The sequence below is a fragment of the Gavia stellata genome, chromosome 23, assembly GCF_030936135.1.
Source record: "Gavia stellata isolate bGavSte3 chromosome 23, bGavSte3.hap2, whole genome shotgun sequence".
In the NCBI taxonomy this organism is placed as follows: Eukaryota; Metazoa; Chordata; class Aves; order Gaviiformes; family Gaviidae; genus Gavia; species Gavia stellata.
In genome coordinates, this window is record NC_082616.1 from 2,340,485 (window position 1) to 2,483,056 (window position 142,572).

General features: G+C 47.0%; 3 protein-coding genes across 3 annotated transcripts; 2 read left to right on the plus strand and 1 right to left on the minus strand.

Moving 5' to 3' along the window:
* The first annotated feature begins 27,613 nt into the window (after positions 1-27,613).
* Positions 27,614-31,830, plus strand: LGALSL (galectin like). Its single transcript, XM_059828595.1, has 5 exons — positions 27,614-27,646; positions 27,823-27,894; positions 28,021-28,109; positions 28,559-28,736; positions 31,441-31,830. The coding sequence occupies exons 1-5, from the start codon at positions 27,614-27,616 to the stop codon at positions 31,582-31,584; spliced, it is 516 nt and encodes a 171-aa protein (XP_059684578.1). The 3' UTR covers positions 31,585-31,830.
* A 25,173-nt stretch (positions 31,831-57,003) lies between these two features.
* AFTPH (aftiphilin) lies at positions 57,004-104,768 on the plus strand. The gene is made up of 11 exons (XM_059828479.1): positions 57,004-57,027; positions 69,092-70,895; positions 81,900-82,051; positions 82,574-82,700; positions 83,021-83,077; positions 85,341-85,463; positions 91,832-91,892; positions 93,537-93,620; positions 97,563-97,686; positions 102,673-102,675; positions 103,635-104,768. Exons 2-11 carry the CDS (start codon positions 69,123-69,125, stop codon positions 103,777-103,779), a joined length of 2,649 nt encoding a protein of 882 aa, XP_059684462.1. The 5' UTR covers positions 57,004-57,027; positions 69,092-69,122; the 3' UTR covers positions 103,780-104,768.
* A 24,263-nt stretch (positions 104,769-129,031) lies between these two features.
* SERTAD2 (SERTA domain containing 2) lies at positions 129,032-129,995 on the minus strand. Its single transcript, XM_009821234.2, has one exon. The coding sequence runs from the start codon at positions 129,993-129,995 to the stop codon at positions 129,051-129,053; it is 945 nt and encodes a 314-aa protein (XP_009819536.1). The 3' UTR covers positions 129,032-129,050.
* Positions 129,996-142,572: the final 12,577 nt, after the last annotated feature.

Sequence of the window (142,572 nt, forward strand, 5' to 3'; positions counted from 1 at the left end):
AGCGGTAAGCCACTCTTTGCCAAATCGCTACCTCACCTCTCCAGAGGAGACCCCTTGGGCTGCTTTGCATCAGCCCCATTTCGCACAGGCCCCCTGCCCCCCCAAAATAGACTCCATGAGGCTCTGACCAAGTAGGACCTGAGCAAAAGCCCTCTGGCCTTGACAGCTCCGCCCCTCTGTCTTTTGCTTGGCATTTTGTGGGCCTTTGGCTTGCTGAGGCACATGCCGAGTGCCTTTGAGAAAGAACCGTGCCAGTTTCCCTCGCTATGTATCATCCCGGGGGCTGGAGGAAGGACCCAAACACATCCCAGCTCTGCTGCCAGGCAGAGGCACCGCAGCGACTTGGCCTCATCAGAAACTCCCCTCCTCCAGCAGACACGCTGTCCCGGTGTTTGGGGACCTGACATACCTCTCCCCTTTCAGACTCCACCGCCGCATCTCCCCCAGCTCCGTTGAGGCCCCCGAGCAGAGAGAGGGGGGCCTGCGGCAAGGCTTCTGCCTGCTGCTCGCTGTCTGCTGGGGCTGCAGGGACGCTTTGCCCGGCCAAAGGCAGCTCTGGAAAGAAAAAGCACGTGCAGCAAAGGCACTTCTCGCGTCAAGCAAAAGCCACACAAAGTCCTACACCGCTCGTGCTCGCAGCCCTCTGATGCCCTGTCTGCAGGCTTCAGCTCGTCTTGCAGAGCAAAGCGTTCCTGCCCCGAGAGGCCACAGGAGACGCGGGGCTCCGAGGACAACCCTCGGTGCCCAGCCCCGCCAGGAACGACCCTGACCTTTCCGGCAGGCGTCCCAAGCCCCAGCCTGGGACAGCCCTCGCTCCCTCCTCTCACCTCTGCATCTCTCCGGGGGGGCTGGCCACTCCTCGGCTGCTGCGCAGGGAAGGTCGCTTGCCTCCTCCCCAAAGAGCTCCCTGCAGTTCTCCACCAGGAACTCCACCAGCACCTTCACCTGCACGCAGCAAAGCCTTGCTCTCAGGCCAGCTGCCTGAAAACGCACCAAGCAGCCGCTCCCCCTCCGGAGCCGTGCCTCTGCGCACAAGGCTGCGGCCGTGGGGCTGCTCTTGCAGGCAGCCAGCCCAGCAGCGTTTGCTCAGGAGAGGAGGAGCAGCCCAGCTCTGCGGGGCCGGGAAGGCTGCAGCCGGCCGCTCGCTCCAGCGTACCTTCGCAGACACCTCCAGCATGGCGTCCAGAGGGAGAAGGTCCTCGTTGGCAGGGCTCAGCAGGTTCGGCCCCACGCAGATGGCCAGGTTGCTGCAGCTCATCCTGCTGGTGGCTGCGCTCTGGCCGATGCGCTGGAGGAGGGACAGCAGCCGCTTCAGGAGGAGGAGGTTGGCCGCAGGCAACTTCTGGGCCATCCTGAGGGAACAGCGACACCGGGCTCATGGAGCAGCTCTCGCCCGCAGCCGGCCCCCAGCCTTGCCCCGGGCAGGCGGGAGCCAGCGGCCGTCTTGCGCAGCTCTCCAGGGGCTCTCTCTCAGCCAGCGGTCAGGGCTCCTGCTCAACAGGCAGCTGCTGCCCACACTTACGCTTTGAGCTCTTGCATCCTCTCCGCCTTGCTGCTCTTCTGCAGGGCTGCCATCCAGTCCTCGTAGAGGTCGTTCACCAGCAGCTTGGAGGGGATGCTTCGCAGGAAGTCCTGCAAGGCCGAGGGCTCCAGCTGAGCCCCTGAAGGCTCCGGGCCAGCCAGGAGCTCCTCCAGCTGCCAGGCAGAAGCGCTCACCTTCAAGACGATGGCCAGCAGCACCGCAGGCTGCCTGGCCAGGTCGACGACTGCGCCACGGTCCAGGGCCTCCCGCAGCTCCCGAACCTCCTTCCCGCTGGCAGCTTTGCGGAATATCCCTTCCGTCGAGGGCCCTTCCCGGTTCAGGACAGCCAGCAGCTCCTGCGCGAGAGCCAGGAGGACGGTTGCTTGCCTGAGGAGCTGCCTTGCAACAGCGCTGGCCGGAGCTCTGCCCCAAACCGGCCCCCTTGCTGGGGCTGAAGAGCCCCGTGCCCCATGGCTGCAGGTCCTGGGGACACCACCGCCTCTGCGGAGCATCTGGAGGGAGGGCTGGGCACCCCCTCTCCAGGCTGCCTTACCTGGATGGGCTGGGGCAGCGTGCCGTCCTCCCCGCAGAGGGCTGCCAGGGGCTGGCCGAAGAGCGGCCTGCTGCAGCCGGAGCCCGCCTGCCCTGGCGCCGGGGCAACGGCCGGGCTCCGCCGCAGAGCAAAGGGCCAGGGCAGCCCCCTCCTCCTCCTGCTGCTCCCTCCTGCTGCAAAGGAAAACACAGCAAGAGCCCCTCAATGGAGACCGCCAGCCCAGCGCTCCCGCAGCCTGCCCTGCCCTGCCCTGCCTGCAGCGCCGTGCTGAGCGCTGCGGCAGGACGGGCAGGGAGCCGGCAGCTGGAACCGTGGCGCGGGCTCAGCGGCTCCGGCTCGCAGGCTCCTGAGAGCCGGCGTGCCACCGGGACCGCCTGGCCCAGCCCTCGCCCTGCCCTCGTGCGAGCTGTGGGCAGCAGCAGAGGCTCCGTGTCCCCGCAGAAGCACGTCCAGCGGCCCCTGCCCAGCGCGTGTCCGTGCTCCTCCAGCTGACGGCCTCCCTTGGGCTGCTCAACCTGCATGGGGACACTCAAGGGACAAGTGAGCACAGCTCAACCGCTGGCAGGACGGTGCCTTTCCTTCCCAAACTCACCTGGGGAGCGGCAAAGTCCCCCTCCATTGCTCGATGGGGCCGTCGGAGGCCCTTGCTTGGCATCAGCCTGCAAGAAGCAGGCAACGCTTAGAGAGCAGCCCCGCAGCAGAAAGGGCCACCAGCGAGCTGCCACCCGGCACCAGCAGCCTGACCGCTGCAGAGCTGGGACCTGCCGCCCTCCCCGGCTCTCTGCCCCGCGCGGCAGGGTTCCACCCGGTGCCGCCAGCAAGGCCACGCCGGCCTTCCTGGGGGATCCCCAACCCGCTCCGCCACCTGAGTGCCACCGCGGGACCCTCCCTCCTTCCCTCCCGCACAAGCTCACCCCACTCACTGCACATCCCCGGCAGCCCGGCACAGCCAGAGGCGGGTGACAGGCAGCCGTTCTCACCTCGGCCTGGCCCTCCACCAGCCGCTCCAGGCTCCTGGCGCTCAATGTCCTCCACTGGGCAGGAGAGAAGGAGTGGAGGATGGTGAGCAGCCATGCCTCTGCCGCTCGGCGGCAGGACCAGTGCTCGTGGACAGAGCCCACACCAGAGAGACACTCACAGCGTGGCGGCGGCTCAGCTCCTTCTCCAGGACTTGGATGGATGGCAGACAGCTCACTTGCGCTCTCCTGGCTCCTTCCGGCATCCTGTGCAGCGGGAAGGGACAGGGAGAGAGCTGGGTGACCCTCGAGCTGCCTCTTCTCTGCCGTCAGGCAGCTCTGCCCGGGAGCTGCCCGCAGCCGCGGGGGCACCTCTCCCCAGCTGGGCAGCTGTGCTCCCCCGTGCGCCGGGTGCATCCCCTCGGCTTACCGCATCAGCGTGCCCACCCACAGCTCCTTCAGCGCCCGGGAGCTGCAGAGAGAGAGGAGAAGCAGCGTCAGGCCCCGCTGCCCCCCAGCCCTTGGGCAGTGCTGGGCACCTGCACAGCCCTGCCCCGTGGGGAAGGACGCGGGGCAGGACGAAGCCCCGGGGAGCGGGACTCACCCAAAAGTGGCAAGGCAGGAGCCGCTGGGCCAGGCGAGGATGAGGGAGGCGCTGTCGCCGCTGCCTTCCTCCCGCTCCTCTTCTTCCTCCCCAGCCGCCTCCTTCCCGCCGCTGAGCACCCACAGCTGGTCCAGGGGCAGGCGGAGCTGTGGGCGCAGGGTGCTGCCATGTCTGCGGAGAGGAGAGGCAGGCAGTGAGCTGGAGGCGGCCTCCTTGGCGTCCCTCCGGGCAGAGCCCTGTCCCCCACCTGCCCTTGGGACAGACATTGGTGCCCCGGGGCCCGGGGCTGGTGCCAGGGGGTCCCTGCCCTGCTGCCAGGGCCAGGGATGGGCGGAAGGCAGCGGGGCTCTCAGGCTCTTACTGTGACTTGGCCACCACCAGTTCCTCCTGGAGGAGGAGAAGGCGCCTCTCGCTCCTCTTGCGGCCCCGGGTCAGCCGCACGTCCGCTCCCAGCACCGCCTCGGCGTCGCTGAGAGCCTCCCTGCAGAGCAGAGAGCGGCGGGCATGAGAAGGGCTGCTGCCGCTGCGGCACCCGGCCGTGCCCGCGTGTCCCCGAGCCGCGGGGGGAGCCTACCTGGAGCTGCAGCAGCAGCTGGCCTGGCCCATCCTGCCCGGGACAGGAGGACCCTCGCCGGGCACCAAGGACGCGGCCCAGACGGCGACAGCGAGGCTGGCGAGCGAGGCGCTGGTGCTGGTGCCGGTGCCGCGCTGCTCGGCCCGAGCCTGAGTCCTCCCAGCGCTGCTCCGCGCCAGCACAGCTCCGTCCTGCTCTCTCAGGTGGCCGTTGGCTCCAACTGACCAACATTCTGAGCCCAACGGAAAGTGGGAGGGGCCTGGGGGGGCGCTGGCCTGGGGGTTCTATCCACCGTGGCCATGGCCGTCGTGCAGTGGGCAGCCCAGAGCAGGACAGAGCGGAGGCCAAGGACCACCGCCCTCCTCCTGCCGGCAGTGCCCCTCGCCTTGGCCTTCACCGCTGCTTCCCGGCCTCCAGCTGGCCTTGGGGCCACTGCTCACCACCCTCGGGGCCCGGCCGCTCGGCCACTTCCCCAGCCGCCGCGCTGCTCCTCAGCCCATGGCGGGTTCGCTTTCTTCCCGTCTTCAGGCACCTCTCCCTTTTGGAGGGGCTTCACAAGGCCATCGGCAGCTCCCGCAGCACGTAGGGTGCACCCCGCCGGGGCCCAGCAGGGCCCTGCGCGTCGCCACGCGGCTGACGTCTTCTCTCATCTCCTCCTCTGCCACCTCATCCCACCACATCCTCTCGCACTAAGGGTACCTCTTCTTTGCTCCAGCCTTTCCCCCAGCTCTCCAGGGGCCGGGATTTCTGAAGGCTGCTCCTGCTAGCGCCGTCCTGCCCCAGGACGACTGGCAGAACCTGGACCAGCCTGAAGCGCTGCCATGGCCCAGTGCAGTTCAAGAGAGTTTTAAGAGGGAGAAAAAGAATTCCCTAAAAATGTGACTGTACGATGAGCTCTTGTGGCCATGGGGAAGTGGGCATCACAACTGTTTGCACTGCCTTGTCCTGTGCTCAGTCCTGAGTGATGGAGCTCAACAGCCATGGTCTTCACTGCTCTGTCAGCAGTTTGGTGGGGAAGCAGTGGCCGGGGTTTCCAATCAGCAGCAATGCAGTTTTGCCACCTGCTTAGCAAAGAGGTCCTTAAGCTACAGTGCCTCGGCCAGGGGCGCGTGTGGCTTTCCCTGGATTCCCCGTGCCCGTGCCTGGGGCATTCACAGTCAGTCCCACCTGACGTCCGCAGGTCTCCCTGGGCCGCTGTGATGAGGATTACAAGTGCATCTTTTCTCTTTCCAAAGTGGGAAGGCCACTTCTCGTTAGGGTCAGGGAGAAAGAGGATAAACAGCAGTCACGGATAATTTAAAGTGTGCATAGAAAGAAGACCTTTTGACATGCTGATACTTATGGGTAAAAGCCAAAGCCCTTTAGCAGTCGTCTTCCACGTCCTCTGGTAGATGGGATGCAGGCATGATGCATCGTGGTCATGAAACTCCACCTTTAAAATCACGATGTTGGGTTGAAAATCACAAGATTTTTAAATACAGGTATATAGCAGTCCTTTTTATTTGCTGCTAGATTTCAGTTGTGGGAAGTAGCCAAATTCTCAAATAGCTAGAAACTGCCTTTTTTAAAAAAAAAAAAAAAAAAAAAGACGGGAGAGTTTGGAGACGGAGCAACGGAAGTCCCAAGATGGGACAACCATAGGATGAGCTTAATCGTTACGGGATGAGTAGTCCCCCAGCAGGAGTAGGGAGGTGATGGTGCCCCTGTACTCGGCACTGGTGAGGCCGCACCTCGAATGCTGTGTTCAGTTTTGGGCCCCTCACTCCAAGGAGGACACTGAGGTGCTGGAGCGTGTCCAGAGAAGGGCGACGGAGCTGGTGAGGGGTCTGGAGCACAAGTCTGCTGAGGAGCGGCTGAGGGAGCTGGGGGTGTTCAGTCTGGAGAAGAGGAGGCTGAGGGGAGACCTCATCGCTCTCTACAACTGCCTGAAAGGGGGTTGTGGTGAGGTGGGTGTTGGTCTCTTCTCCCAAGGGACAAGTGATGGGATGAGAGGAAATGGCCTCAAGTTGTGCCAGGGGAGGTTCAGGCTGGATATTAGGAAAAACTTCTTCACTGCAAGGGTTGTCAGACACTGGAACAGGCTGCCAGGGAGGTGGTGGAGTCCCCATCCCTGGAGGTATTTAAAAGACGTGTGGATGAGTTGCATTGGGACACACTTTAGTGGTGGACTTGGCAGGGTTAGGTTTACGGTTGGACTTGATGACCTCAAAGGTCCTTTCCAACCCAAATGATCTGAGGATTCTATGATTACATTTCTGCACAGGAGCTTGGATGGGGCCATGTTTTTCACCTGTGCTGGAAAGAGCCTTGAGAAGCCAGGGATGGGTTAGGGATTGCTGAGCAGTACTTGCACAGCGCCAAGGGCTGTTCGGCTCCTCAGACTGCTCCGCCAGCGAGCAGCCTCGGGGGGAATAAGACACTGGGAGGGGACGCAGCTGGGACATCAGACCCCAAGTGACCAAAGGGATATGCCACACCGCACGACGCCGTGCTCCGCAAGAAAACTGGGGGGTGGAGGTTTGGTGGGGGCTGCCCTTGCTCAGGGCCTGGCTGGGCATCGCTTGCTTGGTGGGGAGCAATTGCTTTCTTTGGCATCACTTGGTTTTCTTGGCCTCTGTTTCCCTCTCTCTTTCTCCGGTGTTGCTTTTCCATTTCTTGCCCTTTGGTTTTTTAAATTACAAAACTGCCTTTACCTGAAGCCACATGTTTTCCCCCTTTTACCCTTCCCATTCTCCCCCTGCATCCCACTGGGGACGAGTGAGCGAGCACCTGTATGGTGCTGAGCTGCCAGCCAGGGTTAAACCACAACAACCTGTGAGCAAAAGAGTTACCTACCGACGGTGAGAGTGCTCGTCCTTCCTCCTCCATCATGGTGCGGGCGTCCCCTCTCTCAGCCCGGGACGCCCGAAAGCCTCAGCAGTCCGCCTGCTCTTGGAGCCGCTTCAAAAGCTTTGTGGGTGAGCCGAGGTGTTTCTACCACCCCGTGTGGAAGTTCATCTCTCCCATTGCCCTGAGTTTGTGGGCTCTGAGGAAACTGCCCGACCATCAGTGTGCAAGGAGGACGGGTGCAGGGGACAGCGAGCTGCAGGGGACGCTGGCTGCAGAAGGGGCTTTAGCCCTCCCTGGCCACCGTGCCCTGCCCACGTCTCGCCCTCGCTCTGACCTCGGGGTGCCGCTCCCCAGAGAGCCCCAAAACCCACCAGGACGTGGTCCTGGGCAACCTGCTCCAGGGGAGCCTGCTGGAGCCGTGTTGGACCAGATGACCTCCACAGGTCCCTTCCAGCCTCCGCCCTCCTGTGGGACCCTGTGCTCGGCTTTCGCTCCTCAAGCACCGCAACTCGGCCCTCATGCCCGCTCAGAAGGATGCTGGGACGAGGGACGATCCCCAACCCCTCCCCGAGGATTCATCCCAAAACACCAGCTCCCCACTCCACAACAGCCTAGGGCAGACACAGGCAGAAGAGAGAAAAGGTGCTTTTATTGCGGGGGCCGAGGAGTCCCAGCGCTTCAGCCGGCCAAAACGAATCAGCACCTGTAACGAGAGAGTCAGAAAGCTCTGAGAAATCCAGAAAGGCAGGAAGGGGCAGGATGTCGTTCCCCTCCCTTTGGGGAACACACTTGACAGGGAGTTGTTGGCAGCCCAGAAGAGAGAGCCGGTGCTGGCCTTGGCTACGGGCTGCCGCTGGCGCCTTACCCCCATGGCTAATGCCCTCAGAGAGCTGTGCGCCTGCAGAGACGCACGGTGCCCCTGTGCCACGCAGCAGGGCTCCTTCGGGAGCCCCAGGGGAGCTGCCACGGGGTTCTTTCCAAACCCTGCACAGCACCCTCCCTCGCCGGAGAGTCGGGCTGCCTTAGGGCAGCACTGGGAGCTGGGAGAGATGGGCAGCAGAGCCTGCTACACACCTGGGCTTCCTGGCCCTCTGCGCCTTCCTGCAGCATTTCTTTGCTTTATTCCTCAAAACTTCTCTCTTCCTCCTCTTTGTTTCTATGAAGCTTTCCCTCTGCTCTCCCCGGGGCTGTTTTCTCTTCCCATTTCTTGTCTTCTCCTGGGGACAGCCTGCAAACCTTTCCATCCCACAGTGGCATGAGTTAGGGAAAGCCACGATCCGCCGGAGCCAGTTCGCGCTCGAACCAAAGCGAGCTCCTTTTACCTTGTTTCCTTGGAAAGGTTCGCCGGCTCTTCTGGGCGCCCCAGGGAGTCTGCCGCGCTCTCGGGGGTGCTTGGAGGCAAAGCTGGAGGTGCCTACGACAGGAATGTTGGAGTTGGCAGGTGGCAAGGACAACCTGGAGCGGTAAGCCACTCTTTGCCAAATCGCTACCTCACCTCTCCAGAGGAGACCCCTTGGGCTGCTTTGCATCAGCCCCATTTCGCACAGGCCCCCTGCCCCCCCAAAATAGACTCCATGAGGCTCTGACCAAGTAGGACCTGAGCAAAAGCCCTCTGGCCTTGACAGCTCCGCCCCTCTGTCTTTTGCTTGGCATTTTGTGGGCCTTTGGCTTGCTGAGGCACATGCCGAGTGCCTTTGAGAAAGAACCGTGCCAGTTTCCCTCACTATGTATCATCCCGGGGGCTGGAGGAAGGACCCAAACACACCCCAGCTCTGCTGCCAGGCAGAGGCACCGCAGCGACTTGGCCTCATCAGAAACTCCTCTCCTCCAGCAGACACGCTGTCCCGGTGTTTGGGGACCTGACATACCTCTCCCCTTTCAGACTCCGCCGCCGCATCTCCCCCAGCTCCGTTGAGGCCCCCGAGCAGAGAGGGGGGGGCCTGCGGCAAGGCTTCTGCCTGCTGCTCGCTGTCTGCTGGGGCTGCAGGGACGCTTTGCCCGGCCAAAGGCAGCTCTGGAAAGAAAAAGCACGTGCAGCAAAGGCACTTCTCGCGCCAAGCAAAAGCCACACAAAGTCCTACACCGCTCGTGCTCGCAGCCCTCTGATGCCCTGTCTGCAGGCTTCAGCTCGTCTCGCAGAGCAAAGCGTTCCTGCCCCGAGAGGCCACGGGAGATGCGGGGCTCCGAGGACAACCCTCGGTGCCCAGCCCCGCCAGGAACGACCCTGACCTTTCCGGCAGGCGTCCCAAGCCCCAGCCTGGGACAGCCCTCGCTCCCTCCTCTCACCTCTGCATCTCTCCGGGGGGGCTGGCCACTCCTCGGCTGCTGCGCAGGGAAGGTCGCTTGCCTCCTCCCCAAAGAGCTCCCTGCAGTTCTCCACCAGGAACTCCACCAGCACCTTCACCTGCACGCAGCAAAGCCTTGCTCTCAGGCCAGCTGCCTGAAAACGCACCAAGCAGCCGCTCCCCCTCCGGAGCCGTGCCTCTGCGCACAAGGCTGCGGCCGTGGGGCTGCTCTTGCAGGCAGCCAGCCCAGCAGCGTTTGCTCAGGAGAGGAGGAGCAGCCCAGCTCTGCGGGGCCGGGAAGGCTGCAGCCGGCCGCTCGCTCCAGCGTACCTTCGCAGACACCTCCAGCATGGCGTCCAGAGGGAGAAGGTCCTCGTTGGCAGGGCTCAGCAGGTTCGGCCCCACGCAGATGGCCAGGTTGCTGCAGCTCATCCTGCTGGTGGCTGCGCTCTGGCCGATGCGCTGGAGGAGGGACAGCAGCCGCTTCAGGAGGAGGAGGTTGGCCGCAGGCAACTTCTGGGCCATCCTGAGGGAACAGCGACACCGGGCTCATGGAGCAGCTCTCGCCCGCAGCCGGCCCCCAGCCTTGCCCCGGGCAGGCGGGAGCCAGCGGCCGTCTTGCGCAGCTCTCCAGGGGCTCTCTCTCAGCCAGCGGTCAGGGCTCCTGCTCAACAGGCAGCTGCTGCCCACACTTACGCTTTGAGCTCTTGCATCCTCTCCGCCTTGCTGCTCTTCTGCAGGGCTGCCATCCAGTCCTCGTAGAGGTCGTTCACCAGCAGCTTGGAGGGGATGCTTCGCAGGAAGTCCTGCAAGGCCGAGGGCTCCAGCTGAGCCCCTGAAGGCTCCGGGCCAGCCAGGAGCTCCTCCAGCTGCCAGGCAGAAGCGCTCACCTTCAAGACGACGGCCAGCAGCACCGCAGGCTGCCTTGCCAGGTCGACGACTGCGCCGCGGTCCAGGGCCTCCCACAGCTCCCGAACCTCCTTCCCACTGGCAGCTTTGCGGAATATCCCTTCCGTCGAGGGGCCTTCCCGGTTCAGGACAGCCAGCAGCTCCTGCGTGAGAGCCAGGAGGACGGTTGCTTGCCTGAGGAGCTGCCTTGCAACAGCGCTGGCCGGAGCTCTGCCCCAAACCGGCCCCCTTGCTGGGGCTGAAGAGCCCCGTGCCCCATGGCCGCAGGTCCTGGGGACACCACCGCCTCTGCGGAGCATCTGGAGGGAGGGCTGGGCACCCCCTCTCCAGGCTGCCTTACCTGGATGGGCTGGGGCAGCGTGCCGTCCTCCCCGCAGAGGGCTGCCAGGGGCTGGCCGAAGAGCGGCCTGCTGCAGCCGGAGCCCGCCTGCCCTGGCGCCGGGGCAACGGCCGGGCTCCGCCGCAGAGCAAAGGGCCAGGGCAGCCCCCTCCTCCTCCTGCTGCTCCCTCCTGCTGCAAAGGAAAACACAGCAAGAGCCCCTCAATGGAGACCGCCAGCCCAGCGCTCCCGCAGCCTGCCCTGCCCTGCCCTGCCTGCAGCGCCGTGCTGAGCGCTGCGGCAGGACGGGCAGGGAGCCGGCAGCTGGAACCGTGGCGCGGGCTCAGTGGCTCCGGCTCGCAGGCTCCTGAGAGCCGGCGTGCCACCGGGACAGCCTGGCCCAGCCCTCGCCCTGCCCTCGTGCGAGCTGTGGGCAGCAGCAGAGGCTCCGTGTCCCCGCAGAAGCACGTCCAGCGGCCCCTGCCCAGCGGGTGTCCGTGCTCCTCCAGCTGACGGCCTCCCTTGGGCTGCTCAACCTGCATGGGGACACTCAAGGGACAAGTGAGCACAGCTCAACCGCTGGCAGGACGGTGCCTTTCCTTCCCACACTCACCTGGGGAGCGGCAAAGTCCCCCTCCGTTGCTCGATGGGGCCGTCGGAGGCCCTTGCTTGGCATCAGCCTGCAAGAAGCAGGCAAGGCTTAGAGAGTGGCCCTGCAGCAGAAAGGGCCACCAGCGAGCTGCCACCCGGCACCATCAGCCTGACCGCTGCAGAGCTGGGACCTGCCGCCCTCCCCGGCTCTCTGCCCCGCGCGGCGGGGTTCCACCCGGTGCCGCCAGCAAGGCCACACCGGCCTTCCAGGGGGATCCCCAACCCGCTCCGCCACCCGAGTGCCACCGCGGGACCCTCCCTCCTTCCCTCCCGCACAAGCTCACCCCACTCACTGCACATCCCCGGCAGCCCGGCACAGCCAGAGGCGGGTGACAGGCAGCCGTTCTCACCTCGGCCTGGCCCTCCACCAGCCGCTCCAGGCTCCTGGCGCTCAATGTCCTCCACTGGGCAGGAGAGAAGGAGTGGAAGACGGTGAGCAGCCATGCCTCTGCCGCTCGGCGGCAGGACCAGTGCTCGCGGACAGAGCCCACACCAGAGAGACACTCACGGCGTGGCGGCGGCTCAGCTCCTTCTCCAGGACTTGGATGGACAGCAGACGGCTCACTCGTGCTCTCCTGGCTCCTGCCGGCATCCTGTGCAGCGGGAAGGGACAGGGAGAGAGCTGGGTGACCCTCGAGCTGCCTCTTCTCTGCCGTCAGGCAGCTCTGCCCGGGAGCTGCCCGCAGCCGCGGGGGCACCTCTCCCCAGCTGGGCAGCTGTGCTCCCCCGTGCGCCGGGCGCATCCCCCCGGCTTACCCCATCAGCGTGCCCACCCACAGCTCCTTCAGCGCCCGGGAGCTGCAGAGAGAGAGGAGAAGCAGCGTCAGGCCCCGCTGCCCCCCAGCCCTTGGGCAGTGCTGGGCACCTGCAGAGCCCTGCCCCGTGGGGAAGGACGCGGGGCAGGACGAAGCCCCGGGGAGCGGGACTCACCCAAAAGTGGCAAGGCAGGAGCCGCTGGGCCAGGCGAGGATGAGGGAGGCGCTGTCGCCGCTGCCTTCCTCTCGCTCCTCTTCTTCCTCCCCAGCCGCCTCCTTCCCGCCGCTGAGCACCCACAGCTGGTCCAGGGGCAGGCGGAGCTGTGGGCGCAGGGTGCTGCCATGTCTGCGGAGAGGAGAGGCAGGCAGTGAGCTGGAGGCGGCCTCCTTGGCGTCCCTCCGGGCAGAGCCCTGTCCCCCACCTGCCCTTGGGACGGACATTGGTGCCCCGGGGCCCGGGGCTGGTGCCAGGGGGTCCCTGCCCTGCTACCAGGGCCAGGGATGGGCGGAAGGCAGCGGGGCTCTCAGGCACTTACTGCGACTTGGCCACCACCAGTTCCTCCTGGAGGAGGAGAAGGCGCCTCTCGCTCCTCTTGCGGCCCCGGGTCAGCCGCACGTCCGCTCCCAGCACCGCCTCGGCGTCGCTGAGAGCCTCCCTGCAGAGCAGAGAGCGGCGGGCATGAGAAGGGCTGCTGCTGCTGCGGCACCCGGCCGTGCCCGCGTGTCCCCGAGCCGCGGGGGGAGCCTACCTGGAGCTGCAGCAGCAGCTGGCCTGGCCCATCCTGCCCGGGACAGGAGGACCCTCGCCGGGCACCAAGGACGCGGCCCAGACGGCGACAGCGAGGCTGGCGAGCGAGGCGCTGGTGCTGGTGCCGGTGCCGCGCTGCTCGGCCCGAGCCTGAGTCCTCCCAGCGCTGCTCCGCGCCAGCACAGCTCCGTCCTGCTCTCTCAGGTGGCCGTTGGCTCCAACTGACCAACATTCTGAGCCCAACGGAAAGTGGGAGGGGCCTGGGGGGGCGCTGGCCTGGGGGTTCTATCCACCGTGGCCATGGCCGTCGTGCAGTGGGCAGCCCAGAGCAGGACAGGGCGGAGGCCAAGGACCACCGCCCTCCTCCTGCTGGCAGTGCCCCTCGCCTTGGCCTTCACCGCTGCTTCCCGGCCTCCAGCTGGCCTTGGGGCCACTGCTCACCACCCTCGGGGCCCGGCCGCTCGGCCACTTCCCCAGCCGCCGCGCTGCTCCTCAGCCCATGGCGGGTTCGCTTTCTTCCCGTCTTCAGGCACCTCTCCCTTTTGGAGGGGCTTCACAAGGCCATCGGCAGCTCCCGCAGCACGTAGGGTGCACCCCGCCGGGGCCCAGCAGGGCCCTGTGCGTTGCCACGCGGCTGACGTCTTCTCTCATCTCCTCCTCTGCCACCTCATCCCACCACATCCTCTCGCACTAAGGGTACCTCTTCTTTGCTCCAGCCTTTCCCCCAGCTCTCCAGGGGCCGGGATTTCTGAAGGCTGCTCCTGCTAGCGCCGTCCTGCCCCAGGACGACTGGCAGAACCTGGACCAGCCTGAAGCGCTGCCATGGCCCAGTGCAGTTCAAGAGAGTTTTAAGAGGGAGAAAAAGAATTCCCTAAAAATGTGACTGTACGATGAGCTCTTGTGGCCATGGGGAAGTGGGCATCACAACTGTTTGCACTGCCTTGTCCTGTGCTCAGTCCTGAGTGATGGAGCTCAACAGCCATGGTCTTCACTGCTCTGTCAGCAGTTTGGTGGGGAAGCAGTGGCCGGGGTTTCCAATCAGCAGCAATGCAGTTTTGCCACCTGCTTAGCAAAGAGGTCCTTAAGCTACAGTGCCTCGGCCAGGGGCGCGTGTGGCTTTCCCTGGATTCCCCGTGCCCGTGCCTGGGGCATTCACAGTCAGTCCCACCTGACGTCCGCAGGTCTCCCTGGGCCGCTGTGATGAGGATTACAAGTGCATCTTTTCTCTTTCCAAAGTGGGAAGGCCACTTCTCGTTAGGGTCAGGGAGAAAGAGGATAAACAGCAGTCACGGATAATTTAAAGTGTGCATAGAAAGAAGACCTTTTGACATGCTGATACTTATGGGTAAAAGCCAAAGCCCTTTAGCAGTCGTCTTCCACATCCTCTGGTAGATGGGATGCAGGCATGATGCATCGTGGTCATGAAAGTCCACCTTTAAAATCACGATGTTGGGTTGAAAATCACAAGATTTTTAAATACAGGTATATAGCAGTCCTTCTTATTTGCTGCTAGATTTCAGTTGTGGGAAGTAGTCAAATTCTCAAATAGCTAGAAACTGCCTTTTTTTAAAAAAAAAAAAAAAAAAAAGCCGGGAGAATTTGGAGACGGAGCAACGGAAGTCCCAAGATGGGACGACCATAGGATGAGCTGAATCATTACGGGATGGGTAGTCCCCCAGCAGGAGTAGGGAGGTGATGGTGCCCCTGTACTCGGCGCTGGTGAGGTCACCCCTCGAATGCTGTGTTCAGTTTTGGGCCCCTCACTCCAAGAAGGACATTGAGGTGCTGGAGCGTGTCCAGAGAAGGGCGACGGAGCTGGTGAGGGGTCTGGAGCACAAGTCTGCTGAGGAGCGGCTGAGGGAGCTGGGGGTGTTCAGTCTGGAGAAGAGGAGGCTGAGGGGAGACCTCATCGCTCCCTACAACTGCCTGAAAGGGGGTTGTGGTGAGGTGGGTGTTGGTCTCTTCTCCCAAGTGACAAGTGATGGGACAAGAGGAAATGGCCTCAAGTTGTGCCAGGGGAGGATTAAATTACATATTAGGAAAAACTTCTTCACTGCAAGGGTTGTCAGACACTGGAACAGGCTGCCCAGGGAGGTGGTGGAGTCCCCATCCCTGGAGGTATTTAAAAGACGTGTGGATGAGTTGCTTTGGGACACACTTTAGTGGTGGACTTGGCAGGGTTAGGTTTACGGTTGGACTTGATGATCTCAAAGGTCTTTTCCAACCCAAATGATCTGAGAATTCTATGATTACATTTCTGCACAGGAGCTTGGATGGGGCCATGTTTTTCACCTGTGCTGGAAAGAGCCTTGAGAAGCCAGGGATGGGTTAGGGATTGCTGAGCTGTGCTTGCACAGCGCCAAGGGATTTTCGGCTCCTCAGACTGCTCCGCCAGCGAGCAGCCTCGGGGGGAATAAGACACTGGAAGGGGACGCAGCTGGGACATCAGACCCCAAGTGACCAAAGGGATATGCCACACCGCACAGCGCCGTGCTCCGCAAGAAAACTGGGGGGTGGAGGTTTGGTGGGGGCTGCCCTTGCTCAGGGCCTGGCTGGGCATCGCTTGCTTGGTGGGGAGCAATTGCTTTCTTTGGCATCACTTGGTTTTCTTGGCCTCTATTTCCCTCTCTCTTTCTCCGGTGTTACTTTTCCATTTCTTGCCCTTTGGTTTTTTAAATTACAAAACTGCCTTTACCTGAAGCCACACGTTTTCCCCCTTTTACCCTTCCCATTCTCCCCCTGCATCCCACTAGGGACGAGTGAGCGAGCACCTGTATGGTGCTGAGCTGCCAGCCAGGGTTAAACCACAACAACCTGTGAGCAAAAGAGTTACCTACCGACGGTGAGAGTGCTCGTCCTTCCTCCTCCATCATGGTGCGTGCGTCCCCTCTCTCAGCCCAGGACGCACGAAAGCCTCAGCAGTCCGCCTGCTCTTGGAGCCGCTTCAAAAGCTTTGTGGGTGAGCCGAGGTGTTTCTACCACCCCGTGTGGAAGTTCATCTCTCCCATTGCCCTGAGTTTGTGGGCTCTGAGGAAACTGCCCGACCATCAGTGTGCAAGGAGGACGGGTGCAGGGGACAGCGAGCTGCAGGGGACGCTGGCTGCAGAAGGGGCTTTAGCCCTCCCTGGCCACCGTGCCCTGCCCACGTCTCGCCCTCGCTCTGACCTCGGGGTGCCGCTCCCCAGAGAGCCCCAAAACCCACCAGGACGTGGTCCTGGGCAACATGCTCCAGGGGAGCCTGCTGGAGCCGTGTTGGACCAGATGACCTCCACAGGTCCCTTCCAGCCTCCGCCCTCCTGTGGGACCCTGTGCTCGGCTTTCGCTCCTCAAGCACCGCAACTCGGCCCTCATGCCCGCTCAGAAGGATGCTGGGACGAGGGACGATCCCCAACCCCTCCCCGAGGATTCATCCCAAAACACCAGCTCCCCACTCCACAACAGCCTAGGGCAGACACAGGCAGAAGAGAGAAAAGGTGCTTTTATTGCGGGGGCCGAGGAGTCCCAGCGCTTCAGCCGGCCAAAACGAATCAGCACCTGTAACGAGAGAGTCAGAAAGCTCTGAGAAATCCAGAAAGGCAGGAAGGGGCAGGATGTCGTTCCCCTCCCTTTGGGGAACACACTTGACAGGGAGTTGTTGGCAGCCCAGAAGAGAGAGCCGGTGCTGGCCTTGGCTACGGGCTGCCGCTGGCGCCTTACCCCCATGGCTAATGCCCTCAGAGAGCTGTGCGCCTGCAGAGACGCACGGTGCCCCTGTGCCACGCAGCAGGGCTCCTTCGGGAGCCCCAGGGGAGCTGCCATGGGGTTCTTTCCAAACCCTGCGCAGCACCCTCCCTCGCCGGAGAGTCGGGCTGCCTTAGGGCAGCATTGGGAGCTGGGAGAGATGGGCAGCAGAGCCTGCTACACACCTGGGCTTCCTGGCCTTCTGCGCCTTCCTGCAGCATTTCTTCGCTTTATTCCTCAAAACTTCTTCTCTCTTCCTCCTCTTTGCTTCCATGCAGCTTTCCCTCTGCTCTCCCCAGGGCTGTTTTCTCTTCCCATTTCTTGTCTTCTCCTGGGGACAGCCTGCAAACCTTTCCATCCCACAGTGGCATGAGTTAGGGAAAGCCACGATCCGCCGGAGCCAGTTCGCGCTCGAACCAAAGCGAACTCCTTTTACCTTGTTTCCTTGGAAAGGTTCGCCAGCTCTTCTGGGCGCCCCAAGGAGTCTGCCGCGCTCTCGGGGGTGCTTGGAGGCAAAGCTGGAGGTGCCTACGACAGGAATGTTGGAGTTGGCAGGTGGCAAGGACAACCTGGAGCGGTAAGCCACTCTTTGCCAAATCGCTACCTCACCTCTCCAGAGGAGACCCCTTGGGCTGCTTTGCATCAGCCCCATTTCGCACAGGCCCCCTGCCCCCCCAAAATAGACTCCATGAGGCTCTGACCAAGTAGGACCTGAGCAAAAGCCCTCTGGCCTTGACAGCTCCGCCCCTCTGTCTTTTGCTTGGCATTTTGTGGGCCTTTGGCTTGCTGAGGCACATGCCGAGTGCCTTTGAGAAAGAACCGTGCCAGTTTCCCTCACTATGTATCATCCCGGGGGCTGGAGGAAGGACCCAAACACACCCCAGCTCTGCTGCCAGGCAGAGGCACCGCAGCGACTTGGCCTCATCAGAAACTCCCCTCCTCCAGCAGACACGCTGTCCCGGTGTTTGGGGACCTGACATACCTCTCCCCTTTCAGACTCCGCCGCCGCATCTCCCCCAGCTCCGTTGAGGCCACCGAGCAGAGAGGGGGGGGCCTGCGGCAAGGCTTCTGCCTGCTGCTCGCTCTCTGCTGGGGCTGCAGGGATGCTTTGCCCGGCCAAAGGCAGCTCTGGAAAGAAAAAGCACGTGCAGCAAAGGCACTTCTCGCGCCAAGCAAAAGCCACCCTAAGCCCTACACCACTCGTGCTCGCAGCCCTCTGATGCCCTGTCTGCAGGCTTCAGCTCGTCTCGCAGAGCAAAGCGTTCCTGCCCCGAGAGGCCACGGGAGACGCGGGGCTCCGAGGACAACACTCGGTGCCCAGCCCCACCAGGAACGACCCTGACCTTTCCGGCAGGCGTCCCAAGCCCCAGCCTGGGACAGCCCTCGCTCCCTCCTCTCACCTCTGCATCTCTGCGGGGGGGCTGGCCACTCCTCGGCTGCTGCGCAGGGAAGGTCGCTTGCCTCCTCCCCAAAGAGCTCCCTGCAGTTCTCCACCAGGAACTCCACCAGCACCTTCACCTGCACGCAGCAAAGCCTTGCTCTCAGGCCAGCTGCCTGAAAACGCACCAAGCAGCCGCTCCCCCTCTGGAGCCGTGCCTCTGCGCACAAGGCTGCGGCCGTGGGGCTGCTCTTGCAGGCAGCCAGCCCAGCAGCGTTTCCTCAGGAGAGGAGGAGCAGCCCAGCTCTGCGGGGCCGGGAAGGCTGCAGCCGGCCGCTCGCTCCAGCGTACCTTCGCAGACACCTCCAGCATGGCGTCCAGAGGGAGAAGGTCCTCGTTGGCAGGGCTCAGCAGGTTCGGCCCCACGCAGATGGCCAGGTTGCTGCAGCTCATCCTGCTGGTGGCTGCGCTGTGGCCGATGCGCTGGAGGAGGGACAGCAGCCGCTTCAGGAGGAGGAGGTTGGCCGCAGGCAACTTCTGGGCCACCCTGAGGGAACAGCGACACCGGGCTCATGGAGCAGCTCTCGCCCGCAGCCGGCCCCCAGCCTTGCCCCGGGCAGGCGGGAGCCAGCGGCCGTCTTGCGCAGCTCTCCAGGGGCTCTCTCTCAGCCAGCGGTCAGGGCTCCTGCTCAACAGGCAGCTGCTGCCCACACTTACGCTTTGAGCTCTTGCATCCTCTCCGCCTTGCTGCTCTTCTGCAGGGCTGCCATCCAGTCCTCGTAGAGGTCGTTCACCAGCAGCTTGGAGGGGATGCTTCGCAGGAAGTCCTGCAAGGCCGAGGGCTCCAGCTGAGCCCCTGAAGGCTCCGGGCCAGCCAGGAGCTCCTCCAGCTGCCAGGCAGAAGCACTCACCTTCAAGACGACGGCCAGCAGCACCGCAGGCTGCCTTGCCAGGTCGACGACTGCGCCGCGGTCCAGGGCCTCCCGCAGCTCCCGAACCTCCTTCCCGCTGGCAGCTTTGCGGAGTATCCCTTCCGTCGAGGGCCCTTCCTGCTTCAGGACAGCCAGCAGCTCCTGCGCGAGAGCCAGGAGGACGGTTGCTTGCCTGAGGAGCTGCCTTGCAACAGCGCTGGCCGGAGCTCTGCCCCAGACCGGCCCCCTTGCTGGGGCTGAAGAGCCCCGTGCCCCATGGCCGCAGGTCCTGGGGACACCAGCGCCTCTGCGGAGCATCTGGAGGGAGGGCTGGGCACCCCCTCTCCAGGCTGCCTTACCTGGATGGGCTGGGGCAGCGTGCCGTCCTCCCCGCAGAGGGCTGCCAGGGGCTGGCCGAAGAGCGGCCTGCTGCAGCCGGAGCCCGCCTGCCCTGGCGCCGGGGCAACGGCCGGGCTCCGCCGCAGAGCAAAGGGCCAGGGCAGCCCCCTCCTCCTCCTCCTGCTCCCTCCTGCTGCAAAGGAAAACACAGCAAGAGCCCCTCAATGGAGACCGCCAGCCCAGCGCTCCCGCAGCCTGCCCTGCCCTGCCCTGCCTGCAGCGCCGTGCTGAGCGCTGCGGCAGGACGGGCAGGGAGCCGGCAGCTGGAACCGTGGCGCGGGCTCAGCGGCTCCGGCTCGCAGGCTCCTGAGAGCCGGCGTGCCACCGGGACAGCCTGGCCCAGCCCTCGCCCTGCCCTCGTGCGAGCTGTGGGCAGCAGCAGAGGCTCCATGTCCCCGCAGAAGCACGTCCAGCGGCCCCTGCCCAGCGGGTGTCCGTGCTCCTCCAGCTGACGGCCTCCCTTGGGCTGCTCAACCTGCATGGGGACACTCAAGGGACAAGTGAGCACAGCTCAACCGCTGGCAGGACGGTGCCTTTCCTTCCCACACTCACCTGGGGAGCGGCAAAGTCCCCCTCCGTTGCTCGATGGGGCCGTCGGAGGCCCTTGCTTGGCATCAGCCTGCAAGAAGCAGGCAAGGCTTAAAGAGTGGCCCCGCAGCACAAAGGGCCACCAGCGAGCTGCCACCCGGCACCATCAGCCTGACCGCTGCAGAGCTGGGACCTGCCGCCCTCCCCGGCTCTCTGCCCCGCGCGGCGGGGTTCCACCCGGTGCCGCCAGCAAGGCCACACCGGCCTTCCTGGGGGATCCCCAACCCGCTCCGCCACCCGAGTGCCACCGCGGGACCCTCCCTCCCTCCCTCCCGCACAAGCTCACCCCACTCACTGCACATCCCCGGCAGCCCGGCACAGCCAGAGGCGGGTGACAGGCAGCCGTTCTCACCTCGGCCTGGCCCTCCACCAGCCGCTCCAGGCTCCTGGCGCTCAATGTCCTCCACTGGGCAGGAGAGAAGGAGTGGAGGATGGTGAGCAGCCATGCCTCTGCCGCTCGGTGGCAGGACCAGTGCTCGCGGACAGAGCCCACACCAGAGAGACACTCACGGCGTGGCGGCGGCTCAGCTCCTTCTCCAGGACTTGGATGGACAGCAGACGGCTCACTCGCGCTCTCCTGGCTCCTGCCGGCATCCTGTGCAGCGGGAAGGGACAGGGAGAGAGCTGGGTGACCCCCGAGCCACGTCTTCTCTGCCATCAGGCAGCTCTGCCCGGGAGCTGCCCGCAGCCGCGGGGGCACCTCTCCCCAGCTGGGCAGCTGTGCTCCCCCGTGCGCCGGGTGCATCCCCCCGGCTTACCGCATCAGCGTGCCCACCCACAGCTCCTTCAGCGCCCGGGAGCTGCAGAGAGAGAGGAGAAGCAGCGTCAGGCCCCGCTGCCCCCCAGCCCTTGGGCAGTGCTGGGCACCTGCACAGCCCTGCCCCGTGGGGAAGGACGCGGGGCAGGACGAAGCCCCGGGGAGCGGGACTCACCCAAAAGTGGCAAGGCAGGAGCCGCTGGGCCAGGCGAGGATGAGGGAGGTGCTGTCCCCACTGCCTTCCTCCCGCTCCTCTTCTTCCTTCCCAGCCGCCTCCTTCCCGCCGCTGAGCACCCACAGCTGGTCCAGGGGCAGGCGGAGCTGTGGGCGCAGGGTGCTGCCATGTCTGCGGAGAGGAGAGGCAGGCAGTGAGCTGGAGGCGGCCTCCTTGGCGTCCCTCCGGGCAGAGCCCTGTCCCCCACCTGCCCTTGGGACGGACATTGGTGCCCCGGGGCCCGGGGCTGGTGCCAGGGGGTCCCTGCCCTGCTGCCAGGGCCAGGGATGGGCGGAAGGCAGCGGGGCTCTCAGGCACTTACTGCGACTTGGCCACCACCAGTTCCTCCTGGAGGAGGAGAAGGCGCCTCTCGCTCCTCTTGCGGCCCCGGGTCAGCCGCACGTCCGCTCCCAGCACCGCCTCGGCGTCGCTGAGAGCCTCCCTGCAGAGCAGAGAGCGGCGGGCATGAGAAGGGCTGCTGCCGCTGCGGCACCCGGCCGTGCCCGCGTGTCCCCGAGCCGCGGGGGGAGCCTACCTGGAGCTGCAGCAGCAGCTGGCCTGGCCCATCCTGCCCGGGACAGGAGGACCCTCGCCGGGCACCAAGGACGCGGCCCAGACGGCGACAGCGAGGCTGGCGAGCGAGGCGCTGGTGCTGGTGCCGGTGCCGCGCTGCTCGGGCAGAGCCTGAGTCCTCCCAGCGCTGCTCCGCGCCAGCACAGCTCCGTCCTGCTCTCTCAGGTGGCCGTTGGCTCCAACTGACCAACATTCTGAGCCCAACGGAAAGTGGGAGGGGCCTGGGGGGGCGCTGGCCTGGGGGTTCTATCCACCGTGGCCATGGCCGTCGTGCAGTGGGCAGCCCAGAGCAGGACAGAGCGGAGGCCAAGGACCACCGCCCTCCTCCTGCCGGCAGTGCCCCTCACCTTGGCCTTCACCGCTGCTTCCCGGCCTCCAGCTGGCCTTGGGGCCACTGCTCACCACCCTCGGGGCCCGGCCGCTCGGCCACTTCCCCAGCCGCCGCGCTGCTCCTCAGCCCATGGCGGGTTCGCTTTCTTCCCGTCTTCAGGCACCTCTCCCTTTTGGAGGGGCTTCACAAGGCCATCGGCAGCTCCCGCAGCACGTAGGGTGCACCCCGCCGGGGCCCAGCAGGGCCCTGCGCGTCGCCACGCGGCTGACGTCTTCTCTCATCTCCTCCTCTGCCACCTCATCCCACCACATCCTCTCGCACTAAGGGTACCTCTTCTTTGCTCCAGCCTTTCCCCCAGCTCTCCAGGGTCCGGGATTTCTGAAGGCTGCTCTTGCTAGCGCCGTCCTGCCCCAGGACGACTGGCAGAACCTGGACCAGCCTGAAGCGCTGCCATGGCCCAGTGCAGTTCAAGAGAGTTTTAAGAGGGAGAAAAAGAATTCCCTAAAAATGTGACTGTACGATGAGCTCTTGTGGCCATGGGGAAGTGGGCATCACAACTGTTTGCACTGCCTTGTCCTGTGCTCAGTCCTGAGTGATGGAGCTCAACAGCCATGGTCTTCACTGCTCTGTCAGCAGTTTGGTGGGGAAGCAGTGGCCGGGGTTTCCAATCAGCAGCAATGCAGTTTTGCCACCTGCTTAGCAAAGAGGTCCTTAAGCGACAGTGCCTCGGCCAGGGGTGCGTGTGGCTTTCCCTGGATTCCCCGTGCCCGTGCCTGGGGCATTCACAGTCAGTCCCACCTGACGTCCGCAGGTCTCCCTGGGCCGCTGTGATGAGGATTACAAGTGCATCTTTTCTCTTTCCAAAGTGGGAAGGCCACTTCTCGTAAGGGTCAGGGAGAAAGAGGATAAACAGCAGTCACGGATAATTTAAAGTGTGCATAGAAAGAAGACCTTTTGACATGCTGATACTTATGGGTAAAAGCCAAAGCCCTTTAGCAGTCGTCTTCCACATCCTCTGGTAGATGGGATGCAGGCATGATGCATCGTGGTCATGAAACTCCACCTTTAAAATCACGATGTTGGGTTGAAAATCACAGGATTTTTAAATACAGGTATATAGCAGTCCTTCTTATTTGCTGCTAGATTTCAGTTGTGGGAAGTAGCCAAACTCTCAAATAGCTAGAAACTGCCTTTTTTTTAAAAAAAAAAAAAGCTTCAATAAAACAGAAGCCAGGTATTTGTGAAATGTCAAAGACCTCAAAACTGAAACTGAAAGACAAAGAAACCAACATTATGATTTTCACATTAAAATTGTTGAGATATGATAATACCAAATAAGTCTCAAGTAAGACACAGCAGGAAAGACCAGCTTCTGATGCATTTAGACATCGATTCTCTGTAGAAAGGACTGGAAGAGCTGAAAGATCCTGAACATGAACAGCCTTCAACTAGCAAGAAATGCCTTATCTGACATGCCTTTATGTACATGCCCTTGGTTCCTGGTGCAGACTCCAGTAAACAACCTGCAAGACAAATATTTCCGATACACAGGTGCTCTGCAGCAGACATGCAGCAGTTCTGCCTGCGACCAAATGACTCACTCACTGGGACCATCTCCTTAAACACCAGTTTACACAATCTCTGTTAGTGAGAGCCCCAGAAAACTGACTTCTCCACTGGATTCATGCACAGCCAGAGCTTGAACCCCTAAGGGCAAGACTCAGACCAGAATAATTCAGGGGGCAACAAGAAGCAAGGAAGCCGCATGAAATAAATGTCAAGAGTGGGGGTGCTGCTCCTGGCCCTGGATTCCCTCCTCCGTCCATGAAGATGTGACGGCACTAGCCTGTGAAAGCGCACAGGCGTGCTAAACACCCTCCCCGCGCTGTCCGTACCAATAACTGTCATCTGTCTTTCCCACGGATGAGCATGGGAGGGCAGGCTTCTGAACATTACACAGGTACGTGGCACCTCGCACTTCAGACACCGTACACGGTGCCAGGGGAATCCGTCCTCGGGACACTTTGAAGCCACACGGCAAGAGGATGAGTACAACATCTCCCACTCTGCTCTCCAGCCCCTTGTGACACGTCGTCAGCACTATCCTCTTCCAAGCCCTGCCTTGGGCACCCACCCACGGCAAATTTATGCAAGGTTGGGTTTGGTCTCCCAAACCTCTGCCTGAGGATTCACAGTAGCAAAGCTACAAAGGTCAAAAAAAAAAACCCATCCAACCCAAATAATTGCTTATCAGCACTGCAGTTTTACTGCTGTAATTCTGGAAAGGAGGAATTCCTCTGAACTATTATACACTTGGCTCCAACCACTGAATCAAATTTATTCCCAGACTTTCTCTTTCATTTTATTACTCAGCTTTTTCCGAGTCTTACAAAAACCAGGACTTTGGTGCCTTGCCACCCAGAAACCAAAGGAAGCTTCCACGAAACCAGCAAACACCTCCCATCTTCTCACCACCATCATTAAAAAAGCAAAACAAACCGGAGAGGTTGTACAAGTCAGCCTATAAACCCAGGCGTGAGGAGAGCAATGTCAGTGGTAATGGGGCAAGAAAGGCAGGGTAATTATACCACACCAAAATTGCGATCATGCTGCATTCCTTTCCGGTGAAGGCCGGCTAAGAATTAGATACACCTTTTTAAATCATCAAAGGGAGTGGCTGCAAGATACAAGGTGCTGGGATTAAGGTGAAGTTCTGGGTTTGCCAGTTCTCAGCAATGGCTTTGGTGGCTGGGCTGGGCATGTCATTAACCGTTCCCAAACGGTGTTCACACCATGCCACTTCTTTTTAATCTTTATACAATTCTCAGTATTTCAAGAGTCCCAGGCTCCCACTGAGCAAAAGGCTGTACGAACCCAGAAACAGAGGACAATACCTATTCCACAAGGTTTTTTGTACTTGGTCAACCCGTCAAGCTCAGTAACTTGCACCTCAGCATTATTTCAGTGGAGCACAAATATTTATCGTGTCCCTCCAGCTACTACCACAAGATCTGCAAGCTCAGGCCCTCAAGCATGAAACCTCAAGAGCTTCCCTGTTGAGAAGGCTGGTACAAATACTGAACAGGGTCCATTTTGTGCAGATGATTTAACAAGGACTGCATGGGTGAGGGAACAGATTTGGCTCAGATCTCTCCCTTTTTCAGAAGAACAAGTGCAGGAGCTTAGATGGCAGCACTCGCCCTGCAGCCCTTTTCAGTGGGGAACCCACAGGGAAGCTGGGTCTCGAGGAAGCTCCTCCGTGGGTGGGGAGGCACAGTGCTGCCCAGAAACACAACCCTGCTCCACAGACCGCTGGGCTGTGCGGAGGTAGGTAATCCTCTTCTGCTGGAGAACGCCTCCCTAGGAGAAACCACAGGAGCAGCCATCACGCCAGCAGGACAGCGGCACACAGAGGCAAAGCTCCTGCTCTGGCTGCCTCACCTTGTTTGTGGTGCAAACAGGATTTTCAATGTCCTCCTGGGCTGTTATGGGGCAAGAGGAAAACGTGGCACAGAAACAAAAAGGCACAGATCGTCAGTGCCTTAAAAACCCATGAACATCCTCCCCCATCATAACTTCATACTGCAGGTTTTTCCAGTCAATCTTTCCATGGACAACAAAACAAATATTGCATTTGTGCTAGTTTTCAGAAAACACACCAAAAAAGGCGAACACAAGGCAAAGCAGCTAGCCAAATAGCCAAGTCTTGCTATTTAATTATTTTGAAATGCGAAAGTTCAATTAAAACCACCTACAAAACAAAGACATAACGATGACCTCTCTCCTCACAAGAATTCATGCTTTGGCACAAAGGACTGGTTGGCCTGATTTTATACCCACCAAATTTAATCTTATCCAATAAAGCGGCTCCCTGTACAGCAGAGGAAAAGACGATGTGCTCTGCAAAGAGCTCTTTGGGCATCATGTGACACTGCACCACTAAATAAAAATAAAAAGCTTAGGGCAACTTCTGTTCTGTCTTAGGCCAACAGAACAAAAACCATAACGCAGCTGGCATCAGCACTGGTGAGGATAGAGGTGAGCAGCACACAGGACCTGACAAAACCATCAAGCTAAGTCCAGTTCCTCTTTGTGGTGAACTTATGAACGCGCTTAACTCACCACTGGAAAGCCAACTGTTTCTAATGTGTGATGGTTTCACGTTACTGCACTGTTTACGAATTCAGTCTCCTGACAGTACTAGAGGAAGGTGCTTTTCCATGCAGTGACAGCTGACACCCAAAGTTTTGGCATGAAGAAAACGGTCCAGTGGTTTTTCTCATGCCGAGACCTGGGCCACAGGGATGCCCGCTGCCTTCGCGCCCAGCTGTGCAGGTACAACTGAAGAAGCCGTGACTTCAGTAGGTGACTTCCAGCAGAGCTGTATGCAAACAGAAGCTTCTGCGAGCCATCTCCAGCCAGGCATCCAGAGATGAAAACATCCCCAAATTAGTGGACACTACTGAAAAAATAACCAAGCGTCTAAACACTTGCACAATCTTTACTTACTCTCAGCAGCTCTTGATTTCTCAAATGGCATCACCTACTGATTGCAAGCGTTTCCCAACGGACACGCACCGTCATACTGAAACCCTAAATATTGCAGTGACTTAGCTTCTTCCACTCCACTTTACACAACGTGAGTAATTAATCCTCAGAGCACCTCAGAGGAGGAAAGACAGTGACATTCTCCAACCCAGCCCAACGCGCAGGTAAGAGGCACAAAAAGCCAAGCGACCCATACGAGGTCCTGCAGAAAGCAGGCCCAGCCCAGTCGCTGTGTCACGTTGCTAAAGAGATGTTCACGCCACCAAATTCCAGCAGTGAGGAAGCAAGAAGAAAGCCTTCTCCAATGCCCCCCGAGGACCCTAAACTCGTCAACAGGATCATTACAGCATGCTTGCGGGAGCAAGTCACTCCCGCTGTGGTAAAGGCAAGGGATTCCTGGCATTGCACGGCAGCCGCGAGCAGGGCTGGTGGCCTCGGTCGGAGCTGTGTGGTGCTCTCAGCAGAGCGGGACACCCACAGACACCGCCGCGTTGCATAACTATGGACACTGCATGTAAATAGGTGCTCCCGCTCTGTAAGGAGCTATCGACCCACTTATGCAATTACCGTGTCTCATTAGGAGGTTGGCGGGGAGGATTTCAAAGGAGCTGCTGCCTGACTCGGCCGAGAGGCCGCACTTCGCCCAGCAGCAGGCTCAGCAGCCACCCGCTGCCACAGGCTGTGCCACCCTCAAGGAGACGTGTCCCTCCAAAGCGGCCGCTCGGGGACTCGACACCCCCCTCGAGGGTCCACGCCGTGGGGCAGGGCCCGCCGGCGCGGAGGGGAGCGGGGTGACGGTTCATTTTGGGGGGGCTGAGCCCTTCTCTCCACCTCTGGAGAAGGGGAGTTGGCCAAGACGCCCGGCTCGGCCTCTTCGCCAGGGTGTCCAGGCTCAGAAGTAAAGCCGCTCCCTGAAATCTGAGGCGCGGGGCTCTTGCGGGCCCTCCCCAAGCACTCATCACCTGTAGGCCCCAGGTGAGGCGTCCGCGGGCCCCCGCCAGCCCGGAGGCCGGTCGGGCCCGGCCAGGGCCTACCCCGGGTCCGCCACCGCCCCCCCTCAGCGGGGCCGCGGCCCGAGCGCGGACAGGCCCGCCGGGCCGGGGTCTACCCCGCTCAGGGCCGGGGTCTACCCCGCTCAGGGCCGGGCCCCGCGGCCCTGCCAGCCGGGCCCCGCCGCGGGGCAGGCTGCGGAGCGGAGGAAGCGGCAGCAGCCCCCGCCCTGCCCGGCACCCCCCCGGGCCAGGGGCTGGGCTCCCCGCCGGGCGAGGCAGAGCCGGTCACCTCCTCCCCTCCTCCTCTTCCTCCTCCTACTCCTCCTCCTCGCCTTCCTACTTCTGCACCGGCTCCGCTCCCGCTCCGGCTCCGCCGCTGCCCCTCAGCCGCCGGGGCTGCCACACGGGCCCCCCCCCTCCCTCCCTCCCTCTCCCCCGCCCCCGCCGGGCCCCCTCCGCCCCGTCCCCAGCGCCGCCGCCGCCGCCGCTTCCACAAGATGGCGGGGACCGTAGCTGAGCGGGACGCGCTGGTGAGTACCGCTTTGCCCCTTTCCCGGGGCTCTGGGACCGGACCGGGACGGGGCTGCGGTGGGTGGGGGGCGGGCAGGGCAGCCCCCCCCGGCGGGCACCTGCGGAGCGGAGGGGGGGGGTGGGCCGGGAGGGGCTCCGCCGGCCCCTGCCTCAGCGCTCTCCTTTTTACCTGCAGAAAATAGAGGACGGGCATTTAAACAACTCCCTGGGATCCCCGGTGCAAGCTGATGTGTACTTCCCTCGCCTGGTAAATCACCTTTATTTTATTCGCTGCGGGGTTTTAACCCCTTTTACACCCCCCCCCCCTTCCCCGGGTGCACAACGGCGGCCGCTGCCGAGTGACCCTCGCCACCCTCCCCTCTGTCCTTTCCAGATCGTCCCCTTCTGTGGGCACATCAAAGGAGGAATGAGGCCGGGAAAGAAGATCTTAGTTATGGGCATAGTGGACCTCAACCCCGAGAGGTAACAGCCGCGCAGGGCTGCCCGCCCCGGGGGCGCTGGGCCCGGGGAGGGGGCGAGGGGGGGCACACACAGACATATACACACGGATCCCTCCTTTCTGGAGAGGGATTATTTTTATCATTTTAAATATAGCGTGCTGATTTCTCCTTTGACCCATAGAGGGGGCATTTCTTTAAGGGATCCTGTTTCCCAACATTTCACTTGGGAGCAAAGGAGCATATATATATACGCACATATACGCACAACGCACACACATATCTATCTATGCTATAACCATGTTCTTGTCCCTGCTGAGCTTTCGGGGCGTTCTCTGAACGAGCTGAGCCATCACCCCCACCATGCTGCTTTACCGTCAGTGGCTTTAAGAAGCTGAGAAGTGAGACTGGTGGCATTTGGGACTTACTTCCTTGTTTCCGGCTGCATTGAGAGCCGTTCTGTTTTTGTTGCAGCTTTGGCATCAGTCTGACTTGCGGGGAGTCAGAAGATCCTCCTGCGGATGTAGCCATTGAACTGAAAGCCGTGTTTACAGACAGACAGTTTGTCAGAAACTCTTGTGTAGCCGGAGAATGGGGGGAAGAGCAATCATCTATTCCTTACTTTCCGTTTATACCGGACCAGCCTTTTAGGGTGAGTACCAGGATGACAGTGGCATGCACCGTATCTGATAAAGTGTAATATGATCAGAGTCGCAGCAGAACCCGACTTGCCTCTCCTGAAATCACAGTGTAGCCCGCGCTTCTCTCCTTGAGACACCAGTTGCCGGATTGTTTGTATCGATCAGAAGTTGCGCAGAGATCCCGCTGCTGTGCGCAGCTGCAGGCAGTTCAGATGGGGCTACGAACACCTCACCGGGGTGCTATGACAAGTTGGAGGTTGTAATACGGTGTGACGAAGCGCACTTCCTGAGCTTAGTTTTATAGCTATAAATTAAACAGTACCTCTATGTTATTAGTGCGTTACAAGTTATTACTGGAGAATGTAAATACTCTGTGGGACTGCTGTATGTTTTGATGGGTTTTTTAATGGACATAGTGTTTGCAATTTAGTGTAGCTAATAAGGATCTTGTTCATCCTTTGTCTCCAGGGATGTTACACTGAGGTTGACCGTAGCCCTTCGTGTTAGCAGATTAAACAGCTAAGCAACAGTGGTATTCTTTTCTGAACCCTGGGATTAAATCTCCTGTCAAATTTAAGTCTGTAGTCACTTGAAAATGGTGTACGTGGAAATGCTGTGGTGCAAGGGATGGACTGGATTGACCTAGAAGCAGATTCCCATCTGTAGTGTTTATGGTTACGTGAAGATGTCTTTGCAAATCAGGACTAAGAAAGTATGCAGCTGCAGAGGGCTGCTTCTCTCTCAGTGCCTTCACTACATTGAGGAAAAAAGGCTGCATGCCTTCTCCATGCGGCTGACCCAGAAAAACCCTCCTCCTCCTCGCCCCTCTTACGAAACCTCACTGGCCCCCTCTGCTAAATGCCAGTGCTCTGACCAGCTGCCAAACTCTCTTAATCCTTCTTGCCCCCAAGATAATCTCCCCCAACCCAAAAGCTCACCGTCTCCCCAGATGCTTGAGCTTTGCGAGGGTGTTTATGACTGGTTTTGCAGTGAATTGGTTGCGCTCTACTTGCTTCTACAAACTTCCCCCATCAGAACTGGCAACACCCTTTGGTGCTTGTGGGAAATGCACTTGAAAGGGCTTGGAGGCTTGGTCCTGCTCTGGCTGAGAGGGTTATACTACCTGCTGCAGCGGCTGGTGGCTGCGCCCTCAGACAAGCCAGACAAATTACCCAGAGCATGTTTTGTGGGTGTTCCACTAATGACAGTTGACATTAGAGGACAGCAATACTGCGCATTTGGCATGAGATACTGTAGAAAGGGAGTTGTTGTTCTTTTTAATTTTTTTTCCTCTTTTTTTTCCCCAAATGGAATTTAGGCTCCCAACTGACTTTGCACCTTTGACGGTCTCCCTCTCAGTGAATAAATTAGACTATTAAGTGTTCTTGCCAATTACTTGTGATCCAGTCCAATTATCGTTCTGGCGTGGCCCAGGGTGATCTGAAAAAATGGATCGTAAGCAGTGTTGAGGCTAACCATATCTTTTACATAACAAGGCCGAAGGCTGGATGCGCCTGCCGCAGTGACACAGGAGCTACGTGGCAGCGCGGGCGCTTCCCTGTTACGTGGTGCGCTACCAGGTCCCCAGGAGCTTGAGCTCTCCTGGGCTGTCTGCTGCCACTTCTCCTGCTGCAACGCACCCTAAGTCAGTCGGGCTTCGGCTCATTCAGTTTATCGCTGGCCCCGTTCCCATTTTTATATGCTGTAATAGCAGCAGAGTCAAGTGCCTGGAAGCAGCACTTCACTCCAGACTACCAGCCTCTTTGAAATGACCCAGGATTTACATGTGGCTTCCCTGCAGATTTTCTTCTTAGCCTGCCCGACCTGGAGGTCTCCGAGGGCCTGTACGAGAAGCGCATGTTCTGTGCCCTTGTACTCCTGCTTCCTGCTGGGGCAGCTCCAGCGAAGCTTAACTACGGGGCACCCTCTCAGGCCACCCTTAACATCAGGAATCTCCCAACCTGTCCAGGCCTGTTCAGCTCCAGGCTTTCTTCCTTTTCCAGAGCATTTCTACAGGCCTGGAGGAGGAGGGATGAGCTGTGTCCCTCCCTGATCCTGTTTGTGCCTCGTGCAAACTATCTAGCTGAATTCAAGCCATTCTGCACCGCATTTCCCTCACTGCAGCCTCAGTACGGAGTCTAGTCCAACACGGAGTCCTGGGCTGTCTGCAGCCACAGTAGTGAAGGCTTTTTAGTTTTGCAGCAGCTGTGTGAGTATGTGTGGGAGGGGAGGGCAAACCTATCCCTCCTCTCGTGTTCGCTCCCTTCCAGTAAATTAACGGAAGCGTGGAAAGCATTGCAGAGGGAACTGCCCCCTCATTCTGCAGCAAAAAAAAAATCTGTAGCAAGGAATGCAAGATTTGGGTTGGAGATACAATTTCTTCCCCCTATAATTAGTGGTTTGAGTCTGTTTCTGGCATTATTCCAAGAGGCAAAGCCTCCCTGATGCCAGTGGGAGTGGGTTCCAGAGTCCTTCCCGCCACGACAGTGTGAGATTGGATTAACGTCCCTGTGAAGTAAGAGCAGATCCATCATAGTGTAACTGGTGTCATGGGGGTGAACTGGTCTCAGCCATGGCTGTTACGTGGTGCGTAAGTAGCAAAATGGGTAACCACACCAACACTGCTTAAAGGCTAATGGAGTGCTCTTTGTATTCTGTGAAATAACTTCCCAGTTACCACTGTGAACAACATGCTTCATCATTTTATTTTTACAGGTGGAGATACTTTGCGAGCATCCCCGTTTTAGAATATTTGTGGATGGACATCAGCTCTTTGATTTTTACCACCGTATTGAAACACTGTCAGCAATTGACACGATAAAGATAAATGGAGATCTTCAGCTTACAAAACTTGGCTGAGCTTGTTAGGACTGCAGATCCCAAACCGGCTCAGGTGCCATCGTCCGTTTGGAGAAGTGACAGCCGGCTCTGGACACAGCTATGGTAGGAAGGCTGCCCCGTTCCTTTTCCGCATGCAGTTCTTCAGTCCTGTGCCGATGAACCGGGCTGTTGTTTATCCTAATGAAGAACATTGTTGGTTAATAGACATTGAGCCGTTTTTCTTGGATCAAAATAGCCCACCTGTGCTGGATAATCAAATTGGAATGGATTCAGAAAGACTTGCAGTAATGTTTCAAATCTCACAGAAAGGCAATTTCTGAAATGCAGCGCTAAAACCAGTTACTGAACAGCAGTGACGACAAAAAAAAAGTTTTTCTTTTACAAATATTGTTTCTGCACTGAAGTGGAGTAGTGTAGCACAACACAGGGCCACGTGCTGACGTCCTTACCCGGGGCCTGAGCCTGGTTCCATGGAAATCGATGGCAAAACTCCCACTCACTTTAACGGGGTACAATCAAACTGTCTAGTCCTTAGTCAAGCACAATTCCCACTGATTTCTATGGGATTTTTGCACACGCCTGGGGGCCAGCTCTTCTGCTGGTGTAAATCGGCATTACCTCCATGGCTTTCAATGGAATTTTGCTGATCGCTCCCAGCCGCTGATCTGGCCCAAGGACTGTGCAAAAACTGAATGAGGGTGTGTGGACACAGCCTGTATATTTTAGTCAGGGTATTTGCATAGAATGTAGATCGTTACGAGTTTTTGCACAATGTATTGTTAATACAATTTTTAAAGCTTATCTGTAGTTTATTTATTTATACTCATTGTATGTATTATTAGTAAAAATGAACAATCTTACTGACAGTTAAGAACAGCAAAGTGTAAACATTTTGAATGTACAAAATGTCTTAGGTTCTTTGGGTAAACTTTACATATCATTCTTGAAAAATCATGTTTCCTATCGAACATTTAGTTACATTTTAATGGAGCCCTCTAGGCCCTGGGAAAATGTGGGCATGGTAGTTGGTGGGGGTGGGGGGAACTCTTTGCGTATTCACTAGAAACTGTTTTTCAGGGCTTACTAACTTTGCTGCACAGGATAGGTTTGAGTTCAAGTTGATCTGTTTTAAAAACTTAAACAGCAGATTTGTAGGTTTAACTGTGCTTTTATAATCTGAGAAAAAGTTAAATTTGGCAGTCTCTTAGTTCAGAAAGAGAACCAGCCTCTTTCCAAGGGAGATGGGAGATTTTTTTGCACTTGTTTGAGAACATATTCGGCCTTTGATATGACAATTAAAACTTGTCTAGACAGCCAAGTTATTAATGCTTGAAAATCAGCTACTGCACATGAATAATAACTTTTCAAGTAGCTTTTTAAATAGTAGGTATAGCTGTATAAACACAGTCATTGCGCTACACTATAAATGAACACAGCCACTTTTCTTGACTTCTTTAGGACTAAATACACTTTTTTCCTTGGCTGCTCACATTAGACTATAGCAGGTCTTTCTGAGTAGTTATAACCATGATAGAAACATATATTTAGGCAATTTTGAAAACATGTAATAGAGGGACTTTCTAAGACACAGAATACAAAAACATCCTTCGTAGCACAGTATTTAAAAAAAAAAAAAAAAGAGAGAGAAGAATCTCACAAACAGAACTATGTTAAACCTGCAATAAAGCTATGGTTTAAAGCAACCAGAACTGGAATACCCAAAGTTAAGGGTAGAATGCCAGTTGCAAAGCCTCATTTTGCGCTAATTTGGCCTGCAGTTAAGAAGCCTTAGACTGCAAGATGAAATTCCAACTGTGGCTCTAGTCCAAAGCCTGTTGAGGTCAATCAGAGTCCTCTGAGCATAGAAGCCTGATTCTTATTTGATGCAAGTGCAAATCTCTTTGTCAAGCCAGGGAGGTGTTGCTGCTGCTGCAGACAAGTTAAGAATCGGGCTGCCACCTACAAAATACAAGTTAAAAATGGAATTTTTAGCCTTAACATTGACATTCCCTGACTTTTCCTCCTTTTCCCAAATCAAGAGAGAAGCTGTTGTTTTGCAGATGATCTTTTTATCTGGTTTGTGGCTTTTAAGTTGTACATCAGATTCTATTTGTACTCCAAATTGAATCTTGATATGAAATGTTCCTGTCTTGCTCTGTTTTTACTCTTTTACATGATACATGATGACTGTGTCATTTTCCATTGTATAAAGAATGCTGACAGTGTTTCGGTACAAAATATATTCTTAAAAATGATGATGATAATAAAAATCCAAGGGAAAGGTGCTTCTACATGAGCTGTTTGGATTTTTCTCCAGCTTGGGAATGCTCTATGGTTCCAAACCAAATGGAGGCAGAAGATTCCTTCTGTTTGGAGAGATATTTAGCACCCTCCCTGCCTAGCGCTTTCTCCAACTAGATATATAAAGCCAGGTTTGCTGATGCAGTGCCATTGCCTGAGGCTGTCCTGCTAGTCCAGTGGGCCAGAAGTAGGAGGAGTAAGTAGCACCGTGACCTGACAGTAGCACAAAACCAAAATGGATCTCCCTGACAGCACAACGCCAGTAGAGATTTCCGCTCCATGCCTTTGCTGTAGCCCAAAAAAAGCAATTTGGCTGACTTGAATTTTCATCCGCTTGGAATTCCTGATAGCAGGAGTAGGTTAGCGCAGCCCTCAGACTTTTCCTATCCTGCACAGGCTCGGCACAGCACAGTGCCTAGGCCAGGGATGCTGAGATGAACTTGATACAGCACCATGTCAGCGGCATCTCTGTCAGGAGCAAGGGCCCAGTGATACTGCCCTGCCTCTGTTCCCACCTGCTGCACTGAACACTCCCGTTTCTTCCTGCTCTAGTAGTTTTCTGTCTCAGGAAAACGCTTTTTTGAACCTGATCCTGGTTTTGCCTTTGTGAAACTCCACCAAGCGCAGCGCCCACCACCTGATTCTGCCCTGTCGTGGCTTCTGAGCCAGGCTTCGAGGCAAGAAGGGCTATGAACCCACTTCTGACGGGTTGCGGTTTGGCCAAGAGCTCAGGAAAGGGCAGAAAGTCACAGTTATGGCTTCCACGTCTATTTGTCTGTTTGGAAGCCTTTTTATTTTTCTTTTGCTCTTGGGCAGTACCAGGCTATGGCAGGCGACGGAAGAATGATGTCTATGTATCCAAGGGCTGTTGCACGCGTGCTTGGTTTACGTCGGCTGGCCGCATTCAGAAACTCCTGCTGAACGCTGCGATATGCAGTGTAAGTCAGAGAAAACCGAGGTTTCAAAACTTTTCTGTTCAGTTGGACTTTGAGCCAAATCCAAACCTTTTTAAGACGGGAGACTGTGCTGCAAAATTTATATCTGAGTTCTTTGGTCTCCACAATTTAGGGATTATTCAGATCTTCATTTTGGATGTATACCCTACCAGACCTGAAATAAGACTGTTTCCAAACTGGGCCAGGTTTTCAACATGATTTTTCAGTAGGGACAAGTAGTCTGTGAGCTTCTTGGAAGCTACAATTCTTCATGACTAAGTGAGAGTGTGAACCAACTTTTGAAATCTTACGCTAGAATTTATTAGCTGAATGTTTTTGTGGTTTCCTCTGAATGAGGAAACTAATTCTGAAATGAAAGAAGCCTTGAATGGGTAAAACCCATGTGGAGTTGAATGCCTCAACTTAGCACAGCTTTATTTTTTCCAAAGAGGAAAAAGCAAAAAAAGCCAAAAAACCATGACCAAATTATTTAGTTGTGTTTGGAATTGCCTGTGATAAAGCTGATTTAATAATTTAAAAAAAAAAAAAAAAGAGGTTATTGCCTACTCAGAAAGAGCCTTGAAATACCTCAGTATCATGTGAGGTAGTCTGTGTCTAAACATATTTCACATAAATGCTTTTTCACAGCCAAGTTGTTAAAAATGTTACAAAATACCTTCTTTTTGTGTCACACTTAGAGATGTTTGCCCCACCTTGAAAGAACATTTTGTACTAAATATTCATATGTTGTCTACGTGAACTTGCACTAACATATATTATATTCTCCCTCCCCTCCTTCACTAGCTTGAGAAGAAATAGGTGTAATATTGCTAAACCGGTTGAATGTGACATCTGCTTGAGGCATAGCATCTTTCTCAAGGGCTGTTTTGAGTAAACAGCCTGAAAACCAAAGGGAGAGCCTGATTCACCGTTCTGCTGTGCCAGCTTTCCACCCCTGTCACTCTCCTGCTGTGAGGCTGAGATTTTAATGTAAGAGAGCAGCACTGAGATTTTTATCTTCCCAGATTTAAAACTATTCACTGTGGAGGAAACAAGAACAGAGTAGCCACAGTGCTCTCAAGTTTGGTAGTAGGGTTGGGGTAGCATGATGTGCTGTAGTCCTAACGGAGCATGAGTTCAGAGGGAGGTAGTGGGCATTTTGGAGCCAGTCGAGAGCACAGGCTGTGGAGCTGTGTGACAGTTTCCCAGGGATGGGCATTTGCCACATTGTTAGCTGCCACCTTCTGCAACTCCATACCAGGACACATGGCAAAACCCAGCATCGCTTACAAGTTTGGAAGGCATGAACGAGTTCATGTTCCTACTTGCCTTCTTTAAAAGAGGCTCGCAAAGAAATAATAGGAAAAATTAGGAGTAGCCATGCCACTAAGGTACCTTTTTCCCCACAGACGTTCAAGGAGTGTATCTGAAGTGGGGCCCATCTTGCCTCCCATCTACGAGAAGCACTCCCCACAGAAATCCACAGTGCTGCTTTCCACGCTGAGGCTGGTTACAGCGACCTTTCCATGCAGAAAACTGCAGAACCGCAATTCTGCTGAGCCAGTCAGTGGCGGCTCTAAGCAACCTCCCAGCACCCCTGGAATTCAACCGACACTATGAGGGACGAGAGTCAGGCTGAGGGCAGCCCTAAATGCTCACTGTGATAAGCACAGAAGTTAGGAAGAAAAGCTACGTAAGTCTAGGAACAGTTAGTGACCTGGTGAGATTTTTTGTAATCATGGGTATTGTTCTGATTTTCTCATGTGGATCAGAAAGCGTGCAGGTAAAAGTCACTTTGCAATGAATGGTGTGTGGGGTTAGAATCAAGGCCAACCCAAACGGGGAGAAAAAATGAGCTGCAGACGCTTTATCTGGCTTTGATACACCCTCCCAGCTCCTCCCAGCAATCACTGCTGTTATGAACATACACAATTACTACAACAAGGAGATTCAGCAGCATGTGCAAGATCAAAATAATAAACTCACACTTTGCCACAGGTCCTCCCTAGCTTCTGTTGCTAGGCCTCTCCATCTGTCTGTCAACAAATAACTATATCCTGCTGCTTTTAAAATCCATGGCAAAAATCCCTTTGACTTTCATGGAAATAGGTCCATAAGAAAAGGGGTATTTCTAGCTCTCCCTCTCCAGTTATTTTCAGCTGGGGCATACTCTAAAAATCTGTTCTTTCATTCTCCTGAGTTTATTTTTAAGTATGAATAGAGGACTATTTCTGTCTGCTTCATCCATTTGATCGAGTCAACAGAAAGCACAGCCTCCCTCTGCTGCAGTAACACTGGTTTCTCAGTTAGCCGATGAAATGTCTTATATTCATTTCCTTCTGATTTTAAAAAGTGAGGGTGTGCACGAAATGACCTGGCAATAATAGTAATATGTATCATTCACCACAAATCTATTTTTATGTGTTGTGCCAATTTCATAATGAACTTTTAATAACAATAAAACGTGAAATCTTCACTAGGTTGTTCTGTCTTTTATCCGAATTATTAATGCTCATTATACACCCTTCTGACTTCTTTAACTTCTGGCTTCTTTTATCTTCTGATTGTTTTTCAGAAGCTAACTCTTTCCCTCATAAAACTGTAGCGTGAAACTTTGGAATGAGATGCGTAGCTTTGGTAGCAGCTTGTGCAAAACTCCTTTGCAGTTCAAATGCATTATACAGAACAATCAAATAACTTCATTAGAGGACAGAATAGCTTGCTTATTCATGCAAGACTCCCACTGACAACACTGGGCAGCGTAAGCCTCAGGAGTTAACAGGCACGACTCAGACCTTATGGCCAGGCCACGGGACAGAGAGGGCTGATCACTTTTCCATAGGATAAAACAGCCCGTCAGCAGCGTAACTCACACAGGCACCTCAGTTCACTCTGGTGGGACTGGATTCATGGGTGAGGGTTACATGGTGAGTAAAACCACCAGATCAGCTCCAGAGATACGTTATTATGAGATCCAGTGTTTCACCTGTTGGCATGATCCTAACTAAAGTTCACATTGACCTGAGTAAGCGCAAGAGGAAACTTAAAGGTCTCAGCTTCTTTCAGTTAAAGCTATTGGAAAAATTCTGCATGACCCAAACAGGAAAGGATTATGCCCTACATCCAGACGTGGCTGTAAAAAATGAGTGCGGTTTCTGAGGAAAACCTCAAAATCCAAACAGCACTGAAGCAGCAGATGAACAGGATTTGAATACAGCTAGTTCTGTGGTTTTTCTCCTGATAAAATGATTATGAATCAGATGCTCCCCACACAGTTCATCCTAGCTCTAACCCATGAACATGGATCCGTGCCCATCCCTGCTCAAAGCCAGTCTGAAATTGCCCCTTTCTTTACTACACATAACCCTAGAAGGAGATATGTTAAGACATCTAGAGATTCCTAGTTAAAACACAGTACTAGGTAACCTAGATGCAAACCAGAAATAAGGAGGAGGACAGAGGTAAATACACACAACAGTCAGAAATGGCTGTAAATGGTGTGAAAGCAGCATCTATTCCCCACCAGACAGCAGAACAACAGCAGCCACGTTAAGTACCTGGGGGGATTTTCAAAAGGGGATATATAAACATCCAATTTCACCACTTGCATTGGCTAACTCCTATAGAGGCCCTTGTAAAGCTCTTGTGTGACCTGTAATACTGGGTAAACTGCAGGCATGAGTTTTGGGAGGAAGGAAGGGAAGTGGTCTCCCACCCCACTGAGAGCACCTGATGTAGCGAGTACCATGTGTACTTCTCTCCATTCAGATCTGTATTACGGATGCCTCACAGCTGGGCCTTATTTTGGTGGAGTGTTTCTGAGCTTGATGTCAAGCCAATTCATGTTGAGGGATTTACTCACAGGGATACCACGAATATGACTCTGCTAGCACTGCACTGGATCTTATTTTTAAATTATGACTTTCACCACTCTTCTAAGAATAGAGGCTGGCTCTGAAACATCACGTCAGCTCCAGCATTCTCCAAAGGTTACACATTTCTCATCTTGTTCAGGTTTTGAGGCTTCAGTTTCCACACTGGCGCCTTGCTAGACCAGGGCCGTGATGCTGGGGGGGTCATTCTGTGAAAGACCCTGAGAAGGAGGTGTCTTTCAGCAGCTCTCTTCCCAGCTGGCAGAAGGAGACCTGCAAGTCTCCCTCAGCAGTCAGAAGCGACAGCGAAATAGAGCTATGCTGACTCCTGGTTAGCAGACGGGGGCTTCCTTGCAACTCTGAATGGTAGGAACAAAAGCCTGGTTAATTAGAAAAACTTCACTGGAGAGTAAATCTCAGCAGCAGAGAAAAGAGGAGGATTTCAGTACTAGGCAATCTGATACTAACAGCGAAGAGCCATGCTTCTTTGGTGACCAGAGGCCATGGCCAGGTGTCGCTTTGATTGAGCAGGGAGGCAGAGCTCCATGCCATGGAGCAGCCTGTCGCCAAGCGCTGATGGAGGTACCGGAGGTTTTCGAGAGCGCTCAGTGGGTCTGCCTTCGCCTGGCTCCAAAAACCCTTGTGATGGGAGAAAAGCCAGTGCTGACAGTATTGTAATGTATGACAAGCTACAGTAGCAGCTCCAGCACTGCATGCTCGGAGAGGCAAAGAGGATTCTTTCCTGGCTGCTCTCTAAGAAATTTTCTGTTCAATGGGAAAGATAATCACTGTCTAAGAGAGATCCAGACCAGAACTAAGGACAGAATATGGCTCTAGGTAGGAGAAACATTCTTGGGAAAGCAACAGATTCCCTACAATCTCCAGGAAAAAACGAAATATTTTAATTTAAAAGTACAAAGGCTGCAATGAGGATAATGGGGTTCCTTTTCCCCAGCTTTGCAAGAAAGATACAATGAGCTGCAATGGCGGCAAAACAGACTCCAAGGGGCAAAGCTGGGAGCAGCTCTGGATTATTGCATGGGTGCAGAGCTTGGCTTCCACATCCATTCCCCTCCTTTTCCACTGCCTTTTCTCAGGGGTGGCAGGTCCCCTCCACAAGAGAGAACCGTTGCTGGAAACACCACAGCCAGAGAGGTTCTCCTGTCGCTTCAGAGCTTTACGTGTCCCCTACAGACACAAACCAAGGTGTACTTTATTTAGCACCCCTCACTGAAGAACTTCAAAGCACTGACAAACTTTACAATTTGTGTTAATTCATGAATGCTCCTTGCCATTTCTAGTATTACTGCTGTTATTCTATGGGCAGGGAGAGGGAAGAAGAGAGATGTAACAACAGTTTCTCAGCAATCAGTGCCATAATTTCGAATATACTGATTTCAACAGACCTAATGTCTCATCACTGTGACTTTCAGCTACAACATTTCAGTTCAGACTCCCAGGCCCCCTCCTTCACTCCCCAGGGACACAGGTTATTTTGGACCAGAACATCCAACAGTAAGATTGAGTAATGCCATACACTGTGAGTAGCTCCTCTGGGATCAGAGGGGCTATTTGTAATGCAAAATAATTCTAAAATACAATTTTTTTAAATAGTAAAAATTGAATGGCATTCTGTCAATTTTTTGCAGCCTCCACAGTCTCACAGTGCTTTCACCTGCAATTCAAATAATGCAGAAGAGAAGCTGGAACATGGAAGATCAGGTTTCTTAGCAGGGAGTTGTTTGCTGCATTTTGAATTCAAAAGACGTGCACACACATTTTCCTAGACAAGATACAGCAGTCACATCCTGAGCGATGCAAACAAGTAGATCTCTCTCGATTTTTGTGGAACTACACTGATTGATAGCAACTGAGCACCTGCTGGAGTAGGAACTGGCTTATGGTTCCCATAATAAATCTAACGTCTTGGAGCTATTCAAAAGATGCTCTCAGGCAAAATAACAGGATTCTAGTCAGCAAAGGGAAGCACATGATTGTTTTAAGGCATTGTACAGCTGAAGCTGTGATAATGTAGGCTAGAAGATGATGTTTTTAAGTGAAAGGGAAATCAGTTGTAATTATAATTGTTGTTGTCTTTATGTATTACCAGCTGTATTGATTACCTTCATCCTGTGTGTCACTGGCAACTAGGGAACATGATACATTATCTCATGCTCGCGTTGGAGAGCAGCAGAGATTGGTGTATTTTTAGAAACAAGATTCCCACAGTTGTAATTGTAGCAATTGGATGATCGTACACATGCATATTAAAATGCCAACAGATGAATTCCTGGACAGTGCCAGCAAATATTTCACTGTTTGAGGTAGGAGGAAAGGGCAGGAATGAACAGCTCAGAAGTTCAACAACTGACAAGCACAGCATTTTTACCTCTAAGAATGTCCTCTGAGAGCTGTGTGGCTCACATTGGCCAGCGTGAAAGGGAGGCTGGTAAAAAGCAGAATCCCACTTTCCAGGATGAAAAGATGATGAATTTGCAGGTCAGTGTCCACATCTCTCCTGCCTTCCCTGGTGCTGTAACACATGAAATTACATCTCTGTACCTGTGAAGAGAACTGATGGCCACCTATAGACACCCTTCAAGGGCTCAGTCCTGGGTCTCAGCTGCCAGCAGGCAGTGTTTGGGGTGCCTGTGTTGCACAGTGGGGCATGGTGCAGAGGTCCCTGGCTCACTACATCTCATCAAGATTGCAGAAGTGCAAGGCTCATTGCTGGTCACAAACTGTACAGATGTGGGCACACAGCTGGTAGGGCCAAGTTCCCTGTAAGCAAAGTTGGTTTGGAGGGAACCAGGAGCTGCCTGTGCAGAGCAGATGTGCAGCACCATCTGTTCGGAACTTATATGCATCCTAAAGCATTTATATGTCTCGTAAAGCAGAAGATGCTGTTTCAGACTCTCTGGGAATATCAGCGAGGTTAACAGTGCTGTCATCAGGCTGGTTTAGACAGGAGTTCTACAGGACCGATCAAGGTCTGAACCTTTCCACTAAGAGCCAACCCGAGTGTCCCTAAGTAGAGCACAATATGGGTTCACTTGTAGAAGAAATAACTAATGTACACTTGAAGCATTCAGCAGCCATTCAGGTAGGTGTCAGAATGCCAGATATCTTCCAGCAGACTGTCGCTGTATTCAATATAAATAAACTGATGATCACAGACCATCACAGGACCATGCTGACTATGACACTTGATAAAACTGGCAGTCCAAATAGTTCACAGTCTTTGGCTGTGCTAACTAGAACGTCTTTTGGAAGACAGCACAAGGGATGCTATGGCAGACAGCTATAGCAGAGCCTGCCCCGGACAGATTTTTCTTTCAATTCTCTTTAAGTAGAATTGGCCTGAAACCTATTCAGTAGTCTTGAATTTCATGTATTTATCACTGCAATAGGACATGTTGGTGGTGGAGGCTATTAAATGCCTAATCTTTTTCAGAATCCTGTTGTCTTTACGCGTGCTGACGTTGTTCATGAATGGCAATATACTCCATGCGAAGAAAATTCCTCTCTGTCTGCCTTCAGTGTGCCACTCTTCTGTCTCATTATATGCCCTTTCATCCTCCAATAGGTGGATGAATACAGAGAAGACCTTAAACTACCTTCTCAGTGTCATTTAGCTTTCTATACACTTTCATCATGTTTATTATCACCTTCTTCCAGGTACACAGTCCTTTTCAACCTAATGACCAAATACCAGACTGGAAACTTTTCTAAAACCACACTGTAAGAATTAACAGTCACCACAGTCAAAGTAAATTGCAGGTGGTGGTATATTGCCTAATATCCTCATGTAAATGTAAGATAAAGGCCTACTGCAGGGAGTGTAGTGCAACATGAAATCCAAGTGTACAGACTTTGCATATCAATTTATATCTTCATTTCAGAAAAGCCTCTAATTATGCTGAAATGTGTGCTTTCAAGCTTTCCTACACCTGGCCTCCAGGAATCCCCTAGTTAACTGCAGGCAATGACTCCCTCCATGCTATTCTTTCCTCACGAAGGATTTTAAGACACTGAACCTACATAACCACAGCACCAGACCAAACGGACCTCTGTCTCCTCAGCCTGTTCCCACCTGCCTCTGGCCAGCCTCCAAATAATTTCTGTGGCTTCTTTTAGGTTCAAGCCGTCTTTTTCTACCTGCAGTGCCAGAAGTGCCGGATCTGGCCTCTCAGAGCATGCCACTCCACAGGGAACGTCTTGTTCTGGAGAGGCCATGGCAGGAAGAAAAGTCCTTCATGGCATTCAGCATGATGTGAGACAGGTTTCAAACAGGAGGCCACAATTTTCACTGCCAGAGACTGTCACCCATGTCGGGCACGTAGCAGCTCCACTTGCCCTCTTCTGAGCTGCTTGGTTTAGACCTCAAATAGATCCAAAGGGAAATTCTGGATACCTTCACAGGTGAACTTCCATATACGGCCATGAAGCCACAGGCTGTGACAGTTGGCACGCAGATATATACCAGCATGCCAAAACTTCCACAGCAACATGTAACTAATATACACAAATACAATTACACATGCATTCATTGGGAGAAGGTGGTAGAGTGACTCGAACATGTGTCAACAGCTTCCCAGGGTGAGGATTTAAAAGAGCTATTTGGTGCAATAAAGACTGATGCTTAATACATAATTTTCCACAAGATGGCTTTTTTTGCTTAGGCCAGCTGAGTAGCTACATTACTGGGAAAACTGGAAGCCTTTTAGTGGGTGAAAAGTAGCTGAAACTGCAGGGGTATTCATGCCACCTTCTGCAGCATCTAATTTCAGCTGTGGTAATTCAGTCTGGTCTCTGTGGGTTCCCTATATAGACAGTGGAAAGAGACACTTCTCCAGAGGATGATTTAGCAGAGACAACTTTGATGCCCTCAATGGTCTTCCAGAGGCCTTCGCTCCAATGTTTATAAAGGGACCTTGAGGACACTCGCCTTCTACCAAACACCCAAATGTAGATGCCTGATCTCCCCTTCACACACATACACACCCTGTGTTTAAAGTTAAAAAACCAAGAGAGCTGGAAACAACAGGCCACAGATAGGTGACTCCAGATGTTTCCTCAAGCACCTGCTAATAGGAAGGAAACTACCACCCTAAGAAAGTGGAAAACAGCAAAGGCTTTCAGTGCTGAAGGCAGAGGGTTATGCACCACTCACAGAACAAAGATGACACTTGCAATTCTGCTTCCACAGGGGTTCACCCATCCTGCCAGGCTTGGAAAGAGATCTGAATAAAAGGCCCTGGAAGGAGCTGAGGCGCTTAGGGCAGCATCTGCACAACATCCCTCTTCAGCATCCCACAGGTGATGCAAGCATCTTCTACACGTAGGAGTAAGAAACACAATACACTCTATCAACTAGAAACACTAAATTACGTGGAAAGGGCTCTATAAACATGTGACCTTTATTTGTTTTTTTAATTACTTTCCATATTGCCGAGAGCAGAGTTTCCTGTTAGCCAGATCCAAAGCAATTATTGGTTATGGGAACTTTCAGTGGCCTTCAAGTGGGTCCTGTGTTGCCAGATACAGGTGGCAATACGAAAACACCATGTGCCTCCCCTTCCACCAAAACTGAAACCAGATAAAGCAGAATCACATTTCAGGAGAGCAGATTTATCATTTTGCTTAGACTGAACAGGATAATTTTTTTATCTCTGTCCTTTTTGAACTGTTCAGCACCGGCATATAAAGGAAGATACAGAACAGCACCTTCTCAGAACCCAAGCTACCAAATAGCTCTTGGCTGGTGGGTTTCTTTGCAAACAGCACTGTGAATGCTAAATGTTTCGGTGTTCAGCCTTCATTCCTTGGTGGTCTCCTATTCTTGAACGCAGAGGAAACAATGCTGGTACTCTACTGATGTCGAGGAGGTTACAGCAGCAAACATACCTGACCTGAGCTGTTTTGGTTGCCAGTTTTGTGCATAGCTTACATTTTATTACTCCAAAATGGCTGAATGCCAGAGATGGGTGAACGATCACTGGCTACACAAAGTCCGAGTCAGCCTGACAGGTGTTTCGGAGTGCTTTACCAAAAGGTATAAATACCAGGTATTAATTATTAAGTGACCACCTCTGAGGGAATGGAACAGAAGCAATTTGTTGAGCTCAGTCTCAGCTAGCACCAATGCTATCATGTATGTGAACGTGCTCACCCTCCCATAAGGCTGCAGCCTCTACAAAGGAGAGGGAATGGGCAGAGTGCCTGAAAACAGAAAGGGAACAGGCCCGTGTCTCTGCACAGAGATAACAGCCCTCCAGCTGTTTATTTAGCCACAGCCAGCATGCATTCCATTTTGTGAATATGCCAGCACACAGGAAAAAAACTTGGGCATAAAACCCCTTGCTCAGCAGATGCAGGACACAGGCTTTTCATTTTCTAAGACGATATTCTTTTTATATGCCATCTTAGCTAAACTCAGGAGTCCTGATGTGTTCTTACTCACTTCAAATTCCTTGTCTACTTTGTCCAAGTAAAGACTGAGCAAAGATTTGGGGCTAAAGACTCTGATAGACTGCAGAAACAGAGGGACAATGATATGTTCATCTATTTTGTTAAACCCGAAGACTTCACAGATACAAGACTTTGCATTTACAGGAATTTTTTATTGCCAGTGTGGTTCAGGATGGTGATGTCTTTGGAGCTTAGAGATTCAGAGCCTGAATCTTTTTTTTCCATTTCTGGCTATTTTATACTCTTCATATCATGATAATCCATTTTAATATACCCCAAGGAAATGAGGGGAAAACCCTCAGATTCCTAACTAGGTTAGGGCTATACTAAACCTTCCATGGGTAAAGATCTAGGCAAGGGTGGTCCTACTCTGACAAAGTGACTGCACTAAGGATGCAATTTAAAGATAATGGAAGTCAAAGAGATGTCAAAGAAGGACTGGGACACAGTCTTTTGGGTGTTATTTGCAGTTGGCTCCTCTGGAGTATCCTCTGAAGGAATTTTACGCAAAAGCAGCCTATTAGCTGTAAAAGACCACGCACAAAAGCCTCAGAGAAAATAATCTTCATGCAGACAAACAATATTAATCACCAAAAAAGCAGGTATCACTTTCTTTTCTTTTTGTCCTTTGCAAGAAAAGTGTAAATACATACAGGCAGTCACACACAGATTTATTCCTGACCTTCAAAACGTTTTTAATTCTAATGAGTCCAAAGCCTACATATGTATGTTATGGAGATATCATTGCAGCTTGTTGCATTTTACCAACAGAGCAACTTACAACCTATAATCACTCAGGAGACCCCTCTCCTCTAACAACCATTGCCTTGGTAAAACAATTATTCTGCTTTTTCATAGCTAAGCGATACCAGTGCAATGGGAAATGCAAATAGCACCTTCACGCACCGAAGAAGGTCCTGTGGTAGTGATGTTTGCTTCTTGGGATGTAAAATGGTTGAATTCAACGTCAAGGTATTAGATCAGCCAAAAAGAATCACGGGAATGAAACTGATACTCAAAAGCTCACACAAATGCTATGGATTTTCCACACACTAGCACTAGCTACCACAACTGCAGAGATTATTTCCCGTTCTTTATGAGACTCACTCATTCACCATCATATTTACTCTAACCAAATTATGATTCCCAAGGGAAACCTGGAGACTGCTGTGGAGCCTTACCTAGGGCCAGTGTTAGACTGGAGTCCAACACAGCTCTGACCTATGGCTATCCGCTCCCTTCTATCAGTCCCAGAGCAGAAAAAGAAACAGTCATCTTTCAGCTCAGGGTGTAATCACAGAATCACTAAGGTTGGAAAAGACCTGCAAGATCATCAAGTCCAACCATCAACCCAACACCACCATGCCCACTAAACCACGTCCCGCAGTGCCACGTCCACACGTTCCTTGAACACCTCATGGTCCAGCCTATCCCACAGAAAGCCAGGCTTGACACTTACCACGCATGAAGCTTTCCCATAGGCAAGACTGAGCCTCGAGAAGCTGTAGAGATAAGTTTATAACGCAGTGATGACTCTTTCTACACAATCAGGAGAGAAAAACACACTACGGACACTTACTGCATGGGGCCCCAGGGCATGCTTGTGGCTGTGCGATGCTACCAGAATACACATTAACAAACACAGCAATAACAACGTAGTAATTGTGAAGGGGGAAGAAACCTATCTAATCCACTCTTAAACTGAATTAAAGGCACTGCAGTAGCTTGCATATAACAGAATCTGACTCAGGAGAAACTGGTCCAGCTCTGTAAAAGCAAACCAGCCCCAAGGCAAGCCTGAGCACACAGTGACTCACTGTCGTGCTTTCTAGGGGGTTATCACCCTGGGGTTTTTTTAGGTAGCACAGAGTTGTAGCTCTATCTGCCTGCATCTCTGTCAGGTTGAGAAAGAGGGACTCTCCAGAGAAGTGGCCTAGCTAGTAACAGCATATAAATTGTCAGCCAAAACCAGAGATGTGTAAGTAACACGGGCCTCTCTGAAGGCACAGCCTGTAGGGCAATTTAAGCACATCTTGATGGTGTAGAACTGCAGAGTGGAAAAATCTTCTCAGTGTAACCTGCTGTCAAGCTGCATCTGAAGACATTTATATGGGAAAAAAGATCAGAAGACTCGTGGCTCTGCAGCCATGAAGTGGATGCGCTATCCATCCCTGACCGGCTGGCTACAAGCAAGAGAAGAATAGGTGAGTCTGCAACAGCTTCCGCAGCAGGTTCAGTTTACATCTTCCTCATCCCTGAAGCGACCCTGCAAAGGGCCATCTGATAGCAGTCGATCTCCATCAGCACAATTCAGATAAAATGATCCCAGAAGGTACAAGAGGACATGCTAGAAGGGGAGCAGTCATGTGCTAAAATGCCTATGTTATTTTTGAACGAAAGCTAGTTCACATCCCACCATCTCTTTGAATAAGCAGAACAAGCATCTGACTGGTGAGAGATCTCTGCAGTGCTCCTGAAACTCCCTCCTGCTCCACCATGTGATGATATGCACAGGAGTCTTTGCTCCTTGAAAAATCCAGGCTATTGCCAACAGGTCTTGTATCAAGAATCAGTTGCTGCTCAGAAAACTGTGGATGATCTCTTAAGCTGCAACATTTCCTAAGTGAGACAGGCTGCCAAGGAAGCAGAGGTTTGATTTTTGGAGATAGCTGCATCACTAGCAAAGGTCATGCATCTTGGCTCCTCCACAGAGAAGGATTTGTTGGAAACTCAACCCAGTACGGGGTAAACAGTGAGTTACTGAGAATATGCTCTCTGCCCAGGGGATTTCTTGCCGAAGGAGACAAGCCCCTTTGCAGCAAAATATGGATAAATATGGATAAAATATGGATTGTGGCCAAATTTGGAAGTAATTATATCTGCTCTGCTCACATAACATTCCACAACTGGGCAGTTGGACCAATGCCACGTCCATGCAAACCAACTGTAAGTCACCATCAGTCTTTCATTTAAATCCACTGAACTGCTGACTTGCATCTGACCGAGCAGACAGCAAATACCCTGTGGCCTACATTATAAACAATTCCATAAATGCAGGGAAATCGAGACAAAGTTGCTCCTTTGAAACATCTGGCAATCAGCTTGTGTTGGGAAGACAGGTCTTGGCGTTTTTGGTGCTGTTTGGAGCTGTGTTTCCAACTCACTAGCGCTGCGTACGTGGAAGAATGGGCGTATGAGAATTCCTCAACATCTACATTTGATCTCAGGTCCCTCTTTGGCCAGATGAGGGTACAGAGCCCAGGCCAGTGCCCTCTCTTAACTATGGTGGGAATCGAAGCTCCTTGCAACAAGCACTAGATCCTATAAATTGATAGGTTTATTGTGCTTACTAAACTTTTTTTCAGTTCAGTGGTTAAAAAACTGAAAACCATGAGCCAAATTCACCACTAACGCACACCCCTTGACCTCAATGATGTTAGGGAAGGGTCGACTGTGGCTCATTGCCAAGATGCACATTACCTCCCTCGAAATGACACAGGCTGCACTTAGACTGCACGGTTGGTGCAGAGAGATGCAGGGAACAGCAAGAGGAAGTGCTCCCTGGCAAGGGCTCCTGCAGAGCACATCAGTGACACCACGTAAGCCTGCTGGGATCATACTCGCTTACTAGAACCAAGGAGCTGGCTCAGAGACAGCACCCGGTTACCATGACTTAGAAAGAGGGTTCCTACTTAAAGCCTGGTGAATTTAAACAGATTGCTCAGGCACCTGGATTTACCTAATCTCATCTTTCCTAGCTCTCCTTGTGGCAACAGAGCTGGTTTGGCTGCTCTCAAGAGATCTCTGACTGATCCTGGATATTGAAGGGGTGGGGATTGGACCTCATCTCATCTGCCCTGCTGTCTTTGTCCTTGCCTTTGTCATCCTGCTGTTTCCCTCTCTGAGCACCCTCCCTTCTGCCTGCTCCTTCCCACATTCTGCCTGTTCTTGGTACAAGTGTCAGGGGTTCAGTCTTGCTTCTTTCTGCTTGTGAGATAACAGCACATGGAGACCAAGAGACCTCTCTGTCTGAGCGTCTCATCCTGGCTGCTGGTGCAGCCAAAGGCCATCATTGCATGCAGGACTCCAGGGCAGCTGGGGCAGATAGTACTTCTGTTAGCATTCAAAAACATTTTGGCTATTTGGAGCATGGTATTTTCTCTCTAGATTCTGTCTTGTTTATAATTTACCTACGACAACAACCCTGTCAGGTAGTTTAGGACCAGATATGGCCAATCTCCTTATATTTCTTGTATAAGAGCTTTCCAGAAAGCAATCCTGTTGTTTTGAGATCTACCCTTGCTATGTGCCTACATCCCAGACACTTTGCATCTCAATGAATATAGATCAAGAAAGCAAACCCATTGCAGACAAACATGACAGAGGATAAAATTGACATGGGGTACTGAAAACAGGCATCAGATACGAGTCTGAAAGACAATGAGAAGGATTTTGACAAGTATCTGCAAAAGGAACCACTTCTCTTGCATGGCAGTTGCATTTGAGACAGAAGTTGTCATTAACCCAGAAAAACCTCAGCCATTTCCGGTTTAAAACCTGGAACTGAATCCTACTTTCACTTACATTTAATGAACATTTTGCCATTCACTGTGAAAAGAAAAGGGCATGATCTTTGGAAAAAAAAATCCTCAGATTATATTTATTGATCTGCATCACTGCCAGTCACACAACATTGGTTCCTGAGAAAAGCTTGTCCAAAACATCTGAACCAGGCACCTGATTTTCACCGACTGTGTTGACATATAGATGTGAAATGAACTTGTACGATTACAACAGGATATTGCAGGTCATCTTATATATATAAAAATCCAGCTCTAGAGGTAAGTTTCAACATTTCTAAACCTCAAAAATAAAAACAACCTCTGAAACACCTTGGAAATGAAAAAACCTTAAAATAGATGATAACAGAGATTATGGGCATATATCTTACCACACTGAACAGCTCAGTATGCAAGAGACTGATGTAATAGTGTCCATCACATACACAGTTAGTAGTTTGCACCTCAGAATTTCCTACCAGCTGACCTACAAGAGTGTTCAGAGGCTCTTGACTCCTGTCATCACAGAGGAGAGCTGACACACAAGGAAGGAAGATGGCTATGGAAATCAACTCACCTTTGTCCGATAAATAAATTGGTTCATTAAAACAGAATAATGGTTTTCAACCGTTTTTAGCGCTTTTCATCTTAAATGTACAAACCTCACAAGCCATGCCTCTTAAAGGCAAGGGACTGTCTTTAAATTAATAATTTTGATTTCTTTTCTTACTGGCTTTCTGCATTTAGAGCCTGTATTGAAAAAAACAATTAGTCACGCTGGAAAGCTTTGCTCTGCTTCTGACAGAGCTAGAAATCTTGCTTTCCTGCTTACAGTTGAGGTACTCACACAATACCACCTTCTAGGAGAAGGCAGTATTGTCAGACCCATAAGGAAATATTACGTGTTGCCTGTACATCATTTTGGCTGTCCATAGCTTGCTGGGCTGCTACACTTGTCAGCTGGTTTTTCCTCTCAGCTTGCCTGAGTAACACAGTTAAATTAGGGCTGAAATCAGATTGGTTTCAGTCTGCACTCGTCTTAAAGTTTGTTATATCTCCACACCTGAACACGCCAGCACTGCCAACAGCTTGCTGGTGTTTGACAGCTACGTTGGTTTGCCTATCACCTCTTCTGACAAGCCTTGCTGTAACTAAAATGTACGTACACTAAAATACACTTTGCACATGCTGCTGATGAGTTACGTATAAAAATATGTTGAGGCCAGGTGTAAATGTAGTATTGCCACAACGAAGTCATTAACTTCTGCCACTTCGAGGATGTGGTCTAGACCACGGCAGGAAAAATGGGGCGGTTTTGACATTCATGAGCTGGTTAATCCACTGGGTAGCCCTCATATGGCAAGAATGTGAGCATGCATGTTCATTAGAGGCTCCAGATCAGCTACAAACATGGTTGAGACTCAGAACGAGTTCCTTAGAAGAAAACAAACCAACCAACCAAACCAAAAAACCCTCCCAACAAACAGTGTTGGTTGTCAGCAAGCCTATCCTTGCCCAAATAAGCCTGAGTGAAAAATCAAAGAACCTACATGCCCTTCGGATGTAGGAGATTCCCAAGACCCATCTAAAATAACTGCCATTTCATCTGTTTTCTGTAACTACATAGGTTCTTTGTAGTTAACACATTGTTTAAGGACAATTCTGGGATTTTTAATGGTTTGTGAATCACAACAGAATGGGCTCCTGATGGAGTAATGCCTTCTTGCTTTTGTAACTATGACTCCAGTAAAGATAACTAGGGAGATTGTAAAAAGTAATAACAAACTTGCACTCCAAACAGAAGATTTGTATGTTCCATCTGAAACATACGTTACAACGTTTTATATTTTATGCCATTGCAACTAGAACAGATGGCGACAGTCCCTTCCTTGAAGAGCTGGGAAAAGCTAAGACACTTTTGTTGGATCCCCAAAACAAGAGAAACCAGTGCCTGGTCATTCTGCATGCCCAGAGGTCAATGCTAAAGGAAGTAGCAGTGATGCAGAAGACATGGGCATTTGAGATGTTTAGAAGATTATCTCAGTGCCTCTGAAAAGATTTGAGAGGTACTACAGCCCTGGGAAGAAACAGAGACCACCACACAGGGGTTGTCATCACAGCTAACACCTAGCACGGGGAGGCCAGGCTCAGCAAGTTCCTTTCGCTGTCAGCAGAGAGGCATGTGAAGACCACATGGAGCAGGAATTAATTCAGACTCTGTTAGAACTGCAGCGAATGCGGACCGTCAAGATCTCTGCTGCACAGCCAGCTTACAGACCCAGATGGGGTCTTCACAAGGGGGTCCCTGATGCGGTTGGGGGATGCCCTGGGGCCAAGAGGCACTCCTGTCTCCCTCAACTCTAACACAGATGAGAGCTCTGCAGTGCCCTGTGGAAGAGCTGGGCAGTCTGCACTGATTCCGGATGGAGCTCAGGGCACCAACCACTGCTCTAAGAAACAAGCATCAGCTGCTCATAGATCTGTTTTACCACCTTTCGATGCCAAAGGACAGATCAGCAGTGCAGTTTAGTAACAGGCTGCTTTAGTAACAGTTCATTCTCTGCTCAGCTGCAGCTTTATTTAACTTAGCTAACAGTAACTGCAGAATTTTTCTTTTACTAACTGTTGCCCATTTAGAAGCCAGCGGAAAGCGTGTATTATTCATTCAGGTAGCTTCGATAATGCCCACCTTATGAAACCACAGCCACAAACAATTTTCATGTAAAGCTTTTGAGGCTGATTGGCGAATTCAGTCAGACAAGCTCTTTCTGCTTGATAATGCAGTAGTAGGGGTTATTTCAGCTATAATGGTCTAGGATAAATGCAGTTTTACTGAATTAAAAACGTTTCAGAGAAATGTGCCAATTCAGTTTCATGTCAGGATGGGAAAAAGTCAAAACATTCTGTGAAGATAAATTGCAATGATTTCCTGTTTTCAATTTGCTTAAATTTTTTGTATTTCATTTCCACAGAAAAATTTAAATTAGGTAGCATTGCACTGACAATAGCAGAAATTAAAGCCTTTGGCATTAGGGAAATGAAATGATCTGGTAGGTCCAAAGACCATTTTAAATTCATTCTACGGATAATTTCAAATCTTCAAATGTCTGATTCAATTGTGAATTTAAAAAAAGAAAAATAAAGCATGATAATTTCTCAGGAAACCAACTATCTAGTCTCTGATCACCAATGTTGCCAGACACAGCAGAGAGGGAAGCAAACTGCCTGAAGTTTGAAGATTTATCTAGTCTTTGATTAGAGCAAGTTTTTTCCCCTGTACACTGAGCAAGGAAGCCAGAAAAAGCTTGCACTGCCAGAAGCCATGTTGTACTGTATATATTTTTTAAATTTAAAAAAAAAAAGACAAAAAAAGAAAAATAACTGCACTATTCACTGCTAGCAATCCAACATCTTTTAGAAGATACTCTGCATCACACTAGACAATATATGGTACAGCTTATACTATAACTAAAAGTTACATTCAGGAACTATGTTGTAAACTCCAAAATGAGAAATAAAAAGCTAACTGTTTCCCTATAAATACTCAATTTTCTTGAGAATCATGAATGACTGAGTTTTATGAAGGACATAGATGTAGACCATAACAAGTTCTCCCTGCCATGCTCAATTCCCAACCCAGGAGGAGTGTCTGAGCCTCCAGACCATTCGGGTTTTTGGGAGACAGCCTTTCTTAATCATCTTGACACACCACAATACCTTTTTCTATTTCAAACTTCTAGGAAGGCTGCGCCCTCTCCTGACAGTTTAGGACTCAGCAGCAGTGACTGATAAAGCTGCTTTGCTGCGGCTAACAAGTCAAGACTGGACCTCGGAGTTACCAAGACCAGTCCTGCTTGACTTAAAACCTCTACTGCACTATGTAGAGGGGCTTCACATTGAGATGGATCTCTCAAAATTACAACTTTTTTCAACACGCTGTAAGAAAAGAAATTGCTTGGAAGTATACGCTTTGGGAAGGGGGGAAAAAAAAACACCACCACCATATGTTACAATATGGATAGAACACCACTCTAGAATAATCTCCAAATAACATACAGTGTTTACAATCCATGCAATTCTGTAAAGGAAGCTTTCATATGTTGAAAATACAGCCTTGAAATTAGTGTTGTAACCCATGGATTCCATTTCACAGAACTAATACATAATATGGCTAATGCTATTATAAAGAGCCAGTCTGCCTTCGTAAGCAAATGTAATCTCCTTCAACCAGCAAAGCTTATGCAGGAATGACTAAAGAAATCCCACACAACTTGTCAATCATTCACACTATGCCTACGTGAAGATCACCTTCATTTCTTTATGTGGAACGCTTACCTCTTGCCAGATCCTGCATTCAAGTTAAATGAATTTTACAGACTCACAACTGCATACTGATTAAAGCTTCTGGTCCTAAGAACTACTGAATACCACCAAAGAAAGAGAAGGAAATTTCCTTCTGGTCAAACCAGCAGGGACCATTTGGAGGGATTTTCTGCCTTTCTTTTTAGCTTACGACATGAGTCACTTCCTCAAATCATCTGGGAATTTTACTTAACAAACTTCCTTCTAGTCTAGGACCTAATTACTGACACTGTCTGTCTTTCTGGTTCTCTTCCTGTGGTACATCATTGTGCTTGTGGCTTTGGTCTTTTCCACAGAAGGGCTTTACAATTTTTTTTAGGGTGCTGGGGCTCAGGTTGCTGTCTGGGGAGTTTACAGGCAGTGCGTTTATTCCGTATGATCATTCAAATCATTGATATGTCAGCTGTATAAGAGAAGATAATTATTAAATTACCTCCTCTAATTATATTATTTACAACATTACCATAAGGATGATTAACACTCATGGCCAATGACCAACAACTAAACACAGCTGGCATTGGAAACAATTCTTTATGGAGTAACGCTAGACACTGAGGTATATTTTGGGCCCCTGGAAGTTAATGGCTACTGCCAAATACAGGAAGAAACAATCTAGTTTGTCTGTTGCTTTACAACAAAGTATTTCACTGCTTTTACAGATTCTTCTCTGCACCCTTAGGATTTGTAAAACATGATGTTGTACATTAGGTGAAGGTCAAAGATCTTTGACTGCTGAATTACCCTACCTTCCAGTTCCCTCATCTCTTCTCCTTCTGTCCTGCCAGGTCAGCACAATGTTTACGCTGCATTTCTGACACTAAGCTGAAAAAAAGAGAACAGCCACCAGGCGGCGAAATGTAATATTCATATAAGCCTCGTTAATAGTCACCTATGATTACCTTCAGCTACTGTAACAGGATTCCTAACGTAACAGAAACATTGTATTAACAATATAATTTCCCCATGCTCCACAAAGGCCTTATATTGCTTATTAAATTAGCATATTAATTATAATTGCTCTTAAATGCATTTGAGGCATTTTTATTCCACAAACCTATCTCAAACATGAAAAGTTCTATGAATAGCCTTGTTTTAAGCCTTCCTCAGCCAAACTGCTGTGTGATTAAATATATGCTTAAGCCTCTGCAGGAACAAAGCTTTAATATTACACTTTGATCACTATTTTATTCTTGTAATTTGCCAGCATGTTGTAACTGCCGTACAGTGTTCAGTTCACTCCTGTCAAACGATGAATGGCAGGCTTTGCACGTTATTTAAAACCATGTTATGCATTTTTAAAGACCTAATGTGCTGGTAGTTCTGACAATATTCACCAGTACAGTGTAAACATGTATTAGAAAACAAAAAAATAAAAATATTTGAAAAACAGAAGCATGCCATGTGTTGTTATTTCTCATGACTTCATTCAGTGGTTTTGCTGTAAATGTTCTTTCATCTATGAGGTCAAACCATTGTCTACTTGTGCCCCTTGGAAAAAAGGGCAAATAAGATATATGTAAAAAAATATTAAAATTATTTTTTCCAGTATGTGCTTTTGACAGTCTTTCTACACCTTTTTACAGAATTTGCACAACCAACAAGCAAACAAAACCGTAAAAAGCCGATTCAACTAAAGCGTGATTTGACTGGCATTGGACTTCAAACCATCCTGTGTACACACCTTCCCTATGAAGTGTAGGGACATACGAATCTCTTTTTCCAGAAACAAAAAGCTCCTCTTTGAAGGTGGTGACTCTGGCAGACCCCGATGCTCGGGAGCCGAGGTGTCAGCGCCATGTAGACAGGCCCTCAGGGACTTCAACTGGACTAAGCGGTTTGCAAACGCTGAATTTGAAGGAACTTACCCCGTGGTCACAACGAGACATAAAGAGTGGAATAGTGGGTATGGCAGCCTGTTCCAGAGGTGGGTCTGGAAACAGGGCTGTGGGATCATACATATGGGATCAGGCTACTCTCCCCCCTAAACTTCAAAGGGGCGAAACTTTGCAATAAACGATTTCTTACGCAGAAATACTAGCCTAACCCTCAAGACTTGGAAATTAAACCCTCCCACAGCGCGGGAATAACCACCATCGTGTTGGCCACAGAGAAGCTCCGCCGAGGCCCCCACCCCGGTGCTACCGGTACCACCACAGCGCCGCTCCCACCCGCCCAGCGCGGCCCTTCCGCCACCTCCCAGAAGGGATTCGCCCCAAATTCCCCGCTTCTATTTTGGGTGGGGTTTTTATGTCACCGCCTGTTTTCGGTGCCTTTCCGCGGGCAAACGCCCGCACGGCTCCGGCCCCGCTCAGGGGATCCCTGACAGGATCCCTGACACCGAGCACAGGCAGCCTCAGCGCAGGGCTTCACCTAGCGCAGCCCACACGATACCCCTGGGGGGAAAGAAACAAAAAAAAAAGGAAAAAAGATTAAAACACCTCATACTGCCTACGCCAGGGCACGGAAAACACCGCAACCCAGCGCTGCCCTCTTCCTCCCGAGCTCAACATGGCGGCCGCGGCGTCCCCCACAGCACTGCCTCCCCCCTCGTCCAAGATGGCCACCCTGCGGCGGTGGAGGAGGCTTGCCAGCACTTAAGATGGCGGATGCGCGGTTAAACCACCGTCTACCCGGCGGGAGCAGGTACCACCGCGGCAGCGTTAGCCGCCCGTTTATCTACTTATTTACGTGCCCGCCCCGCTGGCCGCTGCTGGAAGTGACGCAGCTCCGGGGGCGGCGGCGCGGTGCCTGCCGGGAGGCCAAGTGGGCGGTGGCGGTGGCCGCCGGGAGGGGGCCGGGCCGCAGCGACGCGGTTCCTGTCGCCCTGACATGGGTTCCCCCTCGATGGCGGTTGCCGCGGGAGGCCTCAGATAACCGGCCGCGTCCCCTCTCCCCTTCCCTCCCCCGCCCCGCCCGCCGCCATGCCCGCCCGGGCTCCGCCGCCCCCCGCGCACCCCGCAGGTAAGAGACGACGGCGCGGCCGCTACCGCCGAGCGGGGGGGCGGCTCGTTTCCTCCGGGCCTGGCCGGGGAAGGGCACCCCCTGCCCCGCGGTGGCGGGCGGGGACCCCTCAGGGCTTCACCCGGGGGCCTGCCGGGGCCTCTCAGGGCATCGCGCTCTCCGTCCTTCCCCCCTCCATCCTCGGGGGAGGGCGGCGGGGCCGGGCCGCCCTTCCAGGCGGGAGGGTGAAGCCCCGCAGCGCTCCCCCTCGCTGAGGCGCCTCTCCCTCGGCTCGTCCCGCCGCGGCTGGAGCGAGGGGCAGGGCCGGCCTCGGAGCCGGGCGGCTTTGTCCTTCGGCGGCGGGCCGCGGGCGGGGGTCGAGCGGCGTTATGCCGCTCCCCGCAGCGGGAGGTTTCCCGGGGCGGCTGCGGGCGGGGTGGCTGCCGGCCTGGGGCGAGGGCCCCGCGTTTTCGTGGGGTTCGGCTGGAAGAGAGGGCTCGGCAGCGTGTGGTGTGGGACAAGAAGTTAAGCTGCTCTGTGTGTTTGGGTTTTCCTGATAAGCTTTCTTTTTTAAGGGACGTAAAGCGTGTCAGTTGCTAAACGCATCGAAGATGACACGCTGAAGCGGAGTTATGATTTTATTTCTTTTTTTTTTTTAGAAGTAACGCTATTCTAAAATAGGACAAAATTACTGAAATGCTTATTAGGTCCTGACACTTCAGTTTGCTATTACAAGTGGCTACCTGACAAACCAATATATTCTTCATCCTTAGAGAAGACAATTCCTTAAACCAAGGGTTAAACCTTGGGATTCCTTCAAAGCACCAGTAAGTTGGCTTCTTGGTGGTGACAGCCCCTTCCTTCCAGCTTCAGCACAGAAATTGAAACCTTCAGAAGTTTGACACTCCTTTTAAAGCAAACCTCTGTTCATAAATGGAGCGCGGAGAAGAAGCATCGCTGTCAAGAGCTGTACTGTTGGTCGTATAAGTTTTGTTTTCACGCATGGTTTACAGCGTGATGTGCTTCATTAGAACTGATTTTTTCAGCTGTTGAGTTCATGCTAAAGTGAGTTTGATGGATGCTGGTTTTTAGCTGGGCTGGTCCTTGGAGGTTGAACAAAATTAAAAGTATTTCCTCCTTGTTTTATTCTCTGGACATATGAACTAGACTTGGAAAAGCAATTAGCCTACTTTAAGCATAAAAACCTTAGGTTGTATTGTCGGCACACGCAGGAGTTTGTATGCATGCTCATACAGCTAACGTGTAGGTAACGGTTCCTCTTCCTGAAGCTGGAGCTGTATTTGGAGGAATATAACGTTAACTGGGAGAGCCGGGGAAAGAGGTGAAGTACCTGTGGCTACTCAGGGGTTCTTCGTTTGGTTTGGGGGTTTTTTGAAACATTCCTTTCATATCGGTGAAAATAAATAGCATAAGTTTGAGGACGTACGTATTTAAACTTAAAAATACAAATTAACTGTGTAGTAAAGGGACTTCAGAAAAACTAATGTGGCTATGGTGTTCCCATTCCACATGATGTTTGCGCAAGGAACACGTTGGATGACCTTCTGAGGTCATGTGAAAGTATGACCTCTTCTTTTTACTTCCTTAATTTGTTTATAAGTAAGCAGTTGAAGGATCTCGGACTCGATAGATCAGTTCACGCTGTCTGATTATTTTAATTTTTTATTTTATTTTTATTTTATTTTTGCTCAGATCATGGTTTCATTTAGCAAAGGATTTAATAGCCTATAAAATTCAGACTTATACACAGTGAATCATATTTGTGTTACATATTTCTGTTGATGAAGGCAACGTGTGATCTTGCATTTATACTTAAGAACATCTTTAGTAACTTACTAAGTTAATGCAAGCATTTTAACACCCTAATTACATAAAATAATATTCTGAAACTTTCAGTACTTTGAAAAGACTTGTCTTTCACAGTGGAAATAATAGAGCAGCTTAGATGGACTTCTGTCAACTCTTTGCCCTTTGCTCTTGAAATATTCATAGAGCTCTCCTTGCAGATATGTAGTGGTATCAGTTGGAAACCCAGCGGTAAAGAAACTGATGCTGGATCTGTTTGTTTTCACTATATTCAGCAGCACAATCTTCTTTCAGAAACTCGTTATCTTTTTCAACAAAATGTTCATTCCTTTCTGTGCTATTGTACTGTTTGACAACTTAAACCATGTCTTTGTGATCGTTTCAGTGCAATGACACGCTAACCCTTTTGTGGGGATTCAAAATACTCATAACTTTTCTGGATAGTCCTCTGAAGAGAAGTGTCTTAGATGCTACTCATTGCTGGGTTTCAGAAATTTTGTCTGTTAATTTTATTTTTCCTTTGTGCAGAAAACACACTGTGTAAGCTGCTCCTGTGCACACAAAAAAAGGCCTTGAAATGTGCCGTGTTTGAAAACTTGACTGTCTCATTTCCAGTAGACTTTCTTCCACGCTAATGTCTTTAGCAATTAAAGTTTTGGATTGATACTGCAAGGAATGTTTCTGTATTGGTACCAGTTGCAAGGTGATGTAATGAGTCTGCTTCTGTAAGGCCGACAATTTGGATTTTTCAAATCCAAGAGTCCTGTTTTGGAATAACCACAAGGAAGGGCAAATCTTGCCTTGGCTTTAGTACGTTTGAAAGTAGGTAGCAGGGGGAAGGAAATGTGAAACCTCAAGTTCATATGTCTATTGAAAAGTGATGGAAAATAGACTTTATTCTTTGGAGTATTGGGTGTCTCTCCTGTATTGTGTTTTTAATATAATGTAATGTCTGTAGGTGGAATAAGTGATGAATAATATAAGCCTGATCTTGCTACATGTGTTTAACTTGCTTCAGTCAAGTTTTTTTTTCTTTTTTTTCCCCTCACCTACTTGTTCTCTGCATGTTGAAGATATTTGTTCACTTAAAAACAAGCAAAAGTTTGCAGTAATGGAAGGAAGACCTATGGTTGTTCTCCCTATGCCGCTGTATTTCCTCTGCCGAGCTGTGGGAGAAACCTTCAAATCAGAGTGCACCTCTGGGCAGTTGTAATCTGCCCTTTGCTGTAGTCTATGTGAAGTTTGAAGGGTTTGTATGGGATGGAGAACGTACTGCTCTGTAAATAAATCTCTGAGAACAGTTAACATTAGGTAATCTAGTTCTAATACTGTCTAATCCAGCGTCTTTTCGTCTTAATTTAGAACAGGTTCTCAGTTAACATGTTTGAGGGTAACATCCAGGAATAGATTTTCTCACTGAGTTGAACACTGTTTTAAAAGGAATTTAAGAAATGGTAAGAATGAAAACATCCCAGTTATGTGTTACTTACGACATCTGTCTTCACACATTGTATGGATGTGTGCTGTACATTGGACACAAATACTGTGTTCCCACAAAGCCAGCTTTTAAACCTGATTGACTTTCCCAGCCAGTTGTGTTTGCCTATATGAATTAAAAACATGCTTGTTCTTACGTTTTCCACACTGTCTGCCTATGGATTTAGGTACAGACAGTGTCTTTACCTGCAGCTGTTAAAGCAAGTCAGTAGATTTTGAGTTGAAACATTAAAATCTTCTGCTTATAGTAGCTTTATAAAAATAACCTGGTCTTTTGGTTTGGGGGAAGTGATGCTATTCTTGGTTAAAAAAGAGTTTCATGAACTAACACAACATTTAGATTCATATTTTTCAAATATTCCTCTGATTCCACGGCTAAGCCAAAATGAAATAGGGAGAAGTGAAACAGCACAACTACCAAAAGTATGTGTTTGATTCCTTCTTTATATAATCTAACAAGTAAGATTTAAAGGAAGAGAGCCATATCCCAGACCTGTTTAAATTTCACATTTGTGCCACCTAACTTAGTCTTCCTGTGTTGTCATCGATGAGAGGAAGAGGAGCGCCGTCAAAGAGGTCTGAGTCTCGTATAGGTTGAATTCTCTGAGGATGGCTGATGTTCACTGCCAGCCTGGGGAGGGCAGGAAGAATGAGCTGCCTGAGATAAGTGCCTGAATCCCGATGGAAGTCTCCTGAGTTTTGTTGCTTTAATGTTCATTTTACATACAACACTTTCTAATAGGTGTCTAGTATATTTGGTGTTTGTTGAAACCACAGTAATGTACAGTGGTATTGATTAATTCCAAATGTCAGGTAATGAGACATAAGGCTTAGATACACCAGCCTTATTGGAACTGGAGAACATGGTTTTCCTCAAGTCATGTATGTCCAAGCGAAAAAAAAAGTGCTCTGAAACTTCTGCTTTGGGTAATGGACCTTCTGGCTGTAAAAGCATTAGGTTCAAAATCGAAAACATTGATTTCTCAGAGGCTTTATGAAGTAAACATTTTCTTGCTGTATTTTGTTTGCTGGTAACTTATTCCAAAAATAAAAGTAAGCTTATTAAAGCAATTTAAGAACATATTGACTTCAGTCTCGACGGTGACTCTCTTTCTAGAGTGGATTTGGGTTGTAGGAATGCTGTTTTGACAGACAGGTTCTCCTTGTTTACAACGGCCCTTCTAGAAATAAGTTCTCAGATGCAGAAAGGCTGTAAATCCATTTTCTGTTGTTCATAAGCCAATGAAAGGCAAAGTTATAACAGAAGAGGACAGCTTTTCCTACTGGAAGCCAACATTTTGCTGTAATGCGAAGTCTAAATCTGGTCCTTACAGAGGTATTTTTGGTATCCGCTTGAGGAATTCCCTTGCAGTAGAAGAGTTAAATATTCTTGGAAAGATTGGATGCTAGCAGCTAATGACTTGAATCCATCTCCTTGCCATTGCAAGGCATTTACTGTAGGGCATTTCAGTAACGTTGTCATTTTTGTCGTGGAGGCCTTCATCATGCCATTTCTGATTACTTTGTTTTCTTTATGCTTTAGGTGATGGGTTGCTTAGCTTTGCTTTCAGAATAATCCACAGCCCAGAGGTTATCCATTGCTTTGCTAATGTTCGTCTTAAGTTAAAGGGAACATTCTGCTCTACAAGGAGTTTCTTGTTTTGAATTTACATGCCTCAAATATTTCTTTAGGGATACCCTTTGTTTGTGGCCTCCCAGTTTTTTAGGTCTTGTGTAAGAGCCAAACATGCTATTTCAAGTTTTGCCTTACAAGATATGCAGAGAAGGAACTATTTATACCTGCTTTTGTGTATTGTAATTACATTGTTCTCTTTGCTGCCATGTCTTTGTTAGACTGCTGCTTTTATTATACAAAAAGGTAATGAACAAGGATGTGATCCATGTGTGAGGAAAGCAGATATTGTTCCCTGTTTGCTGCAAGCGAATAATAAATAAGATACCCTGGTTTGATATTAAATGTTTTAGAAACCTAGTTGGTGACTTGAGATAAAAGAAAGGTATGCATTTTGTCTTTCTGAATTCTTGCCCTATCAAAGCTTAAGTCAACTACTACTCTCATCTTTTCCAGCATTACTGATTTCTGTTTTCTCTCTTCTTTTGAGTGTTTTAAACTAACCTGAGTTACATTCTTAAATTCTGGTGACCTTAGAAAGAAGGTTGAAACCAAGAGCTGCAGTAACAGAATTGAATCGGATCAAAATAACCAGCAATGATTTTTTTTCTTTAAAGTAAAATGTCAGTATGTACTCTAAGTATATTGGTGAATTACATTTTATAGTATGACTTTAACAGTGGTCTTCTATTTATGATACTGTAATTTGTTTGTGAAATTCCTTCATAATGAATATCAAAGTATGAATATAAAGAAACACATGGAAGCAAGAAGTTAACTAGTTTTTTCAGCTTTAAAAAAAAAATAGGTAAAAGACTGCAAAAAATGACATCTGAAAGAACACAATTCTTTAATAGTTTTTTTTCTGGAAAATATTGGACAACTGCATGTCACGAGGATTTGATGGAAATGCATCATCAGTCTAATATTAAATTATTGTGATTTGAAAAATTTGCTGACACTTGTCAATGTAAATCTGTGATTGTGGCTAAAATACTCCAGTCTAAACATGAACACTTAAACTCTGTCACATTCTTCACTTCAGGGTGTAAGGTCTGATGCCAGAAACCTGGGTTGTTGTGTATTACAGATCATAGAAGTAGTTGCCTTATTATGTGCAAGTAAAAACTGTTATGATTTCATTCAAAGAAGAATCCTTACTATATAGTGTGCTGAAAAACTGGTGCTTGCCATTTGCTTAAAATCTGCATGTTTCAATAATGTTTAAATGAGCGGATAAGTGCAAAAGTGCCTGTTAACTTCATAGCTGACTTTTAAATTTGGGAGCCAATTCCCTCAAAAATATGGGGAAGACAAATAATCTGCGTATCGGTCATAGATTTGCTCAAATTCTGCTTTGAGTTAAATCATGTTTTGGGTTAATCACTTGAAATACCAGGTTTACAAAATTACATAGCCTAACGTCTTACCCAACTCAGACATAGTCTTGGTCATAAAGTACTACAAAAGATGAAGCCACAGTTCCAGCTCTTAGCCCCTGTTTGAGCTGCCAGACAAAGCAGGGATTAACTAAATGAATTAATGAATGAAGTTGTTGTTCTGTCAGACCTATGGGTTTTCACCATGTTAATGTTCCAGTGAAAGATAACGAATTTGGTTCAATAGTTTATGGTTGGCAGGTGAAACACTCTTGAAAGTCGAGAAAGGGGATCGTAATTAAATTCTTTCTGAAGAAAACTACATTAAGGCTAAAAATTCCCATGCTGTTTTTTATATTGCAAGGAGAATTGGGATTATGCCCCATTTAAAAAAAAAATAAATAAAAAAAATGTCTAATTAGTCAGTCAAGGAGAGAGGGAATACTGGTATGACTCTTTTCCTTCTGTTTCATTTGGAGTATGATATTCTTTTGAGTTCTGTGTTAACATAACGACCTTACACTCATATATGATACAGATTGATACATTTTGGAGCTCTTAACTTTGGATTTTAAAATGCAGCTGTAACATCATCAGAAATAGCTGACATTTTTAAAAAAAGGTAATACACAAGTCCATACAGTTGATTATGCAGTTGGTTCTTATGGGTTAAGCTGATTAAACATGTAGTAGACTATCAAACCTATGATCAGATTTTTAAATGCACAATTAATGTTCCTTGCAGATCCTGTTTTGGCAACTGTTATTGAAACGTACCTGGAGCAGAGTATTGTGCTACTGGGGTGCTGCTGTGTAAATGATCCCTGTGATGTTTTAAAAGTGTTTTGAAATGAAAAATTGAAGGAAGTTTCTTCTCTATGGCAGAAGTTGCAGGAGAGAAGATTTTCAGATGGTCAGAGATCTTCCTACATTTGGTTTGACTGGGCTTTGGCAGTCTGCCTCACCCCCCATGCAGCCTCTTCACGTTATCTTTGTCCTGTGCTTGTCCCTACTATTCTTGTTCCTTGCCTCCCTTTTTTTATGTTAACTGGAAAGAAAGAGAGTCTTGTAGGTAAATGCCCTTTGACTGTGATGTTTGCTGCTCTCACGTTATTCAGTTTGTTTTCTGAATGCTGCATCCTGGGTTTTTTTGGATCATCCTTGCCTCTAAGGATTTTCTCAACTCTATTATGATTTATTTTTAGCTGAGCTTAAGATAATAATACAGTAAATGGTCAACAAAAAAAATGTGTAGAGTTGTTATGGTGGATAATATATGGACGTATGTCCAGTGCAGGTTAAGAATTAACTTTTGTCGGCATTTTTTGCATGAGATCTTCTGACGTCAAGTGGTGGAGCAGTTACTAATACAGAGCTGAATGTGATATTTCAAATAACTCAAGTGAAATCCGATTTACACAAGCCTATGAATCTGAAAAGACTTAGAAAACCACCATGCTTTTGGTGAAACATACAGTCAAATTTTCTTTTTAATGGGAAAGTTCGGAAGTTTTTTTCAAGGCCTCTGATTCATAGTGTTGGGATATGTCTTTGCGATACAGTAAAAAAAAAAGAACTTTGTTGTTTAGTCTGAGTCGTGATGACTGTAATTTTTTAATTTAGTTTAAGTAATATTGGCCTATATAATGCATAAATTAGGAGGCTCATCAGCATCCTCCTGCATCTGTAAAGCTATATTAATCTAGGTAGGCCACTGAGCTGGCAGTGCTTCTTAGCCAAGCAAAAGAGTTGCAGCTGATCAAAGTACTTTCCAAGATTTTAGAAAACTTTAGGCTGTAGGAGTACAATCTGGATTTGTTTTATTACTGAACCAGCAAAACTATACTTTGATGTCATTGTCTATGTAAAGGGCTGCAAGTTTATATATTTGCCAGTTGGAAACTTGAGGTTGCTTGTCTTCTGCTTTTTCCTCCCCTTCTCATGACTTCTCATCAATAAAAATAAGGTTTCTGGGAGAGGGGAGGCTGGTTTACCTAGATTTAATCTCCTTTACTTGAATGTAATTGCTTGCATGACTTGATTATTCTAAAACTGTTTCAAAAGAAGAGAAATCTGATATGTATCTGTATTTATATGTAATACTTTGGTGTTAAACTTGGATCTTTATTACTCATACTGCACTGAAAGCTTCAATACTGGGTCTTGTGGACTTCAGAAATCTTGGTTTCAAAATCAGATGTGTTAGTTTCCTAGCTTTAACTTGTGTCAGCACACAAGCATTTGACTTTCTTAAGCATGTAATGTTTTATAGATTACATGTGTGAGAGTAATTGAAATATTTAGGGATTTTATTTAGGTTTCTGCTTCAAATTTCTATGGGTTTAGTTATATGGCGTTTTCTTTCCAGTGTAAATCAACATGCTGTAGAACTGTCATTTTCTATTTTAAAATCTTTTCTTTCTAAATGGCTTTAGACATGTGTTTTAGAGGGCTTGTACATCTCTGCCTAATAAAGAATAAAACATCTAATCATATGGTAAAATTACTGTTGAGGTTGCAGCGGCTTCAATCATAGTACTTGGTCTTGGTCGAGAAGCTGCTTATCTCACCCTCCAGTATTATCCCCCAGAAGCTGATCAGGGGAGTTTTTTGTAGGACTCTTGTTTTCACCTTCCTTCTTGCCAGCTATTTCATTGCTTCTGTTCAAGCTCCTTTTTCTTCTGGGATGCTGAACGTTTATATTCAGTCAGTGTTGTCCTTGAAATAGTGTTGAGGGTTTTTTGTTTCTTTCAAGAACTGGTTTCTTGCCTTTACAGTCTCTTCAGCTTTTGTCACGTGGGCTAAGATACTAAATATTGTGTCAGCTGAATTTTCCAAATAGGTGTAACAACTCTTGATAAATTTCAGGAGGTTTAATAATAAATTTACGCTGTTGTCTACTGAGATTCAGCTGGAGACTTGTGAACTCTAATTTAGTTACACGGGATGATTTGTTATAACCAAATAAACCCACTCCTTTTTTTACTAAAAAAAAACCAAACAAGAAATAATTTTCCTTTTCCAGAAATTAGAGCGGGGGAGTGACTCCCATCCCGATTGATGCAGTTTTCTCTGTCCTTTCTCCTAAATGTCAGTGTATTACTAAAGAGCTACTGATTCATGACCCTAGGAGTCATGAATTCCAGACACGATGCCGTTCACTGTTTAACCAGCTCCCCTATAGCTTTAAATAGTGCTATCCCCAGGATACGGTGTCTTGAGATGAGCACAGCTAATATATACCAATATGTACCCAACCAGGTGGTTTTTTTTTTTCAACAGAAGAACAAAACGAACGCTTCCACCTACCAGGGCATATCTTTGTGTATAGCATATGGCTCTTCCTCTGCAGTAAAACATTCAGAAAGCAATTGTAGTCTGGATATACTGGGTGTTTAATCTTAGTGTTGATGATTGACCATAGTAGATCTTGGAAATTTGAATATAAAGGAGTGGCTGCTCTGATAGTTAAAAAGAAGAAATGCTATTCTTGTATTTAGTGGATTGAAAACCCAGAACCTTGGAAACTAAACAAGTTGGAGTAATCTCTGTGTGAACACAAAGTCACACTCTACAGACATCTTGGAAAGGATCTTTACCTTAGTGTATGACATTAAACAGCAATTGCTAGACCTTGATGTAAAAGGGAGAGGGCTCTTGAGATGAGGCCTCTGAGATAAGAGAGTGAAGCTTTTCTCTCAAATACCTTGCTAAGCAGCTGGTGCTGAGTAAGCCTATGTGGGAGATTGTTGACAACTTATTCTTTATTCTAAACAAAATTCCTTTGCAGTCGTCTTCAGTTTGCATGTGATGTTACAAATTACTTCATGGTTTCATCTGATAAGCATGGTTTTCTTCTATAACTGCAAAATACCCTTTAAAAAAAAATTGTAGGTATGTTAGTCACCTTAAAGATGCCAGACTTTCCTGGCAAATACCAAGAGTTGTTTGGCTCAAGTGCTGTCGTATGTTGCGCTTCAGAAGAACTGCAGAGCTTCATTTGTTGTTGTTATACCCTTTGTGTGCTGCTGTTTAGGTGCGCGTAGAGACATTGGAGTTAAGGATCATGTTTTATCCATGTTTCGGAGCCAGTATTGTAATGTCTGTGCTTATCCTGGTGGTTAGAAATTCAAATATTTGCTAATATGTATAGGTTGTTTCCATTCTTTTTTCTGTAGATAATGCTTAGTATGTTGTTATAGTTTATTCATGACAAGGATCATTTGAAATGGAAAGAGCTTGGTTTTAGCTCTCCCTTTAAGGGCTCTAAGGTATGAACTAGTTAAGTGATGTGTACAATTGTGAATCTATAAATAGTAGTAGTTATTGTTTCATTAATTACACACAGCATTGAAAAAAATCAAGATCACTCTTTAGAAAAGAAAATTTTCCTTCCATACCTTGCTTGATACTGTAATGGTTTGCAATATTAAGATGGAGTCCTTAATCTGTTTCTATCTAGACCATGGGAATACTACTTTTTTTTTTTTCTGTGATTTAGTGATTTGTGTTTAAATATTGTGTGGATAATCTTGCTCCGTTCTGCTTTTGAGAATAAGCTTTGATGAAGAAGTTTGGTTTGCTCTAGGCTTTGCTGGTGCTTATAATGGCATTTCCCAACTGGTGGTTCATCAGACAAAAGCAGGCTGGTGGCAGCAGCTGTGAAGGTAGTGCACGTTGGCTCACAGTTAATGAAATGCTGTTCTTTGGAACAGGGAGACCTAGCAGAAACCCATGAATTGGTAGAAAGAAACTTAAACAGCAGGGCAATGGATCATAGATAGTGATTATAACAGCCGTTCCTTCCTCCACTTCTTTGCTGTTTCAAAGCCTCTTTCAGAGTCTTTGGAGCTACTGTCTGAAGGTGCCTTGAGTACATGACTGTTGAGGCAGAGTCCATCAAGTGGCTTAATTTGTGTTGCACGGTCAGCTGAGTGCACTAATGAGTGTGGGAAAAGATGGACCAGGGTCGTTGGCTGTTTTATGAATTGTTGGTGATGGGAGGTACAGGACTGATGGGTTAAAACTCAGAGTAGTTGTGTTGGCATGCTGCACAACAGCTCAGGACAAACGTGGTTAGTGTTCTGGCATTTCAGCACTGTCTGCTGAGAATATGATCATGTAGTAGTTTACAAGAGACTTGGAACTGTCCCCAGTAGATTACCTGTGACTTATACAACAAAATAATTGGTTAGAAAATGGGTTTGGGGAATGTTCCTTTCTCATATCTAATATGGACGTTGACCTATACACACACTTTTAAAATCATAGAATTGTTTAGGTTGGAAAAGACCTTTAAGATCATCGAGTCCAACCGTAAACCTAACCCTGCCAAGTCCACCGCTAAAGCGTGTCCCGAAGCGCCTCGTCCGCACGTCTTTTAAATACCTCCAGGGATGATGACTCCGCCACCTCCCTGGGCAGCCTGTTCCAGTGTCTGACAACCCTTTCGGTGAAGCAGTTTTTCCAAATATCCAGCCTAAACTGCCCCTGACTCAACTTGAGGCCGTTTCCTCTTGTCCTGTCATTTGTCACTTGGGAGAAGAGACCAGCAATCACCGCGCCACAACCCTCTTTCAGGTAGTTGTAGAGAGCAAGAAAGTCTCCCCTGAGCCTCCTCTTCTCCAAGCTAAACAACCCCAGCGCTCTCAACCACTTCTCATAAAGCTTGTGAAACAGTAAAAATAAAAAATACGAGATGACAAAAGCTTGCCAAATTCTAATATATGTCTTTTTTTCCCTGTTACAGAAATACATTAACTTTGAAGTGGAACTGAACAATGGAACCAGATATTATTCGAATGTACTCCTCATCCCCTCCACCACTAGACAATGGAGCTGATGATGATGATGAAGATGAATTTGGAGAATTTGGAGGATTTTCTGGTGTAAGCACTGCTGGTGTAGCTTTTGCTGATTTTGATACACCAGACTACAGTCATCCAAAGGAGGAATTTATACCCACAAATCATTTCATCCCACTTCATGATTATTCTGACAATGTAGCTAGTATTGCATCTTTTACATCTGTTAAAAATGTTAAAGATAAAGACTGCATTGCAGAGATTCCTACTCTTACTAAGGAACTTTCTGATATGTCAGCTACTAGTACCAGCAAAGAAAAATCTAAGTTGAGAACTTCAGGTACTGGTTTAGAAGATGTAAACAAAAGAGGGGAACGAAGAGACAACACTGGGAAATTGGAGGGTTTTTCTTCTCGTGTCGTTAGAACTGGTATAGTGATTGAGAGCCAGGATGAGCAAATAGATGCTTGTAATGGTGAGAAACTTCCATGTCTAGAGATTCTAACAAATGGATTTGCAGCATCAGACCCTGTAAATCCTCAGGGAACGGAAGATCTAGACAGTATCAGTGACTCAAAGGGACTGAAAACTGTTAGCACCCATAGTACGGAGAAAAATTTGAACTCAATGCCTAGCTCAGGTGAAGACTTTGCAGATTTTGCTACATTCTCAAACAAAAAACCAATCCATTTAGAGGGAACAGGACCTACAATACATGGTGTTCTTAATGAAAGAGACTCTCTGAGCATTCAGGAGAACAACAGAATAAACAGAGTAACTTGTATTGAAGAAGAGGTTTGCATTTCAGAAATTAGTTGTGAACAGGGTCCCTCAGCACTGGAAGATAATGAATTTGCAATTTCTAGTACGTCTCGAACAACTGGAAGTTCAATATGCACTACTGAAAACGGAGAACGCAGTGGGAAGAGAAGACAACGTGGCACAGAGAACGGCAAAGATTTTACTGTGCCTGATGACTCTTTGGGAACAGAGGACGTCAAGGTTGATAAGATCCAAAGCCTAAGCAGTGATCTTGCAGGAGAAAAATGGGGTGATTCTGAAGATCTTAAGAATGGTGGAAGTAGTACTGAAGTTGTAGCTTGCAGTGACACACATGACGATGATTTTGGTGATTTTGGTTCAGTCAGCAGTGCATCTCCCACCTTCGTTAATGCTCAAGAATCGATAAATGCTCTAGATTTAGAAGGAACTTCCAAACAGCCCGCACACATTGGCGAACCTAATGATGAATTTGGTGAATTCAGGGACATAAGTACTGTTTCTCAGCAGCCAGCAAGGTTGGATCAAGCTGAACTAAATCAGACTGCTGACACTTTAGAATGTGATACTACCAGTAAAACTTCAGGCTTAGACTTCCAGCGTACTACTGAGGTAGAAAATGGTGATGATAGTGAATTTGGAGACTTTGATACAGTGCCAAAACCTCAAGATGAGAGTGTTGCTTTTCAGGACTCTGACGACTTTGCGGACTTCAGTTCAGCAGGTTGTAACCAGGCTACAGACTGGAATGCTTTTGAAGATGAACAGCGAGACAGCTGTTCTTGGGCTGCCTTTGGAGATGAGCAAGCTGGTGAATCTCATCACAGAAAAGAGACGTGGCAGTCACATAGGACAGATGCATCTGCCAGGTTTGATGGTCCAGTATTACACAAGACTGACAGTTTTGCTTTACCATCTTCCCAAGGAACTACCAGTAAGCAATCTCAAGAGCCAGCACCTTCAGTTCAGGTAAGGGTGTTCTTGATTTTGTTCAGTCTTGTTCTGCTCTTGTGCATACAGCTCTGCCTGGTTCCTGCTTCTGCGTACAATAAATGTTTGGATAGTCCTTGTTTGTTTTGTGGGAGAGATTTAATTTGGTGGGTGAGACGGGCTGGTATGAAATAGTACGTTGTGTTTGCATCTTGTATCTTTTGTACTGTTACTTCCTGCAGAAAAATGAGTGGGGTATGCTGGAACTTGTATGCATTTGTTTTGACGATTATACGTGTGGGCCTTCACATAAATTGATCAAAGGAATAAGCCATCATAAACTTTTCAGAGTCTGTGATAGTTCTTCCTTTGCTTCATAGTTTACTGCCTTTGTGGGGGGGGTACTGCAGTGTTGCCTTTTCATGGAATAGTGGTGTGACTGGAAGCTGAGATTACTGGTTCTCAACATTTTTCATCACCATGCTCCATCATGTTTTCAAAATCTGATTTAAAATGATGACTCATTTGGTAAATAACTGCACTCATTTGCTTAGAGCAGAGAGCATGACAAAATATGACCTATGGAGTTCTGTCCCTGGTATTCCAGCTCCTGGGAAGTTAACCATTTAAAAGTTATTTAAAAATAAGTCTCTGTTATACATTAATTGTGGGAAACTCCACATTATAGCAACATCACAAAAATAGGACTGATGATTTCTTAAAGCTGCTGCTCTACCTAATTAGGAGTTTTGGGGAGGGTGAGGTAGATAAGTTTATTTCTTACCCCCACTCCCTAGTGTTTCTACCTTAGTTGCTAAGTATGTATTAATTCCTAATTAATTCCTTCCTAAGTCTTTTCACCAGTCATCTTTGAGATCCGTGCCTGTTTATACATAATTTTTTAATACTACTTTTAAAAAATTTGGGGCAACAATTTGAGTTTAAAATTCTCTTCAGTGGTTCTTTTTAATCATGTCATCCCGTGTGAGTAGTTCAGAGTACGCTCTGTCTTTTTGAAACGTGCAGCAACACCAACAGTAAAGGCTATTAGCGGTAATATGTGTCCAAAAGGTTTGGATCTTCTCTGGCAGTCAAAGGAAATGAGGTAAGTCCTTTCTTCCAGGACCTTGCGTAGACTTGGTGAACGCCCTGCCTCCTTCCGTTTCCTACCAGTGACAGGTGAAACGGCTTTTCAGAAGAAAATTGTGCCAGCCTGAGCTTTGCAAGCATCAGCAAATGGAATGGAGCTTTTTGGGACTTAGCTCTGATTTCTTGTCACGTTAAAAGGTGTGAGCCTCAGCTCCTGACACATCCTTCTTGCTGTTTTCTGCAATGACTAACACACCAAATCTCAAAGTGGCTTCATGAGCCAAAAAAAGCCTCACAAGTGAACCTGCAGGTGGGTTTTTATGCCTATGCAGAACCTTGCTCATCATCGCCTGTGTGGGTCCATTTCTTAGGTTGAAAGCACAAATCTTTTGTTACCTATTCTGTTGGTCATTCACCCATAAAATTGGAGAGTACTAAGGTCATTAGTGCAATTAATCTAAACTGTTCCTGTTGCTGTTTGACAGACTGTCTAGAATCTGACAAAGAAATGGGGTGGGGAGATGATTCTAGTAAATCATCCATTTTTCTAGTTAATCATGCTATTAAGGGATAGTCTGAAGGTTTCAAACATTTAATTTTATTTACAATTTTCTGTAATTTTGTGATGGAGTTTCAATGGAAAACACTTCTGAATGTAGATGTTCATAAAAGCAGAACCTTCAGAGGTTCTGTAATTTTTTTCCCCCCTTCCCTGAGTCTGCCTTAAAGATAAAAGCCAAGTTACAATGGAAGATCTTCAGTGATCTGTCATGAAGTCATACAGTAGTTTGCTTAGATTGTAAAGCAAGTTTTAAATATTTTTTTTCATTCCTTCTCTTTATACTACGGCCAATTGTGACTGTTTGGATATCAAGTGATGTTCTGCCTCCCCTGCCAGTGAGGAAGTACAACCCAAAGAATGTTTTACACAAATAAGCTGTAGAGGAAGTCGAGCTGGATATGTTTTCTCTGTTGCAATAGTTTCCTTAGCCTTGCAATGACTGTTAGTTAACTGAAAAAAAAAAAGTAGCAACTAATTCTTAAAACAATAGTTACATGTTTTCAAAATTTACTTTGTATTCTGTAAGTGCTTTAAGTTTTGGGAGGGTCTATTGAAACCGTTTTATATTAAAAAAAAAAAAAAAAAGCTTTGTTTTAATCTGAAGTAGTAAGTCTGGTTTTAATCCATTGAGCCACAGTTTAGTAAATTACAATTAGAAACATTGAGATTAGTTGAGTAAACAACGAGCAGACAGACCCAGTACTTTGAGTGCAGAATCTTAGTAAAATTAAACTCAGATTTTGATCGGCTTCCTTACTTTTGCCTAAGAGGATGTCAGTGAGGTCAAACCACAGGATGCAGTATTTTGAAGTATTTGCTGATCTTCTATTTCCCATGTATTAAAGTTGAGTTCTGGAGCTGTTTGAGGCAAAAGCAGAAACACTTCCATGCAGAGTAAAGCTAGGGAGAGGTAAGCGAACAAAGTTTTTTATTACCCTGACCAAAGAAGGACAGGGAGGAGCAGATCACTTGCACCAATGTGTTGCTGGCAGATCTAAAAAGCACTTGGTGTAGCAACTTAAAGGGAGCAGGCTGTGCAAGGGAGAAATGCTGCATGTGTTAGACACTTGATATAGATGTGAAAATCGAGACCTTGGCATAGGCTAAAGGTAGACTGGGATCATTTACGAGATGCTGTATACACTTGATCTGTAATATTGAGGCTAGGAGAGTCGCTGTAATGTGGTAGTGAAATAATTTTGAATGGTGCCTAAACAGAAGGACCTTAATGTAATTCTTTACTTTCCAGTTTTCTGCTTTTGTGTACTTAGCCAGCAGCATTACTGTTTAAATGTGGAAATGATGTATACAGCAATTTTCATCCATCCAGAGTGCAGCATGAAAGTTGTATACCAGTAGCTCAACTTCCCTTGCCAATGGTCTCTGCATGTTTTCCTTTCTGTTTCCTTAGTTCGTGTATTCTGGATGCGGAGGCAGCAGCAAAATTTTGTGCTTTCTGCATGTGGTCTTGATTGTAAGGTGTATGTCAGGCAAAATGTTTTCAAGATTGTGAATTTGGCATAATGTTTAATTAAAAATTAGGCTTTGCTTGAATTCAACTGATCAATCCAGTTTTTCTTACAATGTATAGAATGTAGAAGAAGAAAGTAAGGGGAAAAAGGTCACAAAAATGACTTTATATAGTCACATGTAGTGGCAAAAAGAGCATTATGTCTTTTCTCCTTCGCCTTTGGTCTTAGACTTTCTGAATTCTGCATATGATCTAAAACGTAGGATTTGTAAGATGCTGACCTCTTCTATTCAGTAGGGTTGCTTGGAGGGGAGAAGAAAAAGGGCGTAGTAAATGGTATTCTGTTAGAATTACTGGAAGAATTTGTAATCACTTAGGAAAAAGTTCCAGTTTCAAAGGCTGATGGACACAGATATGCAAACTGTTATTTGAACTAATATTAATACTACTATATACCTTAATCATTTAATGTCTGTCTTCAGCTGAAAAATATGTAATATTTGATTTCAGTATAGCTGCAGGTTTGTATTTGAGTTGTGTCTTTGTGTTTATTAAAACTGATGTAGGATGTAGTAGTGGGTGAATTTGTTGATCTAACAAGTTTTGAGCTAACCTGCACTGTGCCATATGCACTAATCCCCTTTATGTGATCACATAACACACTACTAAGTTATGTTTATAAGGAATATAAGGCTCATAGCACAGCTTTTTTCATGAGATAGCGTTGAACATTAGTCAGTTGAGGGGGTTACTCTGCTGTATTGTGCATTAAGAATATATATGTGACTTAGGCAGCAAAGCACAAGAGCAGTTATTACCTATGGTAATCATGTGGGTGGGTAATAGGGCTGTGCCTAGCTGCGTTCAAGGAGTATAGGCATCTCTAGAGGAGGAGGAGGTGAGTAATGCCTTGGTTGGAAGGCCAAAACTCTTACCTGATTTAGCTGAGAATTAACGAATCCTAGAAGAGGGAGGAAGGGAAACCTGAACAGTCCTCCAAGTGGGTTTTAAGATCCTCCGCTTATTAGAGAGCCTGTGCTCACAGGCTGTGCCTCTTCAGATGAATCAGACAGTGTGGGTGATGTACAGTTACTAAGCCACAAGTATGCATCAAGACGAAGAAAACCCTGGATCACTGTCACCGAGAGAGTACTTTGTCTTGGGCAATGAATGAAGTCATCCTCTTGGAAAAAAGCAATTATGCCTGTAAAGATTTCTGCCTCCCAGTTCACTAAGATAAATTAAGATAGTGTTGGCTAAATTAAGTTCAGACAGTTGGGTAACAACTTGCAGTGTAAATATATCTGTCTGGAAAGGGGTTGTTTGTTTTTTTTTTTTAAAGTCCATAGCACAGATTTTAAGTATGTGCAGCTGAATAAACGGTACTAAACAGACCGTTAAAAGTAGCCTATAATTGCTGTATTTCAGAACAGGTTGGCTAAGGAGATCTTGCAAAGTAGTTTGGGAGGGGGTTGTTTTAGCATTTCTGTTTATATATCACAGAAGAAAATTATTTTCCATTTTGTACACAAAGTTTCATCTACTATACTTCCTCTTAGAGCCTGACTGAAAAGTTAGTACACCACCACTAGATAATAACATGACTGACTGAAATGGGAAGCAAGTTTTATGTAGTTTAGATCAATAACTGTTAAACTTCACTTTGCCTGCATGGAAGATGCAAGATTTGATACATTCTTCAACTGAGGGAGAATAAATGTGCAAGCCTTTCAGCAAGAAGGGAGACAACTTCACGTTTCTGCAGTGGACTTCCCTGTGGTTTGTAGCCCTCTCATATCAAGCGGTGAAAAGACGATAGAAGTCGTCGTCTTTCTCAAGCCACAACATTTTCAGATTTGCTTTGCAGCCGAGCTCAAGATCTTCTTAGTTACTGTTCAAGAATGTTTTTTTGGGATATTTAGAACTATCACTACCTTCTTATAACTCTTCAAATTATTGTAAAAATGTTTACTCTTCTTTTGTCATCGGTGAGGATTTTTAGCTCTTGCGGCATCATACTTGATTGCATAACTACATAGCATCCTCTTGCTGGTTGTAAACCTCAGTTTAGGACCAGTGTTTCCATTATAAACTACCTGCAGGAATAAAAATGAAACAATTCACCTTTTTTACCTCTAAGAAATTTATGTCACCATCTTAAAGGTAACCGCTTTGGGGGGGGTGGGGAAGGGAGAAAAGCTGTCATATTTGGATCATGAGAAGTTAAACTACTCTTCTTTGTAAGCTTTGCTTCTCCTCTTTACTCAGGAGTTTTTCTGCCAGCAGCTCTTCCGCCGTTGCTTCTGGAAAGGTGCTCTGTTTGCTAAGCAGAGCCTGCACATCAGAGAAAGAAAGAAATTGTGGCTATGTGGAAGGCAAACTGATTCTTAGTTTAGGCATTCCATAAACCTTTCCAAAGAAAAAACTGCCCACATGTAACTAGGAACTTAGTGATTTTTATGTGCATTTAGTTAACTCTTCAGATTTGTTTCTTCACGCCTGAGCCCAAAAGATTTGAGACCCACTGAAGTTGATTACTGTGTTCCCCATGGTGAGTTGCATCCATTGAAATCAGTTTCTACGTTAATTACATGGTCATGTAGTTTACCTCTTAAAGAAAAAAAACCAGAACAATGAAACAAGAAAAAACCCCAAACCCCACATGTGGTGAAGGTACAGGAGCATATGGTGACTTAGCTCCACACAGGCAAAGGTGCTGCTGGAAAATACAGTTTGGTTTTCCAAAAACCCAGCAAGAGGAGTTTCTCATTTAACCTCTGCTTTATTTTGTTAAAATGGTCATAAGTACCTGTGTTAGGTACTCTCCAGAGCAGTGGGTTCATGATTTAAAATAAATAAAATCTGTGTGGTTAATCAGTTTCTTTTCTTGGCTTCTGGCTACTGAGCTTTGTTCTGCCGGTTTTTGAGAGCTTTCACTCGGCTTCTGAATTCTAACTAGAAGCTGATCATGTCCATATGGACTTTATTCCTTTCCTGAATTATACATTTAGCATCTTGGATCCTTCGTATGCTCATTTTTGTCTCCTTTCTTATGTTTTTCTATCAAATAAGACTTGAGTATCTAAATAATCTTAATAATTTAACTATTACAGTGGTTTTATTTATTCTTAGGTCTCCCAGGTTTGTGTTCAATAGACACAAGCAGCCCGGAGCTTGAGTGCTGCTTCCTTCACAGCCTTTTTTCCTGGCAGCAGGAAAAGGAGGGCTGGAGGTGACTTCTGCCTTTGACTCTCTCCTTTCTCAAAGCACCTCTGAAGGCAGCCAGAGCAGAGATGCTGCAGGCAGTAAGCGAGAGTGGGATGGAGGAACCAAGGGATTGCATTGAGGAATGGAGCTGTCCCCTCTGATGGAAGGTGGGGAGGAAGGAGGGACAAAGTGCCACTCCACTCTTGAGCATCCAGCATGAGGAGAAGCTCGCTGGATGAGCTTTTCTGTCTGCTCCGCAGCTCATGTGTGACTGGGACCGTGGAGAGAACCAAGAAGTCTTCTTTCCCCCCTCCCCTTTGTACACAGAGTTCCCTGAAACTTCACCCAGAGAAGTTTTATGGCAGTCATACAGTGAAAACTTCAATTTGTATTGACTATTTCTATAGTGTAGCCCAAGTACATTATGGCAAGTTTTAATATCTCCTTTTCATAGCTCTGAAGAGAGGCAGTGACCTGTCACTGTTGAGTTCATGTGGAGGTGGCTGGGGAGGATTTAGTGCGCTGGATGGGCAGCGTAGATTTGCTGTGTTGAAGGAGTTCATTGATTCTATAGCCTCGTGGTGGAGAAGAGGAGAAAAACAAATTCTGTAAAGCAAATACTTAGGCCTTTCACCTCTGAGGGCTGGATTTTGCCCCTTATTTAAACAGCGAAGGAGATAAATTCTAATCCTGTGGTTATCATTCTCACTTGAAAGTCTGTTACCTCTGTGATATTTTTGTTGTTTCAGGTGATGATTACCATGTATCTTAAGTGTTTATCAAAAACTTTTATGCTTTCCCAGAAACTATGGGGCTTTGAGTTTGTCACTGTTTGGAGAATCATGGTTAATTTTTAGAATGCAACTGTAGCCTTCTTTCACATCTTCAGTATGTCCCTTGAAGAATTACTCTCCTCAAATGGCGGTGCAGAGCACTCAGGTATCAAATATTTTTAATAACATGAAAAGTGGAGAAAAGTTCTTGTTCTCTTTTGTGCCTTTTTTCTTATTCAGGATTTTTCATCCTGAAAGACATGACAGTACTGTGTATGACAGAAGTAATATTTTCTAACAGTCCATTTTGTACAAGCAATAGATTGAGGTTTGTAGAAGATGGATGTTTCCACTAATTTCAAAATCTTGGTAGTGCCCTTTATACCTGGGAGCTGTGACCGCAGGATGTCATTACCAATTAGGAGAACAAGTTCGGCTGCTTCCTTTAGGGACATTGCCACTGCCCGGGAGATGTGGATTTGTACGCTCATCCCTGTGTCCGTTTGCACATATAGAATTAATTACTCCGGTTTGCTATGGAAACCGGTCTTCTCTATCGTATATAAATAAGGGCTAAGCATTTCTGGAAATTTAGAAGAGATGAAAGGAAGTGTAAAGGATGTTATAATTAAACTGTTCCTGAAATTTTGGCACAATTCTTAAGCTCAAATTTGAAATTGGGTGCCGACTGAGATGCTGCTTGGTTCTTAAAGACTTCTGTTAAGTCTTTCCTTACCTAAGCGAGCGTATTCTTAGTCACTAGCATGTTCTCGAATGTTGATCCTTTTCGAGAAACGTGATGCCTCGCTGTTTTCATGATCCAATGCTTTGCGTTTGCCTCTTCCTTTTCACTGGGGTTATGTATTCCTGCTGTATTACAGAAATAAAGTAAGCATCACCGGTTCATGTAAGATAAGGGCGAGTGATATATTGTAGGCAAAGTTAAGTTTTAAAACTTAAGTAGGCATGCTTTTGTATGCTGAAATGTTAGGCTAGAATCTGGAATACTATTTAGTTTTACTTCCTGAAAATGTAAATTAGTGTCTTAGTTCTGATCAACAAACACAAAACAGCCCACAAGTAATGTGACAAGTATTGCAACTTACTGTATGGCCAAAACGATTGGGCATTAAGAGGTGATTAAAAGGAAAATTATATACTGTAGAACGTGACTCATTATGGTCAGAATATACCAGTGAGGTAATGAAGATTAAAAGAAAAAAAAGCGTGTGAGTCAGGTATGCTGTGTAATTCAGATCCTTTGATAGCACAATAATTATGGCTTTTTGACATTATGCATTGCAAATGACTGAACCTGATGGCTGTCCCTGTCAGGCATTTCTTTCACAGGTAGCAAAACTGAAGAGCTGATGTTCTAAGCGAGTTCATTTTCCTGCTTTTTGCAGTTAGCGGCTAAATAGGGAGAATAGATTGGACAGGCTTGGTTCCCAGTTCCCGACTCCTCATCCTGGCTCCAAGACAGAATCAAGATACTCTGATAACGTGGTGTTTGCCTCTGTGTTATGTTTCCTGTACTATGTTTGCTGATGGACATGGTTGGTGGTTTGCTTAATTGAGACAAGAGACGAGGCAAATTTTCAGATAAAAATTCAAATGAGAAATGTTGTAGATAACTATTATAATTGTGAAGCAGATATTCTGGTGCATAAAGGTTTGTCACAACTGTATCGGTTGGTCTAATTAAAATATGTAACTTCCACCTACCAGCCTTGCTTCTCTGAGCCTTAAATCATTTCAGTTGTAACAAAAAAAACTCTGACTGAGGTTTATGTTTGTAAATTCAGCATTGCTGCTGGAATATGCCGCATCTCCACAGGAGGGCTCTGCTGGCATAGCTATGCTAGCACAGGCTGTGGGATGCTCGTGGGATTTTTGCCTACTCGGTTTCTTTTCCATTTCCCCAGTAGAAAAGCAGGTGCTGGAGCTGCTGGATGCTGCCCTGTGTGCGGTGCAGCAGAGCATTGGAAAGGTGGCTCTTGAGGAACTCCAAGCTAGAAAGATAGAAGTGCTGCTCTTGAGCCAGGCTTGTGTCTCTTTCCCCTAGCAAGAAGAGAGATTCAGGTGTTTCTGGTAAAAGAGTACGTTAAAAAAGGCTTTAAATTCATTTTTATGAGCATACCTTGCAATTGGTACTTCTTAATGAGCTTGACCGTTACCTATTTTTAATGGGTTGAACTGGGGGGGAAAAAATATGTTCCATGTCAGTGGTACATCTGATGTCTGAGACGGTTCATAGAGCTATAATAAAGTTGAAATTCTCTGTCTATATGGAAATAAAACAGAGGGAAGAGAGAGGAAATGTAAGGGAAGAACTTAAAAAGAAGAAGGCATACTATGCTTGTACAACAAAAAAAAAAGAGGGGGGATTTTTTTTGTTTTGTGGGTGCGGGAGGTTGCTTGAGGGTTTTTTGTTTTTAACATTAAATCCATCTGCCAAGGCCCAATGCATGCTCTGGAATTAAAATGCCTGGAAACCGTTAGTACCAATATGTGCAATTTATATTGCTGAGACCTTATCCTACCCAACAGCAGTGATCATGGCACTGGTGGAGAGCAAAGCAGGAGACATTTGCTGTGTTGTGAAACTTCAGAACCCTTTCTGCCTTCCTAAGATGCTGAGGTTTCCTTTCTCCCAAGGGACACTGAAGTAATGGCAACATCAAGACACACTTGCAACTACGTTGACAAGCAGGAAATCCTGCCTAGTCTCTCAAAACTGTGAAATACATATCTGTACCCCTCCCCAAAAACTTCTGAGAATTTGTATTTACATACTCTTGGTGTGAGTTTATAATGTAAGGCAGCAGAAAGAAGGTCAGGCGAGAGTAACAGTGATAAAGTTGTGGCTATGCAAGCCATGCTGCTATCTAGCTGGCTTCTTAGTCAGCTAAAATAAGTTAGTGGGGTTCTTGTTGTTGTTTTTTAAGTTATTTAGTTGGGATAGAAACACTACCAAGGATGGCTTTTAACCCCTGAAGGATCACAGCGTTCAGCATCAACTGTCTGAATCATGAATGGGAAGAAAGGGAAATTGCTTGGAGGAAGGTGATTCTTCTATTTAAATAAGCAGTCTCTAATGTGTAAAAATAGACAAATAGGTTTTTGGCAAGAAATTAAGGCATTAAGTAATTCTTTTTCTTTGGTTTTTTTGGTCTGGAGAAGTACAAAACAGATCTTGCAAATACTTTCTGACAAAAAATATGTTTAAATGCCTTAATCTTGGCTCTTCTGGATTACACCTGACTATCACATGAACTGTAGCAAATGAAGTTGGGGATTATAGTTTTCCTCCGTCTGTGTCACTGATACTAACAGTTTTTTAGGAAGTGTGCAGTCTTTGGACTATAAATAGTTTTTCCTTACCATTTTCGAAGTTGTTATTGCACCATGAGCATATTGCACACCAGGCTAAGTTTTGTGAGACCTTTAATTGCATACATCTTATAAGAAGTGAAGCTGTCTTCTGAATCGACGTTATGTCTCAAGTTTGGATCAAAGTGCGTCGTCATTAAGTGGAATGATATTGTTCAATACTAAGCTTGCTGAAAAAAATGTGTTCAGTAAAACCCTTAGGATGTGTGGATTTGGAGACTTTAACACATCCTAAGTAAATATAGCGTAATACTTGTAGCACATATTTTCTGCTAATTTATAACAAAGAGCGACTCTGGTAAGAAGTGTTCTGGACTCTTTAAGAACTCGCTTTGCAGAGGGCAAGATCCTTACTGTTTCTCGGTAGCTAGCAGCCTGTATTTGGTGCTTATAAAAAGTCTTGTGAGCCTCTGATGGTTAAATATTTTGTGGTAAGTGAAACTTTATATCAGCTATGTATTGTTTTCCATCTTAATTTATTTTCATAATTTTGGACTCCTTTAAAGCAGTTAACAAAACTTGACATAAATATTTTCTCTCTGATATAGACAACATTGCTAAGTCGTCTGGAAAGAATATTTGAAGTCTGTTTTCCTTCCATGCCTGTTCTTGAAATTGAAGAAGAAATAAGTTCCTTAAATCATTTATTGGAAGCAGGTGAAAAGCAGATGACAACTGAGGACACCTTAGCAAATACTGGGTAAGAAGCCACAGTGCAACCAACTTCAAAATGAAGTAGAAACGTGTCATCTTTGGGAGCTTAAAATATATAGCAGTAATTCCAAATGAGTTGTTGGCTTCAAGCATTTTGAAAAACTATGGAGCAAAAATCAGTTGTCTAGCAGAATGCTTGTTTTCACTGACTACATATACCAGGAGTATTTCACTTAGCAGCATATCATCATCTTTTAAGTGATGTCTCTGAGTTAATCAGAATATGTCTTATTAGCTACACTTGATATAAATTGCTGTATTTATTCATGTGATGATGAAGCCTAAGTAGGCCTTGTCCTGTCTGCTGTGGACATCGTTTTCCAATAATAAGTCTGAACTATAATTGTTCTGAGAACACTGTGCAGTTTTAGTTCCCCTGGGTGTTGTGCTTGGGCGTAAGTTTAATTGGGACGTATAATAAGTCATTTCCATTGAAAACTAGAATAAATATTCAAGGCTGCTAAGCTGTTATTCCTGTTGATAACTTGATTTATGATGGGTTTTGTAGGGAACTGATGGACGTGTGGACAGAGCTGCAGGATATCCATGATGCATATGGACTGAGATACCAGTGGGGTGGCTCCCACAGCAACAAAAAGCTTTTGTGCTCCTTGGGAATCGACACAAGAAATATTGTGAGTCTGTCAATAAAACTTGTTTTCTAAATAACGGAGCTGCTTTAAATGTAGAATCAGGTGGAAGTCATTTTGTATGAATGTTTGTCTCTTAATTGCGTAGCTGCACTGAATGTGGCTTGTCATGTCAGGCCATTTGACAGCTTTTTATAAACCCTGTTACTATTAAAAGTTGCATTAGTTTTTAACCATTGTGTTATATTTAACATAGTATTTACTCTCTGATATTAATCTTACACAAGTTATATAACATTGAAAAAAATATTACCGTCACTGACACAGAAACTCTTAAGTAAATTTTGTTGTTGTTGTTTTATCAGCTCTTCACAGGCAACAAGAAACAGCCTGTTATAGTACCCATGTATGCAGCAGGACTGGTAAGCTTCTTTTAGTGTTATTTTGTGTTGTAGTTCCAACACCATTATATAATGAAATATATTAAATTACATTAAGCACCAAGTGTGCTGAAAGCTGTTTTTTTAAGTATGGTTATGGCTTAGGCATCAGCAGAAATGCTAGAAAAGAATCATCGAATACACAATTTTCATTACGTGTGCAAGCAGATACTTTATTTTAAATGAAAAAAGTATTGATTTACTCATTTCATAAAGCAAGCTGTTTATCTAATGAGGTGGGCTAGCTAGTCTAAGCTCAGTTTGTGGCATTTTCTGAAAAAGAAAAAATTGATTGAAGTAATGTATTGATGCATATGCAGCAATAAAAAGTTCTTCTTGTTAAATTTTAACTATTAAATGTAAGGTATAGATGTAAAAATGTCACCTAAAACATGACACGAGAAACCAGATCGTTAAATAGTTTTCAAAAATGACAAAGGAAGAACTGCTAGATAGTTACAATATAACATGATATGTGTGTAGGAAGTTTTCTCAGCTCTCTCGAGCGTTCCTGTTGGTGCAACTGTTTCTCTGACCGACTGTTTATTAATTACTTGATTGCATCTCAATATCCCTAGGTCAAGAGAGATGCATGGTAATGCTTTGCAGTTTTATTGGCATATTAATAAAGGACCCACATATATGTATATTAGGCTCTTTATGCATACAAAAAGCATTGTATAGCCAGTATTGTTGTGTTGCCCCAAGTGCTAGATGAAAATAGCAAGCATAATTTAGATTTCCGTAGATTGAAGGAAACTCAAGTAACCTAGTGCAGTAAGATCAACTGTTTTCACTTAAGCTGATATTCTGTAATTCCAGTTTGGCACTTCAGACTCTGTGCAATGTCTGTAGTAGTAAAAACATTCAGAAGATAAGATTTGCCATTTTTGCTAGTCTGAGCAGAATAAACATGTTCCTTTTTTCTGGAAACCTTTGTATATATATGCGTACAAACACACATACACTTTTATATGGTCATTCACAAAAGGAATATAAAAGGATTACAGTTTTCTTTGGTATATATTAAGCCAATTTAATCTGTAGGTTAATTTTGTAGAGTGACTTCTACAGTCAGTTTCTATAGCCGTTGTTTTCTGATGCATCAAGGTCAGCCTGTGCACTTCTCTGGATGTAAGCGTGGTATTCTGATACAGAGAGATAAAACATCTCATAGCAATTGCTGTTTTCTTCCTGTAACATATTTGTGAGCAAGTCTGTGTTTGTACGCAACACGTGCAGTTATTTTTGCAACAGATTGTTGTTGCTGATTAATTATCTCCTAAATTTTTTATATACTTGTGCACACAATAAGCTGGATAGAGATGATGGTAGGAGTAAAGTGGCTTGCTGCTTTCTGTTGCCACACTGCTTCATGTCTTTCTGCTCTGTCCAAAAGAGTTGATTTAACTGGTGGTTAAATTCTAAAGCTTCCCTAACATGGTGTAGAAACATTTGTGGGACAGCAGATCTTGGTGGCTGACTTCCCCAAATTATTTAAAATACGCTAGTTGCAAATCCAGTGGTTTTATCTGGGGGTTTCTCTTCTCATACCTCATTGTTCTGAGGTGGTTTGCATGTCTCAGTGCAAACTTTGGTCTTTCTGTAGATGTCTTTCTCACCCTCAGTTTTATTCGGGAACACCAGAGATTTCAGACATTTTTCATAGTACTGTTTAGCTTTGAACAGTTTGTTTAAAATTAAAAATGTGGTTTTAATTATTTTCGTAATGCTTTTTAATGTGTTTATTTCCACATCAGTAATTATTGTTCTTGGTATCATTCTGCAAACTGATAATTTGACTTATTTCTTCCGAATTACTTAATTGTTGAAATGGAATGAATGCACTTGTACCTTTCTGATGGGCCGTTCGATATTTCTGGAATAGTCTACATACAGTTGGGAGGAGAAGATGTCACCTTGTCAAGTAACTGTTTCCTCCAGCTTAAATTACGTTACTGAAAGTTGAAAGCAAGCTCCAGCTAACCACTTGGGTTTCTGTTATTGGCTCTAAAATGTTTCTTAGGCCTAAGGAACCAGGATGATTCTCTCCCCTGCCCCATCTCCTTCTGCCCCTCTCACTGAAAGCGTTCTGGAGATGTATGGTTACCCTCAAGCCCCTAGTTGAGGGTAGTACCACCTAGTAGTGTGTTTTCTATTTTTTTGCATCTGGAGTTCTTGGGATATATAAGTGTGGGTGTCTGTATGCGCATGTGACTTCTAATTTATTTCTTTATTTATTTAGGGTATGTTAGAGCCTACCAAGGAACCTTTGAAACCAATATCTGCAGCAGAAAAAATAGCTTCAATAGGACAGACGCCTCCTGTATCACCAGAGATGAACACGTGTACATCTGATCAGTTCCAGGTAAAAAACAGAGAAAGAAGGGGGAGGAGAGGAAAAGAAAGAATGAGGGGAACAATGGGATGCCTTGCCTCTTCCTTCATATTTAAAATAACTAGATGGTGTGTTCAAAGAGACCTGTATGTAAAGGGCAGGTGTTCCTTGTGTCAGATTGAAGTCATGCTCTTGGATCTATTTTTCATGTGTGACTGGACGGGAGTCCCTATGATAAGACTGTAGCGGTTGGTGGCCAGCATTTAAGAGTCCTGATGATATCTGCTGTTATACAGCAATTTGTATTAAAAGGCAGCGGACAGTTACTTCCACAAATTTTAGATGTAACTTTACAGTTGTCCTTCCTCTGGCTAACGTTTTTCATCTTTGCTTTTTCTGAAGCTTATTGGAGGAGTCTGATACAAAATGAGCTCGGAGTTTAGGAGTGAGCTTTTGAATTCCATTAATTCTGTGTTGTTGTTGTTGTTGTTTTGATATTATGATATTAGAAGACCACTTTAATGCCATGCATGTTCCAAAGTGTGTGGCTGGCAACTAGCTATTGGGATGTGCAGAGACATTTCCATTTTCAGTGTCACTACACTGGTACTCGACACACATTCAGAGAGTCAGCTGTGTCTCTCCTTAGCGCAGGTCTTGTATAACCTGCCCAGCATCTTTAGTTACCTGCTATGCTTGTGACTTCTGATTGTGCTACACCTAACCTTAACATGGAGTACTTCTGAGTATAGTGATTTCCTTGCGCTCTTTGCTCTGCCATAGTGCAGAGCTCTAACTGTGACATGCTTGTACAAGAGCAGAAATTTTTTTTTCATTGTGCAATATCAGTATGTCAATGAGCTCAGAACTGAGGTTCTTTTATATAGTAATATACATGTTTGGCCATGCTTCCTATGCTGCTTCTTACAAATACTATAGTGGAACTGAGCAGCTAAACTGGTATTTGAAAAGGTAACAATAATGATCACTGCAACCAGTCTGAGCTGAAGAAATCACTTGTGTGATTTCTAAATATGAACAAAGTAGGAAAATTTCACTGGCTTTCTGCAGCATTCAAAGTTCCCTTTTTTACAGAGGGGAAAACATAAATTAAACCATACACTAAACATAGTGTAGAGAGCTGCAAGAGCCTGAAGTAGCAGCATCTCTGACATGTGCCATTTTCTCAGTTGCTTGGCAGTCATAGTGCTGAAAATAAGAACCGCTACTTATCAAAGTCTCTGGTTTTTTTCTCTAATTATGAATTTGTAGTTTCGGGTACTCCTGCAGCAAATTTTCCATTACTTGTCACAGTTTGATAATCCTGTCTCATAGCTTGTTCTGACAAGGCCATCTCAGTTCAATAGTTGTGGTCCATAAGTACATCCAAGAAGCTTCTACGCTATCTGTCTGCACTGCTTGCTGGCCTTAGGTTATTTTTTCCAAAAGACAAATACTAAAATAAGCTTTTGGGGAAGAGCTAAGTTAGAGCTCTAACCATTAAGAATGCGAAGAAGCCACAGTTTAGTGACATTCAGAAAGTTTCAGGGCATGAAGGATCAATTCTCTACCTCAGAGACCTTGTTTCTTTCTTGGCCTCATCTTCTGTTAATGTTTGGTGGCTTCTGTTTGCTTTTGGGAAAAATCCAGCTTCACATTGTGCAGACTGCCTCGTAGGAATATTCCAGATTGTAGTGGTATTAAGATGATGTGTCCAAACTTTGGTAAACATTTCATTAGGAACGGTGCTATAAACATTGATAAATATGCAATAGAGATATTATAGGCAATTTTAGTGGACCCTGAAACTTCTTATTCTAAACACAGGTAATTTAGGTACAACAACTTAGGTATCTTTAAGCTTAACTAAGTAATTACACATTAACTGGATAAAACTTCTAAATTCCTTCGTTTTCAGATGGCAATGATGATTGGTCATTCTTATATTCAGAAACTTCAGCATATTGGCTTTCTTGTTGAAAAGAGATGCTCTGGTTAATAAATTCCTATGCTTTCCTTAAGGAAAGGAGAAGAGTTCTCCTTTCTTGAAAGCCTGGCATTTATGGGACTTATAGATCAGTGTCTGTGCGTGTGCACGTATGACTTCCTGCTGAGGGAATAAGATTTTAGGAGAAAGACTGTGATGATGCAAAAGTAGGAGCGGAAAGAATATTTGTGAAAACACAGACATGCCTGCTTAGTTTTTTGGTTGTAGGCGAACGGAGGAAAGCATGCAGAGATGTAAAATAGAGAGCATTAGAAATCAAAAGAATGAGGAAAAAAGCAGCAAATGAGCTGCAGTAAGTTTCCCTAGTTATTATATAAACCCTCTATCTTCTGGCCTCCTTCCCTGCAGAGGATCTCACTGGGTTGGTTAGGTTGTGGAAATACAGTGGACAGTTTTCCATCTGAGCAGTTTAAGCTGTAAGGACAAGGTTTTCCAAATGATGATTTCTCCCCAAGCAATTTAAGTTACTGACTGATCTATCACATTAGTTTATTGTATAAAGATGACTTTTTTGTAGGCTTGTTCTGTTTTATATTTGAAGGTGGCGTCTAAATTCTTCTTTGATCTGTTGTTTATCTTGACAATTGGGGGGGTTTATTTCTCTGTTCCTCTGTGCTCATAACTGTAAGGCAGTAAACAGAATATGAAATAACCCCCTGATTCCTGTTGCCTTAAGCATGGTGTCTCAAAGGCTTTGCAGGTCTGAAGTAAAAGGCTCAATCAAGGCACATCAGGTGTAAGACAGAGTGGCTGCTCAAATAGGCAAGCTTTGACTGTGAAACCTGAGATAGGTACCCTTCTCTTCTGTCTTACAGCATCTGCTGTAGTGGGTTTCTACACCATGGCCAAGTCTTCAGGCAGTGCAATTAAAGTATATTCCAGTGCTTATTAAAAAGGTTGCTGTCTGGAATTAACATTGACTGTTTTCTCTCGATTTGATACTGTTCTCTGGCTACCATAGTTCTAAAGTTTATTTACCTTCTTCTCTTTGGCTTTTTTGCAGAAAGTTCTCCGGATATTTCTGCTCTTTTGGTATTGCTTCAGAGCATCCTCTTCTCTCTATTTGGGCCTATGTTTCTTTGGTAGAACCTAGTGGTAGCTTTGTCCCAACATACAGGGTAACTTTGGGATTTCTTACCTGCCTAGTTTTGCTTAGTAAGTTTTACATTGGAGTAGAAATCTGCAGTGACCCAGACCTTTCTAGAAGAAAATTACCATTAATTCTTTTCTGCGGGTGCCTATTACAGCACATCTGCATGCATGTAAGCTACTGAATTAGAGATCAGGTTATAATAGAAATATGTATCTCACACTTGCTGGCTATTAGGGACTGAACCTTAATTAAACCCCATGGGGTGACAGTCTTTAAAAACACTTTTAATTACATAAGGGACCATCAGGACTTCTAACAATGACAGATGCAAATTGCCATATTATTGGCCACCAGCCAAAGGCTCCATCATGGAACTGCTCTCCAGTTACACACATGAGAAAGATCCAAGAATATATTTTGCGTAGTAGCTTTGTTGACAGAGTAAGAGAGAAAGATTTGCAGGTAAGAGATATTGCAGAACTTGCTATTCTGTTAGATGTGACAGTCGCTTAAAGGTGATGTCTGAGAATAATAATTTTCAGAACTGTTGTAATCTTGCCAATGAATACACACAATGAAATGTATTAATTACTTCTGTGTAAACCTTTTTCTGAAATGTTTATGATGCACATTTGTGGGATCTATCTAAATATTGATACTATATTTGTATTACAAGCCCTTCTATTTTTTTTCCCCCAGCTTTAAGACAGCAAAATACTTCCTTTTTTTTTTTCCTTTGTTTAATTTTCTTTGGGTAATTATTAGCACAAACATTTACATTTTACTCCTTTGGATTATAAAAGCTCTTACATAATGCCATTCTAAAATTACTGTGTGAAAACATCTCTCTCTTTTATCAAAGTGAAATACGATGCAGTAAAACCAGCAGGCATTTTAGTTTCCTCTTTCTCACTTCCTTAACATTCAGAGTAGTACTCTGACAGCTGAGTATACTTTTTCATTTCTGTACCACGTCCTGTAATCTAAGAAGGAGGGAGGAGTGAGAGCAGTTTGCCCTGATTCTCAATATCCTTTTAGACTGGGCGCTTTTCCTTAAAGCGTGTTATTAAAATACTGATTGTAAACGCAGTAGTCTAGCGACCTTGCAATCTCCAAAAGACAAAACATTATATTCCCGTTTGCAGGGCATGTTCCCATTGTCTGAGATTCCAATGCTATGTTCAGGTGTCCCAGTATAGTTAGTTTTTCTTAGAGCCAACGGCAACTAGAAACAGAAAACTTTTTTCCTTTCTGTTTAATTGGCTTTTCCCTCTGCCCTCTCCTTTCACTTTGTTTGCTGTTGTATAGAGCAGAGCTTGCCAGAACCCTGTGCAGATGGGGTCTGCTTTACTTGCCACCCCCCTCTTTTGCAAGCGGTTGCAGTCAGCGGAATGGCCTCATCCTGCAGAGCAGACTAATATACTTGGTATACTCGTACTGATTTAGAGTCAGATGCCTTTTTTTTCCCCCCATTTTAGGAAGAATTCATCACATCTTTTGTCCTCTCCTTGGCAAATTTAAGAATCAAGTCATCGTTAAAGGGAAAAGCTTAGCCAGCCATTGCTACCACCTTTTCCATGCAATTCTGTCACACTCATCAGACCTGACTCAGTCTTTTGACACAAAATGTAGTGGGTGTTTTCCTCAGTAAGTGAGAGCTGGTAGGAAGCTGCTTTGTTTCAATTTGAGTTAATTTTCCTCAGGGCAGAAAGCTACTAAATCATCATACTCGCCTCGTTTGGTTTTTTTTTTTTACAAACCCCCCTTAATGTTAATATATTTCAGATGTGACAAACTTTTAAACAAGCTACTGATGATAATGATCATTACTTCATCAGGTGTAGCTTCCACACTGCTAACGTCTTTCTGTGCACATCATTTCAATGCCAGTAATTTCATTACCAAAGCAAAGTAAAAAGTGTAGCATCAGCTCCTTAAGCTCCATGGAGCGAATATTGTTCTAGTTGTGCTCAGTACTGGAAATATTTCCAAGTCATTAGGTAGGAAAGATTTTTCTAAGCAAGGCATCTACTATAAGTAAATACAGAAATCTCAGCTCCCTTCATTTTTCTTTCTGCAAACATCTATCACCTAGCAAAAGCCTCTTACAGTTAGCTTAATTGTACAAAGCTAGCTCAGGTTGTTACAGTCTTGATTCGTGAATCTGCAAGTTTTTTCAGTGTTGCATAGTTGAAAGTTTTAAAAGTAACAAAAAGCCTGACTTTCTACAAAAGCAAAGAGAAGGTATGTCTCAGCCGCTGGAAGCTTGACAACTAGTGATGCATTTTGAATAATGCTGCAGAGAACTTCCATTGCTTTTCTTCCATAAGTGTGATTCTTCTGTTAGAAGTTGAAGGCACATCCTTTCCCAGTACTTCTTGACGGTTAACTTCGCTGGGGAGAGAGCAGGAATATAATGCAACAGGAGTAGAAAGATCAACTTATTTCAGACATTTCTGATACTGTCCCATCAGTTTGTGTCCTGAGAATACAGGAGGACAGCACTTGCAAGTTACACCGCTCTTGAACACACTTCCCCTGTAAAGCATGGTCCCTGCTGCTTGCTTGATTTACCTGTGTGCGTGCAAAAGACTTAACAAGAGGAGATGAAAAGGCAAGGATGGGCTCCCAGAAGGAGTCAACGTTTCCATGCCCCTCTTGTTCAAGCATTATTACCAATGGTTTGTTTATATATTGGAATGAGTTAATCATTAAAGGATAATAAATCACAGGATTTTTTTTTTTTAAAGGGGGTGGAGTGGGGAGGGTGTTGATAATTTGTCCCTCGCGTGTAGGGATTATGCCTCTTAAAAGCAAAAGAAACCAAAAGGCTCATGGGCTATTTGATGGTAAATAACTGATTTTACATATAATCAGGACAAAACAGGGACGTACAGACAGCTTTCACTAATAACCCTATTCTAAATTTTTGTGTATACATAACTTTTTATGCAAAATGCCGCATCTTCCATGAAAGTAATAGTAGTTTAACTTTCAACTATGCCTTAAGATCTTTTTATCCAATTCATATGTTTTAGTTAATTTGAAAATCCTGTTTGAGATAGAAGTTACTTAATCTGTACTGTTCAGAATTTAATGAGACTTCCTGTGGTAGAACAAATCTACTTCGAATCTTTAGTGCATATTATGAAAATACACGCCTCCCGAAAGTTGGGGCTTGCTCATTTAGTTGTCTTTTTAGTTATTTAGATGCTAAAGAATCTGTTGTTTGAACTGCTTTGCATTGTTGTAACCTGAACTGACTATAAAATCTGATTTCTGACTTTTCAACTCTAGGAATCTCTACCACCTGTCCAGTTTGACTGGAGTAGCAGTGGCCTTACTAACCCTTTAGATGGTACGTCTCTCCGTAGAGCCTCTAGCACCAGAGCTAGAGATAAGAAAGCTACAAAGCTCAGACAAACATCTATCTGCTGATTATGTTTTTTTAAATATACACACACACATATATATATAAATATTTATTTCTTACTCCTAACTTTGGAAATTCAGGCTTTCTTTCTGATTAACTGTGCCCCTATGTGAAGTATTATGTAGTCTGAAAAATACTAAGTTAAGTATTACTTTAGATTCCTGCCATATGCTAATGACACAGTGGCAACATTAACGCTTCATTATATACAGAACTGCAGATTCTAATGAAACTCTGAACAAATGAGCATTTTAGATTGACAAGTTTTACTCCTTAAAAGTATTTTTCACCAATGAACTATCTCTTTAGACATCCTTTGAATGACAAAGTTGTGTATAGTGGCTACTTCAAAGCACAATATTTTAACCACAAACTGTTTGCAAAAGGTACACTTGTCGAGCTGAAAGTTTTCAAATTTACAGATAATTTTATATTTGAAAAATGTGACTTCATCTGTTACCACTTTTGCTTACACTCAAGAGCTGATTATAGCTAATATATTAAAGAGGTAGCTATGAACTTATTTGTATCTGTAAATGTATATAGTTATCACATAAAAGATCCTTCACCTATGTCTATTTTAATAGCAAAGTGAGTTGTGCCACCGCCTCCAGTCTCAGAAATGTAAGTGCATGCAAAGTAAATAAAACAAGTTTTGGAAACTTGTTTGATTGACAGACTAGAAACCTGTGAGGAAACTGATACCTTTATGAGGAGCCTGCTAACAGCAATTAATTCATGACACATAAGTTGTTCAAAAGCAGGCTAAAACAAACTGCATCTCTTACTGCACTGTTGTTGCCTCACGGTGGTGTTTCAGAACATGTGGATGTTAAGAGTTTGGACAGCAATATCATGGTGCTGAAGGAAAGCCTGGATGGACCCTTTTGCTGTTGTCTGGTGTCTTATTACTTCAGTCAATCATCATGCTTTCTTTTTAACAAACAACTTCTTTAAAATGTATCTTGGTTTGATTTCTGCTTTAGTACTAAAGGGGAACAGTATAATTTACCAGTGAGGAACTGGACGTAAGAGTGGCATTTGTTACCCTGTGTTCACACTGCTTTAAGATAATGATAATTAATAGCTTAAAGCTGCTAAATAAAACTTTAAAGTTTTTTTGGTTCTTTGCTATTTGGGGATCTGCTAAGTCTTCCTGATGAAAGAATGGCTTTCAATTTCAGTGAGGGGAGAAAAAGCCCACTATATTCTAACTATCAATTGACCTATATATTGTTTCCCTTTAACTGACCACATCTTTTTCTCTGGGTCGTGCTGGTTCTCTTTCATTTTTAGATTGAAATAAATATTTCTATTTTAAAGTTACTAGTGTTGATTTCCTTGCTGCATTGTACATGAGGAAATGTGCACTGAATTAAGTTGTTAACATTTTAGAAGGTACAAACTAATACTGTAAGCATTGTTTTCATGTCAATTTTTAAATTGCGTACTGAGTACTAATTATAACTTGCATGTTCAAGTGTGTGTCTTACCCCTTTTTACACATAAACCCCTCCCTTGGCTTACCTTCTATATGGCTGCCTACCAACACGGTCACTGAATTTCAAGCTAGTGGAGGTTCCACTCTTCTGAACCTTGATTTCTTTGGGCCCGTGGATGACAGTAGCTCTAGCAGCACCACCACAATCCCAGGTCAGCAGAGTGTTAAAACCACAAATGTAATATTATACCAACTTACTAAAAGCATGAGCACATCACTTGACTTTCCTATAAACAAGGAGAACTTTTACATTGCGTTTCTCTTAATGTCTTTCTACTGCGTTTTTCCTTTAATCTGTGTTCTGTTTTCTGATGTTTTGTATCGAGTGCGAAGTATTTAAAAGGTACTGTCAGCTCTGTATTTGTCACATGCTGAAGGAATGAATGGCTCTTATGCTCTTGCAAATAAGATGTTAAAACACTTGTTTCAAATGAGAAATTTTGAAAGTTAATTTTTCTAAGCACTTAAGAAAAAATTAAAAATGCTGTAGATGTGATGATTCAAAAAAAACTGAGGCTTGTTCCCTCTCCTGAATGAGTGTCTCCAAATGATAGGATTATGATGTTGTTTGGAAGTTATGTATGAACATAAAGTTATGGGGTTTAACATACCATGACCCCGCTGGTTACTGCTAATTTTTTTGTGTGAACTAATATTAATGATAAAGGTAAAAAAAGTGTTTTAACAACATTCATAATAGAAAACAAGGATAGTTGCATGTTTGTGGGACATTAAAGTTCATGAAGGTTAATTATAAAATCAAAGCACTTTGTCTGCAACTTATTCCCTTAAAAAGGAGGTGAAGATGCCACTCTCTCCATTGAATAATAGGTGAAAGTAATGGAATTCATTTGTCGCATGGTTTTGACATGCTCTGAGTATTTTGCACGAGCTTGTGAAAACCTACACTTAGAATAAATTTCTGCAGGCATTTAAAGGTACATTTTGCGGATTTATCCCAGTGCATAGGTTAAGTAGATAAGGCAAATACTCTTTCATTACAGTGCCTGAAGCCATGATAATCACTTTCTTCATAGGAAGATTTTTTCCCTCTTTGTGATTTTAATTTAAAAAATCAATTTTTAAAATGTTTGGGGTTTTCCCTCGTTTCAAGTAAGTGCTTTATAATTATTCTTGTGCTTTTTGTTTTTAAAAACCTGCTTTTTTAGTTTCGAAATCTGATCATTGAAGGCCATTTTATGGCATTGCATCCCAAACGTATTTTTATTCCACCCTTGAGAAATGTCGCTAGCAGATGAAAGGTGGCAGGTTTGTCACGGAAATGATAGGTAGCAAATTCAAGATGCTTCAGTCTTACAGATTCTTTTGTAAGTGTGTGCAAGTCTTATCAACATAAAAGTCATCAGTACCCAGTATGTGTACTGCTCGTGCAGTCGGGTATGTTCTTGTGTCCTGATGGTGTGCACACTTGAAGTGGTCACTGGAGGGATACTCTATTAGCCTTTTATTGCATTTTCTCATGTTGTTATCGTTGTCTCATCAAGTTACAGGTATTATCACCTTCCCTGGTATGCCCTATAGTGCCTATTTTTGGGGTGTTTTTTGGTTTTGGCTTTTCTTTCCTCCTGACTTGTTTCTGGGAAAGTCATTTGTTTCTTGGCTTGCAGCTCGTGTGTTTGTGTGTGTGTTTAGGAGCTTTGTGTGGGGTTTGGTTGGCTAACTTTCCTTCAATATCTCATTAAGGTTTTGCAGTGCTTTCCTTAAATATTCTCTAATCATTTGAATAAAATGGAGAATATGCAACTCTTAAAAATAACTAAAATAATTGAAGGACAAATTGTTAGATCTTTTGGCTTAAAGAAGAAATTTTTATCAGTAATAGAAGTTTATTCTTTCTCTGAAGACCTTAATTTTACTTGCTATAAATACACTGTATTCTTCTCAGTCTGATCTCATCACTTTTTATTAAAATTTGCATTCTATGTCATGAACAGGGAGTTACTAATTTCTAGTATGTTCCCACAGATTTAGTGTATTGTTTTATTTTTCATGTTAATAGTTAACATAAATGCAGCTGAGTCAGAGGTGCCTAAAGAACAGTAAATTGAGCAGTGACATCGCACTACAATGAAAATGAATTGAGGACTGTAAATGTGAATATCTAAATGAAGTAACTTATAAGGTTGCATTTAACGTTTGTTGCAGAGTTGCATGTCAAAGGACTCCTCGTTTCAGTTAGCTTTACAATTTGTACCTTAATGGGATTTCGCAGGCTTCTGCAAGTCAAAGCGTATTTCTTCAACTCTTCCTTTCCCTGATTGACAGTGGTTATTTTATGGAATAGTTGGGCTTTTTCCTATTTCCAAGTTCTGTAAACATCTGACAATACTTAAAGTCTTGGTATACTGGTCTCAGGACAGTACGTATTTTGATGTTTTGCATGAAACTGGACGAAATTAACTTTGAAAATCCAGACTTAAAAAAAATGTACATTGCAAGGACAGCTGATTAATTTCTAATCAACTCATATTGAATGGAGCAAATCTTCTCCCCATGCTGCCACCACCACCACCCCCCCTTGCAGCTTAACCAGATGATTTTCTTAATTTTACTTTTTGGTCAGCTTAGTTTCCTAGCAATGAAAGAGTACTTAAACTTGTGCACAAATGACAAAAGGTCAAGACTCTGCTTGGGGAGCGTTCATGGAAAGCAGACATGAGGATCATTAACCTCATCTGTTTGCACACGTAGTACTGCAGTTACTGGGTGGAAAAGGCAGGACAATAAGCACAGGCATTTTTTTTTTCTTTAGTAATCTTCTGGTATTTCAGGAGTTCTTCTAAAAGTGTCTTGACCCAGACAAGTAAACTGGGTAAAATCATCAGCAGTTTATAAATGCTGTTTTTATATTAGGTAGCTACATGGGACCATCTTGTCCAAGTATTGGCAATGTTTGTCCTGCAGTAGCATGAAATGCTTCTGTGTTGTCCAAACCAGCTGGCACTAGTGTTACACTTGTTTAGAACGCAGGTGTCTATAAAACACAATGCTTCTGTACAAAAATTCCACGCTGCTTTTGAAAAATATTTATAATTGTGGATGGCGCGTACTCATACTTCATTTTAAATCCATGGAGCATAAAATAGCTGAAACCATAACTAGGGGAATATCACCAATTTAAAATGCTTCTGAGCAACAAAATGTGCTTTATCAGTCTTTTCTCTTGATTTATTTTTATAATGCTAATTCCTAGAGACTTTTTTAAAGAAAACATACTTAATAGCTGGAGATTCTAGAGCTACTTCCTACTGAGATGTGATGCTTGCTATTAAACAGGTAGAATTTCACCCATACGTATGTATTTTTTTGGATGCAGGTTTCCGTTGTTTGCATTGTTTTCAGAACAACCTCTGCTGATACAGTTTGAAATCCATTAGCACCGTATGTGATGTCAAAATTCAGCATCTGATTTAAGATATCTGAGACTAGGAGATCAAGGCTGAAACATCCAGATGCTTGTTGCTTTATAAATACTTGCAAGATGAAAAGGGAGCATAGACTAAAAGTTTTGGTAGCGTTATACATACTAGTATGCAACTTTTTTCATGCCATTCCACTTGTATGTATCATAAAAGCTGCTTTTCCTCACTTAAAAAAAATTTAACACAACCTGTTGTGAAAAGCAAGATACTAAATGCACTCTAATGCATGCCAGTGTTCTGTGTAATCTCTCGTTAAAGAGTCGGTCCCTGTTAACATGCAGCGTTCTTTTAATACAAACAGAGTTGAAGTAATTGAAATAATATTTTAACACAGCTGACATTTTTACAGGTGTTTCGCTCTAAAAGGTAAATCAAATTTCTCTTGTTTACTCTTAGACTGAGACCTTGTATGCCAGACTCGATCCAATGTGTGTGTGTTTTGTAGTACAACTATAAAAGCTACTGAAAAAGGGTGGGGAGAGAGGACGGCGTTTCAGAAACGCAGACATGTTCTGTAATGTTCTTTTCATGTATCTTGAAATTAGAAATGATTCAGATGTTTACAGAAAACAGTCTCTAGCAAGTTGGTCTGTGGCTAATTATGGCTGTACTTACCTCCAACCATCACTGATTATCATTTTATACTATAAGGTGTGGATCCTGAGTTGTATGAATTGACAACCTCAAAACTGGAAACTTCCAATGCAAGCACCAGAGTGACTGATGCATTCGCAAGACTTATGTCCACAGTGGAGAAGGCAAGCACGTCCACAAGGTAAATACTCTTTGTTGTGCTTTTTTCTTCTTTTTCTAAGGGAGGCACGAAATGTGAGGAGTGAATGTGTGTGCTACTTCAGGTCAGAAGTTCTTGAATGATCAAAAGGCTTAAATGTAATAATTAAATAATGAATTTAAATACTAAGTTCATAGTACTGTAGTTCATATTTCAAATTATCATAGAACTCTAAAATAAGATGCGAAACAGTTAATGAGCTGAAAGAAAAAGATCACCAAGACAAGTTGAAAAGCTAGAGCCAAAGACTGAACCGGAGGAAGCGATTTTCTGAAGAACAGAGCTGATTGCTGAGAATGGAAGGGTAAACTGAACCACTCAGTTCCATGACCTAGGACTTTGAGGGAAGACTCTCCTTGGTCCTCTGTATAATTTACAGATTCAGAATGTTCCACAAGTAAAATGATAAAACTGACTAATAATTATGACAATATTTGTCCCTTCCCATCTATTGCTAGCAGCTGTCAAAACTTCAGTGACCAAACATCTGATTCATTTTGGTGTTGCAAGTTAAGGAATGAGTGTGCAGTTGGTTTAAGATGTCCTTCCTGCTTCATGGATCTCATCTGAAGTTCTTCTGTACTTTTTTTATAAGTAGTGTCTATATAAAGGCTTTAGGTGTCAAATGTCTTCCTTGAAGTATGGCCTGTTGAATGGGCACAGAATAGTCTCTCCATTTATAAGCTTGTATTCTGTGGGTTTATTTTTTGAATGTGTATCTTAGCAGTAGGATCCCGGACTGTCTTAACATGTAATTAATGTTTGTGCCCATTAAAAGAATCGCTGAGTGATTCTCACCACATAAAACGTTTCTATTGTTGAGGAAGTGCATGCCTCAACATGCAACAAATATTAGTTGCAAAGCAACTAATAGATAGTAATATATCCTCACTCATAAGTGAGCTTTAGGGTTCATTCAGCACTCTAAAACTAAATGCATTTCCATGCAGCATAGCACATAGAGAGGAGGCACGGTTGAAGAGTTGCAGCAAATGTAGTGATTTGTAATGGTTGGGAGATAGCTGGCTTTCTTAAAATGATTAAAACTATAATTTTCAAGAGCTCTTTTAAAACATGTTCTTTCATTGAGAAAACTATCTTGCTAGTTTTCCTGCAGTGGAAATGTTTAAAGTGAACACTGAATAAAAAAGATCACCAAGCCATGAAATTTCAAGGGAGTGCCAGTAGAGGGAACCCCACACTTCTTCAGTGCTGATTTTTGTGTCTCAGCTTTTGGATTGCCTATTCTATTCATGGAGTGCATATACTCTTTCTAAAGATACACTAGTGGGAAAGTTTGACTTTCACTCTGATTAGAAAACAAAGTTATAGTTGAAATATTTTTGTAATACATTCTAAGTCTAATTTAAAAGTAACCACAAATTCCAAGCAGGACATATAAACTCCAAATGTATCTTTAATTATTTTATCTCTGCTCATAGATTTGTACCTGCTTGCTTGCTTTATGATGTCTTAGCTTACTTTTTCTTTACAAAGGAACAGGGAAGTCTGCTTTACTTAAAGGAATGTTGACCTTCATTTTTATGTATTGTTGTTTTTTGATATGAGGGGTTTGGGGTTTTCCCCATGCTTCCATGGTGCGCTTGAAAGCTCTTACTTGCGCCATTAAAGCTCTTTATCCATATGTCAAAGTTCTTCCCCTGTTCTGGAGAGCATTGCTTACTGCTGGGAAGAGGTTCTAGATATGTGCCGTAGTGATCTATCAGGCTGTAGAGAGAGGCTGGGAACCTCAGACTTGGCAGTTAAGCTCAGACACACACAAGGATTAGCTGTTTTACAGCAACTGTTTTCACTCTTCAATACTTTTTGTATGTTTTTGTCAACTCTGAATTTTAAAAATTTCATGTGGGGTTTTTTTTTCCTATTTAGATTTCATGCTCTCCAAAAGAAAAGCAGTCTGTTTTTCTGTTTTTCAAGCTAGAAACCTTCAGAGATATGAGAAGGTCTTATCTCAGCAGTATGCCAAATACGTTGCAGTATGTTAGCTTTTTCTAATGAAATTGGTTTTCTTTTGAAATTTTTTTTTATTCTTTCTTAATGAACAGGAGACTTTAAAATAGGAGTGGTTGGGTACAGCCAGCTCAACAAGGTTGACAATCATGCGCCAACCTGGAAATACAGACTATTAACCATTCATGATAACTGATTAGGGAAAGTGTGGCCAGTGTCAGCTTCAGTTGTGCTAAGGCTATCCTATGTCTGTCTGTAACTTGTCAGAACTCAGGATCTTTAGGGTAAAGTTTAGAGTGAAAATACCGTTGTTCAGTTGTAGGAAGCCATGTGAGGAGTTGTCCTTGTCTGAAATAACCCCATATTTTGCTTGCAAACCCATCTCTTGAAGCTGGAAAGTCAGTTTCTTGGAAGGAAGGTGTTGGGAGAGGAGGGAAAACTTCCCCCTCAGCTTGAGCCTGAAACCTTGACGGCAGCAGTAAGTGTTGAAGGTCAGGGATCCAGTACGGCATTCCACAGAGGCTCTGCAGCCTTGCCCGGTTCCATAGAATTGGCAGAGATCAAAAGTTTATCGGCTGTCTTTTTGAAGGAAAGCAGAGCACTGATACCTTTCCAAGAAATGGCCGAAACCCTCATTTAAACTGGAAATACTCCTTGGGGGCGGTGTTGGATGGAGCAGGCTAACTCTTAATTACAGAGTGATTTTTAAAGTGCATTTCTCTAATCAACTTATTGTTGCTATTAGAGCCTGGCCTTGGTGGTGTTCTCCACAAAACCCTTTGCAAATATGAGACATGACTGAAGTCTTGAAAGACTTGAATGCTGCAGGAAGGGGTTGGAATGCAAAACAGAACAGTGAGGTGTGAGTGACACATCGACAAAACATTCCCTATTTCTTGCTAAATTTTCTTCCAGCAACTTTCCTGTCCGTCAGTCTGGCTAATTTCTTGCAGCTTAGTGTTAACATGCCTTTGAAAAGGAAACTTCACGCCAACAGGTAGAGCGACTGGCTCAATTGCTTGGGTAAGGGCATCCCTTCTGTCCTCTGTCTCGGGAGGAAATGTAACCTAGTGTAAGAGAAGAGATGGATGGGGGCAAAGTGTTCTGTAGAGGGTAGTTTTAAAACCTGAATAAGGCAGAGACCTTGTTTTGAGCCAGGGCTGGTTCCTTTCATGGTTTAATAATCAAAAGTTCTGATTCCAAAGCAGACAGAAGTAGTACAGCTGCCACTGATGATCCGCTCACTTGGGTGTCCATTCAATAAGCCCTGGTATCTAGAAATTAGGAGTGAATGAGCAGTAAGCTCTGCAATGCCCCCTGCCACAGGCCAGGGTTTAGCAAAAGAAGCTCTTGACAGTGGGAACATCTTCAGCAAAGGTGGTGACTGAAATTAATGGACCTGACATGGTTCTTTTTCTTGCCTCTATTAAAAGGCATCACAGTTATTAGGCAATTTGGTAAGTTTTAAGGGTAAAAAACAGTCTGCAGTGATGACGCTACTTTGTCTTTTAAGTTTAGAGAGTTGGTGAGTAATTCTTTAGGGTTTGCCCTGGCGATACTTGCTACCGAATGTGCTGTTACCCAGAAAGGGTACTTGCAGTGGCCAGTTCTGTTCTCTTCCAGAGGAACCTACCCCTCTCCACTGAGAAATGGAGACTTTAGGCTGTCTCATCCCTCCCTGGACTGAGATGATTTAAAAAAAGGTTTTGAGCCTCATTACTGAGTGATTGTATCTATAGCTGTAACTTGGTGGTAGTTAAATAATGTTTTCTGTGTAAGTGTTAGCTTGTTCTTTATAGATACTTTTTACAGAGCACATTAAGTAGCTAAATTATTGCAAAGGGCCTCCAGCCAGGAGGGGAGCGTTCAGTAAGCGGGTGAGATTCACATCTGACTGTGCTCACTGGCGGGCATGTTCTGCGGTGATGTTGCAGAGACCGGCTAGTACAGCGAGAGCAATAGCATCGTCCTGTGATAAAGGTCCTCCGTACTATCACCAAATAAACTGCAGCACTGCCTCTGGGACCCAGCAGTGCCATTTCTTAGCATGCCACAGTTGAGCAGAGGAGGAAGAGGCATATAAATAGCAAGGAGTGTGTTAGCTCCATCTCGGTGCCTGATGAACAATTACAGGAACTCCTTTTAATGCAGATCTCTGAGTCAGCCCTCTTCCTTTGGCTTCCTCTGTCAAACACTCCTTTGTTAGCTGTAAGTCCTTGATCACCAGGAGTTTGTACCTTTAAGAGGCTTGTGGTAAGTGATTACTAATAGTGGCACCAGATACTGATAACACAGTGGTGGATGACAACTACATTTCAACAGCTTAGAGATAGTCCTTCGAGTGCAAACAGAGCTGACTGTGAAGTTGTTAGAGAAGGAGGCACATACTGGCTCTCTGCTTCTTCCTTCAATAAATCCAGCACACAGCTTTGTTTATCCTCCAGAATTTGGTAATCTGCCTAGTCAGTGGCTCATGAAATTCCACTGCAGCAGAGAAAAGAAAATATTGCTATTCTAGTGAAGGAAAGTCAGATTTAGTATCTAGGCTGCCTCATCTAGAGACCTTTCATCAAGTGGAGATTTCAAGTAGCAAACAAAAGTGATAGTTCAGTGTCAACACAGTGATCAGGGATGTCAAGGATGCGTTTGACTCCAGCTCTTTTTCTCTTCTTCTCCTAGCTAAGAAATTCTGAGACTGCGGCTGAAGCCAACATGTAGCTCCTTGCTTTCCCCTGATCTCTGACCAGTTTGGGAAACAATCCTGATGGGTGCTGACAAAAGAAAATACAAGTACATGCTGCTTCGTGATCAGAGTGGTGATTGCCCTCTCACAGGCTCAGTTTAAAGTTCATAACTAAGACAAGATATAGGAAGGAAATTTCTGAAGTGTTCTAGGGCAAGGCAGTTTATTTGGTTCAAGCCCTTTGACTCAGCTTTTTGCCCCAAAGATGGGGGAGCTTATTTAGCTAGAATTTCTAATGTCGTTACAGGGTGCAGCAGGTGCCTTTTTGGAACTGGAATAACGTTTGATGGAATACTCAGTTTCTCTAGTAATAGGCAGCGTTCTTCAAGATAAGCTGGATATCTGTAAAGCATGCGTGTTTGGGCTGGGGAGGAGGGTCTTCTGCAGCAGTCTGAACCAGTCTTCATTTTACTTAGGAAATGTGAGTTTCTTGCATATTAGTGAGAATCGAGCGACATGCGATTCAGACCTCTTTATTCATTTGCCCTCAGTAATTCTTGGGAATAATGCAAAAGGCAAAGTAAACACCAGTGATTCCCAAACTGCTGTATGTATCGTTATGGCTACACACACATACTACTGCACTTCAAAGCAAGCAGCTAGAAGTTGTGAGCCACCTTTTGCTGCTGCTGAGCCCTAGGGCAAAAAAAGGGTTTGAGGATCATAATGTAGAGAGCGGTATGATATATAATCTGAGTACGATCATGTCAGAAACACAGCATAAGTACCTTCTTTTTCTTTAATAAGTATTAAGAAGTGAGTTAGGAACTTCTTAATGTCCTTTCAAGATTTTTTCCCTTTTATTTTGAAAGATATTATACTGGATTTAAGTAGTTTAGAACTAATGCTGCTATTCTCTTATCCCTAGAATATGGGCATGGTTGTTTCTTCAAGTGAGTAGTCCCAGAACAGCACACTGGAACCTGCCAAAAAAAGAAAAATATATAAAAATTAGCATCTGAATAGGAAACCTTTTTTTTTTTTTTTTTCCCCCTTATTGCAACAGTATTCAGGAACATTTTGCTGACTTTCTATGTTAACATTTTGTTGGTAGGCAGGTAGGTATTATAACATTAGACTACCTTCAAGTAGCTTACAGAAGTGCCTGTCAATGGCAGACAAACTGCCAGAACATTGCTTCAATCAGTGGTTCTTGCAGTGATCCAAGGGATATCAGGTACTGGATTAATGCACTTTGTTCTTTTCTTCTCAACAGGAAGCCTAAAAAGGAAGAACATCTTAGTGAAGAGGCTGCCAAGGTGATTTCTAGCCTTCCTGACTTAACTTTCATGCATGCCAAGGTGTTGATGTTCCCAGCCACATTAACACCTTCAACAAGCTGCCAAGAAAAGGTAGACTAAAGTGATGTGAATTGGACGTTTTCTATTGATTTTTTTTTTTCTTCCCTCTGTGGGTCGTAAAAAGCAATCTTGCTTTAATTAAAAAAAATCAAGTTCAGATGATTTGTTGGTAAGCAGCACTAGAAAGGTATACATAGTAATGTATATTTATTTACATACTGGAGTCCTAAATTTATATTAGAGAAAAATGTAAATAATTGGGGGTAAATCTTTTTGAAGATATATTCTTTTTGTTGTGCTGGGGTGTATACATTTATGTCTTTGTGAAATACACTGGTGGTGTCCTTCTTAACAAAACTTTAAAAAGTTAAAAAAAAAAAATCCTAGAAACACATAATGAAAACGTCAATCTTCACAATCTGTGAAGTCCCCCTTAAAGGTTTTCAGCTTGCATTGAGCATCTTTTTCTTTCCTGCATATATTGAAATATGTGTTGCTGGGGAAAAAACCAAAAGGTTACGTTGTCCCTTTGCGGGTTTTCAGTTATTGTTGTTTCTTTAAAACCCAATAATTTCTTTTGTGTTTTAACAAGCTTAAGATGTGTTCTTCCTTTTCTTCTCCCCCATCCCCTCCCTGTTTGATTGGTTGGCTGATCAGTTTTTATGTTCTTAAATTTCAATAGTATGTCTCTGTCACTAGATAGCCTTTTGAAAGGTATGCTGTCAGTAATTTCTTGTTCCAGTTACAGATCACTGTCTAAACACGTGATTTTTTTGGGTTATTAGAAGGTTGTCTGCTTTTAATCAGTTTGATTTGGAAAAGAAGGACCAAAACTATATGAATGTCTTACAATGAAATTTACCTGTTAAAAATTTTTATGTTCTGTTGTACCACTATTCCTGTTTGATTTTGCACAGTGTAAAATGACATAATCATAGATTGCTATGGTTTTAGGCTGTATATACAGTAAAAAACTATGGGTTGTAAATGTCTGGGGAAATTCCTATGGAAAAAAGAGAGCTATGTAGAAGAACCTCTAAAAAGGTCAATGTGCATGCCCAAGGTCTTTTGAGATTTAAGTGTGTAAATTTCCTTTTAGCTTACACAAAATAAAATAATTTAAAAGATACTTATGTATATAGTCTGCTATCTTTTTATACAGAATGTATACATTATTCACGTTTCTGTTGATGGTGAAATCGATACACTGCATTAACAGTAGAACGTTCTAATCTGTCTTGCGCAGTCCCACAAAACACACCTGTCAGGGTCCTGCAGAAGGAGAAGCAGACTTCTCTTTAATTGTCCTGTCTCTTTTGAACGTGTTACGACATAGTCTTTTATTTCTTTCTCCAGCTTGCCTTCTGGCTTATAGGGCGATGTGGCTCAAGACATGTTGGTGTTTTGGTTTAGAGACTTCTTCAAAGTAGTTGGCAATACTCAGCTGTAAGAAACACAAATTACGGTGTGGTGAGAAAGGACAACTGGTTTTGCCTATTTCTTAGCTAGGAATAAAAATGTGAACATAACATTCGCTTAAGTTTCCTAACACGTTAGCTTGCATGTTAGCTTGCACTGTAGCTCTTTCAGCAACGTCTCTTCGGAGGATATCAGTGGACTGCCTGCAGGTAAGGCATGCTCTGGGTGCTGATGTTTCTTGAGGGTGCTTTGCATGGGCATAGACTCTTCCACGTCTAACCTCTACTGTGTGCACAGCTCTTGAAGTGCTCGGTAGTCACCACCAGTTCATCACTTAACATCTATTTCTGAGGAACCTCCAATGCATTTACTTACCTCTTCTTTGAATTCTTTATTGTCTGACAGCACTTGGGTCAGAAAAGTTAAAGTTGGAGTTTGGTGTCATTAGCTGGGAAGCTGAAATGTTGTCCTTGCAAAAGGAAGGGGTTTTTTCCTTCTAGGGAGTCCTCTTGAGATGAGTGCTGGAGTTCCACCTTTGTGAACACAGGAGTTTCAGTGAGTGGTGGCCGCTCGGAATTGAGGGAGCTGCTGCTGCGGTTGTGATAAAGCTAATTTGTAAAGGCTAAACTGGCTCCTTTGCCCTCCAATTAGCGCTGCAGCGTACAATGCTGTGATATAACACTGCGCCCTGTTGTAGCTGAAAAGGTTTATGCAAAAGCCATCTGCTTTACCATCTATCCCCAAAACCACTTCTATTTGCTCCTTCTGCAGATTTTCATTACAGCACTGACTTAATGCCTGTTTCATGTCAAAATTAGCTTTACTAATCTCCCAGGTTTAGCGTAGTAGTCTTTAGCGTATGCTTATTACATCATTCAGTTGTGGTGTTGGGCTGCTGTAGGTTAAAATCGGTCCTTTTGTTTTCCTAACTGTGGCGTGGCCCTCGGAGCCGGAGTAGCGGTATAGCTGCAGCAGAGAGCTATAGCTATTGTTTCAAGGAGAATATGTTTAGGAGCTGACTCATGATCCTTGTCTGGCAGCAAGTGGACTGAAGTATTAAGGAGAGGTGGGGGTGGAAGTGCCAGCTGCAAGTTGATCTTTAGTCTCCTCACAATTGCCTCTAGAGGCAGCTGCCCATTTGTCTTCCAGTCTCCGAGTGCGGTGCTGGTGGCCCGCTGTAAATGGGGGAGGGGGAAGAAATGGCAGGGGGGAAAAGGAGATTTCTATTGTGACTGATGGACCAATCTGAAACTCTGTGAAACCTGGTACTACCTAGAGTGTGTTTATGGGGTTTTTATGTTCTTTCTGCTCAAAAAAAAAATTGCATCCCACAGACCTTCACAGCGCCGAAAGGCGTAAATCTTCCATCTAAATTCAGCCTTTTGAGGTGGATGCCGCTTGCCTTAAAACATAGCGTTGCTTTTTGTCTTCTAGCTTAAGCCCCCATCTTTCTTGTCGATTGTGGGATGGACAGACGGGCTCCTCTACCTCTCTCCTCCTGTCTTGTAGAGGCAGCTTTGTTCTTATGCAGAAAGTTTTGTCTAGCAGATCCAGCTGCATCGGGGTTGTCCTTCCATGCTGTTGCCATTGACATGGCATGCATTATCTAGTTTAATCTTGCCAGTAGGTTTATGGGCAGGATGGTAATTGATATTTTCTGCACATACGTGTTGCTGTGCATTGTCATCAGACATGTCAACGTGTATCACGTTCACTCAAGAGCTAATGTCATTTAATAGCGAGGCGCTTATGTGCTCATCCAACAGAAGCAGCAGAGGACACTCAGTTCAGATACAATTGCCTGAGCTGGAACGTGGCCATGAAGCAAAGTCCAAAACTCCTACTGTGAAGCGAGCTGCAGGCCCCTGAATGACTGCTAAGAAGAGCTGGACTCTGCTTGTATTATCCAGAAGACTGCACTCTGACGCTTAGTGCTTCAGCGCTGACTTATCGGGAGCATTACCACCTGCTGCAGGTGTTAGCAGTGCTGTACTTCCCACAGCACTTGAAATGTTAAGACCTTCTCAGAATATCATTAGCCTGACAGATTCATTTTGAGATGCCAAAAATAAAGCTTACAAGTAATGTATGTAGATGCCCTCAAATGCAGTAGCGTGTGCTGAAGTTAACCCTTCATCGCGTTGGATTGTCATACGGGATTTCACCTGGTAACGAAGTTAGCGTGTGGAAAGCTTTGTTGTTGGACTGCAGGACTGCTGCACTTGGGCTGATTATCTAGTAGTCTTTGAAGGATGCGAGGGAGACTTAGCTCAGCGTGTGTAAGGTGGATCAGCCTTGGCCCAACCGCTCACATCTAGGTGCAATTCCTTTGTGCCAGTTCTGCACCTCTGCATAATTATCTTTTAAATTTCAGAGCAGTCTGAAAATACAGGATAGTTGCAAAATACACTTGAATATAGTTTATAAAAGTAGATGGCATCTAAGAATTGCATAGCACCTGCTAGGAGCGTCTGCTACAAAAGCAGAGTTTTTCATCGTTGGCCTCTGCTGAAGCGCACATCTACTAAAGGCAGCAAGCAGCCTGGTCTGCTCCCTTAGATGAACCTGGAGCATGAAAGGAGATGGGGAGAAACAACACGTTCAAATTCAGAGGGCTAAAAACAGGGTGAGGAGGAGCTGGAAGAAAATATAAAGCAGGAACTCGGGAGAAGCTCTGAGTAGGGGAAATAAGGTGGTGAAGCAGGACTGGGAGTGCAGGCAGCTGGGATAGCTTTAGGAAGAGCAGGTGGTGGAGAAAGCGAGATATGAGCATGAGGAGCAGGGGCATTTGGAGAGGAGAGAAAGCCTGGGATGGATTACAGGTGCACACACTGTGCCCACTGGCTGCTTTTCTCCAAAATCTGGAACTGAGCCTCTGAGACCCAAGTCTCTGTATTACTATACTGCAGAGAAAATGTGTCAAACCCATCGGGTGGGTGCAAGTTGCACGTGTCGCAACGGCCTGCTATTGCTATCGATTAGTTTTGGTAGAGAGCTGGACTGCAGGGGTAAGGGTTTAAATGCAGCTGCTGGTGCATGTTTTAGCATTGATACAGGTCCAGATGTTAGAAGACCTTTTTTAAACATTATTTTTAAATAAGGAGGTACATTATAAATCCAGACTGTAGGTATAAAATCAAATCCTCAAAAGCTAAGCTCCGCTGCTGTGATTTGGAACTGCAGCTTCAGTCCTGTCATGCATCTGCAATGTGACAGTCGTTACTTACATATCATCCTGTCTTCACCCGATCCTTGCCTCATACCCTGCGCAGATTTATTCTCTGAATCAGCGTAGTGTAGTGAAACTCTTCTCTGCGGGGCCCCTGCTTCACATAGCTAAAGAGAAAGGATGGCCTTATGTGGAAACTATGGAGAAGGCACAGCGGAGTGCGATGCTCTCCTGGCTTGAAGCAGCTGGGCATGCTGGCTTTTTTGCAGGAGGTCACTTGTGCGTTTCTGTCATTTGGTGACCGGCAAGAGTTGCCCGATCGGGATGTGCAGAAACGCTAATTGCTCTGGGATGTAGCTTAAGGAGTTAGGAGCTTTGCTTGTCTGATACAGAATCCGGGCTCTGCGACACCAGGGGTCAGGTGCGTGTGCTAAGCACCCAAAACTGCTGGAGCTCCTGTTTTCATCTTGTCAACCTGTTTTTAAACCTGTAGTATACGTTGTTATTCCTGCGTTACAGTAGGGTTGCAAAGATCAACTCTTGTTTGAAATGCCGTGCCCCTCTTTGTAGTTCGTCAGCGATATCTGAGAAGGACTCGGCTGATATAGGTATCACGCACATGTCAGAGGCATAGGGGAATGCTCACTGTCTTAGGTCTGGATTCACTATATGGTCACCAAAGAGAAGTATGTTCCTAGTTTAGGGGCTCTGAATCTTCCTCTGCAGATCTACTGATTTTTGGCAGGGCCGTACTCCCCTAACATTAGGGCACATACCTGCAGAGGTTCCTAACACTATACTCCATATAGGAATTGGATTGTGTGCCTTAAATAAGGCTTGGGACTACTTGTAGAATGTGAAGGGGCAAAAAAATACTTCTGATTGTACTAAAAGAGAATGTAGTCCCGTGGAAAACAAAATAATGAGACTCTGTAACTGAAGACTAATTGAAAGGAGAGTCGAATTAATGTGGTATATGTATTTTTGAGTATTTGCCTAAGCAGACTTAATGATCCCTTTCAGCGTGGTTCTCTATGTGCCTAATGATCCTCTGGGCATAGTTTTGTATGTTTAGAGTATGTACCCACGTGTGCATGTATGCAATAAACTGAAATGGAAGTTTAATCAAACTGAAGCTGACCCTCTCAGGCTATATGCCCTAAGGTGCTGGGCTTCCGCCTGTGTCCTCACTGTTTGTGTGACCCAGGTGGCATTTGCTGCTGACCTGCTACACCTGTGCTGATGGTGGCAGTTGAGCTGTTGTGACTGATCCTTACTCATTAGGGCTGGATCATCGGGGGTTTATTAGTACATATGCACGCGCCGTCCCGTGCTGCAAGCGTTTGCATTGTTGGTGCCAGGTCTAGCAGGTAAATCCCCTCAAATATAAGTAGGTTTCCTACCAGGATTGTTGTCATTGCGTGAGCCTCACCTCCCATATTTAAAGCAATGAAGTTATTAAACGGGGAGGGATGGGAAGCAGAGGGGCAGTTTCAGCTCAGCTCAGCAGCCTTGTCTGTGTCTTTGTCTCTGCTTTTCCGATGAAATGCGTCTCAATTGTTTTTAAATCTTTAAGCGATAAAACACTTGGTGTTTGTTTCCCTCAGACAGCAAAGAACTGCAGTGAGGGCAGCTTACTGAAGCCAGGTGTGGTTTTCAAGACGGCCGTAATCTTATAAATGGCAGGAAGTGTCGTCTCGCCTGAGCTGGTCTTCAGAAGGCATTACACAAGGGGAGAGAAGCAAGTTCTTTGGATCAGACCTTAATCTGTTGACTGGCCTCCAGCTACTCAGGAGGATGCCTCGTAGGAAAAGAAGTTGTCCAGCATACCTCAGGTAGATGTGGCCTTGCGCCATAATACGGAGAGCACCGCAAACCTTGCGTCGGTACAAACCCTGGAGACCACCGTGGTGTTCAGCTCCGTCCTAATGAGCCGTGCTGTGCCAGAGCTGGGCTGGCTCTGCAGAGGGGTAAGCCTTTTGGACTTGTGTGTTGTGGAGAACGAGCACTCACATCCCACCCCAAACGCTTTTGGTGGCATTGCTAGAGCAGCTTGTGCCTCTTTGGGGAATTTATCTGTAACAGAGTCCAGCTCTAGTAGTAAAAGAAATAAATTGGCTTTGCCAGTGCTAGTCCCGGTGATATTTCTAACTATTAACTGCAGCCTGTTCATATAACTATCCGAAAGAACATGCTATTCAGGATCTGCCCTGTTGCTTGGAATAGCAACAAGTGTTGGCCACTGTGACACAGGGAAAGGGAGGGCAGTCCTCCTGCTCCTGCCACACAACTTCATTCCAGAGTGCTTTTTCAAAGTTAACAGACAGCTATATGGTCAGAGGGGCAGGTTGATGTACGGTGGGATGTGCAGAAGACACGTGTGTGGTCATGGCAAAACTGGCTCTGTCTAGTGTCTATTCTAGTGTCCCCTCGGGCTGTCGCTCAGGTCTGCAGAGCTGTGATATTGAAGAAATTGTAATTTTTGCTGTTGTTGGAGCTGGTTTTTCAGGTCTTTTTCAGTTGGGGAAAGGAAAGGGTGTGAGGAGACTGCCTGGAAAGAACAAGTGAACGCTGGCAGCTGTGTGCAAACGCTCCACGAGTAGTTGGACTGCTGATATTCTTACTCCTTTACGCTCACCAGTCCAAGCAGTTTACAGAAAATGAGGCATCAAGATTTGCTGGATCTCTTCCTAAGGTCCTTCAGCTCCTCACAGCAGCCTTGGAGAAGAGTCTGGGAGCAGCTTCCACCGGAGTTCAGAGCGGAGTGGAAAGTATCTTACAGGCCCTTTCAAAAATGCAAAGGCTGGCTCAGGGTCCGTAAGGCCTTTTCTGATCACATTTTGGCTTTTGAACTACAGGGAGCCTTAACACAAATACAAAAGCGTGGCTGTTTTGGAAACAAATCAAAAGCAGAGATGAAGTGTCCGCACACACACCCCTTCAAACCCTCCTTTTCCTCTCCCTCCCCAGCCCCAAATCTCATCAAACGTTTTGTCCCAATCTCAGCAACTTGGACCTGAAACCCGTTTGCACATGAATTCTACTACCAAAAAGGGTTGGGTTTTTTTTTTTTCATGGCTGTGTTATTTTACTGAGTGCAGGGACTGTGTTTTCATTAGGAGCACTAAAGCCTTTTGTCACTTAGTTAATGCTGAAGCAAGTTAAGAATCAACGTGCAGCTGGCGATGGGTGTTCTGCAGCTGTTCAGACTATTGCAGGTTACTCTACTTCTCTCGGAGAAAGAGCTGCCTCCCCCTGACAATGGCAAAATGAGCAGTTGTATGGCTGCTTTGTGCTCTTAAGGGTACAATTTTCCCTCCTTTTCCATTTTGAGGGGGTGTCCTCTCCCTTTCTCGCTAGCCTTGGCCACCTAGATGAAGTCTGTTCTGGCAACTTTCCTCCTCCTTTGGCCAGGGAGGAGGACGCAGGGTGGAAAGGGAGGAACAAACAGCTGTCCTTTAGGTTTCAAATCAATGCAGCTCCTTAGCACGCTGGCAGCGTGAGCTCAGTCATTAGGAAAGCTGCCTTTTCATTCAGGAGGCGGCCTGAGCCAATTCTCCCCCAAGTCCAGGACCAAAGAGGTAGGGAGTTTGGTCCTTTCCAGCTTGTAGGACCATTGCAGCTGGCACAGGCTCCTATTCCCAGTGTTTCATTCATGCTGGAGCACCGTGTTGGCACTTTGGAGGTTAGCCTGTCTCGGGAAACTACCAAAATGTTGCAGCGTTGCGTGCTTGAATTCCCTTCTCTTCTTGAAATCTACCTTCCCCTGAGATTGGGAGTGGATGTAGGAAGGAGATCTGAATTTTCCAATTGAGCCCTACTTGGGTTAAACCTCTGAGTTGAGCAGGTTTTAAGAAAACGAGATGGATGGGGTCAGCCCCTCCGGCGCTGTTAGTATTGCGGTTCCCCTTGGCGTGCGCGGCATGCACATAGGGATAGGGATAGTGAATATCTGAAGCTCCAAGTGATTTCTGCAGGACTTGCAGACCTTAACCTCAGTCCTGGCGAGAAAGATGGCGTTTTCCTTCGCCTTCCGAAACGTGTGCTGATCCCCTTGCAGTTTTTTCTGTACGCTGAATGCGGGTCGTGGCTCTGCTAAGCCGATGTGTTGCATGGTGGGTTGTATTGTGTCATTGCAACATGCAGGAAAATATACTGAACCCCCAGGAAAAAATAGTCAGACCAGAGTTGGACTGATGCACACTTAGACTAGACTCTTAACTAGCACCGGTGAGGTTTAGCGCTGCCCACGGTGGCCTAATGGCACTGCAGCATTAGGGGAGATAGTTCAGGACTTGCTGTCAACCTGGTTTTGAGCGTTCTGATCTCTGGAGCGTGTGTTGATCTCGGAGATGTGAGTGGGGAGGATCGCAGCTTGAAATCTCATTAGCAAATAATAGGTCTTACGTGCAGAAATCTGCCTGGCTGACATTTTGATCTTACTCCGCCGCTTCTGATCAGCAGGGTTGAAAATTCATTCTGGTTTTGCAAGTGTGAACACAATGTCGCTGCCCTGGTTTACAAGTAACAGTGGAAAGAGCCGTGGTATGCAGCGGCACAGGGGGATTTTAGCATGTTTACAGGAGGAATTTTACAGATTTCCTCGTGTTGCTGTTAGAGAAGTTCATTTTTTGAGGGGTACAGAAAGTGCTGTCTACAACTGTGGGATCTGAAAGATAAATATGCCCCTAGTAAGGCAGCAGATTCCATTTAGCTGCAGGAAGGTTGGTTAGTGGAAAAAGTACTACTTTCTCAGGTGCTCTGTTGTTTTCCCCATGAATTTGGGTGTCTATTACCCTTCTGCCACCAAGCACGCCCCTAAGTAGTCCCTAAGTCAGTAACGGTCCTAAAATCTGAGAGGTTGCAGGGTGATGACAACACTACTGGCAACAGATGAAAAATGAAGTAATGCACTGCTATACTATGCTGCCCCAAATTAAATATTTCCACCTTCAAAAGAGTAGCCCTATTCTCGAAATTTTAAAGAAACCTTTCAAGATGCTGTTGTGCTGCAGGCAGGGACGTATTTGCGGTGTCTTCGAACAGCATGAGGCATGCGAGGAGCTCCAGACCGTACCTTAGCACAGGCATCCTCAATGTGAAGCGGGAGGGGAAGCTGCACGGCCATGGGATTGCATCCCATTATATACGGGCACGTGACTTTGTGGCCTTGCAAGCCGCCTGGGCTTCTGCGCTTGGGAAAGTTACGCTGCTGGAAGACGAATATCCGTAGTGCCATTAGCTCCAGGTAGGCTTTCCTTGAATTTGCAGGGTTGTAAGCGAAGGTGGACTCTGCAGACACTGAGATTAGCAGGGTGGTTCTGATCGCAAGGAACTCCTGTTAGCAACCCTCCAGAAGTTTTGGTTGTGTGGTGTTTTTTTTTTTTTAAAAAAAAGGACTAAATAAGAAAAGGAAAGAAAAAAAGGCAGGTTTTTCCTCTGTAAGGGCTGAGTTGGTTCTGCGGTGACAGCGATGTGATAGGCAGAATACAGCGAAGGTGCACTAAGAGTTTCTCTCAGCCCGCTTCCCTGCAGCGAGCCTAGCGCTGACTCCTTGGAGCAGAAGCATTAGGGTAAATCTAAAGCGTTGGGAGGCGGGGGAAGACTTTGATTTATGTAGTAGTAGGGTCTGTTCAGTCTTTGGTCTGCCTTGTTCTCTTGTTTTCTGTCTGCGTCGCTTATTTTTGTCTCCCTGGGTACTTCTCCCAAGACTTCTTAGCTCATTTGTGTTTAATCTTCCTGATTTGTCTACAGCCTGGGTTGCTCTAATCTCTGCAGGTCACTGTGCAGTTTGCATGTTGGTTACTCCTTGGCTGTTTGCTGCGATCAGCACATTTGATCATGGTTGCATTTACATCAAAGAAACACCTGACAAAGAAACAGGCCTGATAATAGGCTCTAGTTTCTTCTCAGCAACCCAAACAGGTAGAGGCGGACAAGGGAGCGCTGGCAGGATCACAAGGGAGTTCATGCTCTACTTTCACCGCGGCGTGCTTTGCTCTCCTGCCTGACGGAGCACTGCAGACCCCGCTGCTGCTGTAGGTTCCCCAAAAATAGAGCTGCCACTGAAAAAGAGGCGAACAAGACAGAGGCAGGCCTTGCTCTTCCCCTGCAAAAGAAACCCACACCTGGGAAATTCAAATTAACTAGAGAGGGGGAGGAAAAGGTTCTCCTCCAGTTGCTGTTGTAGCTGCAGAAGTGCAGCTCACAGATTACGGCTGCCCTTTCCCAGTGCGGAGCGTCGGCTCCAATGCCAGGGTCAAGAGAGATGCTGCAGTCGCAGTGTGATTGTTTCCCACTTCTTCATCGCTGGTCAAAGAAGAGGCTGATAAAATCAAGACTGGCTTCTCTAGCAAAACACTTCAACTGAAGTGTCTAAATAGGGGTTTTGCATTTGCTTTTGTTTGCATAATTTATGCTGCCCAGACCGTTTTCCCTGTCTAGAGTTTGCTGTTCGGAGCTGATTATATAAAATGATCATATATAGTTCTATATGGTTATACACACACAAAATGATAGATACATAGCGATGGATATATGCGACATTTGGTGCAGTTGGGATTATTTTGTGAGGTACTGGATGCTATTTAGGTTGGTGCCAGGGTCCAGCACGGAGGCGTCTCGTGAGTGCGCTGCTCAGGGTTTTGCAGCACACGGGAGGTGCTCATCTTCGGCATTGAAACGGTGTTTGTGGTGCTTACAGAACCTTTGTCTCCTGTTGAAAGGAAAACCAGTGGTACCACATCGCGTCTCCTGTAGGTTTCACCTGGTGGTGTTCAGCAACTGGTACTCTGAAGGGCTACAGTTCTCCAAGAAATACGTGAGTCTTTAGGCTCTGGTCGATCCTGGGAGGCTGCGTGTGCTCGCCCTGGGCTGGAGACCTCGGATGAGCTTCCAAAAGGCTGTGAGGGGAGATTAGGACAAGAGGACGAGAGGAAACGGCCTCAAGTTGCGCCAGGGGAGGTTCAGGCTGGACATTAGGAAAAATGTCTTTGCTGAGAGAGTGGTGAAGCACTGGAAGAGGCTGCCCAGGGAGGTGGTGGAGTCACCATCACTGGAGGTGTTCAAGGAACGTGTGGATGTGGCACTGCGGGACATGGTTTAGTGGCCATGGTGGGGTTGGGTTGGTGGTTGGACTTGATGATCTTACAGGTCTTTTCCAACCTCTGTGATTCTGTGATTATTCCTCCGGCGCAGCACGCAGCAGCAGCTTTAGGATAGGAGGTGTGAAACCAGGTGTAAGTGCAAGCCTGTGCCGGGAGCTCCCCACAGCTCGTCTCTCCTCCTGGGACATGGCCAAGGACCGCAGAGGTCCTGGTGTGCAGAACCCCAGCTCTCCGTACTCTTCTGCCGGGAACTGAGCTTTCTTATTCTTTCATTTAGCTCATGCTAGCAAGCCACTGTGTAAAACCTGGGTGTTTTGTGGGGTGCTGTAAACTGGAGGGGGGAAGAGATGAGATCCTGTTTGTCCTGGGATGAAGAAGTGGTAGCTGGAGCTATCTGGTGCTAGAGCTCCCTGGGCTTCCGCTCTGAGCGCGCAGGGTTAAGAGCAACATCCCCCTTTGGAGGGATTTCCAGCTCCTTTCTTTGGGAGCAGGGTGGGAGATGGCTGGTTTCTCCCTGGGGGGAGCAGGGCTGAGGATGGGTGAGCAGGACAGCCCTTCCCACCTCCCAGTTGCCTAACGGGACCGGCGCTGCCGTCCTGCCCGGCTCCTCGCCCCGCTGCGCCCCGGTAGTGCTGACAGCCGGTCGTTCGGGGATTAAAGGGGCTATTTAAAAAAATAATAATAATAAATCAAACCTGCCTGCGGTGTTATGTAGGGACTCCGGTATTCAAATGAACTCATGATAAATGGAGGTATTGGCTCATTAAATATTACTTTGGAGTTTGTCCTTGGAAGACTACAGTTTCATAGTGTAGTTGTGATTTGAGATGGTCCAAATTCTGCTTTGTTGGGTTTTTTTTTTCTTCTTCTCAGGATTTCTCCGGGTTCAAAGCCACTGTCATTGTGAGCTGTTAAACCAATTCCCAGCAAACCATTGCTGCCCATCCTTGTGTGTTTGTGAAATAGGAAAACCGCTTTTATTTTGTTTTCTACTGTTTTAAAACCAGGCTTGGGTGTGACATTTGGAATATCTGCTCTTTGCTTTCTACCGTTTCCCTGAGGAGCGCGGGGGGGATGTCTGGAAGCTGTGAATTACGAAGGCAGGCTGTGCTAAAGCCCGGCTTAACTTAAAAATACAGCAGCTAGAAAAACGCGTCGCCTCGCTCCAGCTTCTTCCCTGGCACGTGAAGCGATCGTATTCTGAATGAAAACTTGGATAAACCTGGATAAATCCCACCTATTTCTCTGGGCCCACGTGAAAGGCACCGCTCCCGTCCCAGCCGGCCAGCCTGCGTCCCCGTGCGAGGCGTCGGAGCCATCTGTACTGAACTCCCAGCAAAAGGCAAAACAGGAGGGGGGTGAGGCCATCCCACTTTCTGGAAGTGCAATGGACGGATACCTTTTCTTCCTCTGGATGCTTTGACCCAGGGGTTTAACTCCTCGCTGCCCCGGGTTTTACATTTTCCTGCTGCGTAGGTAGGTGCGACTGCAGAGCGCAAATAAGTAGCGGCTTCGAACGAAAGAGATCGGGAAGCGGAGTTGGAATCTCACCGTGGCATGGCATTAAATCCTTGAGTTGCATTAGTCTGAGTGGCAAGTCAGAAACCTGCATCCCGGGATTAAAAATAACACCGCCTTTCCGAGAGCAGCGAGAATGCCCGCTAATTGTTGGTTTACAGGAGAAAAGCAGAAACACGCTGAAAAATTGGCTCACAATAGCAGTTGCTGTATCATAATCTCCTGGTTCCTTTCTTGCCTTGCTAATAAGAACTAAGACTAATTTAATTTTTACAACGTCCCAAATCTGTGGCTATACGATTCAGGGACTTAATAAGATTCTCCTGCCGAGCCAAGAAAAGCTTAGTGGTTTTTAGCTTACTTTCTTCTTCTGGGTTTCAGTTTCGGGACATTTGTGCAGTGGCTGAGACTTTTTTTTTTTAAAGCCTGTATTTCATCAGGATTACTAATGTCTCTGTTTAAGTTATTATAAGTGTAAATTGGTTGTGCTGGAGCTGGGTAAAATCTTGAGCGAAAAAAGCAAATTTTGGCAAACGGAAAGCTTTTTATGAGTTGTTTTGATTTGCCAAACTTTTTTTTTATCTGGAGAGAAAAGAAAAAAAACCGTATTTTGTTTCAGCGTTTTCCAAATGAAAGGCTTTTGAGATTTTTCTCTTTTGAAGCAACTTTTCATTTCGAATGACCTTCGGCGCTAACTTTTGTAAAAGGCTGAAGAGTCAAAGTGAAACATTTGTTTCAGTCGACCCCAAATGAATTTTTTTTTTTTTTTGGAAACTTTTTTTCAGGATTGCCAGCGAACCGAAAAATCAGTTATTCGCCCAGCTTTATATACCATATACCAACAGAAACTTCAGAGCACCCCAGTGACTGTTTATATAGTGCAGCTGCCGCTAAGCCCTCCATTTATGTGTTGGTAAATTATTATGCTTCTCAGGGTTGCGTGAGATCGTAAACCATCAGTAAGCGCCTGGTTTTTCTCCCTTGGGTTAACAAGGAGGCAATGTTTTACAAAATATGTTTCTAACTTCGTTCTCGTTGCGTGGCAGGTATTAACTTTGCTGGCCGATGTGCAGTTGCAGGACCTGTTTTATGCAGAAGGCGCACGGTAACGTCTTGGGAGACTTGGCTGCGCGAGGAGGAGGCGTCGCGTTGGGAGCTGGTTTAAGGCATCGGAGTTGAGCTCGGCTTCGGGGATAGCTGTGCTTCGAAAAGATGAGCGCAATAATCAAGAAAAGATAAAAGTGCCAAACTTCAGGGTTAACCACAGTCAAAAACTGCGTTTAAAATGTGCTTTTCCTATGGTTATGCTGGGTGATAGATGATATATAACGTGAAGGTATTTATTTCAAACAGGTTGTTTTAATCCTTTTCGGCCGGGTGCGTTTTCCCTGTTAGCCGCAGGTGGCACGGGGCATTCTGGAACAACAGGGTCAAATCGCCTGTTTCACTGAAGCTGATGGAAAAAAGCTGAGATTAATTCCTGCAGAACAGACACCGTAACCAGAAATTGTTGGTCCTGCTCACCTGGTACGGACGGCAAGTCTGCTGGAGCGAAAGGAGTCGAGCTCAATAGGTTTGTTCCTGCTGTTCATCTTCATTTAAGCTTAAATCTCGATGCCTCTCAGGTGCAGGTCTCTAGCATTTAGAGCAGCCCAAGAAAACAGGCTCAGTCTGTTAAGTGCTCCTGAGGCTGCAGTTTTTCCTTGGTGCCACTGTCCCACCGAGGACTTGCCAGCCAGCCGGGGTGCGTTTCGGCGCCCAGCCGTAACACGGAAAGCCGGGTTTGCCTGGGCGCGGGTGCTCGGCAGGCTCTGAACCTGGCGAGCGGGGCCAGGAAGGCACCGGCTAGGCTGGGATTAACTGGAGAGGGGTATTCTTTATTTTTAATTTTTTTTTTTTTTATCCACACTTTTGGAGAGTACTAACCCTGGCTCAGGTCGAGGCATGAAATTAAGTTAGTGGGAGCCAAGCGGATTCACTCCTCGCCAGGAGCAGCCAGTGGGCTGTGGAAAGGTCAATTTTTTTCTCCCATCCCTTCGGAGGACAATTCAATTCAGCAAGTCCCCTGCCCTTGGAGCCCTTCTCCTTCCCCGGTCTCATTCGCTTCAGCCCCTGCGCCTCCGCTCCCCGCGGGGACCTGTTTTCTAGGCTCCCATTTGATCTCCGGGTGCCAACTCCTGCCTGGAGGGAGTAGCCGTGCCGGGAGGAAGGTCGCGGCAGGAGCATGGGGCGTGGGAGGGGAGGCAGGAATAAGAGTTTCTGGCAGGAGGGAGCAAGCTGGGACTCGCCGCCTTCCCAAGCTCATCCCCAGGGCCACGTCGGAGAGCCATCCCTCCTGCCCGGCACGTTTCTCTCCCTTTCTCCCCCACTCCTTTGCCGGGGATTACACACTCCCCGGTTGTCTTTGCTTTGGGGTGTGGGACTTCAAACTGGTTGAACCAATTTGTAGCAGATGATTCACTGGACGTGTTTCGGCCCTCGCTTTGTTGCCGCAGCGTCTGTCAGCAGCTTGCAATTTTTACAGACGTGCTAGTTGTCATTCGGTATCGCTGCTGTTCCCGGGAGCCCCCGCCATGCACCAGGCGCTGCCCCGTCACGCAGCGGGGACGTACAAATCGTAATCGTACTCCCTTCTGCAAGTAATTCTGGGTGTCCTGGTGATCCCTGACCCATTAAGTTGAGGCTTTTCAATAACCCAATTTAAGTGGCAGAGGTGATTAGGTGATTTTATTTTGTTTTGGTTGCATTAGGGTTATTCATTTAGATTGGACAAATGTCACCATCCAGAATTAGGTTTGTAGTAATAAGCAGCGAGGTCACGCAGTGTTTGGGGAGTAATCTGCAGCGCTGGAGGGATGGAGGTGGTGTTTTGAACTCTGCTGAGAGCTGCTTCTGCTCTCTGTATTTGAGGCTGTTGCCAAGTGGTTGGGGGTTCACCTAAAGAGGGGTGGCCTCGCTGCCAGCATCGCTTCTGCCAGAGCTGTCGCCTGCATCTGAGACGTCAAAAAGAGCGAACTGCAAGCTCAGCTCTTCCCCGGCTCCCCTGCCCGATTGCTTCCCTGAACCCTTTTCCTTTGCAAGGTGGGAGCAACCTGGCTCTCGGAGCAGCAAAATCCAGTTTTTCCTCCCCGGCTAAGGCAGCTGTGAGTCAGTGTGCTCGTGAGGTTCGTCAGCGGGAGGAACTGGTCTGAGGAACCGTGACCGTGACGCCGTTGGAGCGCGGCCAGCTCGGCTCTGTGCTGATGGCGTACCCCGGGCTTCGCTTTCTCCCTGTTTGACAGCGTCGGAGGGCAGGAGACAGCAGCTGCTGCTCATGGAGGCCACTAAGACCCACAGGTAACCCCCAAAGGTGTTTGTGATCCTGGAGTTGGGCTGCTCCTGTCCTGACCTCCAAGCCCCTCCTTGGATGAAAGCTCCGTAGCTGGGACCAAGTCTTGCTGCTGAAGCTGGATTATCTCCGGGCTGCGCTGGCCAGCCCCTGCGTGGTTTTTGGGCATCGCTGCTCCTTCCATTTGTACGTGCTTCCTCCCGGGGGGATATCATCTGGGTCCAGACCCCGCTCTTGCTTTCATCCAGTGAAAGCTGAGGTCTGGCAGCTCCGCTCACCAGTCCTTCATCAAATCCTGGTGTAGCCTAAAGCAGTGTCCTTGCAGCCACGTTCACAGAGGTCCGTGCCTGGAGGGAAGATAGTTCCGCTGCACCCACACCAGGTGGTCTGCTGCTTTAAAAATGGAGTTACATACAGGACAGATGTTCTCAAAAATAGGGAATAGATGCTCCTCAGCCTTGAAATTCGAGCATGAACTTTTGTCTTCTCTAGCTGGGGTTAGCCATCAGCGGCCGAAGTGACCCGCAGTCCCATTCGGAGCGGCAGAAGCAGCTTCTTTACGTTTGTGGGAGGTGAGAGGTGTGAAAGCAGAGGGCTGTGCTTCAAAATGGCTGTCTTGAAATCGATAGCCCCTCGTGCTCGTGTTCTGAGCCAGCTGCCTCACTTGAAAATGCTGCTGTCGACTAGAACAGCCAGGACTCGAAGCTCCCCCTCATCCGCGGTCCCTGACACCGAAGTTCCCCTCGGGATTTTTCCCAATGGGGTGCCCTGCTTTCACCCCCCCCCTTAATTTCAGGTCATATTAGGCAGATCTGCTTCGCCAAGCTTTCCCATCAAACAGGGCAGGGGAGGAGACGCAGACCGCTTAGGGTGCCAACGCCGAAGGATTTAGGAGGAAACCTTTGATTGAAGTAAGGTGCCACCCTGCCTGCGGCGATATTAACCCCTGGCAGGCCTGAGGCAGGAAAAAGGCGGTGGTAAGCGAGGACATCAGAGCGGAGGGAAGGGGGTTTCGTCCCGCCGTGCCTCCCACCCCCCTGCAGACCCCCGCAGCAGGCCGGAGCGGGCGGCAGGAGCTGGCCGGCCCCGTGAGCTCCGCTGAGGGATTGCGAGCAATGCGGTGAACTCCATTTAGAGCCGCCCAAATAATCCCTTCCCCATCCCAGCTGTAAGGCAGGGTGCAGGGAAAGCAAGACTGACGTTACGCTGCTCGAGTATTGTCCTCTAGCAAACTTGCGGGTTTTCGTGGCTTGCTTTTTTTTTCCCCCCCTCTAATAGATGCAGAGCTTGGCACAAGCACAAAATCCATGTGATCCCCGCTCGCACCAGGAAGGGAGACGTGAGGGCAGCAAGTAATGAAGGCTGTAGGCCAAACCGCGCGAGGGAGAGAAGGCAAGGGGAGGAACAGGGGGAGGGGGAGGAAGCCAGTGAATGGGGGGAAAAGGAGAGGAAATGGGAGAGGAAATATTCCGGGGAGAGTAGCGTGAGGTGGGTAAGGCAGGGCCAGAAGAATGGAAGGAAATCCTCACAGAAATGGGTGATTTAAAACCTGTTCCTTCTGTGCCCTGTGATGTGCCTTCCCCGGGCAGATGCTCTCGATCTGGAGATGTCGGGGGGGGGGGGGAGGGAAGCGGCTGGCTTTTTGGGGACGTGTCAGCTGGAAAAGGGAGAGGGAAGGAGGACCAGAGAGAAACCTCCCTGCCCACGACCCCGCAGCGCCTGGCGTACCTGGAGCGTCAGTCCCTGAGGATGAGTTTTGGAAGTCACGGGTATGCCCAGCCAGCTGCCGCGGTCCGTGGGGATGCTGCCTCCTTCCCCCTCCCCGGCCATCTCGTTATTTGGAGGAGAAGGGGGGGAGTGGGAGGAAAAACCCAGGATCTTGCTGGCCTGCTGCCAGTTGCTAAGGCAGTTTCTTCAAAAGGGAGAGGAGCTGTGGAAGGAGGGAGCTGCCTGGAGAGGAGGCAGATGATGCACAGAGGGACCAGGCGGAGAGAGGAGCCCGCAACCACCAGCGACGGAGGCGAGTGGGGCCGTGGCCTCAGCGGCAGCAGGGGCAAAGGAGGGCAGAGGAGAAAGGGTGAAGTGGAAAGGTGCAGGGGGGACTGGGGAGAAACAGCTCCTTGCACAGCTCAGCCGTGGAGCCAGCATCCCTACGGCCCCCGGCTCGGCTGACCGGTTAGCTGTGGTTCAGAGCGGCCCTGCGAAGTGTTGCCTGTGGCTGGAGGGGGTTTTTTTCCCCAATGTCGTATTCCCTCCGTGGTTTCTCTGAGGACGAGATGCGCGTGGTGCAGGGAAGCCGGCTCTGCTGCGCGGGCAGGGTTGGGAGCAGGGCTCGCTCCTGTTGCCAACAGTGGGAGGAACACGCGTCCCTCCGGGGCCGGGTCGGATGTGCAGACTATAGAGGCAGGGAGCATCATCCCTCCTGGGCAAGGGCACCGGGAGCGCGGTGGGACAAGGGTGCCTTTTGCTGTCCCCCTCCTTGCCTCGGCGCCGCGTTTGAGCGTGTTTCTGCCCACGTGGCACATACTTGAGCAACATTTGAGAACGCTGGTGACTGCCTGGCCGCAACACCCCGATCTTCCAACTCTTTGGGCCCAGAGAGGAGTTCAGCGGTGGGTGTCAGCTGTGGAGTCGCTGCAGTGGCTCGTGGTGATCCCGGGCAGCAGCAGAGCTGAATGCAGACCTGGGCCGGCTCCAGACCATCACTGCCGGCGGTGAACCCCGCTGAACCCCAGCCTGCTTTCTCCTGCCCCCCGCGGAGCGGAGCGGGGAGCAGGGGCTGGTTGTGGAGAAACGCATGGCGGCTGCCGGGGAGCCCTCCGGCCGGGCAGGCACTTGAGGGAGGTGCAGCTCACCGGCTCCCCGCACGGGGACCCTATTTTAAAAGCCGGGAGCAATGGTTTGCCCTTGCTGAGCTGGAAAGCTGAAAGGTCTGGAGTGGGTGGCAAGCCACTCACTTAAGGAAGGGGTAAGTAAGTAGGGCTCTGCGTGTAACCTTGACATTTTGGGCTGGAGGATCTCTTATTAAATGAGTTCTTAAATGGTAGGTGGCAACAAAACCGGAGTAGCTTTGGGAGTGCAACAGCGGCATCTCCACATGTCCTGCATCAGGTCGATGCACTGACAACTGGAAATGTCTGCGTGGGAGCCGGCAGTGCGTCAGTGCAGGGCGAGCACCGTCGTGCCGCGGAAGGGAGCGGAGACGCCGGGGAAAGCGTTCGCACCGTAGTCTCGGGTGCGTTTCACCCCTTTGAGCCGTGCTGCTTGCTGAGCAGGCAGAAATTCAATCCGTGGGCTGGCTTTAGTTCTTCCACTTCTCCTTTCTTTGCGTTTCTCGTGGCCCGTGTCCCCGCAGCCATTTGTCCCCGAGCGGCAGCTGGTGCGCAGGGCCCTGTACCCCGCTCTGCCGCTGCTGGCTGCCGCGCCAGTAACATGAGCCAGTTCGCTGCAGCTGAGATGCTGCTATGTGCGGCATGTCGGGACGGGGAAAACTTGCCGCTTTTCTGTCTGGTTTTTGGTTCGCTGTAAATCCAAAATGGAGCAGTCATGTTTCTGTGGGTGTAGCAGGCCGGGCAAAGCGTGCGCTGGGGGGGCGGGAGGGGGGTGACTCATTTGCTGTGCACCGCGGCCGGGGCCAGCCCAAACGCCGCGCCTGGGCTGCTTTATTGTCACAAAAGGCTTGAGCCAAAGCCAGGGGCGAGATCTCCCTTCTGGCTGGCCCTGAAAGCGAACCCCAGGCACCTGAGGCAGGGGAAGAGGGCACCGATAAATGAAGCAGTGGATTAAGGTATCAGCTGTTTTCCTGGTGGGATTTAAAGCCCTAAAGGACATCTGTGTATTAAAACTGGAGAGATGCGGCTCTCGGCTAGCCTAGCGGCACCCCGGTAAGCTGCACACACCACACAGCCCAGCTCGGGGCCGCAGCTCACACCCCGGCAGAGCTGAGCACCCCTTGGCACTCGCAGTCCCGGAACGGCCACGGGAGGACACGGCCACCGAGGGCACGTCTCTGCGCTGGGGACAAGAGCCAGGAAGGGGCCTCGCACAAGGTGACATTTCTCTTGTTCTCTAAGGCGGAGCGGGGCGAGACCCTCTCCTGCAGCCCTCGCGTGCTGCCGACCCACGGGGCTTGCCTCCCCCTTACCGTCCTCTTTTGTGGAGGGAAAGAACGAGGCCAGAATTTATTTTAATCGTTTATTGTATAATATAAAACTACAAAAGTAAGACTGCTCATTTCCATGTACATTTGTCCAATTGGTTTTTGATTACAGCCCATACCTACATGTGAATACAGTAATCTGGTTTCAGATGTATATGTCTGTAATATTGCATAGAAAAGGCACAGCTCTAAGGTCTGTGGGAGGGGAAGGGGAAATACAGCCTTTTTTCTTTTTTTTTTCCTTTTTTCTTTTTTTTTTTGACAATAACAAGCCCTGTTCAAACAACCATGCACTGAACATGTCACACTATTTACACCTTTTCCAGAATCTTGGCCTTTACAGGCACTAGTATGGATTACACTCGGAACTAATAAGAGTTGAGGTTGGGACTTTATCTGCAACTTGTGTTTTTTAAAGAGGTTCCAGAACTTGCATTAGACTTCTATTTAGAAAAGGAAAAAGTGCTTAAAAAAGAACTAATTTCTTTAAAAATGTTCAGTCTCATTAATAGAAGCACTGAAAGCAACTTGCACAGAAGCAGGATACTGAAACCTGATGGGGTGGGGGGAACCGAACGAAAAGAAAACCCTGTAACAAGAACAAAAATGCTGGAGTGAATTAAACCGTTTGTCAGACAGGACCCATTACGATTTACTCAATTTAATGGTGCTAAAAGTGTAAACTTTTTGGATTCAAAACATTGGTTTTAAACAACCCAGGCTATTACCAGGCAGCATTGAGGAAAACCCAAATTACCTTTCACAAGGTCCAAATTTATTCCTACAGCGATCGCTGCCGACGGTGGCTTTACTGCCTCGCTGTTCTAGCTGGCTGCGAGGAAGGTGCCAGATTTGACGCGTTCACATATGATGCTGCTCGATGACATTCTCTTGAAGAGGGATGTTCCCCTTCCTTTGCATATGGGGCTGTGTGGTCCCGCTGGGCACTGGAGGGGACCTGTGGTGTCCGAGGAGGGGCTGGTCGGAGGCACGGAGCAACGCGGATAGTTCGGACTCGAGCAAGCAAACCCTCTGCCGCGCGTGCAGACTTCTTGTCTGGCCTTACCTTCTCGCAATGAGGTGGTGTCAACTTCTGGGGCTGGGGGTAACAGCCTGCCCCATCCTTCAGCTGTCCAGCCCCAGCTGGGCTTCCCGGGCGTGGTTAAAAAAAATAAAATAATCATCATCAGCGCCTTTTTCAAACACTTCCCAGGCCACAGGATGGAGGCGACTGCATTTGCTCCTGGCTCCTGTTGCAGACTCCAGCCGAGCACCGGGGAGTGCTTCGCGAGAAGCTGACGGGGTAGGAGCCTGACAAGGACTAGTTTTGAACATAAAACTGTCCCTCATCCATACCTTTTTTGCATATTTCAAACAACCAGACCCATATTAGAAAAACAGTGGGGAAAAAAATAAAAAAGTGATGTGAACCATGCATAGCCTGACTGGAACTCAATTCATTTTCTCTGAAGCTGGCTCCCATACCCTTTTTCATACAGATTTACATTCCTACAAGAGAATACATTCCTACCATACATTCTGTACATGTTACAATCCAGATGTTGTTAGCTTCACAATAAAATAAATATATTTACAGAAGGAAAAAAAAAAAAAGAATAAATAATTTATGAAAAACAAAACAAAAAAAAATCACTTCAAATCCAAAGCTCTTTTATTCTGCTCCCATCTTGTCACTTCATTGCACATTAATGTCGATCTCCATCCCTGGTGTAGGTCTCGGAGACATCCCACGCGTGGCTGCTGCCAGGACCGTGGCAAAGGCCACGCTGGAGTCAGTAAGTGACCGTGCAGGGAGGAAGCCACAGCGGAGCCCTTCCCTCCATGGCCTGCCGCGGTTACAGACCAGCCTTGCTAACCTTTTGCCTAGTCCCATACGTCAGGTATGTTTATGTATGTCCTACGGGATTCCCGTAAAGACTCTGCGCTTCAGCACCAAGGATACACAGACATGGTAAAGCGGCTTTAGAGCTCCTCTCCTGTTCTGCGGCTATGAAAACTGCAACTAACCCCACTTCAACAACAGCCCAGCGCTGCGAAAAATGGCGGCGATGGGAACTTCGCCTAACAGCTGGTATTTGTTGAAATGCGTTAAGTAATCCCAAAAAAGGGGCAGCTCCAGCATGCCGTACACCAGTTTTTAACCACGGTGAGGCAAGCGCTTACCAAGTTACCCCGTGAAACTGCAGATGTTACCGCGTGCCTGCAGGTTCGTGCAGGCAGACCCATACCCCCATCCCGCGTGGCTAACCTTTTCCCAGTTACTCCAGTTACAAGAGGTGCAGAATCCGGCAGGGCTGTTTTCCCACAAGGGCCGAGTGCGAGACGGAGCAGTTGTCCCCCCTGCCCCTTCCCTACTCCTGATGGTCCCTAAAGCGACGCTTGGTCAATGGTTTTCTGTTTGAAGCAATAACTTACTCTCTTTTTATTATTCTGTGTAAGGAAAGGACTGCAAATCCATCAGCATCCCGCTGCTTCACTGCGTTCGGCTTGGAAAAAAGAAGCAAGCAAACCCTCCCCCGGAGCCAGGTCCTCCCCACATCTCACCCGGCAGATGAATTAGGGAGCCAAAAGCGCGTTCTGTCATTCTACATGACGCATTTCATTCTGATTAGGAGTTCCTTCATTGCAAAATGTATTTGCTTTTATACTGTGTCTGTGTGCATATCTATGTTACATCTAGCTATCTATATACTAATAAATATATATGGCCTGTTTTAAAGTGCCAATTTATAAAAAGCTGCCTCCTTACAGGGCAGACAAGACCCAATTTCATCCATGACAAGACGGGAGCAGAACTGACTGAATATTGCCAAATGACGTAAAACATAATTTAAAATTTCTTAAATAAATATAAAAGTTATTCCTAAAGAAGCCATAGGCATGTCAACAATATAGGTTGTAACCGGCGCTCAACAGCTAAAGTACCATTGAAAAACTAAAATGCCGTAGCAACTTCAGCAATAGGCATGATACATTGCAAATGTTTTTTTTTTGTTTTTTGTTTTTTTTTTTAAATTAAATGTACACCACAATGAACTTAAAAAATGCTATTGGTGCAGTAATGAGAAGACTTCTCAGGTGTTACGGGGAACGGGACCATGCATAGAAAGCTGTGTCTGTATATTCGTTGTAAAACGGGTCTATAAAGTGTAAAGCAGGTAACACAGTTGATACAAGAAACCAACCCTATACGAGATGCCAAGTGATGTCACACGACTGGCTCCAGTTTCAACAGCAATGGATATTAAAGCGAGTCCATCCAGTGCAGGTACGAGATGAGCTTCACTGCAGTAATACTGAAGTTGCCTTTTTCAGCACTTAGCACAGTGAGGTGGGGAGGGGGAAGGAGAAATGCTCCAAGAAAGGGCGAGTGGACGCTCTCAACGCCAGTCTTCTGCCCGCTCCGCACGTACGCCCGTCGGTCGGGAAGCTTGCCGCCGGAGGTCGGCTCTCGGTGGGGAAGGAGCACGTTCCCCCTCAGAACCCTTCCCAGGAGCTTCGGGTGAGGAAGTGCTGATCTGCCGCCGTCTCACGGCGCTCCACATCAGGCGGGACGGACGCCCCCCGGCAAGGGGACGCGGGCGCCTTGGGGGGCAGCGGCGGGGAGGCTGCAGCCGTGGCGGCGCTCGGGACCTCTTCGGGTGTAGTTCCACAACTGTTTCCTGCCAACTGCTTCACATAGGCGTTGGAAAAGGACATGGCTCTAAGTTTCAGGAATCACAGTAGTGCGCAGTGGGTACAGCAGGGAGCAAACACTTGTGAAACTCCTGCAGAAGCAGCTCCCGGCCCTTTCTTAAAGCACTTTTTTGTTTGCATTCAGGGAAACCGACTGCAGGCTTATTTGATCCAATTTTCTCTTTGCACCATACACATATAAAACATTACAACTCTGTATAAAAGTACAAGTGGTTCTTGTACATCTGAATTATGCAGGAACTATGTGAGCAAATCCTATCAAAATAGCTATTTTTTTTGTGTGTATAAACAGCATTTGTTTTTAGAAAAAACAATATCATAAACTGCAGAATCTGTACAAAAATATAAAATAAATTTGGGCAGCAGTTTCTAAACAGCCATGTAAATGCAACACTTACTTAAAGAGGAGCAGGTTAATGCCTCCAAAAGGCTGAATTGCTAAGTCAACCTATACAGGGCTAAAATGGTATTGAGATTATCTAAATAATAAAATTTTTTACCTCTTGCAATAAAACTTATAGAAAAAATAGACAAATATGCACATGCAATTTACAGCTTTCCCCAACATAATCCTTGTGCTTAGCTTTTACAATTTTTTTTTTTTTCTTTTTTCTTTTTTTGTAATAACATAACATTGTCTACAATACATATTCTTTCCTATACCAGGATATTCGGTCTTCCTTGAGGAACCACTTTAAAAAAAATACATTAGAAGTGGTCATACATGGATGAAGGCACTCCAACTCTGCTTGAAGCAAAAACTAGTGTGATCCTTTTCTTTTCAAAAAAGGCAAGCAAGGACGCATGCACAGTGCTGTGAATCGGGGGTGGGAGGGACTATGGAAATACTACCAAGTGTATATACTGGTACTTAAAATTAAAAAAAAAAAAAAAAAGTTGCTATATTTCTATATTTTAAGACCCAACAAGCACCTCCATGATGTGATCCAGTTCTGTGAGGTCCATTTTGAAAGGCTGATTTGGAGTTACTGGTTGACTGCTGTACGGAGCGAGAGTTTTTAGGAGCTCATCTGCTGAGACAGGAGCCATTTTTGAGGCAGCCCCTGTGGCAGACGTGCAGGGGTCAAAATCATACATGGACGTATCAATGTCAGCGAACAGAATATCATCTAGGGTCAAGTCTGTGAGGAAACCCGTGGAAGTTGTTATCTCAAAGTTGCCAGGTAGCGAGTCCATGAGTTTCGATTCGGCCGTTCTGCTCTCCGGGAGGCCCTCGGGCTTTTGAACGTTGGACTCGCTGGGGTGGTCTTTAGAGTCGTCGGCTGCTGTTTCGGCTGCTACTGCCTCTGCGGAGGTAGGTGCTGGACAAAGCTCCTCGATTTCGTCCAAGGCTGAAGAGAAGCTGTCCTTTACTGGTTGGAGAGCAGGAGGTGGTGGTTTTGTCGGACCATCGTGCTGGGCAGTCGGGGAAGTGCAAAAAGTGTCGTCCTCGAGCAAAGAGGCTGGGGTGAGGCAAGACTCCAGGGGCGTAGTGCTAACGAAGTCAGTGGGGAGAAGGGGCTGGGAGGCGAGATGGCTGAACGCCGGCTGGGCCTCGCGGAAGTTGTCGCTGAGAGGGTCGGCGGGCTGCGAAGCGGTCATGAACACAGGCCTCAAGCTGCCTTCTTGTTTGAGTTCTTCCTGGATTCGCCTCAACATGTTGTTAATTAAAACTGTCTTTTGCAAGCTTGGCTCGGTTAATGGCCTGTGGTTATAAAGTTTCATAAGGGAAATGTTGAAGATAGTCTGACGCTGTAAGGTGTAAGACACCTTAGAGGGACCATCAGTAGGAGACACCACTTTGCCTTCCAACCCATCTTCATGCTCGTCAAACTTCCGCTTTCCTCCTTTCCCCAACATATATCTGAAAGGAAAGAGAAGAGACCGATGAAGCCAGCAAAGCCCGAAGCCCGTTCTTCCTGCCTGAATCACCACCCGGTCTGCCTACTCCCTTGCACATGCGGTGTGGACAGATTGGCCACTCTGTCCCCTCCTTGCTTGCCCCTAACAGTCACAAGTGGAAGGAAATCTGCCCACGTAAATAACTCACTCCTGGCCCTCAGCGGCATGATGAGGAAGCAGAAGCCGTCTTAACACAGTGCTCTAGTCCATCGTGTTTAAACACGGCTACGCTGGTAAATTCCAAGCAGGAATTCAAACAGCATCTATAAAACTCAAGCCCTTGTGCGCTTGGCAGCAAATTTCCCTCTTGCATGTGTTAAGCATATGGTCCCCAAATATCTGTACATAGGTGCACAAGCTACAGATGCTATATTGAACATTCCTTTAAATTTCCTGACTGATGCAGTACTATGCCTGGGAATACAAATGTAATACACCGAGGTTCTTACAATGAATTTCCCTTTCGATTCCAAAGTGTGTTCACAGGGGGAAAGGGGGCGAGGCTCAAAGCAATCGTATACTGAGAGAAACCTTCCCGGTGAAGTCAGGAGATTCAGCCCTTTGGCACACCAGGATATATGCATATCTGACCTCGCGGGTTTATTTAAACGATCGCGTAAGGACTAAACTACTAGAGCAGGAAACACAGTTATTACACTCAGAATTAGATAAATTACAGATGAAGACGATGATCCACCAGGTCATTTGGTCTGATCCCCAAGAGCATTCTCTGCACTACGTTCTGCTGCTGCAGCCTTCAATCCTGACAGTGCCTGGGTCCCAGTTTGAGGACGGGGGCACCTGCCTGGGAAAGCTTCAAAGGAGTTTGGTGTCTCCTGAAGCACTGAGTACCCCCCTCCAGGAACCGGGCCCCCAGGGAGCACCCCTAGTGCCACACTCGGAATCCACATGGGAGCACGGGCCCTGCCTGCCCCCCCAGCACTGGAAGGGGATGCTCTGTGTCCCCACCTGCGCGTGAAGCAACGGCAGCTCTGACAGAGGGCTGGGGTGGGCTGCACTCTCACCCCCTGCTTTTTGGGGTACGGGAAGCATTTTCACACGGCGGTGTTTGAAATCCTTTCCGCAGCTTCTGCCTGGCTAAGGCGATGCCAGCAGCCTTTGTTTCCTCCGGTAAGACTTTGAGGAGCTTGCTAGCCACGGACAGAATAGCTTTTGCACCACAGCAAGGATGCATTGCTCCAGATGCACCATTTGTATTCACTTCTCCCCCATCAAAGCGTGTCCCTCACTCAGGACTACATCCATGTCAGGTTTCATTTGAGAACAAAAGAATGCCGTAGGGCTTTCTGAAGAACAAAAATCAGCATAAATGCATGTGCTTTTCTCCTGGTCAGATGGCAGATTTTCAAGAAGGAAACAAAGGGAATTTTAGCAAACTTGCCCCGCATCATAAATCATTTCTGAGCTCAAAGTAGGGCAGTTCAATCCCCGGTGCTGCCTCTTCCAGGATGTTTCAAAGCACCCAGAAATGCTCCTGTACACAGCACAGTCCCAGCCTCATTTTGTCACCATTATTTCTGTGACATGAAGAACCCCCCCAAACGCAGAGGAATGAAGGAATCGCTGTGCTGTGACAGACGCACGACCTAACATTACGCGTCTAAACGGGGAGGGCTTTAGGGTCAGCAACCCTCTGCCCCACACCACCCCCCATCTTCGGTGAGTAGCCAGGGTTTGGTTTGTTGAAATATCCGCGATTACTTGGGTGAAACAGCACAGTCTCTGCGACAGGCACTTCTTTCAGCGCTTGTGAGATGGCAGTTTCCCTCTGACTCTCTCCCCCACTACCTCCACTGTCCCAGTTTACCAGACAAGCTGTTTTATCACATCTAAATCAAAACTAGAAGGAGCAGAGGCCGTTACTACACTTCACTTGCCTGTCCCATGGGCTGCATCAAATCAGGCAAGGAAAAGTCCTGCGGAGACGGGGGTAGGATCAGAGGCATTGCAGAGCAGCACCCCGTGCTCAGCCTGCTTCTACGTCTTAGGGCAAACATTTGGCTTTCCTCTCTCATTTTCCTGGGTAGAGTGGTGAAGTGCTGGAGCACTAACCCAGCTGCCTTTTTACTAGGATCACAGACAGCCCCCTGTTCATCCCTGCATCCCTCCCTCCATTTAACAAACCGCTAATAAAATGGCATGAAGATTTCTGCCTCATTTAAAAAAAAAAAAAATAAAAATAGTAAGTGGAAGATGCTTTCCAGCCCCAGCTACCCAGAGAGAAGTTGCAACAGGCATATAAATAGGTTTTTAACCCCCAAACCTGACTCCTCTCATACGAGCTTTATTATGCAGCTATCGTCTAGGAGACAAAACTCACCTTCCTTATTTGAGTACAATTCCCAGTTCCCCCAACGGGATCCGTGCCTGCGAAATGACTCCACCAGGCAGGTCTAACACCAATTTGATCGTCATACACCGGTTCTGCAGACAGACAACATAGCTAAGGACTTGCAAACATCCCCAAGAGGGTCTGACAAACATTTAAAAGCAAAGAGCCCTTGCAAAGTGGGAGAGGGGGCAAAAGCAGTCAGGGTTTCGATGGAAAAGGAAAAGAGCTTCAGAAAAGCATTTGCTGGACTTTAAATCCAAAATCAGACTGGGTGAAGTGAGCCTCTTTTGGTTAAATATAAGTCCCAAATCCAGATCATTTTCTAGCATATTATGCAATTAAAAAAAGAAAGGCGGGGGGGGAAGGAGCAAGCTGAGCGGAGCTGAGGAACGGGTAGGCTGCCATCCAAGCTCCTTGGCCAGCTACCAGCTATCCCCGCGCCTGGAATCTCGGGTGAACAAAACCTCTGAAATTTAGCACTACTGCCGAAGTCTGGTTTTTCTCTGCTCCCTTAGTGTCACTTCCATGGTCTACTCCAGAGCCGTGCACGTGGGTTTTGGGGGGGGCGTGGGAGGGGTTTGCTGTTCAAGTGGTCACGATGGACACGGTTTCTTCCACTTGGGGCAGATACAGCAAGAAAGGGAGGACCAGGCTAGCAAGAATTGAAACCCCTGCCCAAGTCCAGCACGTTTTCAAAGCAGCGATGGGTTAGGAGGAGAGCTAGCAGCTTTCTGTCCCTTCCTACTATCTCCTCCCCCTGAAAAAAGACAGACTGTCCTAAAGACATACCAATGCTCCTTCCGCAATGCTCTATTTAAAGGAGAAATTTTTAAATGGCTTGGGGACTAGGAGAGTTTTGAAGTTTGTCAGGCTCTGCCAGGAATGTTCAAAAATATTCACTGTACAAAGCAAACCTTTTTCCCCGTGATAAACAGACCATTCGGGTGGCCACGCTCCGTTCCCTGCGCTCGATTATTAATTGTCAGGAGACGTCGGCAAGCATTTCGAATGAACCCAATTGAGCCCATTCGCATCCAAGACTGAGGTGCTGGTAGTTAAGACATTTTTTAAGCTGATCGGCAAGAACTATGGGATCATCATTAGTAAACACAACGATAACCTCACTACGTCATTTTCCAGGAAGCTTAGAAATGATTCAAGGTTTCCTGTATGCATGACTGTCAAGCTTTCACATCTCACTCAATCTTCACAATAGCTTAGTTCAGAGCTTCTCCTCTCAAAAGATAAAATAGATCAAGCAACTCCCAATTTCACCTACTAGCTTTTCAGCGCAGCTTTCAGTTTCCTTTTCCCCATTAACGCTCTCTGAAGAGAGTTTAACTATTAAAGTGGCAAAGCAGGACGCCAGCTTAAGCAAGGGGGTTTTATTCCCAAAAACAAGGGGGTCAAATGAGAACCTCTAGACTCTCAGCTTTATAGTTTTGTTTTATCCCCTTCTCCTCTGGCACGCAAATGGGAATTGTGAAAACATTTTCCTCCAGTTTCCATAAATCACTTTACTCATTCTAAGCAAAGCAAGGAGGCGGTATCTTTTTAAACCAACTGATAGTTGGATAGAGTTGGCGAAAACAGGCAGGCTTCAGGCTTGCAGGCCTTTCTCTGGATCTCCACAAAGGAATTTTATAGTTTCTGACCACCACAGCTTAAAACAGTGTTGCCTGTTTGTTTACAGTTCAAACCAGCTCTTCCCTCCTTCAACCACCAGTTTCATGCCTACGTTAAGATCAATTTTGCACGTCTTAAGATACTGAACAATATTAAAAAAAAAAAGCGCAAACTGTACAATGCCAACATTTGACCTGGTTCAGTTCTGTTCATCTTAAAAACTTTGCTCCTGGCCTTTCCAGTCAAAGCTCCTGCTGGGAAAATGGAAACACCAAACTTACAAATCAGGTTGGCCAAAGATCAGTACGAAATGAGATACACTTGCGCCCTCCCAAGCATCAGAAGACAAGAGTTGGCCTACCAAGTCATATGGCCGTGGTGGGGACAGCCAGACAACAGCAACCCACCAAAACGCAAGACGAGACAGGCAGCGACAAAGGGTCACATCCATGGAGGGTCTTTTGTGCATCTATTTTGGCTGAGCAGCAATCCCAGCCAGATGTATTTCTGCTGCGTTTCCATCCATCTGCCAGCAAACATCATTTTGGGGCCAAGCGTTAAGAGTTGAGATGGGATGTTTTTGTTGTTGTTTTAATAAAGGGTGTTGCAGGGTTTTGGTATGCAAGTTAGTTTTCAATGTTACTTAGGTATGTGGAACCAGAAAGCTGAAGAAAGGCAACGGAAAAAAACGCATTTATCTGGGGATTGGGGCGGGGGGAGTTACTTGGAGATCTTTCCCAATACTATCCACTAGTTGGCTCCAGCTCTGGAAGACCCAGACCCAAAAGCTGAACCATTGTTGCTCAGAAAGATTCAACTTGCTTTTTTGCCCATTTAGGGCGATTGCACGCGCCTCAGAGCCAGAGAAACCCTAGCATTGTTTGGGAGTTGGCTTTTCTTAATTGGAAAACAAAAGTAATATATATTTTTTTTATTTGCATGTCATTTAGCTCCCTTTTATTGGCTCTGCATGCTCTTCAGACAGAGCTGGGAAAAAAAATGCAGTTGGGGCTCAGCAGAAGAGATAATCAGCCTAGAGCGGGTGGTTCTCTGGAGTCAACCATCATCGATTAAACACAGAAAAGCTTGTGCAATGCCTGACTATGTCTCTGAGCCCACTTAGTGACGAATCCTTCGCTCTCCAGAGGACAGAGGTATGTGCACATCGTGAGAGAAGTATTGCATTTATTGATTGTACTTAGGACGTTATACCTTGTCACTGCTGGACTGTTTCTGAAGTCTTTAAATAATTGGGAGTTTGGCATAGGGAAGCACTGGATATATAAAAATGGAGGGGAATAAGTGATTTGGTTATCTCACCAATAATAAAAATACCCTTTAATGTTAATTCTCAAAGGCTTTTAACAGTTTAGTTTAAAACGTCTCTCAAGACTGAGGGCTTTTCTTGGAAATCAATTCCACAACCCACTAGTCCCTCCCCACTCATCAAGGCAGGAAGGAAAAAAAGAAAGAGGAACCGAACACCAAGAGGGACGGCGGAAAGGGATCTTCAAGAAGTTACATTTCCACTCACGTATTTACACCACTGTTTCAGTTGGGATAAACGGCTTAATACAGCGAGGTTCACTTTGAGAACGAACGCCACGTTGCTCAAAAAGGTAAAAGCATCAAAGCCCAGAGTCCACAGGCAACCATTCCTCCCCACGCAGCCGAAAGACGAAGGAAAGACGTGAGCAGCAGGGGCTCGTGCAAAAAGCGGAGCTTAAAGCAGGACTGGTTACTTTCTGAAATTTTGGGTAATTAAAACCACAGGAAAAAAAAAAGAGAGAAAGAAAAGGGCAACTTGGAGGAATTAAAATAAAACACTACTTCACACACACGCGTGCAGAAAAAAAAAACCAAACCGAAACACGAAAGCCCCCCATGAAAGCCCCCCAAACCACAAAGAGAATACTGAATTTGCACATTTCATTCCCAAAACAAAGTTTCCAAACCGCAGGTGTAAATGAACCTCATCAGGGCTTCTCGGAGACTCTATCCAGTAAATTACGCAAGCGCTTTCTGTGTCACTTCTGGCACATGAAATAGTATTTTCCTCTCCTCCATCCCTCACTCCTCATCCTTGAGGGTTGCACTGGCTGTATCCTGGCCCAACGGTAGTCAATGAGTGTTTTGTTACCGACTTCAGCAGGATCAGGATTTGGCATAGATAGCTGCAGGACCAAAATAAAAAGCCCTTTTGTGCCAACTGGGTTCAACTGGCAAGATGAGGGCTAGATCCTCTGAGCTAGCAGAGGCAGGCTGGGCGGCCGCGAGTCCTTTCAGTGCTGCTGGATCCAGCCTGAGGGACCACCTGAACTTGTAACCCGTACCCACGACTTCAAAGCATCTGTCCCCTAGAGCTAGGGAGGCAAACAGGTAAACCTCTCTCTCCCCATCCCCGTTTCCACATCCCTAAGGCCACGGCAGAGAAAGGGAGAGCGGCCACGTCTTGGAAAGACCCCCTCGGGGCAGGACCATGGGCTCACCCACCGCAGAAGGATGCTCCTTGGTTTGTAGGATCCTGGCAAAGCAGAGCAAACCTGCCCCGGCAGCTGGGAGCCGGCCTGCCCTCCGAGAGCACAGGCATCCTCCTCCCATTCAAAGCTGGAAAGGAAGAGAAACAGTGGAGGGGAACGCCAGTATAAATCTGGCACCCTCTCCCAGCCTCGCTAAAAACGAGGAAAAAAGCTGAACAGCCCAGGTGTTGAGGTTTAACTCCAGGACTGGAGCAAATAAGCAACGTGGACTTTCAGAGGCGACAGCCATAGTGTGATGAAAATCACCCCTCCTTGAAGATTTCGTCTGTTGACACTGGGGTCTTTAAATCCTGGCACAGCAGCATCCCCGGGAGCTAGTACAGCATGTACCACGCAGTAACGCACGGCTACGTTCAATATGCTGCAGCTGGCTCACAATTTGTGCACTGACGGGTGGTGTGGGTTTTGCCTCTTTTTTTTTCTTTTTTTTGCATGGCTGCTTCTCGGGATCTGATGCAGATTTTACTTGTTCGAGGAGTGTAATGCGTCCATGTTGCCTGGCTAGAGACGACTCCTGACAACCGCTGCCTGGTAAGAACTGGGTCTCATGTCACACGTCAGTTAGAAAACAAAACCCCCAACGCTGGACAAGAGGTACAGGGAAGGGAGCTGTGCTAGGGTTTCCATCCTTTCCAGACCCAGTGCTCAGACATTCCCCATTATTATCCCCATTATTCCCCAGACAAGGTTTGTTTTCCCGGACACTTACATTTTACGTTAATTCTGGCTGCATTTTTTTGGTTTGGGGTTTTTGGGGGGTTTTTTTGGTTTTTAAACTGAGTGAGGTTTAATAAGCACTTACAAAACTCTCCTTTAGACCTATATCAAAACATCGGCCTCCTGGGTAGCTCTGTGCTTCCAGAGAATACAGGGAATTGTTTTCATGTTTGCAAGCCGTCGGTGCCAGCAGTAACTCTAAGTGGCAGGTATTTCACACGTGTATTTTACAGGGACCTAACTCTTCCCATCTCCTGTGGTGGACGCGTGAACCTCGGCTCTTCCAGAAGCAGCAGAGAGGCAAGCAAAGCTGCTCTCCACGCCACTGCTGCGTTTAGCAAGAAAGGCAGCTTCCCTCTCCCTACAGAAACACAGCCTTAGCCCCCCACGAGCGAAGACTGGGGGAGAGCAGTTAGCAAGCTGAGTGACAGGGGTCTTCTAGTCTCAGGTTAAAATCGAAATAAGAAGGGAAACCATAGTGGGTGACTTTCAGAGGCTAATTTAAGCAGGAATTAGTTAGGAACTGTGCGAGAAAACCTCCTGGCAAACAGGAGACAAGACAGAGGAAGCTCAGACTCTCATCTGAGGAGCATCTGAAGTCACGCAGCCCTCGTGGGGGTTGACTTTGGTACTCGGAGCCTGGAGTCCCCAGGTCCCCGAAGGAGTGTCCATGTTAATCAGAAAGTAAGGTGAAGCCTTCCCTAGCAAATAAGCAATGCAATTATAAAGCCAGTCAATAGTGTAACGCCAGCCAACGTGTTCCAGCGATATTTTGAAACTGTAATCTGATCCTACTGTTTCCATCCTCGTGCCTTGCCTGCTCTCCCTTGTTGCATACTGTACTATTTGAGGCCCAGAGGGCAAAGCAAGCTCTTGCTGTTTGTTAATGATCAGAAACTGCGTTTCGAGCGAGAGCTCTATGTGCGCCGCCCACACTGCTTTCTTGATAGTTTCTTAAACTTGCAGCCCGTTGAAGCCCTGCTAGAAGGCTCTCTGAAAAACAAAAGCGAGCAAAACAACCAAAAACACAACTGCAAACTCCACTTCTGCCTTCAGTTTCCAGCTCCTTTTTACCACGCTAAAAAAAGGCAAAGCCGCTGTCTAAGGCAATCTCCGACTCTGTAGTGTGTTAGGTCTTGCAGGAAACATATGCTTCTATTAAATTGGAAACAGTTTCTAATGCTGTCAGTTTGCTAAATGTTACATGTTCCCTTGGAAGAAGTGGAGCAGTTTTAATGTTTTTGACTAACTGCACACACCAAACAGAGTATGTCTGATAAAGCTGGAATGGGCTCCAATAAATATAGCTTAGAATAAATTACTGCCTCATTAAGTAATTGTTTGGGAAAAGGAAAGCAGGTTTTCTAGATTATAGCTGTGTTATTAAGGGTGTTTATAATATTAGGAATTCTATCAGGGTAGCAGAACCTAATGCAAGTTTAAATCAGACGAGCACTTGTTAGCTCGTTAAACCACTGAAGACTACCCTGGCAGAATTAGAAGGTGAACAAGACCGCACAGGTTCTGTGCGTGGAAAGCTGGCTAGGCGTATTTCAAACCGTCTGCGAGGCCGAAGTCAAGAGCAAAAGCTCTGACAACTTCTTTTCAGTGCGAAGGAAGAGGGGGGATACAGCTTCGTAACACACCGGAGCTAGAAAATATTTATTCAAAATAGGTTTTATTCACATATAGGAAGGCAGTTGCCTTTACTGGAAAAAAGAACAGGTTTGGATTGCCCAGCAGAAGTAATTTCTGTCTCAAAGGTCTCACACAGCCAAAATGTCAATTCTCACATGTTCTGCTTCAGCCAGGACTTCCCATCAGCATCCTTACAACAGCGCCCAGCAGATGCAAACAAGACCCCAGCCTGTCCTTTTTTGGTCTTGTCCTTAACTGGAAGTTTTATCAAACAAGCTTTCTACGATCGCTAACGCCGCCTCAGCCCTTCGCAGGCCTGGTGCAGACGCAGCCCCGCTGACCACCAACCCCAACAGCACCTGCTTTGAGCCAGAGCGGGGTGGAGGATTCCCCCTTCTGCTACCAGGAGCTGCTGCGTTAGGGTTAGTCACGGGGCAGAGAGAGATTTTCAGCACGACGGCAAAGTCGCCCTCTCCTCGGGTCACCTCTGTGCCAAATCCTCTTTACATCCTTCCCCAGGATGACTGCACGCACCGTCTACTCAAACCAGCGCCCGTGCCACCACGGGGGAGCCTCCTCACCGGGGATCAGCTTGGCTGAGACTCTGAGCTTCAAAGAGCCACCCCAAAGAGCTGGGACGAGGTTATTCTGAAATTCGGGTCTCCACGTGGCAGCGTTAAGGAAGCAGTCGGGCCTGCCAAGCGTGAATCAAATTATACTGTGCTGTGTACACACGGGCTGAGCAACTCTGCTGCCTGTATCAAAAGCTCAAGGACTAGGAGCTGCGTTACACACCTGGGCATCAGTAGTAGGAAATCAGAGCTGCAGTAAATAAAACCAGGCACAGCACTAGGCCAGCTCCTTGGACTTTATTATGCGATTAGCTGATTATTCAGCAGACTCTGCTTGCTGTCACCCGAAAAATATGCGAGGGCTTCTACGCTCAAGCCTCCCTGCAATCAGCCAAGAAGCTCCCCCTGCTCCACATCACGGTTTATTTTCACAATGCCGGTACTCCAGGCCTCCTTGCACGGGAGCAGGAGATGCCAGTCCCGCAAGCAGGACCACGGCACGATGCAATCTCCCCACCAGTGGGCAAGGAGCCACGCCGGAGCGGGCAGCTCCATGCTGGGAGAACCGGGGGATATAATCTCTTCAAGCAATGGAGCAGCAGCAATTAAGACGGCTGTGTACTGCTTCAGGGCCCAATTCAGCCAAGGGCTGACTGCCTTCCATTTCTTCCCACTGCAGAGCCGGCAGGCATCGGCACAGCAAAAGCACCGCCGAAAAAGAGGCACCTTACTAGTAAATTAAATTCAGAACAATCTGAAAGAGCTAGCGTGGCCACCAGAAAGTGACACAGGCTAGCAAACACACGCTCCCTTCTCACTGCTAAAATTACACGCCTGTAAAAAGAAGATGCTACTGGTCAGACTCTCAGGGAGAATGATGAAATAGCAAGACCGGCTATACATCCCTCCTCCCCTGCAACATCGCTCTGAACAATAGATTACGGCAACGTTGTGTTATATTGTACAAGACATCTCTATTGGCACACGCATGTCACGGTCTAGCTGATATTTTTAGTGTACGTAGGGACTGAGTATTGTAGACCCATCTTCACTGGATGTGTACAATTCCTACAAAGGTTAATGAGAATTGTGTGTGCATCCAAGAGAGACGAGACCCCTTTGTGTATAATAAGAGAGAGTTTCTCTCGCGTATGTATAATTACTTGGATAGAGTCCCTGCTTTCAAGCGTATCATAGCATCTTTTCCCCAAAGATACCTTGTTTTTCCCCCTTGTTGTAGACCCTTAATAAACACACGGAGGAAATAAAATACCCACGCTACTGGGGAAAGAACTGAATGGTTTGCCAAAAAGTAGGTTATTGCTCTGAAAACAGTGTTGAATAAATTATCACAGTCAAACTGAAAAGCAGCGAATGGCAGAGGGGAAGAAGAGGGGAGGAAAAAAAAACCCTCTAAAGAAATGTATACTGCAAAATGCAACATACATCCCAGCAATGACAAGTCATTTTAGTTTCTGGCCTGCAGGTTTTGTTTGCTAACCAGTTTCTCGCTACTGAGAGTTAGAAGAGGAGGGGAAAAAAAGGTGTTTCCCTGGCATTTTTTAAAGCAGCTCTACGGCATATGAGTTGTTTTCAACATTTTTGCTTAAATGAATTGAACACAGCCCTGCAAACACATATATTCTGTGAAAAAGCACCCACTCACCCCCAAGTTTCTCTTAAAGAGGTGGAAAAGCTGTTGGACATTTCTCCGCCACCAGTGAAAACAAAAAACAAAAACAAAAAAGGTAGTTAAAGTTTGACATGAAAGTTTGCTAAGACAGTGTTAAGTGATGCTAGACAAGATAACTGTTGGCCTTTCAGTCCAGTGTACTAAAACTCTTGCGTTTGTTGAAATACAGCATGTGTTTTCACATCCAACGATGGAGCCTTCTGAAAACTGATAAAGGGAACTTTGGCCAGCCTTGAACTATTCTCAGCCTGTAACAGCTACGAGTTAAGAGACGAAAGAGATCCCATTTTTCGTGGCACCTGCTTGATTTCACAATAAAAACTACTATACCAAAGCGATAGCCTTTAAAACAGCCACCATGGGATCCACGTAACTTTTACGTGTAGCAATTTAAACATTCTCAAATAAATCATTTAAACTTACACAGGCACACCCTTTGAACAGCATATTTTAACAACATGTGTATTAAACCTGTATTTCGAAGCAGGCTTAGTACAAGTCAATTAACATGGAACAAACTTAACCACAAACTAAGTCTTTGGAAATTGGGAGTGGAAAATACAGAAGGAGAAGAGATCAGGAAACTGAAACCAAATGTCCTAAACTTCATTTCATATGCAGTCAAGCACAACCCATTCACCTCACCCAAGATAGTATTACACTGATTTTCCCCACAATTAAAAAAAAAAACCACGCATCAGAGCACATATGTATCACGTATGTTCCAGTGCCAGCCAGGGGAAGCACAGCAGCAACAGGAAGCTTTACACTGTATGTTACACAGACAGAAAATATTCCCTCTTTTCTCTTCATTCGCAAGTTATTTCTGGAATACTTTAGTTAGGGGAGGAAAGTGGAAGGGTTGTTTAGAAGAGCCAATTTTGCCAAACAGATGGAGTAGGAGGGTAAGGAAGACCGTGAGCTAGATCACAGGAGGGTAACCCTAGGCAGGTTATTGTACCCCTGGGACAGCCAGCATGAAAGTAGTCCTGGTCAAAATCCCTCCAACCGCAGCGGAGACTAACAAAGCGTAAGTCCCTCCTCCTACACGGGACAGGCAAAGGCACAAGAACTGACCGGCAACAAATCATGCTATATAAAAAAATTTTTAAATAGAGTGGCTTTTCTCTCGCATGCACACACATACACACGCACAGAGAGATAATAAAGCAAAATGTTACCACTGTTTTAAAAAAAACACTGTGGTTTGTGCATGAATGCCAGTCTCCTATCTTGATGAAACGTGTATTTTAAAAATATGCAAATGATATGCACGCACGTGTACGTGTACCTATTAAACGCTTCTTCCAAGGGTGAAAGACTGCCTGCAAAAACACATGAAAAGCAAAGAGTTTGTGGAGGCACCGGAAGATGGTGATGTATTTCTGAATTAGGT

What these genes read in the sequence shown, in the direction of transcription:
- LGALSL (XM_059828595.1), top strand. Translation starts at nt 27,614, where the DNA reads ATGGCGGGGACCGTAGCTGAGCGGGACGCGCTG. An exon ending in ATGTGTACTTCCCTCGCCTG is followed by an intron (nt 27,895 to 28,020) that starts GTAAATCACCTT and finishes TGTCCTTTCCAG; the next exon opens with ATCGTCCCCTTCTGTGGGCA. An exon ending in GTGGACCTCAACCCCGAGAG is followed by an intron (nt 28,110 to 28,558) that starts GTAACAGCCGCG and finishes TTTTTGTTGCAG; the next exon opens with CTTTGGCATCAGTCTGACTT.
- AFTPH (XM_059828479.1), top strand. Translation starts at nt 69,123, where the DNA reads ATGGAACCAGATATTATTCGAATGTACTCCTCATCCCCTCCACCACTA. An exon ending in GAATCGACACAAGAAATATT is followed by an intron (nt 82,701 to 83,020) that starts GTGAGTCTGTCA and finishes TTGTTTTATCAG; the next exon opens with CTCTTCACAGGCAACAAGAA. An exon ending in CCATGTATGCAGCAGGACTG is followed by an intron (nt 83,078 to 85,340) that starts GTAAGCTTCTTT and finishes TTATTTATTTAG; the next exon opens with GGTATGTTAGAGCCTACCAA.
- SERTAD2 (XM_009821234.2), bottom strand. Translation starts at nt 129,995, where the DNA reads ATGTTGGGGAAAGGAGGAAAGCGGAAGTTTGACGAGCATGAAGATGGG.